Source organism: Salminus brasiliensis, chromosome 18, assembly GCF_030463535.1.
Source record: "Salminus brasiliensis chromosome 18, fSalBra1.hap2, whole genome shotgun sequence".
NCBI lineage: Eukaryota > Metazoa > Chordata > Actinopteri > Characiformes > Bryconidae > Salminus > Salminus brasiliensis.
In genome coordinates this window covers 22,333,728-22,477,906 of record NC_132895.1, presented here as the reverse complement: position 1 = coordinate 22,477,906, position 144,179 = coordinate 22,333,728, and the positions used below count along the sequence as shown (strand labels likewise).

The 144,179-nt window shown below is 41.7% G+C and overlaps 6 protein-coding genes across 7 annotated transcripts; 3 read left to right on the top strand and 3 right to left on the bottom strand.

Moving 5' to 3' along the window:
- The first annotated feature begins 54,210 nt into the window (after nucleotides 1-54,210).
- On the top strand, nucleotides 54,211-78,274 carry nsd1b (nuclear receptor binding SET domain protein 1b). Of its 2 annotated transcripts, XM_072661400.1 has the most exons (24): nucleotides 54,211-54,332; nucleotides 54,452-54,665; nucleotides 57,220-57,951; nucleotides 59,212-59,356; nucleotides 62,564-62,736; nucleotides 62,869-64,792; nucleotides 64,875-64,987; nucleotides 65,082-65,358; nucleotides 65,540-65,640; nucleotides 65,845-65,893; nucleotides 66,235-66,392; nucleotides 66,507-66,638; nucleotides 66,729-66,852; nucleotides 66,954-67,154; nucleotides 68,108-68,287; nucleotides 68,493-68,649; nucleotides 69,524-69,729; nucleotides 69,824-69,936; nucleotides 70,068-70,337; nucleotides 71,406-71,522; nucleotides 72,490-72,631; nucleotides 72,836-72,942; nucleotides 73,070-73,268; nucleotides 73,713-78,274. In XM_072661400.1, exons 3-24 carry the CDS (start codon nucleotides 57,598-57,600, stop codon nucleotides 74,285-74,287), a joined length of 5,817 nt encoding a protein of 1,938 aa, XP_072517501.1. In that variant the 5' UTR covers nucleotides 54,211-54,332; nucleotides 54,452-54,665; nucleotides 57,220-57,597; the 3' UTR covers nucleotides 74,288-78,274. The 2 variants fall into 2 exon arrangements, with proteins under 2 accessions (XP_072517501.1, XP_072517502.1); XM_072661401.1 differs by having other exon boundaries at nucleotides 54,211-54,665; nucleotides 59,215-59,356.
- On the bottom strand, nucleotides 76,723-83,138 carry rab24 (RAB24, member RAS oncogene family). The gene is made up of 9 exons (XM_072661403.1): nucleotides 82,647-83,138; nucleotides 81,982-82,124; nucleotides 80,808-80,876; nucleotides 80,631-80,709; nucleotides 80,406-80,473; nucleotides 80,195-80,294; nucleotides 80,037-80,087; nucleotides 79,893-79,952; nucleotides 76,723-79,562 (listed from the first exon to the last, which is right to left on the bottom strand). Exons 2-9 carry the CDS (start codon nucleotides 82,096-82,098, stop codon nucleotides 79,498-79,500), a joined length of 609 nt encoding a protein of 202 aa, XP_072517504.1. The 5' UTR covers nucleotides 82,099-82,124; nucleotides 82,647-83,138; the 3' UTR covers nucleotides 76,723-79,497.
- Nucleotides 83,139-86,420: 3,282 nt separating this feature from the next.
- On the top strand, nucleotides 86,421-93,756 carry taf9 (TAF9 RNA polymerase II, TATA box binding protein (TBP)-associated factor). Its single transcript, XM_072662548.1, has 7 exons — nucleotides 86,421-86,471; nucleotides 86,911-86,992; nucleotides 89,164-89,300; nucleotides 90,522-90,656; nucleotides 91,619-91,700; nucleotides 93,119-93,229; nucleotides 93,406-93,756. The coding sequence occupies exons 1-7, from the start codon at nucleotides 86,436-86,438 to the stop codon at nucleotides 93,573-93,575; spliced, it is 753 nt and encodes a 250-aa protein (XP_072518649.1). The 5' UTR covers nucleotides 86,421-86,435; the 3' UTR covers nucleotides 93,576-93,756.
- A 3,108-nt stretch (nucleotides 93,757-96,864) lies between these two features.
- On the top strand, nucleotides 96,865-129,523 carry siah2l (seven in absentia homolog 2 (Drosophila)-like). The gene is made up of 2 exons (XM_072661657.1): nucleotides 96,865-97,478; nucleotides 124,471-129,523. The coding sequence occupies exons 1-2, from the start codon at nucleotides 96,996-96,998 to the stop codon at nucleotides 125,020-125,022; spliced, it is 1,035 nt and encodes a 344-aa protein (XP_072517758.1). The 5' UTR covers nucleotides 96,865-96,995; the 3' UTR covers nucleotides 125,023-129,523.
- Nucleotides 129,524-129,577: 54 nt separating this feature from the next.
- Nucleotides 129,578-134,240, bottom strand: rbmx2 (RNA binding motif protein X-linked 2). Its single transcript, XM_072661656.1, has 6 exons — nucleotides 134,161-134,240; nucleotides 132,980-133,095; nucleotides 131,935-131,986; nucleotides 131,641-131,770; nucleotides 130,702-130,900; nucleotides 129,578-130,500 (listed from the first exon to the last, which is right to left on the bottom strand). Exons 1-6 carry the CDS (start codon nucleotides 134,163-134,165, stop codon nucleotides 129,863-129,865), a joined length of 1,140 nt encoding a protein of 379 aa, XP_072517757.1. The 5' UTR covers nucleotides 134,166-134,240; the 3' UTR covers nucleotides 129,578-129,862.
- Nucleotides 134,241-137,488: 3,248 nt separating this feature from the next.
- On the bottom strand, nucleotides 137,489-139,699 carry LOC140539569 (glucose-dependent insulinotropic receptor). The gene has a single exon (XM_072662304.1). It carries the CDS (start codon nucleotides 139,031-139,033, stop codon nucleotides 137,894-137,896), a length of 1,140 nt encoding a protein of 379 aa, XP_072518405.1. The 5' UTR covers nucleotides 139,034-139,699; the 3' UTR covers nucleotides 137,489-137,893.
- Nucleotides 139,700-144,179: the final 4,480 nt, after the last annotated feature.

The following is a 144,179-nucleotide window of genomic DNA, read 5'->3' as shown; positions in this document are numbered from 1 at the left end:
AAGATTTACAAAGCAAGCCAAAACACTAATCCACTAAGAAACACTAAGAAACCATTGGCAGGTCCAGGCAACCTCATGTCTTGCATATTAGTGTCGTAGTTCACCACATATTCAATGTATTCTTCCACATTCAGCCTCACTAACACAGCAGCAGTGGGAACAAACAAAAAGGCAGCATATTCCACAAGCAGAAATGGTCAGCGAAATTCCGATCTGGGATCTTTGAAAAGGGCTGGAGGGGCATCTGATTACATGGTTGGAGCTCTGCGGTGACCTATCTGCTCGTTTTTTGCGGGGTGAAACCTGGCTTGGGGGGTCAGCGTGAAGCAGGCCAGATGAGCGAGAAAGCAAGGCTTATCACGGCTGCCTTCCCTAGCAGATAAGACATGGTATGTCCTCTCACCTTCCTCCCTGGGGCTGACCCTTGGGGGGGCAGATAAGTGAGGGCTTTGATGCACAACAGGGGTGGAAGACATGGGCGTAGGGAAAGAGAGAGAAAAAAGGGAAACAAGAAAGAAGGAGGACCTTTAGTCTTTGACTTGTAGTCAAGTATGTCGATGGGAAGCGCTCAATCGGTCATTTTCTCAATCTATGACTGAAAAGGCCAGAGCACACTGACCAACCCAACAGCAGTTCAGACCTTCAGTGTGTTTGACGATAGTGCTAATATCTGCTAGCGGTTATATAGGATTCTAGTAGTGTGTTAGCGTAAAGCTAACGGGACAGTTTTGTTTGTGACATTCATTGGTTCATCTGAAGCTTCTAACAAACATACAACACATGTCCAAATGTTTGTGGACACCCCTTCTAATGAATGCATTCAGCTGCTTTAAGTTGCACCCATTGCTGACACAGGTACACAGCTTGTCCAGTTCATGTGGAGAGGTATTGCCAATAGAATAGGACTCTCTCTACAGAGAGATAAACATGAATCTAATGCCAGGTGTGGGTTAGTGCATTAGCTTTAGCACTGAGCTATGGACCAGTGGAACTGTGCTCCCTGGAATGATGGTTGGTGCCCCATCCAGTACTTTTGGGATAAGATAGGGGGTTGGGGATGAGGTGGGGTGATGATCATCCTGACCTCACGAACGCTCTTGTCACTGAATGTATTTAGATTCTTTCAGCAATGCTCCAATATCTAGTAGAAAGCCCAGCAGAGCCCAGTTTCCTGCACAGTGGAGACAGTTACTCCAACAAAAGCTGGATAAACTCTTTTTTAATGCCCTTGATTTCCAACAATGAATGAGCAGGCGCCCCAATACTTTTTTTCATATGGTGCATTCACATGTATTTTTAACTAGGTAGGGAGTCACTGCTGTTTTCCATCTCATTGGTTAGACTACCTTTCATACTGAGAGTCAATCAGCATTCAAGAATTCCACTAATGCCCAGAGTTATTTTTTCTGACAAATTGATCCCAACTAAACCAAATCATGATGTTCTGATCACTAATCATGTGATTTTATTGGTACGTTCTATTTATGTTAGGCCTAGCCAATCAAATACCATACTTAGCTGTATGTAAAAAAAATAAAAGTCCAGATTGGCCTGTTCACTGTTCGGCATTTTAATTTTCCCACCTTCTTTCCAAACAAAATATAAGGAAATGAGAAGTATTGCAAAGAAATTGTATATTATATTTTAATGAGCTAAAATTTACACAAATGGATCATTAGACCTTCAGTGAAAGACCTAAAAGGCCTCAAGGATTAAACCTTTGCCAACACACTTCCTCCACCCCAGGTCAGACTGGTTTATTTGGCTTATTAGTCCTTTCTAAATATTCCAAAACATCTGTAAACATTCGAATGTTGGTGTTTGTTGAAAGAGGGGGCTCCAAGCCTTAAGTTTGAGAAGATGTTTAGCATATGCTATAGACAAGAGTGCACCTTTAGCACATTCCAGCAGTTGATCTACATCCAGCACTTGATCTTCATATCATGTTTTGACTAGAAAATATCCAAACAGTAATGAAAAATAAACAGCAAACAAACGCTCTCCACACCATGAACCCGTTCCTGCGTCTCAGGAGAGGAATGAATGAAAGATTAAGGTAGCCGTCTGGGACTGGGCGAGGGGGTGTAGGGGAGTGACTTTTTTTTTTTTTGCTTTAAGCAGTGCCGGCAACAGGCAGCCTGTCTGTCTCCATCTCCACGGCTTAATTAGAAACACAACTGTAGATACGGGCTGCCGCCGAGCAAAAGGCGCAGTCAAAGCCACAGTGGTGATGCAAACCACCCTCTGGCTGTGTACAGTCAAAAGCCCTATCTCAGGGTTGAAAGGCGGCCTTCACGTTGGCCCAAACTGAGCTATCGGTGACCCGGCCCTTACAAGGTACCCTGTGTAGATAGGCCCCTGTGTTTTTCTACCAATGTCATTTCTATGGCAAATGAGAGCACAGTCAAGGCTTTTAGGGCTATTATCCCATAAGTGGGATAGGATGTTAGATAAACAGCTAGCAGGAGCGACCAATATAATTTAATGGGCATCTGAACAAAGAACACTCTCTTCTTCTCCTTCTGCAGCTCATGCTGTTGTCTATCAAACCAACACCCTTACTAAGATAAAGAATGATCCTTATAACAGGAGTCAGTTAAACTGTGTCATGTCTTTAAATAAAGTATGGGTTCTACGTTCAGTAGCAGACACTGTTTTTTGCCCTGCTGTGAAAAAGCCTGTGCTAGTGCACTACACACAATGATGTCCTACCAAGTGACATCATCTGAAATCCAATATCCAGTACATAGACAGTCTAATGCAAAGGTTTGGGCACCCCTGGTCCAGTGGCATGTGTTATTGGTTTTCTCACAGAAGAACTTTAACCTGCTTGTGGTCCCCATAGCTACAGGAGGTCATGGACCCTATTGGACTAGGTACAATCCTTTCAGGACTGTTACTGCACACTGGACCGTACGTTCAGTGTTTGCTGCTGACCGTCTTTGAGCATTACTCATCGCTTCATTCATTCATCGCATTCATTCACTCATTGTGTTAAACCCAGTACTGAACCACAAAAACCACAGTAGGTCACATGTGGTTTAACATAAATAAAACAAAATATAGGATATGGACAAAAGTATTGGGACACCTGCTTATTCTTTGTTTGCTTTTGTTTGAGTAACTGACTGTCCAGGAAGGGCTTGTTTGTTTGTTTGTTTGTTTTTGCTTGATGTGAGGATTTTCAGCACCCCACCACATCCCCAACTCCCCAACTCATGCCAAGAGTACTTGATGGAGCACCATCCATCATTCCAGATGACACAATTCCACTGCTCCACTGCTCAGTGCTAGGGGGGCTAATACCCCCCTGTTCCACACCTGGCATTAGGCATGGTGTTAATAGGTTCATGTTTATCTGCTCCAGACAGTCCTATTCTATTCGATATTATGTCTCTACAGGGGCTAGACAAACTGTGTATGTATGTATTTGCTGAATGGCTAAATGTATTCATAGAATGGGTGTCCACAAATGTTATGTTTGGAGATAAAGTTATAACATATAACCTTCTACAAACATCTTCCCCCAATGCCAGTCATCACCACCACATAAAAAAAAGTTATGAAATACTGCCCACAAATCATCACGTCAGTTGATCCCACAAAAAAACAAGCCAGCCTCACTGTCTCACTTTTCATTATCTGTTATCTGTATCTATTCTTTTGTTTGTTTTAGCTGTTAGTGATATAACTACTAGCTGAAGACGAACACACGCTCAGAGAGCTAATCCAATCACAGAACTTCTAGTTCAAATCAGAGCCCATGCAGTTATCAGGGGCCTGACACCTGAAAATAGTGAAATCCATCCCACCACTTCTCACATGCTTGCTTTCATCAGCGATTTCACCTAGCGTTACATAATCCTGTCAAGATTAGCATATATTTAAGAGCTACCAAGGCACAATCTGGATGAGCTGTTAAGCCCAGGTAATCCTGTGCACTGAATTGCCCATGTCTCCAGAGAACACACTTTTGCTAACACCTATTCTCAAGCAAGGAAAATATTCAATTAAATATTCAGTTTATTTCCTCAACAAAAATAATAGTAAATAGTGTTGTAGACATCTCTGGCTGCCCTCCTAAATACGTTTTACAGGCTGGATCTGTTGAAACAAACCAAAAACAAGGTAAATCATACAGCACTCATGTACACTACCAATGTATTTGGTATAGTATTCAGCAGTATCCAGTATATTATCCAATAGTATCCAGTAAATATCCAGTATATTATCCAATAGTATCCAGTATACCATCCAATAGTATCCAGTATATTATCCAATAGTATCCAGTAATTTATCCAATAATATCCAGTATATTATCCAATAGTATCCAGTAAATTATCCAGTAGTATCCAGTATATTATCCAATAGTATCCAGTATACTATCCAATAGTATCTAGTATACTATCCAATAGTATCCAGTATACTATCCAAAAGTATACAGTATAACATCCAATAGTATCCAGTATACTATCCAATAGTATCCAGTATATGATCCAACATTATCCAGTATACTATCCAATGGTATCCAGTATACTATCCAATCATATCCAGTACACTGTCTAAATCAATTCACAGATTAAACAAGTTTCGGCACAAGGCTTTCCTTAGCATGCTCATAGGACGCCAGGCAATATATAAAATGTATAATAATACTTTTGTATATTTTTGAATGATATGTTGGAGGATGATGAAATATACCTGTGACTTGGTAATGACGTCTATTAGTGGATGGTATACGCTCATTAGGTCTATAGAGCAGTGACTGCTGGTGTCTTATGAGAAAGCTGAAGAAGGAAATTTAATTCCATTAGCAGGCAGTTTTGCTAACTTTAAGAACTAACAATAAAATGACTTAAAACCTAAAAAGTAACGTGCAGTTACTCATGACTCCAACAGGGCCATTGTAAAGACAATGCATGGATCAAAACTGTCCTGTTTTACCTGTAGAGCTTATGGGGTAATGGCTTTCTCACATTCAGCTTTTGGCCCATTGATCACAACACATCAGCATGGTCAATTGCCTTCTTTTAGCAAAACTGGTATTTTCTACCCCAGTGGTCATTGCCATGGTAAATCAGTAACCCAGACAACACAACAGCTAGATGACTGACTCTCCAGTACCTCGCTGTAAACAAAAGTGGTGGAAGACCAGCCTCAGTCAGTCGATTAACATAAGAACTCGTCCTGCCGTCTGCTTGTTTGACTCGTATTGTTCTGCTCTAGGGTTGGACCTCTCTTGTAAAAAGTTTATGATGTCCATAGTGCAAAGGGAGCAGCAAAGATGAACAGTCACAGTTAAAGCAGTGCAGACAGACATGCTAAAGCTGCCGGGAATATATTATCGGTGACGCCAGCATTTCCTAAAGAGCAACAGGAGCTTTTATGATGTGTCAGCGCCTGGTTTCAGCATAATGAATCCTTATAAACTAATACTGAACGTTTGCCTCTTAATGATCTACTGACAAGTTCAATGTATGCAATGGCAGTTCACCACAGGTCTTTTGGGAGAGATTTGTAGATGTTCATAGCATTTTTCTTATTCCTTAAAATTGTAACATATGTACATGTAACATATACATTGATCAGCCATTCACATTACAACCATGTGTCTAATATTCTAATACTCCCTCCTGTGCCACCAAAAATGCTCTGACCCATCAAGGCATGGAGTCCACAAGACCTCTAGGGGCGTTTTGTGGTATCTGGCACCAAGACTTTAACAGTAGATCCTTAAGTTCTCTACATTGTGAGGTGGGTCTTCCCAGGGCACCCATGACTCTGCCGCTGGTTCAGCAGTTGTTCTTACTTGGTCTGCTTTTGGTTGGTAGGTTCTGACCACTGCATACTGCATTGTGGGAATACTCCAAAAGACCTGCCTGATGTTTTGGAGATGCTCTGAGCCAGTTGTCTAGCCATTACAATTTGGCCCTTATCATAGTGGCTCATTGGCTTGACTATTTTTCCTGCTCATCCCTGGACCTAAACCTTACCTCAGTCCAATCTTAACCTTAACCTCAGCCTCACCACCTAAGCCTAACCTGCATCCTAGTCCCAATCCTCAGTCTAACACTGTTGAGAACCAAACAGTTTTACCAGATAATCTTTAGAATGGCTGTCCAAGTAAAGCGGGACCAGTTACATTTGTTTGCTGGTAATGAGTTAGCTTAATTAGCCAGCTAACGCTAACAAAAGTTTGAGCTGATTTTGCCAGCATTTGCTCTGTTAGTTTGCATGGAAATGATGTTTTACACAGCTCACAACCTGACATATCTACAGGAGAACGTGGCTTACATTGCTACGTGTGTGAAACACTGCATGTGTCCAGGCCTCTCTCCAGCCTGACTCAAGTTGTCCTCTTAGCTCTAGTCTCCGAGATAAGCTGAAGAGGCAGGACGTGTGTTAATACAAGCCTCTTGTCGTAGCTCCTGCTTGGCTGCATCCTGTCTCCTTCACACTGCCGCCACATGATCCTAAACCGCTGGACTGCATGTGCGTATAGCCCCCGCTTCCTCACCGCTCTATGGGGTTCGTTCGTCTCTCTCACCCTCGGCCACCCCCGAGAACCCCCTCCCAACCCTCCTCCCGCTCCCCCCGGCAGGAAAAATAAACTTGACCCTTCAGATAGCAGGAGGTTCCTGGGGAGAACTGACCCCTTCATCCAGCCCTCCCTGAACTCACAGCCTTTGTCCACTCTTTGGGGTCGCCGCATTCCTCCGGCCCCCCAGTCGGCCGCGGCTGTTTACCCAGGTGGAGGGGCTGCATCTCCGCTGGGATTTGGGGAGTGGACGGCAGGTCAATCACTCACTATCTCACATCCACCCACACCAGTCAGGCCGTTCAGATGCCCTGAAGTGACCTGTGACTTACCCAGTGAAAGTGGTATATCAAAGAGATAATTGGTTTGCGGTTCATTGATTTTACCAGGCATTTATCATTACTAACGAATCATGCTCTCTTCATTTTGATGGTCTCCTGTTAGTCTGCATAGAGAGCTTATGAACAATTATCTACAGTGTGAGGGTTAGGGTTAGGGTTGGCTGTTGGAGTGGAGTAAATCCTTAGAAGTGGACAGCAGCTAAGCAGTACAGGACTGTGCAAAAGCCACACTTCATTTATTTAATATCCAGTCAAATATCCAGTATTTATATTTAAGTGCTGCATATCTCATGGTCTACCAGGTCTCACATTTTCTTCATATATTTTAATGATGTTTTAAACTTCAGTTCCTGGAAATTGTTGTTTTGATCACTTACAGTTACACTCAAAATGATTCATCCCTCATTGCAAATTAGGTTTATTAGCAAATTGTGCAAAATTCCAACTGTTTGCAATAAACCATTCAAACAAGAGCTATTTAAAAATCTCAACACAACTAATAGTTGTGTTAAAAGTGGTTTCTCTAGACTCAACACAAAACTACATTTTTAATGATGATTGCAGTCTCTGAATTATTCAACCCCTTCATGTCAAGTGTCTTTAGTACCTAGTAGAGCACCCTTTGCTCTTATGACCAGCTGCAAACGTGCATCACCATAGCCAGACACCAGCTTCTGACAGCATTCCTGAGGAATCTTAGCCCATTTCCCATGGACAGTGGGACCATTTTCTTCAAATCTCTCTCCAAAGATTTCCAGTGACGGCCACTCCAGGATCTTCAAGGACTTCTTCTGAAGTCAAGCCTGGGTGGACAAAACCAAGACAGGAGGCCACTGCCCATGAGAAATGGGTTAAGATTCCTCAGGAACGCTGCCAGAAGCTGGTGTCTGGCTATGCATCACATTTGCAGCAGGCAATAACAGCAAAAGGGTGCCCTACTAAGTACTTAAGATGCTTGTCATGAAGGGGTTGAATAATTCTGATGAGGCACTTTGTGTTAAATGTGGGAAAACCACTTGTTCTATTTGTTGTGTTGAGTTATTTAACTTGGTGTTGTTTGGTTTATTGCAAACAGCTGAAAGTTTGGACATTTTGTTAATAAACGTAATATGCATTGAGGGTTGAATCATTTTGACTGTGACTGTGTTTTCCTTTGACGTTCTCCTCAATTGTACAAGAGGATTATTTAATAATTTATCATTTTTATAAGATCTGACTGATCACAGATCAGATCTGAAATTCATTATTTTTTTCTTGTAACTTTTGTAACTCACCGAAACAAGCAACAAGAAATACAGATTTAGAATTGATGTGTTAAAGAATTTTTTTATATTTTATTTAATTTGCTTTTTAAACCTAAAACACAAACTCACACAATAATGAAACATAGAAAAAGGGAAATATCGAAGTAAACAAACAAGCATAGAAAAAAGGTTTAAAATTTCTAATATGTCATACAGTATAATAAACATAATTAATAGAAATATGGTCAGCCTAATGTGCAACTAACAAATATAGTCAAAGATAAAATTCAACAAGATCTTGCATCCCCCTAGGTCAGTCGATCTGGTCAAAGGAGTCTTTTTTTAGTCAAAGAAGGGCTGCCCCACTTTATAATGTAAAAAAAGTACAGAATGTAAAATATAAATGTGCAATTAATTGTGTTACAACAGAGTTGTGTTTGAATAGTACTGCAACACAAAATCAGTAACTCTAAGAGTTGGAGATGAGTGTAACGTTAAGTTAAGTGGAATATTTTTTTTTATTTTTATAGTTTTCTTTGAATATATGTTCATGGCAAAGCATCTACAAAGCATCTGCAGTGGAGCATCATGTGCTCTTCAGATCATCAGCTTATCTTTATGTCCACTATTTCCATAGCATGCTAAAAGTAACTTTGCAGAGGAATGCATGCCGTGGAATTAAAAGCTTACACTCATGTCCAATTCAAAACCACTCATTCATCATTAATGAATATCAAGATCCTAACTGCTTTATGAGATGCGATCAAGCATATTCTGAACACTTGGGTTGTTGTCCATTCAGCGATTCACAGGTCAAGCCTGACTCCCTCCAGACCAATACAATCAAGCTCCTATTGCTCTCCACACAGCTTCTCCCTGGACCTTTGAACAACACCAAATCTAATAACGGTAGTGAGCCTGGGGGCTTTAGTGAACATGATAGCTTTTATAACTTCCTAAATCCCTGTCTTAAGGCTCAAGACTTTCCTACGTTGGAGACAGAGCTGTTATAAACCCAAGCCCACCGCCTGTGTTATCGTTACAGGAGGTTAAAGAGAGAATGTGTGTTTTTTCTAGGAGAAAGAAAGGAGAAGTGGGGATTTAGAAAGTATGCGAGAGAGAGAGAGAGGGGTTAGGGGTAGAACATAATCACAAGGGCAAAGAGGTTGGAAGAGGTTGGTGAGCTTTCGGAAAATCATCAATTCCATGTGTGTATGAGTGTGTGTGCGTCAGCAGTCGTCAGCCTGGGAACTCAGGGTCTTCCCACACTCCCCTGAGCGTCCCTGTCCTGTTTGGGGGTAGTTACGGCACTAAAAACCTCTAGACTGTGACCAAGGAGAAAGGCCGCTAGACTCCCTTCAACACTTCATTAACTCATCATGCCGAACTATAGACCCAAGAGATGCCATAGCAACCCCTGGCTAGAGATAGGTAAAGTAGCCTCAACCCATAGTCAGAGAGACGGACTGTAACGTCAATGAAATAGAAGTATCCAGGTATCAGGTATCTGAACTGCACTGATATATTTTAGTACCTCCAGCATTTGTCAGAATCGGAACTGTAGTACATTTGGTTCTGGTCTTAATTAAAAATGCAAGTTTAAAAATGAGCAGTCCAGTTCCTGAGCTAACAGACCAGCATAAACCCAAAAAGACAAGACATTTGTATGATTTGAAAAGGTAAGGTTAAGTAAAGTCCATGTAAAGTGCAAAGATGTTGCTTTCACCTGCTGCTACACTATATGTCCAAACATTTGTGGACACCCTTTCTTATGTATGCATTCAGTTACTTTTGGGTTGCACCCATTGTGGACACAGATCTGCGAATACACATCCACACAGAGCTTGTCTGGGTACCTGTAGAGAAGTACTGCCAAAAGAATAGGACTCTCTGGAGCAGATAAACATAAACGTATTGGCACTATGCCTAATGCAGGTGTGGGCTAGAGGGGTATAAAGCCCACCAGCATTGAGCTGTGGAGCAGTGGAACTGAGGTCTCTGGAATGATGGATGGTGCTCCATCCAGTACGTTTGGAGTGAGTTGGGGATGAGGTGGGGTGGCTCTGAATGCAGTCAAATCCTCACAGCAATGTTGTCTTCCCTGGACAGCAGAGACATTTACTCCAACAAAAGCAAGATAAACTCTTTTGTTTTCGGAAGAAACTATAAATGAGCAGGTGTCCCAATACTTTTGTCCATTTTGTGTAATTGGGTTATTCTAATGTATGGTGTGCTGTATAGTGGCATGCAGCATCAGAATTTCTGGATGACAGGAAAGGTGGTCAAATTGAGGTCTGGACCAAGAAAGACCAAGAAAACATTCAGAGTCACCTGCTCATAGGACTGATAGAAAGGCTGTTTGACTGCAAAAGACCTTCAGAAAGATTCAGCAGACTCAGCAGGAGTGGTGGTGCACTGTTCTACTGTGCAGCGACACCTGCACAAATATGACCAGCGTCTGCTGCAGTCTGGAAATCAGTCCCGTGGAGTGACTAAGTTAGGGTAGAACCTTCTGGCCATATTGGGCGAAGGCATGTTTCAAGAAATTATCACCTCTTCCGCCTCAAGCACTGTAAAGAGGGAATGTTGAAGAAGGAATATATATATATTTTTTTATATTATATTTTATCATTAAATTACCTTTTTCTTTAAAAAACCCATGCATGGGAAGTCATTACCATTTCAACCTTAGCACAAACTACCATTTGCTTTACTGTACCCCATGAGCTGATGAGTTTCACTGAGATTCTACCAGATGTTTGAACATCTTAAGTCCCATATCTGGCTTCTAAACTTCATTAACCCTGCACACACAGGCCGAGAATGCACACACTCCACAACTGGGCGTCCCTAATGTAAGAAAACACGGTTGGGAAACAATCTCTTGGAATTCTTTGAAGTTGATGATGCTATGCAACGATGAAGCCTGCGCTATTCCAGCGCCAGGGTTTAGCAGATTCAATGATACATGTGTTCCAATAATTTCCCCAACTGCCATAGCATCTAAAATATTAGCGTGAAGGCGGGGTTTGAGAGGCGACCGCAATTTTACAGTGAGGGAGGACCCCATCAGATGATGATGAACATCCTTCGTAATAACTAAACGCAGCAACACCCGCACATAAATATCAGCCATACTTGACATGAATGATGGAGCCTGCAGTGAGCTCCCTGTGGACGGCATGATGACACTCAACGGGTGTTCTGAACTGAGAACAGAAATTGGGGTGTGTGTGTGTGTGTGTGTATGAGAGTGTATTGGAGTGGGTGTGTGTGTTTTGAGGGTTGGTGGTGGTGGTGTTGGTGGTGTGGTGGGGGTGAGCGGAACGTTCTCCCTGGCCCACAGTTCCGGCAGGAGGAATGAGAAAGAAAAACAGGCCTGTGTCTTGTTGCTGGAGAACGGAGCAGGGCGCAAAACACATGGTCCTAATTTCACGGCTGTGGACGGAGAAGTGCGGGCGGATGCGGGGGCAGGAACAAGCATGCAATCTGCAGACATTAATACCTCCGTAATAGTCACATTCGCTTAAAACCAGGAAATGCCCCCCTCCCTCTCTTTCGTTCTGCCTCTCCTTTCTCTCTCTCTTTCTCTCTCTCTCTCTCACTTGCTCTGCCTCTCTCGCTCTCTCTCCTTCTAACAAAAACACAAACACTGTCAGCTCTCTCTCTCTCTTTCTCTCTCTCTCTCTCTCTCAAGTGATCTCTTTCCCTTACTTCCGTCTCTCATTCACTTTTTAACACACACACTTCCTGTCATCTCTCTCTCTCTTTCTCTCGCTCTCTCTCTCTCTCTTTCTCTTGAAATACCACATGCTGCCAGGTCTCTCGCTCTCTCCTATGTGATTGTTCCTATGTCCTGTCCTATGTGACTGTTAGAGAAGCCTGGCAGAGGTTTTCTAAACAAGGTTAACAATGAGAACGACGTCCAGGATTGTTGTGAGGACATTTCAGTATGAACATATAAATATTTCGTCCCTCTATCACACAAGCATCCTGTCACCTGACTTCCTCTGGGAATCGATCATTAAAGTGGTTTTCAATTAAACTGAGAACTAATGGGGGGGGGGGGGGGGGGGTTGAGAGATAAAGAGAAAGAGAGAAGTGAAAGAGTGAAAGAGAGAGAAGGAGAGAGAGCAAAATAGAGAAAGAGAAAGAGATAGGAAGAGAGAGTGAGAGAGAAAAAGAAGAGCAAAAGAGAGAGAGAGAGAAGGAGTGGAAGAGAGAGAGAAAGATAGAGTGAGAGAGGGAATAGAAATAGACAGAGAGAGAGTGAGAGAAAGAGAGGGAGAGAGAGAGAGAGAGAGAGAGAGAGAGAGAGAGAGAGAGAGAGAGAGAGAGAGAAAGAAGGTAGAGAGAAATTAAGAGAGAGAGAGAAAGAGGGCAGAGAGAGTGAGAGAGAGAAAGAGGGAAGCGAGAGTGAGAGAGAAGAAGGTGGAAGAACAGTGAGAGAAGGGGAAAGAAGGAAGTGTGTGTGTGTGTGTGTGTGTGTGTGAGAGAGAGAGAGAGAGAGAGAGAGAGAGAGAGAGAGAGTAACCAAGAATGTGATCATGTGTAAAACATCCTTTACTGTCTGCTCATTTTGACTTTGCCTGATTTGGTGGTCATGTGGATCCACAGCTAGATCAGAATGTGTGGTAGGAACATGAGCTAGAGATCAGCCCAAACCAATGAAAGCAGACAGTAAAGGAAGCTCCAGTTAGAAACGGTCTCTGCCTTTGTCACTCATCCTCCCAAACCCACAGTCAGCTCTCTCTCCCTCTCTCTCCCCTCTCCACTCTCCCTGTTTCTGAATGTTGTGGAGACGCGTGCTGCTCCTCTGCTTTCTGCTTCCTGTGCTTTCCCCCTAGCCCTAATGAGCCCTGTTACAGTAAACACTGGGCTTGCTCTCCTCTCGCCTGGCCAGGCCCTACAGGGCAGGAAGCAGCGGAGGGACTTCTTAGCTCTCTTGAGCCCCTCCATTTAACCCCTCACACTGCTGTGCAGCCTGTCTGTGGGTCCACTTCTGCTTCTTACTTGCATGTAGGCAGTAGAACACAAGAGAAAGTGTGTGCTGTGTATTACTTGAGTAAAGGTAGAGGTCCTCTAGTGGTGTTTAGTGAAAAACATGGTATGATTGCTTTGCTTTAGCATAAAACCCATAACATGAAGTGAATTACATTGATTACACACCTGGCAAGACATGGGATGTACATATTATTATAGGCGTTACTTGTGGGGTGTTCCCGGTATGCAGTGGTTAGTGCCTACCAAAATTCCAAGGAAGGACAACTGGTCCCAGGAGCATGGATCTCTGATAACGATGAGAGGGCTGACCTGGATAACTGGTGCTTGGTTACCAATCTTCTCCATTTTAGTCAGCCAGACTAAAAGCAGAAGAGGAGCGACCACCCTGTCTGGATCAGCTGAGCTGCAGTGGAAAGAGTGGACAGTTTCAAGTACCTTGTAGTTCACATCTCACAGGATCTGCAATGGTCCTGTCACATCAGCTGCTTGGTCAAGAAGGCCTGTCAGCGTCTCTACCGCCTCAGACTGCCCTCCAAGGTGCTGCGGCACTTCGACTCCTGCACTGTCGTAAGCATCCTGACTGGGAACATCACGGACAGACAAACATGGAACAGCGGAGGAGATCATTGTACTTACTACAAAAAAAGACGACAGCAAAAAAGATGGCAGCAGAGTAACGGCAGTTTGAAAAAGTCAGTGTAAACGTGAAAGCAGTGTAAACACGTCTCTTGTTCGCCTTGTCCATACAACAGTGGTCATGTTTCGCTTGACTCATTGGCTACACTGCCTGGCTATGCGATTTCCAGTGGTGCTGATCCCTTCAGTCAGTATCTGTAAGCTTTCAGAGAACATGCACAAATACAGAGTATGGACAGACGGCTCCTTCTATATCTGTATCCATATTTAACATTAACCATAAATACATCTGTGTCTCTATGTGAGCTTTTGTTAATACCATTGTTTAATGGTAAAGTTGACATTTTCTATTAAAAGTGTGCTGCATGTGTGGGGCATAATACAGGTGTTATATTCATGACAAATGATCAGAACTAACTACTGTATAAAATGACATATTTCATACTGACAGATTCAGAGTGGCCACCAAATAATATGTAGTTACTGAATAATAAGTCTGCAGTTTCAGCTCTTCAGGGAATTCAGCTCTGCTCTTTGCTGCAGTCTGACGGACAGCTTGAGTTTTAAAGCTGTGGTCTCGCGGACCAGGATGTAATTACCGGACAGGAATCAAGTTTTTTTTTCCCTCTGTTTCTCTCTTTCCTCCGTCTGACGTTTTTTTTTTTTTACCCCTCCTAATTGTGCAACCGCAGTGGCCATGCTGACTGCATAATGTACGTAAAACAGTCTTTACTGGAGGTCAAATGACAGGATATGATAACACGTTTATGGTCTGCAAGGCTTTCTATAAAGCTAGATCTCTTAACTCTTGCACTTTTAGAAACCATCACTAAAAAGTCCCACCCTGGGGTTCTCCGCATAGTTCCTCGAAAAGCAGGCCTTTGTAGAGGCTGTGAGGTTAGACAGGGGTCACTGATACTGATACTGTAGGAACTGGTGAAGAAGATAGCCCTCTTAAATAATATATATATATAATATATTTAACTTCAACTTCTAAGGGCTTCTATTGTTGTTTTGAATGAAGAAAAGTTGACCGTTTAATGCAAGCAGCAGTTTCAACAGCTGGGCCTACAGGACCAATACACAACTAGGGAAAACACAGCATATCACAGGAGGCCCTTGTTCCAGGAGAATCTGGGCAGCTTAACTTCCTGCAAACTTACGTTTGATACTCAAACATTGTGTATTAGTGACAAAGGCCCCGCTGACCCACCCCTGCAGTTCAGAGCAGCAGCAGACAGGACCCCCGGATAGCATAGTCAAACAATACATTTTGGAGCCTTCTAGAATCCCATTTGCTCCACGTCTTGATGCATGGTGTTAAAACTCCAAGCCTCCAACAGTGTCTCTAATAATGTCAGCTGTCAGAAATGCATTATATTCCGAAATCCATCACTTCAAATCAAATCCAATGAAATCTAATAAAATCTGGTTTATTGGCCTATCACATTAACACAGTGAAAAGTTTAATGCGGTCCATATCATTGCTGTCCAATTAAAAAAAAACATGTATCTCCAAAATGGTGCCTTTACAAGAACAGGCAAAAACATCCTTAGCTCTGAATGGAGGTTGTTGTAAAATAAGAGTTAATTCTAAGTGATTTATAGCATTTCTATTGCTCTATTCTTCCAGAATTATTGACACAGTGTACAGAGCAGCTATAGGGTGCAAACCATAGAGAAAACTAAAAACGGACAGCAGTGGAGATCTGCAGCGATATACACATTCACTTACACTATACATACTCTATAGTACAATATATACATTATTGCACTGTTTAGAATACAGTACAGGTTATATATAAGACATGTTTGCATTACTATTTACATGTAGGATACATTGGATACAGTGTAAATTCAAGTGTAGCGTGAGTGGGGAGGTTCTTTGGTTTTCGGGTACAGTGTGACCAAGCAGTTGGCTAAGCAGTTCTAAGTAAGTGCAGGGTGCAGAATGAGTTTGTAAGGGGTAAAGGTGTGAAGAGAAATCTTGTGTAATGAGACATGTGAGATAGCTTTGTGACTTATTAATACTGTTTATGTGTTGGTAAGTATATTCATATGCAAAGCCTTTACATATTGTAAAAACATATATTTGACAGTCCTTGTACATGTCACATTTTAGGTTATTCCTTTCACCCAATATGCTAAATTAAACAAAACTCTTGACTCTATGAGACTTTAAGATCTTGCTTTTTAATTTCTTAACTACATGCAATTAAGGGCACATAGGTCTGACCTCCATCCTGAAAGGCAACATTATTAAAAATGTGTCTTTACAATCAATGGATCCAATAAGAAGCATTTAATTGATGTGGTTATTACATTAACGGTTATAACACCAGTAAAATGAGTTATTGCAAGTTTAAGTTGACTTAAAGTTAAAATTTGAAGTCAACTTAAACGTTTCTTATATATATTATAATGTATTTCATTTTCCCCACTACTCAACATTCTTTTACATTCATCACACAGTGCTGCCAACTCATGGGAAAAGAACATTGAGGATGACTTCAGTGGGGGCATCAACAGGACTGGAACTCATGATCTCTTACTGGTGGGATGAATTCTTAGGCAGTTGTGCCAATGGAAAGCTTTACTATACGTTTTCTGTGTTAAAATGCACTGCTATGTAAAACAAATAAATAAACAAACAAACAAACAAATGAAATATTAACATTATTATCCAAATATTTTCAATTTGTTGTTGCTCCGGCAACAAAATGACACAAATTTAAGTCAGTGGCATCCTGAATGTGTGTAGACACTTGCTCAGACAGTGCTTCCAACAATAAAGGCAGCATCATGCTTCCTATATACAGTAATAGAAAGCAATTCCACATGCTGATCCATGCTACTGATTTTTTTTTTATTCTAACCGTACTGCTGATTCAACTTTTCTGTTGGCAAATTTTAATGAGTTACAGGGGACATTGGCAAAGTCTCTGAATGTATTGCTGGCTAGCCCTTTTTAATAGGGCTTTAATATGGTTTAAAGATGTGAATAATCTGGATAAAGACCTAAATACATCTCACACATTGACATATTTGATTTTAATCATCTCCGCTGCGCTGTGCTCAGACTCAGACACTGGGCCAGTGACCCGTGTCTGGCGGGGATATGGGCGAGGGCCAGTTTTCACATACGGAGCCCAGTGAAGGGAGCCAGCATGGGGGTAATTAAAACAAACTAGCAGTGCTTTCTCAGGCCTGGCCCCAAACAAACGCCAGCTCGTCCGTCTCTCCTACGCATCAGGGGGTGCTGCTGTCAGCGAACACCGGCAACGAAAAGGGACAGTTGGGCCTGGAGATGGGAAAAAACACACTCCTCTTGGGATCACAAGGCTACGGCAAAGCCTCTGAGCTGTGCCCTCCCCTTGTTCTCATCGGCCAGCGTTGTTTGCTTAAGCTCTTAGAGCATGGCCATTTTCTCGCCTCGATAGGTGTTTGTTCAACCTTCTATTTCAGCATTAATCTTTTCGCTCTGTCCTGTGGAGAAAAATTCCCAGCTGTTATGTCAGCAGAGGGGGTGAGGGTGTAAAAGCACCACTCAAGTACACACACACACACACACACACACACATACACACACACATACACATACAAATACAGCAGTTACTAAAATCCGCCAGGGCTGGTTGGCATGCATTGGACAGACAAGCTGGGGGAAGGTTAGTGAAGCTGGCAGAGAAGCTGTCAAAGCCAGTTTGGTGTGGGTGAGGTGAAGACATTAACAGACTGGGGCAGCTCCACCCGAGAACAGCCCTACTGGAGCGCTCAGGGCAGACACAGTGAAGACCTGTGCTGCTCAGGAGGTGCACATGCAGCCAGACGGGATGTCTGTAAGCTTCTTGTGTGCTCTGTAGGGTTTTTTTTACTCTTCTTGATGGATGCAGGGGCAAAGTGTTTCAGTGTGGACTGCTTTTTGGAAAGTGGACAAAAGTATTGGGACACCTGCTCATTGATTGTTTCTTCTGAAATCAAGGGTATTAAAAAAAAACTTTATCCTGCTTTCATTGGAGTAACTCTCTCAACAGATTTTTTTCTGACATTGCTGCGAGGATTTGATTGCATTCAGCAACAAAAGCGTTAGTGAGTTCAGTATGTTGGATGATCACCAACTTCCCAACTTATCCCTAAGTATTGACTGGGGCACCATCCATCATTCCAGAGAACACAGTTCCACTGCTCCACAGATCAATGCTGGTGGCTTTTTTAGCCTGCTAGTTCACACAGGCATTAGGCATGTTGACAATAGGTTCATGTTTATCTGCTCCAGAGAGTCATATTCTATTGGCAGTACATCTCTACAGGGACTAGACAAGCTGTGTGTGTGTGTGTGTGTGTGTGTGTGTGTGTGTGCGCGTGCATTTGCACATCTGTGTCAGCAATGGGTGCAACTTAAGTAGCGGAATGCATTCATTACAAGAGGTGTCCACATATATTTGGACATATAGTGCATCGGTCTTAAAGGCACAGTATCAAAAATTGCATTGAAAAGTGTATATGACTGTTTTTGGTATATTTATATATTTAATATAGTATGTGGACATTCATTGCAGGGTTCTTTAGGCACCGAAAAGTGGTTCTCCTATGAAAATGATCGTCCTTTAGATTTTGAAGTGCAGTTCCGATAAAAGAATACAATTGTAAAGTCTCACTTTTAATATCTGAATCATAATCTTTTACAGCAGCGTGGCTCTCTTGTTCAGCACTGAGCAGCACTGTTCTTCTTGTGGATCTGGACAAAAAAGTCTTAAATGCTGTGTCCACTAGGGGGCGGGTCAGGGCCGAAACATCCCTGGCTGTCAAAGGAATACCTTTCTTCAGTATTTCTGCTGTTGTACAATGTCAACACATTTCACAGCAACAGAAGACCTTTCTAGTTCACAGTACAGTACTGTGCTATTTTCAAGTTGATATGGTGGCAGAGGTGGTTGTTGTCTTTTTTCAGTCCGCTGCTGATGTCACAACACGTTGTGGTCTATGGTCTCTACTGCTTATGTTGGTAATGCATCTCATAGACACATGTTCATTTGTCAGAAAGTTTGTGAGCAATGCTCTAAAGAACAATGAAACCCTAAGAAGTCTATTTGGTTATTCTATTTCAAATAAAAAGCATATAATTACATAAATGACTATGAATTTAATGATCAATTATAATGTCAAACAACGAAAGTGGAGTAAAAAGCAATGTAAGCAATGGGGTTTTTTGATTGTATATTAAACAATTTATCGGTTCTGATCAAATTGTAATCACATATTCTTCTCTTCTACTTATGAATAGTTATAACACTGTGGTGTCAGTATGGCATTTTAAAATGCTGTGGGGACATGTGTCCAGTGTAAATTACAGACATGCATATACATTGCCTTGCAGAAGTATTTAGCCCCCAAATTTGCAAATTAGTATGTCCTTACTTTACTAATTTAATACAAAACTTGTATTAAAATTGTTGCAATAGTATCTTTCAGCCTGTTGAAATACGTTTCGCCCACTTTTGGTAGAGTTTCTACTATCTAGAATGTTTGGGAGTGGTATTCCCCCATTCATCTCCCCAACAACGTTAAATACGTTTTTTTATGGATAGCTAAAGTTGAAGTTTCTCTTAAGCTTTATTTTTTTAGCAGACGGAAGCATGTTCGTAATATTTGTATATTTTGTAGTCACCATCCATCTGTCCTTCAGTTTAAACAACAGCATGATGCTACCACCCCCATGTTTTACTGTTGAGGTGTTTGTAAAGGAATGGGCAGTGCTAGGTTGGTATCACACAGAGGATTCAGAATTTTGGAGGAAAAAAAATGTAGCTCAACCATGCTCCAGTCCCACAATCCAAGACCAATAGCCAATTTCATCAGCTGAACATGAGTTTGATTGTAGGTTAGGATGTAAAGTCTATCCTAAACCAAAGGTTAAGTCTAGTTAGTTTAAAACTAGTGCTGTGCTAAATGTCAGTTGTACCACAGAGATGTAATGCTCTGCAGCTACGTACAGGAATGTTATTACACGTTAATGCAAGTGTTATCCTGATCCTGACCAAGCGGTACTATATATACACAGTTATACATTTTTAATATTAGTCATGTTTTAGTAACGTGTTATTGTCAATGAAATTCTATTCCCTTGTGTTTCTTCTGTTTGGAAGGAGAGCTATATTAATCTTGTAAGTCTCGTTGAGAACTCTTTGCCAACACAAACCAAGGTGTAGTTAGTGATTAGTTTTTTTTCCCATCTCTCAAAACAACCAGCCATTTAATGACCTATTTATTCTTATTATCTCATAAACTTGAACATAGGGACAGTTTACATTTGAACTAGGCTTCAGACTGTGCAATTGGCTGCAGTTACGTGCAAAGATCTTGATATTCTTAACAGGTGGACCTTCACTTGTCTCAGCTACTGAACTCTGTAGCTCCTTCAAAGTGATTATTGGCTTTTTTTGTGGCTTCCCTTATATGTTCCTTTTTTTGCGATTTCAATGATAGGCTTATCTAGGCAGTGCCTGGGTGATATTAAGCAACTTACACTTCCTTACAATTGATCTAGTGTAAAGGTTTTTCCAATTATGTGCATGTCAAACTTTCCTTAGACTGCTCTTTGGTCTTTCAGTGATTTCCTTTAGATTGACTAGTGGTAGTTGAATTAAAGAGTCACCTGATTCTCAGGTGGAGGTGGCAAATTGTAAACCATCTGTGTTCTTATTAGGGCAATTTGTATTTGACATCTGTGCAAATTTGGAGCTTCAACAGCACAGGTAGGGAGTGCAGGCCACAGCAGAAAATAGCAAAATGCCATTTGTGTTCATGACAAATCTGGTGATATTTAACCCCTTAACACAGCAAAGCTTATTACACACTAAGGCATGTTATTCAGTAACTACAGGGACTATTCTGGGGCTATTCTTTGGTAATAGAAGTTTGTAATAACACTTTAGGCGCTCTGGTGGTCCATAGGCTGTTTAAATACTTTTGCAAGACACACCACAGGGACCAAGGTGGGTTCAAAGTTTTCTGTGTCTTCCAGAGAAGCCAATGCTAAAACTCTCCATCCATCCAAACAGGGTTTCTTCATGTTTCTGCATGTGGAGCCTTTAGTTTCTGCAAAGACGCTTTATATGTGTGTGTGGACGGAGGGAAAAGGAACGATGGAAACGAGAAGGCTCATCGTGTCCAGGACGGCAGGCCTGGGCTTTGAAGGGGCCAGTATGGGCCCTGACCACATTCCTCACGCATCTCCCTCCACCACATTACTGCCTCCAGTTTAAACAAACCCGCCGCTTGCCGATGCCCAGCTTTCCCTGCCTGAAAATTTAGATCTTCTATTTTTAAATGTAGAAAAACACACATTCTTTGTTGCCATGCCCAAGACCAAAGTCGTTCCACATGTCCTCCAAAGCTACGACCTCCTGTTCTAAGCCGTGGTCAGCTTCTGATTTCTTATCCAGAGATGTCAAAGGCAGGCCCTGATACTGCTAGAGGGAAAGAGGTAGACTTGTCGCAAAGGACGAGAACTCTGCAAAGTCAACAGAGCAGTAAAAGCCTATCCAGAGGAATTAGATGTACACTAAAAAGTTTACTGCATGTTTTTTTTTTCCCCACTCAGATATTCTCAACATTTCCTCAGACTTGAGTCATGGTACCAAATGAAAGCTGGTGTGGCAAATTCCATTTAAAATGAGAAACTGAAATAGCTTTATGGGCCATCTGGAAAAAATGGATGTGTTTGCTACATTGGAAAACAAACTAATTTCTTTCTGAGCACTAAAACAGAAAAGTCTCATTTCACCAGCTTCCAAACAAAAAGACCACAATGACACCAGCTCCATAAAAAAAAAAAGACAAGCAAAACAAGAAGCGGAGAAAGACACCTTACGTCAATCTTTGTAAACAAAGAAATGTCTCATGCATCTTACGTTGAATATTTACTGAAGGAAAAAAGACTCAAAGAACCCAACATGTTATTTCACGTGAGTCACAGCTGGGTTTGGCTGCTGCTGTTTTCTTTTTTGAGACTAAAAGAAGCTTCACTCAAACAAAGAAAGACATCAGTCCCAGCTTTACAAGTGCAACCTCAGGGGGTGCTCCTCCAAAAAATGTCATGAAATGGTGGGTTAGTTTTACACAAAGGGAGTATGAAAGTAGTTAAACGGCCTGCAATTGCTGTCAAGGGCCTCCCTAGCTCTGTACAATTGAGGAAAAGGAACCAGTCAAGCATTGCTGTATTTAATGGACACTGAACAGGGCCAGACTATCTGAGTGACGGGCCGGGCTCTAATCAGTGGCGTCACTTTCAAGTAGAGTTGTCACCATACCAGAACTATGACTTCAGTCCTGATACCAAGTGTAGTACCAAAATGTTTAATACCAAATATTGTTTACTGTTAATATAATGGCAAAATCTGAACATTAAAAACATTTTCAAATTTAGTTTCTTAAATATCAAAATAAGCATAGACTTTCTTTTGTTAATTTAATTAAAATTTTAGTTTTTTATGTTTTAAGAGAGATAAAGATATAGACTGATCCTGTTGAAGAAGCGATTTTAGTATTCCAATAATGCATATGGCAGCCCAACATTAGTAATTAGACATAGAAAACAAACAAAAACAAATAGTTCGAATCGATTCTTAATATTGAACGGTCAAAGCTGATTCCACTGGTGGTATTCTGAGTCTGGTACAATCTTAGAAATTACTGGTTTATAGTGGGTGAATGTGCTATGATTGGGCTTCTATAGCGTGTATGTATTAGCATTAGCATTAGTGTTAGCCTCCATTCAGCTCTGAATGCGCTCTTCTGTGCTGGTATAAAAACAGAGCAAGGCAAGCGGTTCTCCCGCTGGTAAAACAGGACATTTCATACAGTTCATGCTCCTAAGAACATCCTTACTGCTGCAAGCTGGGCAATAATGTCCCTTAATTGCGCCTTGAGGACACCAAAAGGCACTCTGAACACCCTGGTTAGAACAAAGACTTGGAAACGGACTGGGATTAAAACAGCTGATACCCGATCCATGCTTGGATTGTCCTGATCCTTATGTGATCAACATCCCTAACTTAATCACAGCTTATAATGTTTGATAGTATAAGAGTAAACAAATAGTAAATGGGTTATATGTTATGTCAACTGCTCGATGTAAATAAGGTCGAATAAAATAAACTAAATTAAGGCCAACAGTTAACATCCATGATTTGATTCACAACTAGTTAAAATACAACATTAATGTATTACTGCCCTATTTAAATAAACTGTTGAAAGTACAGGAAGTTAAAGGATTGCCACTGGAAATGCTGGCACTTTCCCCACATCAGGCAAGGCTCTTAAGGTTGAAGATGTAAGAAATGCTTTGCCCATGTAATTATGATCCTAAGTGTGGGGTGTTTATCACAAACCAGTGATAACAAGAAGGAATTCTGTTAACAAGAAGGAATTATGTGGTATTTAAAGTGATCTCAGTGCTGGGGGGCAGAGAAGAGATACTTAATGGTGGGAACCAAGCTCTTAACACTGGCTGTGGCCAAGGTCAGAGGCCAAAGGTCAGCTCATTTTGGCTGACTCAAGTGCTGAATGCTGAATTCTCTATTATATCTTAAATCTTATTTTTTTATGCTGTTATAAACATGCCCTCAATACAGCATAGTGGATGGGTTTACTGTCAAGTATTTTATTTGAATTGTTGAAAAGCAGAATGTTGAAATTATCTATTGATTGACCTCTGAATAAATGAATTGGTGGCATGCTGCCCCATCAAATGTACAGACCATGGTTTGAAAGCAAGATAAACAATCAATGACAAAAGCCCAGCTGCCCACCAACATCAACAGACATTGATATCTGGTTGAATGTAAATCAAATGACTAAAATTCAAAATCAAGACCACGTCTAATACCAATGTCAATTTGACGTAGAATACAGATGACAGCTGAAGTTGATTTGTTGATTTGACTAAAATCCTGCATGCCAGTGTCATAATGATGTTCAATATTAACATTTAATCATGAATTAAGGTGAAAAATTAACACCATCCTAATCTTACCATTAATTTCGACATGACATTCTAACATTATTAGACGTTGATACAGGTATTGGGAGCTAAAATCTCTTGAACAATGTAGCATGTACATGGAAAAATGTGTAAAATGTGCATAGCCCTGTTGAATGCCTCTCATTACTCTACCACTAAATGTTGTATTTCAGAGACAGATATGATAAACAAATCTAATATCTCTGATAAAAACAGTTCTATTAATTTTGTTTGAGTATAATAAAAAAAAAAAACAATGAAATGATGAACTTTTTAACAAGCTAAAAAACAATCAGAGTGTCTTCCATGTTATGCTTTGCAATATTTGGGTAAGTAAACTATAAAATCATCACACCTATCAAATAAGCAGCACATTCAAGGTAGTTATGATTTTTATTTAAAGAGAGATGTTGTAATAGAGTAACATGATTTCTTAAAATAAAAAAAATGAAAATATGAATCATTGAACATACAATATATTCAAACTATACTGTTACTATTACTATTGTAACTGTTTCCAATGCACATGTAATGCATTTATAGAATTTATTTCAGCACTGGCATGTTTAAAAATGCATGTAACTTGTGCAATGTACAATAATAATGATAAAATCATGATTTATTTAAGTGTTATCATATGCATACAAACTATTAGGCTCATGATAAAAATATGATTAAAATAAATGATAATTAGATTAGAAGAGTTAAGTACCCATACTAAAAGTAGACAATGCCAACTACAGAAGGCAAAAGTTAATTTTACATTATGAATCAAAAAAATTAATGACAAGGTTAGAATACAAAGAAATCAAACAATAGATAGATAGATTCTTTAGATAGATAGAGAGATTGTTTCCAACTGTAATAATATTCCAGTTTATGCAAAAATCCTCTGTTTCCATTTTTATCTTGGATTTTATTCAAAATTGAGAGTGTCCCGTGTACTTCCACCTTCTTCTGATTCCTTTAAAGAGAGCAGATATAATTTTAATGCATGAAGTAAAAAAATATTTTTAGACTTTGAAATGTGAAATGTACGATAAAATGTATTTAAAGTATGTATCCTTCCCATGTATATTAAATTCTGTAAAGGCCTTTTTTAACATTTTGCTGAGACAAATAAGCCTATACAGTCTGGACACCTCTGGACATCTCTCTAGGAAAGAACTGCCTGTAGAGCTCAGAATCAGGACTGTGTGGAGGCTATAAAAAGTCTGCTGCACTACATTGAAGGTTCCCACAAGCACAGTGCTCTTTATAATTCCTAAATTGAAAATTCTGGAATAACCAGGACTCTTCCAAGTTCCCCACCAAACTAAGTAATCAAGGGAGAAGAACTGTGGTAAGAGAGGTGACCAAGAACTTAATGGTCACCCTGAGCTTCTAAGATCCTGTGTGCAAATGGGGAAACTCCCAGAGGATCAACCAAGACAAGACCAAAACCAAGTTTACCATTTGTGTCGGACACATATGGAATTTTGGTTTCCACCTTCAATGAGCAGAAAGAGTGAGCAGAGAGAGTGAAGGGCATTGCTGAAGCCCAGGTATCGAACCCACAACCCACAACACAGTTGCCTGAAGCTCCGCTGAGCCACCACCACCCCATCACTGCAGCACTCCATCACTCTGGTCTGATGAAACCAAGATTAAACGTTTTGGCCTCAATTTTAAGCATTATGTCTGGAGGAAACCAGGCACTGCCTAACCCATCCCTACAAAGAAGCATGGTGGTGGCAGCATAGTTCTGTGGGGGTGTTTTTCAGTGGCTGGAACAGGGAGACTGTTCATGGTTGAGGAAAAGCTGAATGGAGCAAAGTAGAGAGCTATTCTTAATCCCGATCCAGAACGCTCAGGACCTCAGACTGGGCCGAAGGTTTAACTTCCAACCAGACAATAACCCATAGCCAAGACAACACAAGAGTGGCTTAGGGACTACTCTGTGAATATCCTTGAGTGGCCCAGACAGAGCAGCCCAGACTAAAACAAATATCTCTGGAGAGACCTTACAATTGCTGTCCACAGACAGTCCCCATCTAACCTGACAGAGCTTGAGAGGCAGAAAATCCCCAAATCCAAGTGTGCAAACCTTGTGGCATCAAAACTCAGAAGACTGGAGGCTGTAAACACTGCCAAAGGTGCTTCAATACTGAGTAAAGGGCCTGAATACTTATGTCAATGTAATATTTGAGTTTTTCCTTTTTAATATATTTGCCAAAAATCATATCTGTATTCACTTTCTCATTATAGAGTATTGAATGCAGATTGATGTAGAAAAAAAACTACCTCTAGCAGCAATAACTTTAAGTAATAATTTTCTGTATGATTTCATCAGTATCTCATATTCTTTAACATTCTGGCCCACGCTTCTTTACAGCGTTCATCAAGGTTTGTGGGCATTCGTTTATCTTTATTTTGGCTTAAATAAATGTCTTTAGACCCTTTCACTTTTTCAAATTTTGCATATTTATTGAAATAGAAAATCTAAACTATTGCACTGACAGGCAGGCCCCAACACAATGCTGTCTCTGACCTCTACAGGCAGTTCTTTCCTCCTCATGGCCTGTTTTTTGCTCTAATATGCATTGTCAGATGTGTGTATATGTGTATACCAACCAACCACTTCATTTACTTTCATTTAAACCACATACAGGTTTCTAGACTCACTGTAAATTTGATCAGGTCTACTTACCATATCCGGATCAATTTATAATTATTGATTATTGGAGACAGCAGCACCCTTTGTGTTGGTTAGTCTCTAGTCCTCTAGACTCTAGTGGTGGTCCTGGGGGGTTCTGACCATTGAAAGGGTGACAGGGTGAAAGGGTGAAAAGGAGGATAAGAAAGTATGCAGAGAAACAGATTAACTACATTCTGGAACTATATACCTAAAAGTGCTATCATATGGGAAGTGGAGCTGAATAAACGTTAAGTGTAGAAAGAAGGAGAGGTGGTTATAAAGAGATTTTCTGAATAGCACAGACTAAGTTAAAGAAAATGATGCAATTAGATGTCTTACCGTAGCTGGGTTAAGCCCTGAAAAACAGTGAAAACATTTTATTTTGTCTTTAAAGAATCTCTTTAACTATGAGCTTTTAAAGACATTTCGCCATTTTCTAACAGCAAGTACCAACAATGTTAATTTTATAGGTCATTCTAATTCATTTGTGAAGCAGCTTTCCTGTATCATCTATCATTTTACATCCATCACTTCTTTAACAGTGACCATAATTTACTGCTCCTCATATGGAATTTTCAGACATTCCCAAGACACTTTGCAACAAGCCTCGAGTCTGCCTCAGGGTCTCCATCCATGTAACAGCTAATGAATACCTCATAAACCCATCATTATTATTATTGTCACCACAAATTGTAGCAATATTTTTAAATAGAAAAACTGGGACACATTAAATAATGTCAAAATTGAAGACACAGTAATTAAATATTAGTATGCAAATAATTTCCATAGTATTTGGGGGCTATTATAAATTGATCACCTTATTGACTTGTGTTTAGTAGTGTCTAAGCTTAGAGGTATCTTTGAATCATTAGTCTATTTAAACTAGCTGAGGTTTTTCTTGGGTAAATAGCAAAGCACTTTTGTAAGTCGCTCTGGATAAGAGTGTCTGCTAAATGCGTAAATGTAAATGTAAATGTAAATTATATAGAAAGGAATACCCTTACCTTCTCTCTCTTCTTGTGTAGCTCCACCCTCAGATCTACTGTAAAAGACACAGTTGCATTATTATCAGATCTGTGGTTTTAACTTTGTCACTATTACTGATTGTGAAGGGTGATATGTATATTTTAGGGGACTGAGATGTTTTGCTAAAGGCTGTTACCAAGTTGCTTTTACTGTACTAGACAGAACTAAAAAGTGAGCTTGAGAGCAAGAGTAGGAACTACAGGACAAGAACAAGTAAGTGTGGCCTATGCATGCCTGTTCTGTAAAACTGTAAGCAGGCCAGAAAACATTTTACACACACTAATATCTTCTAAAATGGCTTTTAGAGACTTTGAGACACTTAAAGATATTTTGAAGTATTGAGACTGACTGTTCAAGGAGAAGGACATTGTCGCTTGAGATACAAACTTGTTGCTGCTCATCATCAAGCTTGACTTAACAGTCATCTGAGCTAAACAACAAGATGTTCATTGGTAATAGCTTGAGAAATCATGTAAATGCCTTACCACATTTTTCTATGTAGTCTTTTGTATTAAGTTTTGACCCATCATAGAAGCATGGGTATATTTAATCATTGTTTGATTTACATACAAGTTGCTTAAGTGTAATTGATTTGACATGTGTGTTAATTGCGGAGAATGGAGACTTACTACTCCCACCTTGCTCTTATCTCTCTCTTTCTCTCTCTCTCTCTCTCTCTCTCTCTCTCTCTCTCCCTCTCTATTTTAGTGAATATGTTGAGATGACTTTACTTAAGTTTTCTTTATTTATCTATTTACTGATGTTTCTTTTTATATGACTGTAATGTCATACAATCTTAATATCTACCAAATTGTTAACTTTGACTCTTGGTAATGCATGTCTATCTTTGGGGATGTTTATAGTCACATTTTTACTGTTCTTGCTGTGGTAAATTACCCAACCAAAAATAATGTGAAAAAGGTAAATACAACTTAGAGAACTGAGAGGTGGTTAACTCCATCCCATCACTGTCTGTATATTGAGAAGGATCTGGAAGGTGAACAAAAAGTAGATTACCTAAGTGAGTATACACAGACAATTATATTTGTTACACTCCTGATATTAAATGGTTAATGTATAATTAGAAACTGAAATGTGTAATTGTATAACGAACTGAAAGTGAAATCTTGAGATGCAAGATGTATCAGGCCTACATCAGCACTGCAAAGTAGCAAAGTTCCTCTAATGCTAGATGTGCCTCTAAAGTAATCCTAAAGCTTCAGTTGAAATTCAAATAACAAAGATGTTCAAAGCACAGCTATAATTCAGAGGTAAGAATTTTCATAAAAATAATGTAATATGCATTAATACTTATACTTGAGATCTGGTTAAATGGTTGAGGTTATTTTATAATATTTTCTACATGGAATATAAAGTACCTGCTTTATCTCCTGGCGTAGGCTGAGTTGCAGAGCTATGCAGTACAAAAGATAACAGTTTATTTATTTATTGCCATGTCAGATACATTAGAATGTTGCCACCAAGGTTTTCTTGGTCACGCACTTAAACTGTTCCTTTGAGCACAGCATGTATTTACCTCAAATATACAAAGTAAATTCAATCACAAAATCTAAGAGACAAAAAGTATCTCAGACTTTTTATTTTGTATCTTGTCATTTAAGCCAGTGGTCCTGGTAATACCTGGTAAGGCTCAATGCACATTTTTTGTGTTTCTCCTGCTTTGCCCAATTCATTACAAACTTAACTTTTAACTTTTAACTTTGCACTTCTTAATAAGTTAATTTGTTGATTTAGGTGTGCTGGGAGAAGGGAAGAAACTAAAATGTGCTAGATAGGGATTTCCATTCTAACACAGATTCCCATTTTACCCCTTCCCATTAAATTACCAGTAAATACCCAGGGACAAATACAGGAGTGAAAGGCATGTGGTTTGAGTAGCTTGTGCTATTGTGCTATTGCTTACTCATTGATGATATCACACAGAAGTCTCTTTTGATAAAATAACTAAATAAAAATACCATATATTAATATACCATATACCTTATAAAATACCAAATATAAATATATATTAAGTTAATATAATCTGATGCACTGTACTTTTTTGGTATTAGAAATATAGAAATGAAAAAAGACACCTTATGGAAGGCCATTTCTCCCTCTGAAAAGAACAAAATTTAAATTATGTTAAAATCATTGATGAAATCAGGGATGACATTTTTCACAGTTTAAATTAAATTACTTGCTTTATTTGGCTTACCTCAAGTATGCACAAGGCAAAGTCCAAACAGTTGAATGTGATTAAATTGTATGGAATACTCTTAGCCATTGCCTCGGCTATGTTAGACTTGAGATTTGGAGGAAGATTTGTGAGACGAAAAACAGTCAAACGTTCGCCATCAAAAAAATTCTTCCTGTGTACTTTGTGTATTATTCCATTTGTCCCAGAACTGGACGAACTGCAGAGTATACTGAGATTGGACTGTTCTTGGGAAGCTTAAAAAAAGTTCATCATTAGAAAGATCATTAGAAATAATCACAAAACACTTAACACATGGAACAAACTGTGTTACTGTTACTTACGCATAAACTCAATGACTAAATCATCTTCACAGACAATTCCTACATGGTGGAAAGATCCACCATTCGAACACAACATCAAAGATTCCGGTTTATTTAATTTCCGTACAATCAGATCCCCAAAACGTGTGTCTTTAGGTTTTATTTCCATCTTTTTAAAACCTTTAGGAGTCAGTTTCACTGCTAGGGCAGCCTTGTCCATTTTGTATCTTCAAAATTCTGTTTAAATGCAATTAAATCATGTGTTAGAACTAACAAAGCATGTTAATTAATCTTTTAATCATGAAAACTACCACAGTCAGGTCCATAAGTATATGCAGGGTGATTCAAGTAATTTTGGCTTCTGTACATCAATTCAGTGGACCTAAAATGAAGCACCCAACATGTGAATAAAGTGTAGACTTGCAACATGAATTCAAGATGTTTAACAAAATTATAGCATTGTTGAATGCAAATGTTATATTTTCTAATGCCTTGCCAGGACTTCAATCAAGTTGATGTTTGCTTTGTGGGTCTTTCTGACTTCAGTTTTGTCTTCAGTAAGTGAAAAGCTGCTCAGTTGGGTTGAGGTCAGGTATCTGGAACTCAGCATTTTAAGAACATTACATTCTTATGACATTAAAAGCTCTTTGGTTGCTTTTGCGGTATGTTTTAATCCATCTGTTAAAATATTTGCAGAAAAAAAAATGTTTAAAAAAATGTTTAAGTATGTTTGCAGCAGAGGTTATATTTATTAAATTTGTTATATTAATATAGTATTAATATAAATTAATTAATATTTCTTTTCTTCTCAAAAATCAACCTAATATGCATTTTGCCTAAAAGTTTGCATATATGTACAACATAGATGTAAACCAAATGAATACTTTACAACTCTCATACATTTGATATATTGTCTAAGTACTCCATATTCTTCATAAAATGCAAATATATGATCATGCTGAAGTGAGGTATAAGGATGTGTTATAATGAGTAGTGGTAAGCAATAGTTTTTCTATTCTGTTGCATGGTGGCGGGGGGGATTAGGTAGAAGTTAGCAAAATAATTAACTATATTAATCATATTCAATATATACGTATGTATAGGGCCCGGTACCTTTTGCTGAGATACTTTCAGGAAACCCAGCTGGGTAAAGTATGACTAGGTGTAAATATTTGTTGAAAATTTGCTAATTAAATGGTGACTTTGAGGATCAAGGAAAGAGAAAAGTCATTGTGTATATTAAAATATTAAAGCCAATAAGATGCAAATAGATTTCTATACACTCGATAGTCCACTAATATATAATGTATTTCAAATCAAATCATAGTTTATTTTTCCCATATATGGTTCACCTTGAATGTTGGAAATTCTTTGATAAATAAAAACAAGATAAAAATACAATACAATGAATAATATATTTAAGACCATAAATCTGATCAAATCAAAATAAGAAATTAACTGAAATAAATAGAAATAAAAATTTAAAAGAAGTCTTGTTTGCTCCTTCAACAAGACAGAACAAGTTTGATGTTCTCACATAAAAATTGCATTTCTATTATTGAGCTTTTAAAAAAACATTTCCTCAGTTTTATTTGATTAGGTATAATACCTTAATCTCCAAATAATGATATAATGTCCAATGTGTTAAATATTAACAAAGACAAGGGGGTGTCCTAATGTTTAATCCTAATATGACTGTATCTTGGCATTTGTCAAAAACGGCTGATGTAGGTTGTGTTGCTTTATTAATGCCACCCATCAGGAAAATGCTACTGATCTTCTTTAACTGTTCAACAGTTGTTGGATTTCATTATATTTTCTCTCAATCTAAATTGTCATTGAATACAAATAAATAAACCATCAATTGTGCTCAAACCTTTTAACCCTTTTTTTTTTAAATATGAGTGTATTAGAATGTCATTTTAAAAATGAAAAAGGAAGCCGTACCTGGATAGTTCAGTTCAGACACAAGATCAGGAGATGTTTCAAATTCTCTGTAAGAGCTTGGACGTTATATATAAGCCTCTCTCTCTGTCGTATTTACTTTCACTTTCGCAATATATGTATTGTTTAGGTGTCTACTCCCATGCTTATTTTTTCCTATTAATGATGGTTGATTCTAAGAGGAAAGCAACTTTCATTTCAGTTTTTTCCCCCACTCATACATTTGATGCTGTAGCAAGAATAAAGCAGAAAAGGTGACATTTTGCAAGGTGAATTATTTATTATTCTTTGTCTGTATTGTGTTGTGTTGTTTGTCTGCACTTATACTGTGTTGCACTTGTGTTCTGTATGCACTGTGTCTATGTTGCACCATGGTCCTGGAGGAATGTTGTTTCGTTTCACTGTGTACTCCTGTATGTAGTTGAAATGACAATAAAAACCCACTTGACTTGACTTGAAATATCAAGGTAGAACTTTTCAAATTTCAAAAACAGTTATGGAAATCTAACCACAATGGTATACCCACTATATAGCTTTTCTCTACACTTTAGTATCAGTGCTACAGAAATCCACAAAACTTCTTAATGCAAAACCTCACAATGTTGTTAAGATCACTAAATGATGTAGTACTCCAACAGGTTTCAGGTTATGTTGTGTGGACTACAGGACTGAGCTGGGCTGGAAATTCTTGAACACTTTTCAAACATTTCTATTAATTAACATTTTAATTAACTCTTAATTCTTTGTTTTATTTATTTAGTTATATTCACATAATTCATCAATAATGATGAAAATAAGTTCTAATGACTATGTTTCAAGACAAGGCGGTGTCCTAATGTTTAATCCTGTGTAAAGATTAAAGCGTGTGACATCTTTTGCAAATATCAATGCAGAAAATACATACATATATATATATATATATATATATATATATATATATATATATATATATATATATACTATTTAAAAACATGAAAATCAATCCACAATAGTATAACCACTACAGAGCTTTTCTCCACACAGAGCTATAGAAATCTACAAAACATCTGGAACAATGTCCTGTGGACAGATGAGGCCAAAGTGGAGATGCACAATGCCATGTTTGGTGAAAACCAAACACAATGTATCGGCACAAACACTTCATACCAACTGTCCAGCACAGTGGTGCTGGGGTGATGCTTTTGGGGATGTTTTGCAGCCACAGAACCTGGGCACCTTGCAGTCATTGAGTCGAGAACTCAATAACACCTTTGTATACTAAAGTACTCTAATCAAATGTGAGGTCCTCTATCCCACAGTTAAAGCTTGGCTGAAATTGGGTCATGCAACACGACAATGATCCCAAGCAAAACAGCAAATCTGACTGGCTTTTCTGGCTAAAAAAGAAAATGGCCCAGTCAAAGACCAGACCTCAACTCTGTTGCAATGCTGTGGTGCGACTATGAGAGGGCTGTGCATTAACGAATGCCCATAAACCTCAATGAACTAAAGCAACATTGCAAGAGTAGGCCAAAATTCCTCCAGAATGATGTGAGAGAGTTATGTGAAACAGTCATACAGAAAATTCTTACTTAAAGTTGCTGCTAAAGGAGCTTCTTCAAGCCGTTGATTCATGGGTCATGCTTAGTTTTCACATTTTCCTTTTGACTTCATGTTCGTTAATAAATAATAACACAATGGAATCTGTTGTGTGTTGTTTTTAATCTGAGGTAAATTGAATCTACCTAACTTTAAGACCTGCTAAAAGTCAAGTGTTTGCTTTTATAAGTTATTTTCTATATTCTTTCTGTTTCTGAGGTTTACCAGTAAGTTGCAGTGGTCAGCAAAACATTACAATGTTGATCTTTAGGTAGTCAGAGCACCCTAGCAAGTTCAGCAAATCTATTCTCATAGTTCTTTTTTCCATGACTGATGGTTGATTCTAAGAAGAATGGCTACTTTCATTCAGTTTCTCTTTTCCACTCACGCATGCAATACTGTAGAAATATTAAAGTCGAAATAGAGACACCTTAATACAAAAAACAGTAATAGAAATCTAACCACAATGGTATGACCACTACAGAGCTTTTTTCTAGACTTCAGTATCAGAGCTTCAGAAATCCACAACATTTCTGGAACTTCCTGTGAACAGAAAGGCCAAAATTCCTCCAGAACAATGTGAGAGATAGTAATGTGAAATATTCATACAAAGATGATTACTTGAAGTTATTGATTTCTTTTATTGAAATAATTTATTTTATATTACGTTACTGAAGTTTTTCACACATTTCCATTTTGGTCCAGTTAAACACATCTTTGGGAGCAAAATCAGTTTGTTCTAAAGTTTTGATTATTTTTGTTCAGTTACAAGATCACTGTATTAGAGAAATTTAAAGTAAATTTGAAATGGTTGATTGTTGACACACTGCGTCACTGCTAGGTTCAGCCCCATTACAGCACACAGATTGTTGCCTAGCTTGTGGTTTTGCTTTTTATATATGGAAGGGGTTGTTTACACTGTGAGTGAAGATGTATCTGTGTGGAACAAGCAGTCAAAGATGCTGTTAATGCTAACTTCTAAAATAGTGTTAATGAATTTTAAGCAGCATTTACGAATGGTTGTGTTTGAGAGTTTAATGGGATCCTGCGCTCTTATTTATTTTTATTTTTTTTTGAGAAATGGGACGAAAATGGACACTTGTGAAAATACAAGACCATGAATTCGGTTGCTTTGCACAGTAAGTAGTCCTGTCACTCAAATCCCTCATCAGTTAAAATCCCTCATCTAAAAAGTTGCAACTGCTGCAACTGCTGCAACATTGCAAGATTAGGCCAAAATTCCTCCAGAATGATGTGAGAGAGTTATGTGAAACAGTCATACAGAAAATTCTTACTTAAAGTTGCTGCTAAAGGAGCTTCTTCAAGCCGTTGATTCATGGGTCATGCTTAGTTTTCACATTTTCCTTTTGACTTCATGTTCGTTAATAAATAATAACACAATGGAATCTGTTGTGTGTTGTTTTTAATCTGAGGTAAATTGAATCTACCTAACTTTAAGACCTGCTAAAAGTCAAGTGTTTGCTTTTATAAGTTATTTTCTATACTCTTTCTGTTTCTGAGGTTTACCAGTAAGTTGCAGTGGTCAGCAAAACATTACAATGTTGATCTTTAGGTAGTCAGAGCACCCTAGCAAGTTCAGCAAATCTATTCTCATAGTTCTTTTTTCCATGACTGATGGTTGATTCTAAGAAGAATGGCTACTTTCATTCAGTTTCTCTTTTCCACTCACGCATGCAATACTGTAGAAAGATTAAAGTCGAAATAGAGACACCTTAATACAAAAAACAGTAATAGAAATCTAACCACAATGGTATGACCACTACAGAGCTTTTTTCTAGACTTCAGTATCAGAGCTTCAGAAATCCACAACATTTCTGGAACTTCCTGTGAACAGAAAGGCCAAAATTCCTCCAGAACAATGTGAGAGATAGTAATGTGAAATATTCATACACAAAAGTTTTGATTATTTTTGTTCAGTTACAAGATCACTGTATTAGAGAAAATTAAAGTAAATTTGAAATGGTTGATTGTTGACACACTGCGTCACTGCTAGGTTCAGCCCCATTACAGCACACAGATTGTTGCCTAGCTTGTGGTTTTGCTTTTTATATATGGAAGGGGTTGTTTACACTGTGAGTGAAGATGTATTTGTGTGGAACAAGCAGTCAAAGATGCTGTTAATGCTAACTTCTAAAATAGTGTTAATGAATTTTAAGCAGCATTTACGAATGGTTGTGTTTGAGAGTTTAATGGAATCCTGCGCTCTTATTTATTTATTTTTTTTTTTTTTGAGAAATGGACACTTGTGAAAATACAAGACCATGAATTCGGTTGCTTTGCACAGTAAGTAGTCCTGTCACTCAAATCCCGCATCAGTTAAAATCCCTCATCTAAAAAGTTGCAACTGCTGCAACTGCTTTCTCACAACAATACTTTTGTACATTTTACTTGGAATTCCTTCGATCCATTGGATAAGATTCCAAAGGCTTCCATGCATAAAACTGTAACATTCAGTGACACAATAATATAATATCCTTGCATTAAACAGCCAATATTTTTTTGCAAACTATTTCCCCATGATTTCTAATGATATAGTTGTACTTCAAATGTGCCTTGTTACATAATTTAAGATATTGCTTTGCTTCCATCTTTGCAATGTTTTGTTGGGCCTTCATTCATTCAGTACATCACCCCACCTCCTGTCTCCCTGCTTCCGCTCTTGACTGCCCCAGCCCTCAGAACATCTATATTGTCCTTCTGTCTCATTCACCCACACACAGACTCTTTGTCTCTCTCTTGGTCTCTCACGTTCGATGCTGCCACAGCCCTCGTGCCCTAACAGACAGCTTTGACATCTCTCTGTGACGTCTCTCTGGTGACTCTGAAAGTATGGCCACAAAGAACGTATTAATGGGGCTCATATACAAATCAAATGATCTGCTTGGTCGAGGTGGCCTGAGTGACTTTGCAGGCCGTAGCTGCAGTATCTAAATGCATACAGTATATACCAGATTCCAAAATTGTGGAATTTCCCTACTGCACCTAGCAATAAAGTGCATACATGAAATGATAATAAACAGAGTTTGCCAAAACCATGACGTCTTAACTTTATTAGGCACTTTTGTTTGAACAGGAATTAGGAAAATGTCAAGCAAATGAGAGAAATAAAAAGTTCTTCCAGGCTTTGTCCTCATTAAGATGTCACAGATGGAGAGACCTCACTGTTTTAGGATGTTTAGTACTTCCTAAATGCTCAATCCTGGGGGGTTACATCTCTGTAATCTCTCACAATGACTCAAATCTGCTCTGATTGTCTAGAAAATAAATCAGAAATTTCAAATTTGTCCAAATTCAGAGCCGTGGAATAATCACTTCACATTGCACAATGTGTTTTCATGCTCTGTACACTATGTGGTGCTTCATGGGCCCATTGTCCACCTGAGATTGGCTGAGATTCAGAGGCAGAGAAGAGCGTCCACTGAGAACGAGGAGAAAAAGAGGAGCTCCCGGCAGCGTCAGGTCACAACCCAGCGCAGTCCAGCAGCGCCAGCCGCCCTCCTCCGCCTCATCTCCAGCTACATGACAGCCCTCATCTCACAAAGCCATGATTCAGATTGACATCTCAATGAGGGGGCCAGTGCCCGTCTTTTACAAGCGCCATTTCACGGCTGGGCTCTTTGTCATTCCCCCAATAACCCCAGCGCCCCACCACCAATCCACCACCACCATCATCATCACCGCTGTCGACCCCTCCAGCCAGAACCCGGCTGGGTCTTTTTTTCTTTTTTTTTTCTTGAGGGGGGTCTGTGTGGGCTCTCACTCGTCACGCCCCGCTGCCCCTCAATTGCCGTCTGAGTCACTGCCCGCAAAAACTGGCTTGCTCCATATACTGCATTTTTGCATATGAATGGAAGGGGCATTGTCGAGCCCTAAATGCACATTAAACCTGTCTGGAAACAACCGAAAGGAGGTGCAAAGTTTTTTTTCCCCTTCCTTCTTCCCTCCCTTAATAAACTAATTAATTGGACGGCTTAGATTTATGGACGGAAGATGTCCGCAGAGCTTAAGCTAGTTGTTTTTTACGCTTTCCTATGCCGTGCCAAGCTGCCTGACGTATACGGGTAAGGATGTTTATAGTATTGCCAGGAACACAGCGCAGCAGCCGGGCCTGGGTGTCTTTGTCAGGGGGCCAGATTGAGATTTCTGGCTTTTGTCTCTGGACGGTGGGTAAATAGACTCGTCCAAAAGGGCAGACTGTTGCCGGGACACCTACATCATCTTGCCCCCGCAGGTCAGCCCTTTGCTCTGCTCCAGACAGCAGACACTGGAGTCGGACTCTGGTTAGACCAGCCAGGTCAGCTCAGATCTGAGAGAGAGCAAAGTGCACGTCAGAATGAAACCAATGAAATCAATGATGGCTCCTTTCATCAGTTCTGACACTTGGCTGGTTATGTCCTTTGTTAAGGGCAGTCGACGGTTGCTCAAAGTGGTGATCAAAATAGCAAAAAATGACAGCTATTTTGTAAAAGTATAACATGTAGTTGTGAAAGTAAAAGCTCTAAAGACTCATTAATGCGTGTTTCTACTAAATGCTAAACTAGAAATTAAATTATATTTTTTCTTGATTTTCTAGGAAAACCAGAACCAGAGAATCACAATCTACAAATGGAGAGCTGTCTGCACTGAAGCTCCACCAGAGGAAGTACATAATACATGTTATAATGCAGCTACAACTGGTAATCATGCTAATCGTGTGAAACAGTTGTAAACACTTGGATAACATAGTGTCTCACTGTAACTGCCCATAATTGTAAATATTGGTTGTTTTCTGTGACTTGAATGTCTTGAATTTGTGAATTTTTGGTCTCCAACACTCCTCCTGAAGAGCTACCCCAGCTAGTAGAGAAGATTACAGAAACGTTCAACAATGTTTTTAAAGGGTTCTAGGAAAGTTAGCCTGTAACGTTACAGTAATAATGTTTCAGGAGCATTTTGAAAACATAAATCAATCAACATTATGGAAACCTATGGAATCTGTTTCTAATGTATTTGTAGTTTTTAACAAAATGGTACGATAAAATAATTTGTAAAACTGATACATAAGCACACTGATCAATAATATTGAATGATTGTGTAGTGAAATGTTTTCCAAACTTAAAAACTGGAGCATTCATTTAAACACAGCATTTAATATTTTCTGAATTTAACCTGAAAAATTAATTTACCCTGACCTTTTTCAACTGTGGAAATACATGGATAAATGTAAAAAAGAGAAAGAAAGAAAACGTTCTACTAACCAAAACTTTCTAGGTTGGGTTTCTCAACCTAAATCTAACACACCAGCCAATCTTCAGCCAATCAAGGACTTCTGAAGGCAGTAATTAGATGGATTAACTGGGGTGGACAGGGGTGCCGTGGGGGGTGGGGGTGGGGTGTTGGACAGGGGCACTTAGGATGATTCTAAGGGCCTGTGACTGACGGGGGCTCTAAAAATGTATTAACTGAGTATTTTGGCAGAACCTTTAGACTTCTGAGGTCCAGCATAATGTCTGTTCATGGGGTCCACAATTCCTGGCAGTGCCCCTGAGGGTGGATTAGGACTGGATCCAAAGTCTGGATAAGACCACTGTGTGCTAGAGGCAGGTATCTGTCAGTAGATGTAACAGGATATGCAGTTAGTGCTCTCCTCCAAGCGTGTTGAGTCCAGTGATGTTCCGTTATTTCAAATGTGCTAAATTGATTAATAAGAATTGATTATCAATCAATATAATAACTTATAGTTTAATTGCTTCGCAATGCAAAATGCAAATTTTTCCATATCTACACTGTACCCCATCTGAACCCCAGCATAACGGTAGTGTTTCTTACAGGCTCGGTGAGGTAAATTTTTCTGCCTTGCGCTCGCGTCTGCCCTTTCTGTGTATGTTCATGTACGTCCATGTTTATCTCTGCTTTCGTCCTACCTCAGTGTCTCCAGGTGTTTGTTGTTCTTTGAACCCTTGACATGGCCAATGACTTACATGCACAACTGTGACCAAAATTATGTCCATGTTTTGGATGACTCGTATTCCTTGATTGGTCAAAACATCTACAGAACACCTAGATCAGTCAGGACGCTCACAGGACCCGCAGTGAACAATTTTGGACTGAGGGCATTTTGATTACCGCAGTTTGCGCACCTAATGCTCCTGTGATATCAGCAAGGCACGTTCTTCTTGGAGGCCGTGGTCCTGCAGTATCCTGCCCTGCACATTTGAGTTTTTCCTCTGCTCCCAACACACCTGATCCTGACTATGAACTAGTGAACAAATCCCTCCTGAGGTGAGATGGATGTGTAAGAACAAGGGGAACATTAATATTATGATACATTATATTATCTATTGTAATTTTGTATATTATGTAATGTCTTTCTTTACATTTTAGTAATTCTGTTATGCAGAAATGTTTAAAAATTGATGGGATTCCCTTGAACCCTTCCTTCCTTGGCTGGAGCTTACTCTGAATTTTAAGGCTACCAGTAAAAAAACACTTTGATAAGGTAGATTTCAGAGGGTCTTTTTATTGGCATTATTTGTATTACAGTAGGGGCAAATGAGGCTGGATGCAGAAAGCTTAAGAAATCAATTTGAGAAGAACAGAAGATTTTTGAATAGGCAAGATGCTTTTCTACTCCGTCTCACTACTTTCCACCACCTGCTGTTCCTTTTATCTCTGATAAAAATCAATTTGCGAAAATAAAACACCTGGAGAAAAGTCTTCAGAGATCTGAACTGCAAAGGTACACATTGTTCTTGATGCTGGACTGGAGCTAATTTTTGTGGCATTACCCCATGTTGGGTATTGTGTGGTCGCTTTGAGTGTGCCCTCTTGCTCTTACACGCACATCAAACCGCCCGGCACCGGCCCACATGCAGGGATCCTTTGGGCCAGAGCCCTGGAGGGGGACTCCAGTGATGGGATGGCCATCAGCAGCCCTGGTGTGGGTGTGTTTGTTTTGTGTATTTTTTTTTTCCTGCTGATCTCTTCAGACCATTGTCTAGCCCTGATGGTTTGGGGGCTTGGCCCAGTGGGTTCTTGAGCACTGGCCCCTCAGCGAGGGTCCCCGGGTCCTGGGTCCAGGGGCCCTCCTCCTGGCGCTCCCAGCGGGCCCAGCTGCACATCAGGCCTCTCATCTCGCCTGCTTATTCTTTTAATTAGACACTCAGAGAATTAGCTCCCGCCGTCTTCCAAAAAAAAAAGCTCCACCACATCCACCATCCACCCACCCCCTTCCCTCTCTTTCTCCACACCCTTGTTCAGCTCATATACATAATCCCGTTCCCCCCACCGACCCCTTTCCTGCCATCTCAATGGCGGTCCTCTCCTTCAGCCCGGAGCGCCTCAAAAGGAGCCCGCTACCGGGGGCCCGTGGGCGCAGTGAGAAAATGAAGACCTCTGCGCCCCTCCAAATCCCCAGGAATTTCTCATTAAGAGTAGGTCCCCGGCTCCTGAAGACCCCACAGGTCCCCCCCCACACACACACCCAAGCCCAAAGTCTCTGAAGAAGTCGACCCTCTCGCTCAGGCAGAATGGGCTACTCCAGTGCACTTTGTGTCGGGCGGCTGTTTCCCTACGCCTGTTATTCACCTCGCTCCCATTCTCCCACTACAAGAGGCTTCCCCCGCCAATAGTGCTTTGAAAGCCCTCAAGACTTCCTCTTCTTTTGACCGTGTTTTTTTTTTTTTTTTAATACGTGCGCATGTGTGCGAGCAAGTGTCCATAATGAAAGACCTAAGCTTTGGATAGCACAGAATAGAGTAATTGAAATGACATTTTTTTAGGCTTCACAAGACAGGAACTACGAGTTGGTTCATCAGAGTGTTTATGTGGTTTTGTGCCTCGTTTGGCAGTCAGCTATACTGTGCGGTTTCTATGTGCATGAGTGCTTCGGTGATGGCAGCACAAGTGCACCTTATTGCAGCCAGTAGGCAGTCAAGAACCAGGGTTTCTCAGCTTGTACTAACTTACAGCTAGAGAGCCAAATCTCAACAGGATGTGGAACCACTTAGGGCAAATTCCCCAATTTTGAGCAGAAATTTCATTGGTTTCCAGAACACATATTTGTATGACACAATACTACTGCCATTATTCACCGATCAGAAAAAATATTGATCATCTTCATTCTTCATACAGTGGCATCTATCAATAAGTGGATTAGGCCAAACGGCCTAATCGTGGGGGTTTTCTTAGTGGTCAGTACTTACCAGATGGTTCAAGAGAGGAAAAGCAGTGAACCAGTGACAGGGTCATGGATACCTAAGGCTCATTAATGCAATCCATGGAAGCTTTACCTCACAACTTACAGGCTTTAAAGGCACAGGATGCCTTCAGAGGTCTTGTGGAGTCCATGTCTCGAATGGTCAGATCTGTTGTAGTGACACAAGAGGGACTTACACGATATTAGGCAGGTGGTATTAATGCTATGAATGATGGGTGGATGTGACAAGATGTGACTTTTTATGAATATGGCATATACAGATACAATCTGAGAAGAAGATTGAACAGTTTATTCACCTGTAAACTGCAATGATTACACTTGGGCCTGTGTTTGGTCACTGATTTTGATTTGACCATGGTTATTGCAAGTTAATACTTAATCGAATAACTATAGTAACCAATCTTTCCTCCTTTAGATGTATATTTAATTGTGCTTTATAAACGAATAAAATGTCATTTTCATAGACTTATATCTGTTGCTGTACATTGTATTAAGAAGACTCGGCTTGTCCTGCCATTCCTTAAAATCCACTGAAGACAAGCATCCAGGCCTTTTTCTGTCCTGACACCGAAGTGGTGTCCAAGCGGTAGAGTTGCTCACTGTCTTCAAACCACCTCTTCCTCTTCCACTTGGGCGAAGTGTAGTGTCGAGTATTATGGTCGCCATGTTGACTTCTAGTCTAAACTTAGATCTTTAAATTTAATTGAATTTTTAGCCTATTCAAACTAGCTGAGGTTTTTCTTGGGTAAATAGCTAAGCACTTTTGTAAGTCACTCTGGATAAGAGCGTCTGCTAAATGCCGTCAATGTAAATGTAATGTAAATGTAATGTAAATGGTAAAATGAACTTCCTCCGGGTGTCCGAATGGCAGAGTCGCTTACTCTCAGTCTTCAAACACCGACTGAAGACCCACCTCTTCCAAAAGTATTTGAGCATTTTAAGTATTGTGTAGTTAGGTATCCATGCTGACCTTGGCCTATATAAACCAGTTGAGGATGTTTTCGGGGGAAAAGTGAAGCACTTTTGTAAGTAGCTTTGGATAAGAGTGTCCACTAAATGCCTTGTAAATGTACCTGTAAATTGTACTAGCAGGGAAACTTCACTGGTTTTACAAAAACCCTGCTTACGTAAATGGTGGAGAAGTAACCAAAGTTGTTCAAAGAGGTTTGGTCTGAAATGAGTCAATGAGGAATTGTTCCCAGTGCTGACGAATGGAACAGGCGCCTGAAGCGTCTGGGTGCAACTGTAGATCCTTTCATTACAAAATAGCCTAGCGACATGTATCCAAGTCAAAATTCATTTTAGGTGTAGTAGTTAATAGATTTGCAGATGCGCATACATTAAGGTGGGGATCCATTAGGCGGTACAACGTACTCCCCCATCCAGGTACAATTACACCACTGGTTTAACTGAGCCTAAGCAACAACGCAATCCAACAATAGCAGAATAAAATTGAGTCGTTTCTGGTTAGTCTTTGAAATGAGTCTTGAAATGTGATATGAAAGCGTAAGTGAGATCCATTTACTCCATCTAGTGGAGAAGATGCTGTTCTGCTTGTGTTTAGCCAGTGTGGAAGTGACTTAGCACATAAGAACATATGGGCTGCCATGTATCGCTGCAGGTAAGAATGCAACTAGCTTTAGGAACAACCATCAAAGTCAACTGTCCGTGGTCATTCCTTCAGTCATTCATCTTCTTATCTGCTTCTTCATGATCAGAGCTGTGGTGGGCCCAGAGCCTCCCTGGATGCAGAAATATGCTGTGGACAGGGCACTACACACACCTATTTACTCACACACCTTAAACCTATGGGGCGATTTAGCATAGCCAATTCACCAATCATGGTTTTGGAAAGGTATTCCCAAAGGCGACCTACATGGACACTGGGTGATCACGGTAAACCTAAAAGACAGAGACTGGAGCAAGGATAAGGCCCTCAAACCCAAGCCTCTGGAGCTGTGAGGCACACATACTATACACATAATACATACAAAAAAGTTTTCTTATGATTTTCCATAAAAATCTTTGGATTTTTGATAACATCACTCACTGTGCAGCAGTAAGTGGGGCAATATGCACTGTAAAAGGTGCTAAAATGGAATTCAACTGGGTCTATTAAACTCAAATAAGTGCTGTGAATGAACCATTCTTTGATTTAAAGAATTGATTTGAAGTATCGAACCAACCCAGTTCAATCATTTCTTGAGATCGAATGGACCAAGCACTTTCTACGGTGTCCCCATCCCAGCTTTCCCACCTGGTGTTTCACTTATAAACGCATTACAGAAAGGAAGAAAACTGCTCTATGATTTCTGATGAACCTGATGCCATCCAAGGATAGGGAGAGTCAAGCAGAGCAGAAACCAGCCACAGCTCCAACGTTAATGTCATGGGTCAAACGTTTGTTGGCTTAAGGAAACTTGAAATGGCTGCATTTAGATCTTCAGCAGGACCAGGAAGGAAAGCTGATAGAAAGTGAAACGTGAAACCTCTAACTCTGGACTTGGGTCTTTACAGCTGTTTGGGTTAAGTGTAGCATGAAGAATACAATTTCCTCTCCCACATAAAGCAAAATTACATGCTTATATCATTCACTCTGTGATTAGGCCTTGGCTTTGCACAGGCTAAAGTTAGACGTCAGCGAAGCTATTCGGGGCAACATCTCATGTAGGAACTGTATGAGAAATGAGGATGTGTCATATGCAGTATGCTTATTATCATCCCTGCCGATCTTTATATAGGCTTCCTGGTCTTTTCAGCTCCAAGCCTTGGTTTAGTTTGTTTTGGCGGAAGCAAAGGAGACGATAATGAAACAGTGGAAATGTAGCTTATGCCATATTGTGCTGAAAGCTTTTCGTGTGGTTTCATCTGGTAGTTGTTTTGTATATTATGTAATGTTTGGGGTTTTGGAGATTGCGAATGCAAATGAGCTTTTGGATTAGCTTTGGTTCGTCTCCAGTAAAGTCAGTGAACACTCCAGCCTTCTAAAGTCTAATGAAGCAAATTCTGCTGTTTTCAATGTTGCCATAATCCTGGATGAGATTCCACTTATTACTTCCTCCTTAAACATATTAAGGTTTCCTTCAGAGTGACCGCAAAAAAGGCAACTGTCATTTTTAGATCTAATATTTTCCTAATAGAAGTCTTCACTGGAGTAGCTTTAGTATGAATCTCTAGCACCTATTTTGGGGGACAATGAAATCAATGCAAAGGCTTAATGAGGGAGGAGGATGAGAGCATGGAGGAGAGAGAGAGAGAGAGAGAGAGAGAGAGAGAGAGAGAGAGAGAGAGAATGAGTGGGAATATGCAAGAAGAAGAGAGCTGTCACAAGCGGAGACAGCTGACAGCTGGGATGGTCAGGGTCAGAGGTTGGGGGGGTAGCAATGGGGGAGGAGAGTGGAATCTCAAACAACAGGAAAGAGGTTTCACACACACTCATACAAATACACACACACAGAGCGGGGAGAAGTGTGGGCCTCCGGACCTTTGTGAGCGAGTGACAGGCGGACACCTCCAGACTCCATCAAGTGCTCTGCTGAGGGAGTGTACCTCAAGCCCAGGGAACAACACTCACCAGTCACAGACAGGATGTTTTCTAGTCCACACTGAACAATAATATCCTTAAATTGCAGGCAGAGATTTGAAAAATGATGAATATACGCAGTGCATGTGCAAATGGTTTTAGCTGTAAAACTCTCTATTTTATTTCTTCTTGAATTCAAATTTGCTTGTTTTTAAGTGCACTTAGGTAGCAAAAAAATAAACAGTAGTCCAATATTAGTAGTCCAATAGGACTCAAAATTATACTACATATTATAGTTATTATCATATTATTTAGAATTCATTCATAAAACAACTAAACTTTCCTGTTTATTAAAAAATAGCATTAATAAAAAAAATCTATATTTTAATTGAACTCACTCATGTTGGGTACAGCTACGACTGTAAAAAAAAAAAAAAGTATTTAGAGGCGGGGTTTTTAGTAAAAGGCTGGGTAAGATTGGTCTGCTTCAATTTCACAGCTTAGCAAGTTTATTCATAGTCCAGTAGTTTTCTCCCTCTCTAATAAAGAACAGTGTGGCCCTGAAGGTGTAAATTAAATAATACAGTCATATATAAACGCTTGATTAAATTCAGTAATTAATTGATTTTAAAATAAGTGAAGATAAATCCAGATCCTCTACCAAAACACACCACACATTTTAAAGCATACTTACTTTTATTTGCTTATTTCAACATATTGGAAATAAAAAATTAATTAATAAATTAAAATTACATGACAGTTTATGTGCTGTAAAAGAAGGCTCTAGATGTATGGAGCTTCTTTCTTTGATGCTTCATAAGACTGGAGGACAAACTTAAGGTTAAATATATTTGGTCCAAGTCATGAACTTTTTCATATTTATCAAATTCTATCTATTTTTGATGGGTTTATCATTCAAAAAAAGGTAGATTGTAGTTCAGTCCAGTTGGACTATAGTTAAATGCTAAGGACTAATTTACATTTAGACTTCACAATTAGACTTCTTCACAATTACACTGTAGTTTACAATTAGACTAACTCGGTTACACTGTAGTTCACACTTGTTCACAGTTAGACTGTAGTTCATCGTTACACTGTAGTTCATCGTTACACTGTAGTTCACAATTAGACTATAGTTTACAGTCAGACTGTAGTTCACAATTAGACTGTAGTTTATAGTTACACAGTCATTTACAATTAGACTATAGTTTACAGTTAGACTGTAGTTCACAATTAGACTATAGTTTACAGTCAGACTGTGGTTCACAATTAGACTGCAGTTTATGGTTACACTGTAATTTACGATTAGACTATAGTTCACAGTCAGACTGTAGTTAACAATTAGACTGTACTTTATAGTTACACAGTCATTTACAATTAGACTATAGTTTACAGTCAGACTGTAGTTCACAATTAGACTATAGTTTACAGTCAGACTGTAGTTCACAATTAGACTGCAGTTTATGGTTACACTGTAATTTACAATTAGACTATAGTTTACAGTTAGACTGTAATTTACAATTAGACTGAAGTTCACAGTCAGACTGTAGTTTATTGTTACACAGTCATTTACAATTAGACTATAATTCACAGTCAGACTGTAGTTTATAGTTACACAGTAATTTACAATTAGACTATAGTTCACAGTCAGACTGTAGTTCACAATTAGACTGTAGTTTATAGTTACACAGTAAATTACCATTAGACTATAGTTTACAGTTAGACTGTAATTCACAATTAGACTATAGTTCACAGTCAGACTGTAGTTTATAGTTACACAGTCATTTACGATTAGACTATAGTTCACAGTCAGACTGTAGTTTATAGTTACACAGTCATTTACGATTAGACTATAGTTCACAGTCAGACTGTAGTTTATAGTTACACAGTCATTTACGATTAGACTATAGTTCACAGTCAGACTGTAGTTTATAGTTACATAGTCATTTACGATTAGATTATAGTTCACAGTTAGACTGTAGTTTATAGTTTATAATTACATTGTATTTCAGAGTTAAACTGTAGTTAACAGTTATTCTATAGTTCACAGTTAAAGGCTCTAGTTCAGGTAGATTAGACTGGACTTCACAGTTAGAGGATTTGTCTGTTGAGCTTCTCTACTTCCTTCACTATCTCGCTCTGTTGTGACAACACTTCACCACTTCCTGGACAGTCTGTAGAAAACAGCTACAGAAAATATTTTTATAAAACTACTCCAGACATGAATATTGCTGTGTTTTTTAAAGAAGCGTAGCATTTGTAACTGCACTTCATTTTCCTAGCTAATGTAAATGTTCATGTTTAGCCGTGCATTAATCCTGATTTCTCTGCTTGACAGATATGATAATATGGGCTAATAAATCATTGCACAAAATGGCAACTTTACAGGCGAAGGAAAGAAATCTCTTTAACTTTTAACTTAACTTTGCTGATGTGGAGTCTGGGGGCCATTGCGGAAGTTGCTACATACATTTAAATAATAATAAAAAAGTAAGGATATTTTATTGGAAGCCATGCTGGAGCATTTCTATTGATCCATTTATCAGAACATTTAACCCAGTATAAAGTACTGCCAGATTCAAGTGAAAATGTACAGAAACAGCACAAATATAGATGTAAGTGACTATTACAGTTTATTGTATCAGATAAAATCCACACCTTTAAGCCTAGATTTTGTAAAACTGATACCATTCTGAGGTCAAATTAGTAAACATAGCTTTGCACATTTAGCCTTGAGTGTTACTGACCTGGCAGGTTTTTATTACATGATTTCATGTGATTTAGGTGTGGAACATTGACTTTTCAGTATCCCACGTTTCAACATAACTGTCCCACATTGGGAAATGCAGACTTTATGAGACAACTTAGCACTAAGAGCATCAGTACTCTGTCTACAGTTTCTGTAATGAGTGTGAGCCCTGCATTTTCTCCTTTGCTTTGGATGCATTCTGAGGATTTCTGAGTGGCACTTTGTGAGGATTTCATGTATTGGTATATTTCAGAAGTCTGAAACGCAGATCTAGCCCACATTAGGACAATTTACTCTGCAGTGTGGTTTGGGGCGCAGTAAGAGTTCAGATCTCTTTTGTTGAGTTGTGCTGCCCCCTGGATGCAGCATTACTTACTGCAACTATTTCTCCACTGCGGAGTTCTTCACTTGAGTGGCAGCAAAACACTTACATTTTGCTACATTTGCTCTTTTATTAGACTTTAATGTCGTTCATGAATATAAATAAATATATAAAAAAAAATAAAAAGCTAATTCGTTAAATCAGTTTCTCAATGAGTAAATATGACGCCCCTGTATTTGATATGGTCCACACGCTTCAGCTGTATGGTAATAGACTTTGTAGGGGAAGATGTCAGGTAAACGCGGCTGCCACTAGGGGGAGTAAGAGGCAGCAGAATTTAACCTGGGTCAGACTGAACCCCTCCGTTGTTTAGGTGTTGATCCGAGGCTCGACCATTAGGCCATTACTTAATTACAAGACATTTTCAACTGCAAAATACAACAGAACGACTACAGCCGGCTTTAAACGGCCTTCCTCAGCAGATTTTAAAGATCTTTATTGTAATGATTGTTAATTAGAGTTAAATGCTGGCCGCACTGAGTCACACACTTATTAAACACTCACAATTAAAGGGCCCTGGCTTTAGCCCTAGCTTTAGCTCTAGCCGAGGATAACATTACAGTTGTTTTTACAGTTAGTGGCCAGAAATATATAGCTATCAAATAATGTGCCGACAATAACAAACAAATAAATGTTGCTCTAATCATCAATTCAAGTCAGATAACATCTGGAACTTGTGACATTAGTCAGCCTTGTAAGATTAAGTTAGCTTAGCTTAGCTTAGCGTAAAGTTTTTTGTTTTGTGTTTAAAAAAATATTAATTAATTAATCCATTCATTCATTCATTTATTTATTCAAATCTAGGCCCCGATAGGTGCTGTCACTATGATTAGAGGATCGCTGGTTCGAATCCCGGTCATGCTGCTAGCCATCGGCAGCCGAGGCCCCGAGAGAGCACAATTGGCCTTGCTCTCTCCTCCGGGGTGGGTAGATGGGAGATGGAGGGAAGGTGCTGCTGCTCATCTTCTGGACATGAGTATAAGTTACATCTCTGACACGAGGCTGGGTTTCTGAACAGCCCTGCCCTGCTCATTTAGGTGTTTTTCACATATCTGGTCCAACTGCTAAGTTAATTAACAGCCTTCCCTGAGTTGAAGTGGGTGTGTTTAAGCAGGACAACACAAAATACGCAGGGCAGGGAGTGCTGTAGGGCCAGGGCTGAAATCCTGTATTTTAGAGTATTAGTCCATCATTACAGCCATAGCTAATTTATTTCTTAATCCCAATGAGTAATAAAGGAGAGGATTCATGACTTCTCCTGGTCAGGGTTGCAGTGGGTCAATAAACTACCCAGAAACACTGAGCAAGGAATACAAGTAAAAAAAAACCCAGACAGGGCACCAATCCACTACAGGGTACCCCACAGTGCTTCATCATTCATATCATGCAAGTATTTAACAGTGTTGATTCTCAGCAGTGTTAGAATTCTGTCTGGATGGATGGCCCTTGTAGATAATTGTTAATATTAAAAAAACACACAGAAATACAGGCTACATGATGGTTAATGTAGGACCTGCCGCTGTCTTTCTGTACCACTAAACTAAGTGTTAGAGTAAAGGCCCAAACTTTCCAGACTGCTCTCAGTTATGAGACTTTGGACTTTAGCTGCTACCTCAGAGAAGATGTCTTTATGTTGTTGCTTTCTAGAGTTTTTATCACAATTTTACTGTAATTCTACCAATCAGGAAAGTCCCTCCACACTCACACATGTTCCTTAACTAAAGCACTACATTGACGTAGAAGGTGTGTCTACATTTACATTTATGGCATTTAGCTGATGCTCTTATCCAGAGCAACTTCCAGGGTTACTCATATTACAGAGGTGGGTCAGTGTAGTGTTAGGACTCTTATTGGTGTAGCGCAGCATGGTCACCCAGACCGGGAATCGAACCCCAGTCTGGTGTGGTAGCTCGGTGGCAGGTAGTGGTGTTATCTGTTGCGCCACACCAACCACACAAATGCCATGTCAACTGGATGAGTACCAGAATGTTCATTTATGGCATCCTATCCAAAGCTACTTACATTTGACTCGGGGTCACAGATGCTACAGGGGAATATAGCATTAGGAGTCAGGGGGAAAGCAGTGTTGTTACCCACTATGTTTTTTTTTTATGTCTACATAAGCTCTTTACTTTATACTTATGTGAAGTTGGCATATTTCTCACATATATTTCAATATGTTAGACATTTTTAGCACAAGAATGTACATGGATATATATATATATATATATATATATATATATATATATATATATATATATATATATATTTATTTATTTATTTATTTATATTCATGTGTATGTGTGTGTGTGTGCTATATACTGCCATGGATCAGATTTCCGTATGGGGCTGTTAGGTGGTCTGGTGCCTCTGTCCTGTACAGGGGCTGCAGCGCTCGTGTTCTCTCGGCTGAGGCGCTGTTGAGGCGGCGCGTGGGCTGCAGGCTTGAATATACCTCCTCAAACTACTTTCTGCAATTAAATTTGTGTGGGTGTAAATTGTTATCATATGTTCTTGCTTTCTATTGGTATAAAGGTTTTGGTTTGATAAGATAAGATAAAAAAAAACTTTATTAGTCCCACAGTGGGGAGATTCTCAGTGTCACAGCAGAAAGGGATAGCAAGACACTCCGTAGATAAATTACACTATATACACAAAATAAATAATAGAAGTAAAAAAGCAATAATATTATTTACAGATTATTTACAGGTAATTGCACATGTGTGTGTGTGTGGGGGGGGGGGGGGGTATTGCACATTGTATTTTTACATTGAGGGATCTCTATTCCCTGAACATATGTGTAGTTAAGTGTGTGCGTATGTGGTCTGCTGGGAGCAGTGCTGGTTGTGGAGTCTGACGGCAGCAGGAAGGAATTGTGTGTAATATTTACTAAATGTTCATTCATGTGTGCTATCACAAAAAATAAAACAAATGATAAACTTCAGAAAATGGCTTTCGCTCAGGGCCTATAACAAAACTGCATGTTTCATATTAGCATAGGAGCACAGATATGATTTTTCATAATACTGGAATTCACTGTAATTCTACTGTCATGTTACTGTAATCTGGAGGGCATTTGCATAATTAATGGGGTCATACGTTATAATAGATTGTGGTTGATTATACCTACATATGTGTAGTAAACGTATAAATAAATATCAAGTATGTATAAGTAACATGTGTAGGGATACCTATGGGATGCCTGTCAGTAGTAGTTTTGTTAAGCATTGCCATGTTGTGTGTTGGTTTGTGTTCTAAGGGATGTTTTAGTGTGGTTGAGTGGGTTTTTTTTTTTTGGGGGGGGGGGGGGGTGTTGGGTATTTGGTCATTTAGGCTTGGAGTTGGGGTGGTTTGAGGATGCTTCTTTAGACACTCCACAGATGAGCACTTTGCTCTTTTCATTTATTTATCTGTATTTCTTAAAGGGTTCGGTTCTTAATGCGTTTGCTACTGTAAGCTCTTAGCAGGGCTCAATGAGCAGACCTGGCACATTTTTTCTCCCGCTAAATGCTACAACATCTCTGACCTGCAGAAAAGTTGTGTTTTAGTTTTTGCCATTTTTTCACTTTTTGACATAATCTGAATCTGGCTGCTGTTCTTTACACTGGTGTCATACTTTCATGATGAATGGACCAATAGAAATGCTCCAAAATGACTTTGAATAAAATCTTTTTTTGAAAGTTAAGGTTTTTCTTTTTCCTGGAAAGATTTCCTGAAAAGTATTTGCGTGACAGAACTTTTTTTCTGCCATATGTTTACATTTTTGTATTGTTGCAAAATGTATTGTTAGCATTGTCCCTCCTCCACCAAACGTTGCAGTTGGCACAGTGCATGTCCCTTCAGACAGATAGAGAAGCGTGATCTGAGTCCAGTGGCATTGTGCTTGGTGATGTAAGGCTTGAGTGCAGCTGCTCGGCCATGCCTTGAACCTTATGTCGCACAGTTTGTGTGTTGTTGTAAACGCCAGAGCAGGTTTGGAACTGCAGTTACCGAGTCAGCAGAGCGTTGGTGGCTTTCATGCTTTCCTCAGCACTCGGCATCTCTGCTCTGTAAATTTTCAACAATATCACTCACAGTTGATGGTGGAATATCTAAGAGGAAGGCAATTTTACAAACTGACGTGTTCTAACAGGGGTATCCTACTACAGTACCACGCTGGAATTTACTGAGCTCTAGAACCACTAATGTGTGTGAAGGCAGACTGCATGGCTAGGTGCTTGATTTTACACACATCTGTGTGCATTCAATGATTAAGATTGGTGTGTCCCAATATTTTGTCCATATTGTGTATGTGTTTAAATGTGGATATAACTGGAGATTAATATTTGTCCCTTATTTTAAAAAATGACCAATTTCTGATAAGTCGCCATATTTCACATGTTTTTCAATGTGTGTCACATTTATTCGGCATGTATTTGAAATCTATATACAGCCATGGATCAGATTTCCGTATGGGGCTGCTAGGTGGTCTGGTGCCGCTGTCCTGTGCAGGGGCTGCAGCGCTCGTGTTCTGTCGGCGGAGGCGCTGTTGAGGCGGCGCGCGGGCTGCAGGCCCACGGTGCTCGCGCGCCTCAAACGGATTTCAGCACGGAATTTCAGGAAGGCGACTTTACGGTGGCGACTCCCTCAAACAAAACCAACCCGGCCACAATAGCCCCTTAACTCCCTCTCTCCCGAAGCGAACTAATGCCAGGATCAGCTGAAAGGGGGCTGAAACTTTCTTGTCCTGTGCAGCTGAACGGTTTCCTGACACGCGCCTGGGTGGCATTAATGCTCCCAGGACGGAGTGTTTAGTGTTAATAGTCATGGACGAGGACGAAGGACGAGCTGATTCTCCCGTTCGCGTCGAAAAGACGCTCCGGTTTCACCTCCAGCGTCTTCAGACGTTGTCCTGAAGTGACATGGAAGACGGCTGAGATTGTGTCGCCCCTTCATTTCGCCCCCCTCCCCATAGGAAAAGCGCCGGAGGGCTAAAAACACACACAGACACACACACACAGTCATAACAATCCATGCACTGTCACTGAAATAGGCAATGCACGGTGTTTCATGGCTCGGGTCACTACATCCACACACATACATAGGTCTCCATTTCGATCTAATTAGCTAGCTACCTAATTAGAATAAACTGCCTCGTCGTTTGAGGCGGAGGGTGTGTTTTGGTTCCTGCGTGTGCAGCTTCTGCAGCCTGCCAGCCTGAAAAGCCCCCAAAACTGTCCCATAATGTTGCTCAGCTGTGGCGTGCATGCAAAAGGAGCTTGTGTCGACCACTGCTGTGAGCAGCTCGTGCGTTTAGCACCGAAAATCTTGTTTTTTACCAAGTGCAGTCTCAACTTCTCGAGTGTGTAGCCCTGGTGCAAGTCGAAATTTTAACACTTTGTGGCCTGTTTCAGCAGCAGACTCCATTTTGAAGCGACAGCAGCTTCACAGACCTCACCTCTGAATCCCGCGCTAAGCGGCGTCGAGCCAAACGCAGAGTCCCTCGGTGCTAAAGGCTATGCTGAAATTAGCCCAGTATTTAATGCAGACGTTTAATAGACGTTAGGTGGAGTGAGCCAACAAGGCTGCTCCTATGAGTCCAGTCAGATCTAAGCCACTTTAAAAGGTGTAACTGCTCTCCGGCGCCTTCATTAGTGCAGGTTTAGCTCGGATTTAACGCGTTTTTCTGTGGAAATGGGTCTTTCTTTTTTCTTTTTTTAAACAGTGAACAAGTATGAAGTGGCGGGGCTGGGGGGTGAGGGGGCTACCGCAGCACAAGCAGCACAGCGGAGGAGGGTGGAGAGGGGGGGTGTAGGGTAGCCGTGCCGATTGGCTGCTCATAGACATACAGCCAGGGCTAGAAACACAACCAGGGGCAGGTCGGCAGCAAGGAAACAAGAATCATCCACCTCAATTGAAAAAGTACAGCCGGCGTGACGCAACGTCGAGGTAACGTGTCGCCGAAATGTGGCGAACGGGGACGGATTGCTTCCCTCTGTGTGTGTAATGGATGTGTTTTGTGCATGTGTGTGAGTGAGTGAGTGTGTGTGTGTGTTTTATTTATTCAGAAAGGGGCCGCTGGTACAGTGATCGCTAGCCTGGAGTGGCAGGCAGGAATATGAGGCTCAGGTTCTTGGCCTAGCGCTGCTGCTCCTGCTGCTCCTGCTGCTGCTGCTGCTGCTGGGATTTGTTGATCCACTTTCACAATTGGGGAAAAAGGGCCATTCCTTGAGCGAAAGCGGACAGTTTCCAGCAATGATGACCACGGGCGACTCGTGAATGGTAAGATTTCGCCCGCCTCTCCTCGCCCATCATTACCACACGCTTTATTATAACGAAGATTGTGCACAAGTTTGACCACTGGAAGTCACTGGAAGCGTGTGCGTGCGTGCCTGCGTGCGTGCGTGTGTGTGCATGTGTAAACTAGACGTTGATGTCCGTCCAGGAGAAGGAGAAGGATATTACATTATAATGAGGGCATTTTTTTTTTTTTTTTTTTTTTGATGCACGAGCTGTTTCAGATGACGCTGTTATGTTTTCCCACTTCTTCAGAAAGATGACTGACAGACAGGGAGAAAGAGAGAGAGAGAGAGAGAGACAGTGAGTTTGCCTTGCCTTCACTAGCCACCATGGTGTGTCATATATGTTCGCCTCTCTCTCTCTCTCACAGACACACACACACACACACACTGCCATCGCTGTGTTTCCGTGCCAGGGCAAGGACAGCTCGCCAGGAGCAGGTTACAGCAGGCAGTGTGGGGCTGTTCAGGGAGCTCTTTAGCCGCGCGCAGTCTCCTGCTGGACACCCACTATTGATGTTGACAACGAAATGTTTACGATGGCTTGCACAGGCTTACTCCTCGTTATTTAACCCCCCCCCCCTCCTCCCGCTCCTCCAGCTCGATCCAGGCCTTTATGGAGACATGGATGAATGGGGGGGGAAATGTGCAGGGTACTGCATTAACGTTATATAATATATATATATAGGGTGACACATTAAAGGAAAACTTTGTGTCATGTGATATTCAGGGATCTGGCATCTAGAGTCCAGAGCCCCACAGCCCAACAGGGCCATCAGCCTCCTTCACTGTAGGGGTCAACCTTTCAGGCCCATGCCGTTTCTTTTGGTGTACATCACGCATGTACACATGCACTCGCCCACTGGTGGAGAAGATGGTAACGAATGACTCATCTGACCGTCTTGCCCTTTTTGCTCATCTCTGCAAATCAGCGCTTGTGGTCTTTAAGCCCTGGTCAGAATTGATGTTACTGTGAAGGGTTAAAGGAGTAGAACAAGAGCTGATCTTGGGCATCCTTAATTAGCTTGTTAGGGCAATGGCTTTTTTACAGTCATTGTTAGGAAACATCACCAGGTGATGTAGAATTCAAAGCTTTATAAATGCTATGAGTTTTACAAAACTTGCCCTGGACAAGCGTCCAGGCTTTTGTCTGTGCTGGCACCGAAGTGGTGGAACAAACTTCCTCAAGGTGTCCGAACAGCAGAGTCGCTCACTGTCTTTAAACGCAGACTGAAGACCCACCTCTTCCGAGAGTACCTGGCCGAATAGTCGAGTACTATGGTCTCCATATTGATTTGTGTATAGTAATGTCTAAACTTAGAGGTATATTTGAATTTTTAGTCTACTCAAACTAGCTGAAATTATTCTTGAGTAAATAGTAAAGCACTTTTGTAAGTCGCTCTAGATAAGAGCGTCTGCTAAATGCTGTAAATGTAAATGTAAATGTTGCCCTAACAATCAGCAACCATTGGCTTTTCTAAGCAGGTGCCTAGCAGGTACCCACAAAGCAGGAGACAGCTATAAGAACACAGTAAAGCATTTCACGGTCACTGTTTCTCAGTTCGTAACGTAATAGAGGAAATGCAGTTAACAGGAATTGTGAGGGTCAAATTAAAGTCTGAAAGACTAAGAAAGCTTTAAGAATTAAAATCCCCCTGTACAGGTAGATTTAGCAGGCCCTGGAGAGGCGGTGACACTTGCTCAAATATGGCCTGCATTGAAGAGCCATCAGACGGAATACTTGTGTTCCTCACCAGGTTCAGTGTCAGATGTTCAGATGTTTTTTAACAAACTTTAACATCAGATGTTTTCAAAGGAGCATGTAACAAGCCTCCTGCATTATAAAAACAAGTGTGAACTAATAAAGTTACAATCGAACTTTTTGTCCACATGAGCAAATGTATGTTTGGAGAGCAAAGGGTGCATTTCATGAAAAGAATACCTTGCCAACTGTGATCATGCTTTGGGCTTGTGTTGCAGCCAGTGTCGCTGGTAGATGAAGATGGCAACAGGACGGCTTTTACAGCAGTATAATGATGCTAAACAAAAGATCATTATAGAACACACAGGCCAAAGGTTTTCACATGGTCCCTGACCTACAAATAATTAAACATCTCTGGATAGACCTCAGAAGAGCAGTGCAGCCAAGTTTGTCTAGGAATATCATGTAATTAGGAGGTATTTGTAAGGAAGAATAGGTAAAATCCTTCAAACAAGAACGGAAAGACTTACAATAAATGTTTACAAGCTGTGAATCTTGCCAAATGCGGCTGTTGCTAACTGTCAACCCCTTTGCTTTAGGCCCCTTTTTAAACATTTTGAAACTGTAATATGCAAATAAAAATGGAACATAATCCTGCTTAACATATTACATAAGATTGTCATTTGTGTCATTTGGAAATCAGTATGGTCATCTATAAATCACAGGTTTGCATGGCAGTGTATACTAATGTATGTTGGATGTGGATATAGTAGTAAAGAAGGTCATTCAAAAGTAATATTTCATGTGTGTAATTTTGTGTACTTTCTTTCTCAAGGCAGAGCCATGACAGCATGAGCTGTCTCGCACACATCTTGGAGGAATGCAGCAGCAAACAGCTGCACAGGTCTACAGCAGCCCAAACAAACTGATGATCCTGTCTCATCACATGGGAAACTTTGCCCATCTGAGGCATGGACACCGGTCTTCTGGTCTACTTCCACTTATAAGCACAAAGTTAAAGAACACTGTCTTCCTTGCAGTCCCTTGAGAAGACTCCTGCCTGACCTTTGTGGAGAACTAACAGCCTGTACCTGTTTTTGTAGACCGGGATCTACGAAGACCATGATAATGGTTTCCACATGACTCTGGGGAGGTTACTGGTTGCTAGTGGAAGCCAGTTGACAACACCCCTTCTCTCACCAAATGCCAAAAAATGGACACAGCTTTGCCTGATGCTACAACTGACAACAACAACTGCATGTCCCCTCCCAGTCCTGACTTCAGTCTTGATTCATCCAGTCCATTTGCAAATGGCCTACACTTTGAGTCAATTTTGTTTGAGGACGAGGAAGAGGAAGAGGATTTTGACACAGAGACACAGAAGTCTTTGTTGGAAAAGCCTTGTAGCAGCCCGGAAAATGATGTTGTCAACCACACAAATTCAAAGGTGAAAGTCACTGTTGAGCCCGGTCTATCCAAAGGCAAAGCCTCAAAGGCCTGTACCTCAGCGGAGCAAGATGACAACGTTGTGGAAGAGTCAGATGATGACTGCAGTCCAGCTTCTCTGGTGTGTAACCCTGCTAAGATTTCAGCATTACTGTTTTGTGAAGTCAGAGTTTAAATGAGTCCTGACTTGTTGAATACTTTTCTAATAACAGACAACAATTACACTATAACTTTGAATAAAGGTTAGTTTATACTCATATATACATACTCCCAATCCCAACCTCCTAATCTCAGTGGATTTTAAAGGTTTGTAACTTCACAAGGAGCAAATAAGCGAAAGAACGCAACTTATTAACCCCCTAAACAGCCTATGGTACAGCGGTGGGCCGAAACTGTTATTTCAAACTTCTGTTACCAGAGAATAGCCCCACCAGTTTGTACAGAAGTACCTGTAGTTACTTATAATACACCTTAATGTGAAATAAGCCTTTCTGCATTAAGAGGTTAAGCTGCTGTGATATTGTAAAACATGTAAACTGAAAATGGTTGACCACATTTATATTTCAAAAATATAGGCAGGTCAAAATGATACAGCCAATAAAATGGTTAAAAAAGCCAACTCTTGTCTCCAAGGGTCGCCTGAAGAGACAGGGGTTTGGAGGTTAGAAGTTAAAACATCCACCCAAATTCTGAACTGTGTCGGGGGGAAAAATGTTGTGGAGAGCAGTTCGTCTTTCAGCTAAGTCCTATCCAAACTCTAGCTCTAGTTCTAATAAACACTGTTTTGGCTGACTGAACATGTAAACTTGCAGTTGGCGAGGAGAGAGAGCTCTGATTGGCTGTTGATCTGATTTTTATGAACATGAACACACATTTAATTAATGTCTAGACCCAATCAGAAACAGCCAAAACAATAACAGTACAGCCGCCCAGAAGTTTAGTATAATATTATAAGCATAAGCAAGTATCAGTATAAACATTGCATGTTATGTTGGGGGTGATGTTATTATTCGGTCATTGGATGTTGTATCATGGCAAACTGTTGATTGATTATCTGATTAGCTTCCTAGGCCTGTTTTCTTGTAAGTAGCAAAAGGATTTTAGTTCCCTTCACACCTTGTTTTTTTTTTTTTAAACTAAACTTCAAGTGATGCTGTTTAAACAACGCTCAATTAAATGTAAGATGAATTTCTACAAACTACTGTAAACAGAAGAAAATGAATTAACCAATAAATTAAATCTTTGAGAACGTCGTTTGCAACCCTTTAGCATGTTTTTCTGAGGGAGGAACATTTGACATGAATGCATCTTTGCTGTTAGCTTTATAAGAAGGCTTTATTCACCATATTCATTTCTAACCTCAATGTCTGGTGTCTATTAGCAGATCAACTGTCCAAAGACAAAACCTCTTCCACCAGTGAAGTACCTAGAGGGTGAAGTTATTTGGGCCAAGTTCAACCGTAGACCATGGTGGCCGTGCCAGGTGATAGTTGATCAAGTATCGGGAACTTATCACAGAATAAAAGGTATGTTTTCATTTCTGAATGTGAAGGGTTTCCCTTTCACTTCAATATTAATGAAAGTAAGTGTAATCCTGTTGTGCACAACATACTATCCAGGCTATCTTACATAGTTAAAGTTTGTTGAAATGCTTGTATCCAGCCCTTTTTACACCCAAAACCTGGGACTCTTAATTAATATCTGGGCTTTGCATTGTTCACGCATGCAGTCTTTAAACTGTGTTAAGATGGTTAAGATCCTCTCAAAAACCTATGCTTTGGTAGCTGTAGTATAAGCGTTACTGCATTTCCGGGTATCCATGTATCAGATTCTGTTCACACGTGCCCTCTTAGATATTTTTTATGGAAATTAGAGTTAATGCATGCAAATTGCTGCATCAGCAATACCAGGATTTGGTCAAGCACAATATGCTGTTTTAGTTTCTATTTTCATACACAGAGTGTTCATGTAATAGTGCTACTGTACTGTATATACTAGCAACAACAACTGGAGGGCTTTTAATCTGAGCTGCAGTGGAAGAGAGTAAAAGCAGAGTCTTTAAGACCGGGGTGGGCATTGGGGGCCAGAGTCCAGCACAGTTGGCTGATTTTCCTGCTTTAACAGACCTGATAAACCTGGCAATTAACAGCTGAGTTGGAGCAGGTGTGCTTGACCAGAATTGCTCACCCCTGGTCAAAGAGAGTCTGGTATTGTTGTTGTCATATGATTTGTGTTTATTTATGGCAGCAAGTCCATTACCATTATAGGAGATGAACCAGGTGAGGGCAGTGTCAGTGGTAGTGGGAGATGAGTGTGCTGTGGTTTACTGTGTCAAGTTCTTAAATCTATGAGGATAAGGGAGGAAACTGAGGACACCAAAATCAACAGAGAGGAGGTTGCATAAACCAGACTGGAGAGGTTTAAAAAAAGTTTGTTGACTAGTTTTATCTGAAAAAGTGAAGAAATAAACTAAATTACACTTCTGTAAGTTTTTTGGATTGAACTAGCCAATGTTGGCAGATGGAGAATTGACAGTAGATGTGGTTTGATTTCAAATAAACAAGCATTGTTTTGTGCTGCCTACAAACGTCCTAGGGCCCTGACACTAGTCAGACACCAGTAACCCACCTTTATAATCATTTCTGGTACTCGAATGTGAAGAATTTGAAAACCACATGTAGTTGTATGCAAAGGTTTTTGTTTCTTTGATAAAATGACATATTTTGTTGGTTTTAGAAGAAAAGGAAGTAAACGAACCTGTAACAAAGTCAATTAAACAGTGTGTTTCTTAAATGTATTAAATGTAAATGTTGTATGTGGCATACATTATGCAAAAGTCTCAACAGCTTTCTTAGTCAGCCACTTAGTCAGCAGATGTCACAGTCTTTCTGATATTGTTTTAGGAATTGTCACCCATTCATCTTTACAGAATGCTTCTAGTCTTGCAATATTCTCGGGTTGACTTGCACACCCAGCATGTTCAGGATCTACCCACAGAGTTTCAATGATGTTCAGGTCAGAAGGCCAAAAGCCTCAGCTTGCATTTCTTGAAGTAGTTCATGGTGGATTTTGAGGTATATTTTGGATCACCATCCTCTTGTCTTTCTATATTTCCAGTTATTTGACTGACTGTGTCACATTTGTAGCCAAAAAAGATGCATTTTTAATTGGTTAGTTCGCAATATTTTTTCCAAGATGCCACTGGCTTATCTAGATGTTGTAGAACTGTGGACCACCACAGCTCTACTTTGCCAGCTCAATCTTCTCTTTGCTGTCATTTTAAGGGGGTTGCCATCTCTGGACTGCATAGGAGCAGCTTTGGTTTTTCTTGATCTTCTAGATTCCAGGAAGATCTTCACTTTGTGGGCATCAATTAATGGCTGTTGAGTGTTAGCTCACGGTTTGGAGAGTGAAAAAATATCATTATTTTAAGTTGTAGAATATTGTTAATGAGCTTCAAATAGAGTATTGCTTTACTGATATAATATACATAATGTTAGGTCTTTATAGCATCAAGTTAAAAGCGTGACTTGTGATATTACTGAATGCAAAACTTGATAGAAAATGATAGTGGTTGATTTATACTCTCACATTTGCAGTTCATGCCATTATGTAATAGTTGTGATTTGCCTGTTTACAAAGTTTTGATCTACAGTGATGATATGTAAAATACACTCATGGAGCACTTCATCAGAATACTAATTCTGGATAGAGCCTCCCTTTGCTCTCAAAACAACCACAATTCCTTTTAGCATTGATTCCACAAGATTTATCTTGGAGAGATGCTTGGCCTTGTTGACATGATTTCATCACATGTGGTTGCGTCTCTCACACATGCTCTATTGGACTCAGAGAAAATCACTCAAGTCATTGTCATGTTCATGAAACCAGTTTGAGAAAACATGGGTATTATGCTAGAGAATTGTAGAATACTATATCACGGTATTCAAAGACTTGTGATACACAATATTTATCTCGCTACATGTAATCACGTGGTTGGTGTGGCGCAACAGATAACATCACTACCTGCCAGTGAGCTACCACACCACGTGGGAGACTGGGATTCGATTCCCGGCCTGGGTGACTATGCTGCGCTACACCAGTAAGAGTCCTTGGGCAAGACTTCTAACACTACATTGGCCCACCTCTGTAATACAAGAAACCTTCACCCTGGATAAGAGCATCAGCTAAATGCCGTGAATGTAATGAATGTAAAAACATGAGTAGCGACAGATTCTTATAAACTCCTTTTCAGATACTCTCCCATATTGAATACAGTGATTTTTATTCAACATTTGCTGCACTTCTTAAAATGTACTGGTCTATTTACACTGTTGGTAATGAATTTGCAGATGATCGGTGTTTATTAAACACTAATAGTATCCTCGATATACTTATAAAAGCATATTGTTATCACTCTAATAAAATGTATTACAATACGATAAAATATCGTCATATTGCCCAGCTCTGTGTAATAGTAGGTTATGTTTATGGTTAGGAATGATTAAGGATTTGGTTTGCCATGATGTATTTTAGAAAGTACATTTTAATGACTTTTTGAAACTTTTTAGAGTGACGCCAAACATTTTAATCATGTTCAGCATCATTCGTTTCTTAGGGTATCAACTCATGACGTGCCAGGTCTTTGGCATAGTTTCATTGATTCTGGATTTGGGCTTTAAGAGAGGTAAAAACTTGATTGTTCTTTCATTTGTTTGTCTTGCTTTTTTCAGAGCCAAGCGATAAACCTTCCCATCAGTATTACATCAAGACATTTGGAGAATCCGAGGAACTAACCTGGGTCACTGAGAAAGCCACTCATATATTTGTGGGTGGATATCAGTTTCACAGTCTCCCTGGTCCAAAGAGAGGGGGAAGGCAACAAGATGAAAACTGCAGATACTCTGTAATTATAGTATAACTAAGTAATAATGCACTCATTTTAATAAAATGCTAATTAATAAGTTTGCTGTTTACTTTAAAGTTGTATAACAGAGAACATCTCTACTCTCTTTGTTTATTTTGTTGATTTCATAAGGTACCCAAGAAGTTTCTGAGTTCTTGGAGTGCTAGTGTGGCAGAGGCAGAGGCACTTTTTCTGGAGAAGCCCAGGATGACCAGCCCAGCTTCTGAATTCCCTGAAAAAAGCCTGGTTGATAGATCTAGAAGAGAGCGTGAGAGCAAGACCCCCATCACTCAGCTGCCTATGGGAACCCTTGAAAGTGACCATCTACCCAATGGGAAGCTTATCAATAAAGAACAGGACAATGGGACTAAATCTATGTGCAAAAAAAAGCAAAGAAAATCATCAACAGCACGTTTTACAAAATACGAGGAGACGGTTGGTGAAAAGGCTAAGAGAGAAGAAGCCGTGGACAGTCCTTATTCTGACATCGACTCAGTGCCACAGATCCGCAGATGTCCCAAAGGCAACGACCAACATGCTAAAAGTTCCATTTCTGATTTTTACCCCTCAAAACATATCACAACCCCAAATGATAAAGAAGCAAAGAAAAGCCCTGAAGGTCAAGGGGGGCTTTGGTTCAGCAAAGCAGGAAAAGGCCAGGCCAGTGGAGTGTTTAGCCGGGCAGGAATTAAATCTGTTAATTGCTCTTTTGGTAAGGTATCTTGTAAGATTAAGATGCCAGAGACACCGAACATGAAGTCCAGAGATGGTCCAGTCACAGGTCTTGAGCACTTGTCAGTAGAAGCAAAGAAAGCTCTTGACAGAAGAGTAGCGAGTCTCCCAGCTAGTAGTCGCCTTATGACAAGAGCACTGAGGGCAATGGAAGAAGCTGAGCTGCAGAAGAAGCTACCATCTAACCAAAACCAGGAGCAAGCTTTGTCGATTGATGAAATGGGGAGCAACATATCCGCATCCAGATACACATTTCATGAAAATAAAAAAGTGAAATCAGCCTTTTCTCCTGACTTGAAAGCGGACCTAAGACCAAGTGCAAATTCTTCAGATGTCCTTTCTTGGAAAGATGATGATGATTTGGTCAAGTCTGAGGATGAAGCTTGTTTGATATCTCCTGAACCTGCTGGTCGGAATTCAAAGTTTAAACAAGAGACTTGCGTGTCTGATGTTTCAAGCAGTTCAACTCCATCTCCGTTGCTCTTTAATATGCAAGAGTTCGAAGACATGAAAGAAATATCCTTTAAGTCACTGGATGGTGAAAGTAATGGCAAGTCCATGACATTTCGACCAGATGCGAACTATAAATTTAGCACATTCCTGATGTTGTTAAAGGACGTTCACGATAGTCGAGAAAAAGATGGTAGGCCCATGGTAGTGGAATCTTTGCCTGCAAATGTTCTGATGAAAGAGGAGCCGTCCCTGATTCCAGAAGAAGCTTTGAAGAACGATTCTCACCATGTTAAACGTGATAATGACCACGGCTCCTCAACAAGTGCCCAATATGGTGAAGAGGGCAAAACCGATTCCAAACATAATAAAACAAAATCCAGGTTGGGTCTGAACACAGCTGTGAAGGTCCCTCAGAATGGAGGGACTGACCACTGTGTATTTCAGGAACGGCAGACAACTTCTAGCGCCCCAAAACGTGTTCGAAGACCTAGCAAAAAAAGTCAGCCTGAGGGGCACAAGAAGATCCTTAATAATGCAGCTGTGCCTTGCGAGCTCCCAAAAAATGCATGTAGCTCAGAAGACATGCAGATGCCAGGGTGCCATGTCCCCACGAAAGACCCCAACAACAGTTTTTTTGGCAGTGTCCCCAAAAAGCGCTGGCAGAAATTTGACCAGGATATTGGAAAGGTGCTGCACACAGAAGACAGATGTGACCAAGGACGGAAACGGCCGCAGATCTTGCCTTCAGAACAGAAAGGTGCCGTGACTCCTGGTACAGAGGGTTCCGATTTGACTGCATCAAGAAAACTGACGGACTGCAGTACAGCAAATGTTGCTCCCTGTAGCCGTGATGTTTCTAGCTTCCCCACAGGTAAGATGATTGTAGCTTATGGAATTGGGCACCTTTTTAGGGAATATGTGTTGCTTGCATAACTTGTTTATACCATTTACAGATTGCAAGCGAATCAGAAAGCCTAGCAAAAGACTCATAGAGTGGACAGAGGAGTATGATCAGATATTTTCCACTAAGAAGAAAGCAAGAAAGAAACCTGAGTCTTTGCAGAAGGTAGTTCAATACATGGTTATTGTCTTTTTGGAGTTTTTGGAGGATTGTTGAATTTCTGTTGCATGTAATTTCTCCTTTTCTCCTCCTTTCACAGGTTCTAAAAAACAGTTCCAGTGATGCCAGTGAGAAATTGTCAGGAATACAGGAGCATCAAGCATCAATACAAAGTGTTTTGAATTCCCTGCCCGAAATTCAGACCCCTCCCCCTGAAGAGAGGTCTAAGACGCCTCCCGCTGTAGAGAATACTCCATGCCAAGAGGGTCAGGTCGTGTCTGTAGACACACTAACTCCACCTCCAGAAGCAGTCCCATTTCCTTATGGCGAAAATTGTTTTAAGGACCAGCTTCCAGTGCAGAATTGTTCAGCCAGCAGTGAGTAGTTTTATTTGTATTCTGCAATTGCATTGTTGCATTATTGCTGTCCAGAGGAATATCTGGTGGTTTGGGATTTCATCATTACGCAGAGCGCTTCTGGTGTTTGTTTAATTGTGAATTCAAACAATGTCCTCAACAAAAATCTGAGTTCTAACATAAGATTTTTGTTGTTCTGTAGGTAATAGCACCTGCCTAAGTACTAAGAGGCAAAGGAAGCCTACTAAGAAAATTCTAGAGAGCTCAATTGAAGCAGAGCCGATTTTAATGCCAAAAAAGAAGGTACTTGGCTTTGAAATGGGTTTCTTCTTTTGGGAAATGGTTTTAGAAAATCATTATGAAAATGCAGTTTAGTACCAGTAGACTACTTACTGTCTTACTGTCTTACTTACTGATTTCTTTGCTAGAAAGGTTTTAATATTATATTAAATTCAACCTTTTTTTTTGCCTCATGAAAAAAATGAACGCTATAATCTCTTACTGTAGGTGAAGTCTCATAGAAACAGTTCTCCAGGACATGCTGCTAGTGTTTCAGGTTGGTCAGTGTAAATGATGTGTGTATGTGATATATATATATATATGTGTGTGTGTATATATATATATATATATATATATATATATATATATATATATATATATATATATATATATATATATATATATAATTTTTTTTTTTTTTCATTTTCAAGTTTAATTTTTAAGAAAGGAATATTGATCTTTAAATGGGTATATGTTTTTATTGTGTGCATGTACAAGAATATTTGGTGTATTTTTGCTGTTCTAGGTCATTCAGCACCGGCTTTGAGAATGTATTTTTAAAAAATCAATCAATAAAAAAAAAATAATAATAAGTATATGAATTCCTCCTAAATGCAGGTTTTGGACAATCAAAAAGTAAGAGCAGGGATTCTACTCTGCCCATTCCTGAAGTGACAGGCGTAGTGGTAGGGAGCACAGAGAAGGAGGCAGACACCATACCCGAGACAGTTAACCCACAGCCACTTGAGGACGGCAAAGACGTTGTGGAACCTGAGGTCAGTAAACACCTATTTCGGACATTTCGGTTGTAATAATAAATCAGTACAATCTTAAAAGCCCTGTTATGGTTCATTTACATATTAAAAACATTTTCCACTTCTGTTATTCAGATAATCACCCCCAGTTATGACTGTTCCCTAAACTCTGAAATAAGAGAAGAATGTGATGAAGGAATCTCACCCAGTAAGAAACCCTCAGCAGAAAAAGCAGGTGGAACCTTACTGAGGGATAACATTTGTCAGGTGAGCTGTCAGTTAATAAAAGAAGCTGAGCGAATAATAATAATAATAATGTAATGACCTGACCTGTGTGCGTATGTGTGCTTGGGTAAGGTGTGTGAGAAGCAGGGAGAGCTGCTTCTATGTGAAGGCCAGTGCTGTGGTGCGTTCCATTTGCAGTGTGTCGGCCTGACTGAGCCTCCCACCGGGAAGTTTTTGTGCCAGCAGTGTGTTTCTGGTGAGCTTTCCTGCTTTGTTGAGAATTACACAAGGACACTGGGATGTCGTCTCTATGTTGCTTACACTGGTACAAACCCTAAACATTTCTGTAACTTTCAGGCATACATGAATGTTTTGTGTGTAAGAAGCTGGGAGATGACGTGAGGCGTTGCATGATTCCTGTGTGTGGGAAGTTCTACCATGGGGAGTGTATTGCTGGCCATGCACCCACAGTGCCCTTAAACCGAGGCTTCCGCTGCTCCCTCCATGCCTGTCTCGCCTGCTTCATCACTAATCCGAGCAACCCTTCTGTCTCGAAAGGTGTGTATCAGTCACAGGAATGAATTTTTAGTGTGATGAAAGAAACGAAACATTGCTCTTCAGAAGTTTGGACGTTCTTGTCGTATTAACTCTTCTAGACCTTACTTTTTAGATTTGTCAAAACCCAAATGCAAAGGATTATTGAAAGTTGATTAGCCAACCAGAGTGGGTCAGATTCAGAAGAGCAGACGTGAAACTAAATATGTCATTCTTACCTTGAAGTAAAAAAAAAATATATATATATATTATTATTATTATTATTTTTTATATCAGATTGTATTGCTCATTGTGTACTAATGTTGGGCTGTCACTGCACTTTGTGAACAACAGTCCTACATAAGGCTTTCATTGCAATTGACATAAGCCTATATATATGTAATGCATATGTAATAATAGATGACAATAATATTATTAATAATAGAATAGTGACTAGCTCTGTTTTTCGAAGAACAGAGGCAAAAAACAGCATTAGCAAGCTAACCGCTAAGTTGCTATACAGTTAACACAACTGTACTGTACTACACTGTAATACAGGTACAATACATTATGTTACAGGTGATGAAATCCACAGTAATGATAACCTGGCTGCTTGTTTTAGTATCTAGTCATAAGAAGTAAAATATCTCGCCTGTTTAGCGAGAACCAATTTAAACCTGTGATCTTGCACAAGACTAACAACTTCGATCTAGTTGTATCTGTGCATCTGCAACACAGTCATTTCATACACCTGCAGTTTACCCTTATCTCCTCTATACCTTTAGTCCAAACTTTTGTACATCATGTTTTGTTACCAAATTCAATTATTGTTGTTTTTAAAATAACATTTTTTTATTACCATTAGAATCATAATTACTAATAAACTAATTCACTTTGAAACATGCATATGGATCACAATGTGCTAATGCAGGAATTTCTGGGAGTGCCGATTGAAATGCTTTTTATATTCTGTACAGGCCGACTCACCCGCTGTGCTAGATGCCCTATAGCATACCACGCTACGGATCATTGTATACCTGCTGGAAGTGTAATTTTGGCCAACAACCTCATCCTTTGTCCCAACCACTTCATTCCTCGCAAGGGCTGTCGTAATCATGAGCATGTTAACGTCAGCTGGTGCTTTGTTTGTTCTGAAGGTCAGTTCTAGTGGCTCCAGTGCGTCATCATTAGGCCTGGAGCTGTTTACTGTAGTTTTCTTTATTTATTCTGTTGGTTGTTGTTAGTTGTTGTAGTGGCGTCCTTTAACCATTTGAAATACAATGAATTCACAATTGGTTTCTATAGGTTGAGGCAGTATAACTGCTGGTTAGAGTTGAGTCTTTCTTCTCTATGTATTTACAGGGGGAAGCCTGCTTTGTTGTGAGTCTTGTCCTGCAGCATTTCATCGTGAGTGTCTTAATATTGACATGCCAGAGGGCAGCTGGTTCTGCAATGACTGTCGGGCCGGCAGGAAACCGCACTACAAGGAAGTCGTGTGGGTTAAAGTGGGTCGATATAGGTCAGCGCTACAGCAGGACGAACCTCTAAGCTCTTTCAAAACACCATTTGCTGATTTTTGCTTTGCCTATGTCCTTTAGAAGTTCCAACATGAAAACAACTCAATAGCTGCTAACCAGATCTACCTACACTGTATGTCCACAAATGTTTGTGGACACCCCTTCTATACAGCTTGTCTAGTACCTGTAGAGAAGTACTTGTAATTAAATACGACTCTCTGGAGCAGATAAACATGAACCTGTTGGCACCATGCCTAATGCCAGGCATATAAAGCCTGGAACAGTGTTCTCTGGAATGATGGATGGCGCTCCATCCAATACTTTTGGGAGTTGGGGATAAGGTGGAGTGGTGATCATCAAGCATTCTGACCTCACTAATGTTATTGTTGCTGAATGCAACAGATCCTCACAGCAGTGCTCCTCTAACATCTAGTAGAAAGTCTTTCCTGGACAGTAGAGACAGTTGCTCCAACAAAAGCAGGATACACTGTTTTTACTACCCTTGATTTCAAACAATGAATAAGCAGGTGTCCCAATATTTTTGTCTATACAGTTTATGTCAGTAGGTTTTTCTACAGAAGAAAACTTTGTAGCAACAGTGGGCGATAAAGGAACAGAAATGGCACCAAATGGCACAGCCCTTAACCATCTCTGCTCCTCATGTGCTCACTGTGTTTCTTTGCTGATTAGTGTGTGTGTGTGTGTGTGTGTGTGTGTGTGTGTGTGTATTCATTCACTGCACAGATGGGTTAAAGGCGGAGGCCCAATTCCATCTGTGTCCAATGCTAATGATAAATATGATTGTCTGAATGAGCAAGCTTTCTTTTGCTGGACATACTGCTATTGAGGTAGATGTTTGTCTCTTTGTTCTGTCAGATGGTGGCCAGCAGAAGTCAGTAATCCTAAGAACATTCCAGAAAATATCCTGCGTATGAGGCATGACGTTGGAGAATTCCCGGTTCTTTTCTTTGGTTCAAATGATTACTTGTGGACCTACCAGGCTCGTGTCTTTCCATATATGGAAGGAGACGCCAACAGTAAAGAGAAAATGGGAAAGGGGGTTGATTCTATTTACAAGAAAGGTATTAGTAAGATTTTCATTTGTACACAGTACACCAACATACATATGAACTTTAGATGGGGGCTGTAATTCATGCATTGTTGCTACTTCCCTAGCTTTAGAGGAAGCTGCCAAAAGATTCCAAGAACTGCAGGCAGAGAAGGAACTTCGTCAGCTTCAGGAGGACCGGAAAAATGACAAGAAACCGCCACCTTACAAGCACATTAAGGTACCGAAGTCTTCAGTTTTCTCTGGTAATTAAACAGAAGTACAATTCACCCCCAGAAACCTCTTCTACACACGCTGAAGTGCACTTACCTATGCGCTTAAACCTTCTCCTGATCTGATCTTATACCACAGGTGAACCGACCAATTGGTAAAGTGCAGATCATCACAGCCGACCTATCCGAAATCCCGCGCTGCAACTGCAAAGCAACGGACGAGAACCCGTGTGGAATGGACTCCGAGTGCATCAACCGCATGCTGCTGTACGAATGCAATCCTCAGGTGTGCCCAGCGGGGGAGCAATGCCAGAACCAGCGCTTTATGAAGCGCGAGTACTCCCAGGTGGAGATTTTCAGGACGCTGTCACGAGGTTGGGGCCTGCGCTGCTCTCACGACATCAAGAAGGTAGCGTTTGAGAATGACGTTGCTTTGAGCTTTTGTATTAGCTCAGACATGTTGGAAATTAAATAACGGCAAAGGTGGGGTCAGTCATTTTGAAGTATTCTACATTATTATATATGTTATTAATATTTGCCAAAGCTATCATCACATTCAACTGTCAAACTTAAATACAGCAAAACCCTGTTTCCATGGCCACCCGTCTCCGTCGCCACCCCAGAGACAAAAACACACAGCACACAGCAGGCAGCTGTAACTCAGCCTTAGTTTACTGCCTAAATGCCTTAAGAAAAGTTCTGACCCACACTCAGCTGGTCATTTCTTTAAAGACCAAATAACACCATCAGTTTCCAAACCCAGACAGAAACAATTTGACCGCTCCTAGGTCAAGACAAGCGTGAACACTGGTGTTGCTTTACGAATTAGGCTAACTTTTCTCTACATCTGGTACACAGGTATGTTGCATGGCATCTTTATGTTCTAGACAGTGCATCTGACACATATTAGCTGTAGAGGCAACACTGAAGGACGTGGAAGTTTTTTATTATTATTATTATTATTATTATTATTATTATTATTAATTTGTCGTATTTTCCCTCCCCCCAATTTGGAACTGCCATTTATCCCATCTGACACTAGGAGGGTTAACGCATGTGTCCTCTGATACATTCAAAGCCAGCCAACGCTTCTCTCCGAACATTGCCAGGCAGCCAACACACTCTGAGCTAACCATTTAACAGATGCCTGTCCCGGCCAACATCGAGAGAGAGCACCAAGGCGGGTGGGTAGATGCCGGATGGCGCCCACAGCCAAACAGTTGTGCTCTCTTGGACTCCGGCCACTGACAGCAAAGCGTCATGGCTCGAGATTCAAACTTGTGACCCCCTCGGACTAAAGTGGTACCTTGTTAGACCACTAAGCCACTCAGAGCCCCAGGAAGTGGCCGATTTGGCTTGATTGTGGAAGCTTCGGCTAACCTCCAAAATCTTTGACCCCCACCTTTAAGTTCAATTGAAGCACAGCTTGCAAAAACATACAAAGAAGTCTAACCATTCTTCTGCTGTTTGGCATCAGGGGGAGTTTGTAAATGAATACGTTGGAGAAGTGATTGATGAGGAGGAATGCCGGGCTCGGATCAGGCACGCTCAGGAGAACGACATTGGGAACTTCTACATGTTAACACTGGATAAGGTGATACCTTCAGCCGGAACCATGTTAATGTCATACCATGGAAAGCTTTTCATCTTGCATTGCTTTTTACTAGTGTTGTAGTCGAAACTGTTAGAGGTGAGGCCGTGTCAAGGCCGTGTCAAGATGATGATTTTAAGCTAACTCTGTAATTAAACCAGCTTAATATTTGCCATATATTAATAACCGTTCTACCTAAATTACATTTGCTGATTAAATGGATGGTAATGGATTCTGTGCCTTAAAACAAAGACCAGTGTAATACTGTAGAGACAGTGAATACTGGAGTATTTACATTATTTAGGCCAGTTCTGCTAAATATAATAAATACATTAAAGTGAGCTCGTTTTGTATCAGGACTCACATGACAGTAGGAAAGTGAAAGACCTAGCTTTTTTGTACCTCTCACTTATATTGAAATGCTATAGGAGCGTACACACCTGTTGTTGCAGTGTGTGTTGCATGTGGCCTGTATAAAAGGCTGGCTACTTTGTCTAACGGCACATTTACCATCAAAGGCCGCTTCCGGACTCAAGTACTACGATGCTACATAAAGTGTAGCCTGTACACTTTCAAATTTATCATTCCAAAAGGGGATCCAGACATCTAAAAGGAAGACAGGAGTGCCTGAGGTCTGTATTTTAAGTGGTCCCTTAGGAGTTCAGTCTAAATTTAACCGTTTGTTCTGGACATTTTCGCCTTGGCTGCTTTATAGGCAAGGCATAATACATAATACAGGCCAGTAAGAAGTATGAGGACTGAATCAACAGCCCACTAAAGAAACATTTAAAGGGTGTACAGAAAGGCTGGAAAGGTTTTCTGGTACAAACCACACACATTTCAAGAATTGAGTATAATGTAAATATAGAGATATACATATACATAATATATTCATGGTCCTTTAGGCTTTCTGACATCTTAGGAAAGCATAACGCAGTGTGCTTTTTCAAATGTGTCTATGTTTTATTAGGACCGCATTATTGACGCAGGACCCAAGGGCAACCAGGCCAGATTTATGAACCATAGTTGCCAGCCTAACTGTGAGACCCAAAAATGGACAGTGAATGGAGACACTCGGGTTGGACTTTTTGCCTTGGTAGACATTCCCGCTGGTAAGGAGCATTATCTGAAATTACAAGGTTTTAACTCTTGGCGGAGAGTTTGGTAACCTAATCTTCATACACTTTGAAATAATTGGACTTTCAGGTAGTGGTAGTAGAGAAACTTCCCATAATGAATTCCTGAATTAAACACGGATGCTCTTTTTAAAATTTATTTTATTTATTTATTTATTTATGTATTTTTTTACTCTGAAGGTACGGAGCTTACGTTCAACTATAACCTTGAGTGTCTGGGGAACGGAAAGACAGTGTGTAAATGTGGTGCACCCAACTGCAGTGGTTTCCTGGGAGTGAGGCCAAAGGTAGACATTATTGTTTTTTTTTTTTTGTTTTTTTTTACCATTTAATAAGATGTCAGTAGAAGATTATCAAGAAGCTCAAGAAGCCTGTTATTGTACAGTTCAAACCTAATACCCTTATGTTTCTCAGAATAATCCCCCATCAGATGATAAGGGCCGCAAGAAGAAGAAAGGTCACATGAAACGCAAACCACAGCAGGAACTGACCAAGGAGCGAGAGGACGAGTGCTTCAGCTGTGGAGACGGGGGCCAGATGGTTTCTTGCAAGAGGCCAGGGTGTCCGAAGGTTTACCATGCAGACTGTCTCAACCTGACCAAAAGACCTGCAGGTCAGTCCTGACACTCATATATGCCAGTGTTTCCAAGTGCAGTACACAATGTAATTATTTATAAAGCTTTAACCCTTTAAGCAAAGGGTTAATTTAGTCTGTAAAGCAGCATCATGCGACAATTAGCATTTCTTGCTCCTGGGCTCCCCCTGTAGCCAGGAAATGGAATTCATTCTTTGAGACGCCACTAAAGGACACGCTTTACACGTGCAGTTTACAAGCTAAGAGAAACAGAACCGGCATCTCAAGTAAAAGAAGCGGCCATTCTTCCCACTTCACTCAAGTTATATAGTGCAGTTTCAAGTATGTCAAGCCTGGAGTAGCTTCAACATTTTGAAGCTGTTATTTTAAGGTAAAACTGCTGCATAGTGCTGCTTTAAAGTGTCTCTGTTTCAAGGCGTAACAGTCTCTAAATGCTGTTGTTGTGCCTATTTGGTGCTGCAGGGCGATGGGAGTGTCCTTGGCACCAGTGTGACCTCTGTGGACAAGAGGCAGCCTCCTTCTGTGAGATGTGCCCCAGCTCTTACTGCGTGGAGCATCGAGACGGCATGCTCTTCATCTCCAAGCTGGACGGGCGCCTGTCCTGCAGCGAGCACGACCCGTGCGGGCCCGAGCCCCTGGAGCCGGGAGAGATCCGGGAGTATGCACCAGAGCAGGCCACCACTTACCCCGTCAAAGCCTTCTCCCTGATCAAGGCAGCTAACGACACCAATCTGCCTGCCCCCACAGGTCATTCCCCTGTGCCCACCCCCACACCAGTGGTGTCCTCTAGTCCCTCTAGTCCTTCACTTGCTATTAACATTGCTTTGAACAGCCCATACTCACCCGTGTCTTCCTACGGAGAGGAAAAGGAAGACGAAGAGGGTGTGGTGGTGGAGCAAGAGGAAAGGAAAATGGATGGCGTGAAAACGACGGAGGAAACACGTGAAGAAGGAGATGGCAGTTGCACGACTGAACGCCAGTCGTCAGTACAGAATCGGAAAGAAAAAAGAGGTATGAAAGTTACCCTACCTCTGTGAATCTGTTCACTTTAACTCTTTCACTCTACTGTCGCGAGTCTAGTAACGCACTTGAGTGTCTCCATAGTGCATTTCACTACAGCTGTAGGACGGAAGCAAAAGGACAGTGGACCCTGTTGGTCTTAATTAAGTCAGTGAGTTTGTTATTCTGGGGGTTTAAACTTGATTACAGGTCATTTTCTCACTACAGGAAACAGAAAACTTCATAGTTTTAGTGTACTGTAATGTAGGTGACAGTGTAAAATGAACAGATCAATCTTTAGATAACTAACCATGTGTGCGGGCTAACAGCTTTTTAAAGAAATCACACGGAATTGCAAAGGCATCATGATTGAAAGTATCCTCGAAACACTATTTTTCTCAGTCATTGACTGTTAAGTTCTGTATGCAGACAATCTTTAACACTAAACCTGCGCTCACACTAGAAGGCGACAAGTCGCTTCCATGTTTCTCTATTTGTTTTCTAAAAATCGTTATTAAATATGTGTTTATTAAGTACATTTGTAATAAAAAATTGATTAAAATCATGGTTATGAGCCCTCTTTCCATGTTTAACCCTACACATGTCTATGGTTGAAAATCGGAATGAAGTGGCGGTAGAAACAAAAAAGTCAGGGAGCAGAAGCTGGGGACTTTGACCCGCCGTGTGTACGATTGGTCCGGAAATTGGTTGGAGCCAATTTGTTGGATCAAATCGCTTAGATTGGCGCTTAATTTACATAAAATTTCACAAAATCTCAACTCGATTTGTCGATTGTCACTAAATTGCGGCCCCAAATCCCATACTCCTGTAAGATATGACTGTACGCTTGTCGCTCTGTCACCTGCTAATGTGAGCACAGCATAAGAGTTTGATTTGCACTCACAAAAACGCTAGAAAAAAATCTGCCTATGATGGAAACAGTTTAGGCTTATACTTTGAATGAAGCTATTTATAAGTGGTAATTTAAATTTATAAGTGGTAAAATAGTGGAACACTACAGCACGTCCAGCCTTACCCATATCCTGTTTTTTAAAACTTGAAGACTGTTGCTTACTAAAAACTAGCCTCATACTTTTTTCTTTTTTCTTTTTTTTTAAATAGTGATTTTATTTTATAGCTTCTTCTCAAAGCTTGATTAGTAAGTTAACTTGAAAATACATATGTTGAGACTAAGGAGCCTAAGGGTGTGTTTATACTTAGTAGTTTGGTTCCCTTGGTCCAGGAAACATGCAAGATGCTTTGCATCTGCAATCAAATCAAAACGTCAAATCTAACCTCTGGATCCTTAATCCTGTCTGAACCATGTCGTTCTGATCCCAGTATTAAACCACGTTTTTCATCCGAATTTGTTCACGGAACGACTTTACTGTGGCTGCATCCCAACCCACACATGTTTTTACTTCACTGAGGCAATTACGCTAATGAATGCAGCTCTAATGGTGGTCTTGGGGACAGGAGTGACTCCGTGCCTGTGCCCATTTCTGCCTTTGATTTGTGTTATGTACATTATTCTAAAGGCAGCATTCACACTTCGCACTAACTGAGCAATCGACCCAAAGCTGACAAGTATAAACACACCTGAAGATGATGTCTATTCTTAACTACTCAGAACATCAGTAATGCACAGACGTGAGACCACCAGTGGAGCTCTGGCCTTTTGTATGATGTTATGGAGGATTTATGTGTCATGTTAGATAATACTGCTCCCATCTTTTCTTTCTTAATGCCTTTGACCGAATGTGCACAGAAGCTAACAAAATACCCAGTGTACTTTTAAAATCCTTGATTTTAGCATCACCTGCTGGTAAGACTTAAAAAAAGGGGGGAAAAAAAACTACACAGCCTTAGATTGCCATCAAAAAAGGGTGTCCACACTGCATCTTCTCAACATCAGAGTGTTTGAGTAACGTGTAACATATTGTGGCCTCCATGAATCAGTGGGTTGGTTGGAGTAAACCACCGACTGATTGTGTATATTTGTAAATTAAAGCTCTATACAAAAGTCCCATCACAAGCCGTTTCTGCAGCTAGCTAGGCATTTTGGTGTACAGGTCACTGCAAGACTTTGGGCAGTCTGTTATGTTGAGTGGCGCTTCATCAAACCCTTCTACTCTTAGAACTAATAGCATAGTGAACCTAAAAAGAAACCACGACCGGGCCGAACAAGGCAGCGAGGGCTTTCGATTAAACGGATGTGTTCCCTGGTTCTCTGCATGTTCTCTGCTCGGTCTCCCCAAAAAGTGATGTGGTACAGCGGTCCCTCATCAGACAGCTAGCGTGTTGCACTTTCTTGTAGAGCACTACATGTTTTTAACTGCGTTCATATGTACAGTGACGGCTTCCATTTTTTTACACTCCTCTGAGAACCTGCCATCGTCCTGCTTTGGTATGCTTTATAGTGGTGTATCAGCCAAAACTGTGGAAGGGGAAAACAAACAAACAAACATAAAACTTGATGCCTTGTGAGAGAATTTAATTGTGCTGTAGCGCTTTGTACAGAATAAATGACAGTACAGAAAATTTCACATTCTTGCTGGAACATAGTTGTGTTTTTCTCTTTTTGAGGTCAGCTGACACAGTACACACAGTAAACTGAGACTGAGGACATTATTACAGTTCAAGTGCTTCTTGAAAGCAGATCCCGGGCACACAAACAAATACTGACTTGGAATTCAGATCTAAGCCCCCCCCCTCCCAAAAAAAGTGATGATTCTTTTCAGAGAGTCGTCCACCGCTGATTATCTGATCTCTTACAAGGTTCCTTCTTCTGCAGAGGGTCACAATAATTGTCTCGTATTAGTAGGTCAATACTGTGTGCACAACTGGGAGTGTACATAGGTTTGGGTTCCTGTGGTCGAAGGATACATTTGGTTGATTTTCTAGGTGAAAGCAAAGTGGAAAAAACTTAGGGCTGGGCGATATGGTAAAAGTATTATATGATATTTGAAGATATGTTCACAATATTTATCACAGTATTTATCATGATACATGTGACTGCAGCCAAAAATCATTAGTTGTGACAATTTCTTAAAAACCTACTATCCAAATACTGTAGTATTTGAATACTAGTGATGTTTATTGCAGTAATTACACTCTGCAATGAAACATAGCACTGGCGATATCCTCAATATGCTGAGAAAAAGCAACAAAATTGTTCACGCTACGATAAAATACCGTCACACTGCCCACTGCTACTGAACGTACACACCATAGAGCACAATTCTGTTTATTTTAACAATTTGACATATAGGAAATCGCTGCTGTCCAATGAAAAACTCATATTGCTCATATTCATCATATTTGTCCGTTTTTAGTTTCCTCCATGGTTTAAACCCTGTAGCTGCTCTGTACACTGTGTAAATAATTCTGGATGAACGGACCAATAGAAATGCTCCAGATTACTTTCAGCAAACTCTTAATTTACTTTGACTTCCTTTCAAAGTTAAACTTTTTACCGTCTCCTGTATAGTCACCATTTTGGAGATAAATGTTTTTCATTGGACTGCGACGAAGAGTCAAATCTAACATCTCATGTGCTTTTTTTAAATAAAGCAAATAAACAGTAAATATGCTTTACATTGTGAACATGGACTTATTTTCACTTGGAAAGTCAACGCCACATGTAATTTGACCAGGGGTGCCCAGACATTTGCATAAGACTATACAGAGAGCATAGAACAGAAGAAGAACGAGATATGTACAGACGTATAGTTTTTAGTGTCGAGTGCATCAGGGTTATTCATACGACTGGGTCATGAGAACAAAGCTACACACCGCAAATACACAATTGGCACCACAGTCTGACAGGTTTTTGCCTGCTGAATATCTGGCAAAACGGTGTAAAGTTCGAGCTGGATAAAGCTTGCGACAAACAGCGTTAAACATGGTGTGAAACTTCCAGACAGAAGTGTGTACTCTGTATAGGCACAATAGCAATTGAAAGCAAATTAAGGCTGCATGTACAAAAAGCAACAGTTTCATTTTTACACTGACAAAGACGAGAGTCTCGGTTCAGAAAACTGAAGTAAAATTAAATTAAATTAAAAAGACAGATTTTTCTGTCCGGGTCCTGTAATTCTTTTTCTTTTTTTTTACTGTAAACATAAACATCACATTCAACAAGCGCTTCAGATTAGCTCAGAGTTGAGCAAATGAACCAGCTGCTTTCACAGCCACTTTAACTCATACTGTAGAGGATCAGGGGCTTCCATGCAATGTAGGATCTCACCTCATTTTCTGCCCCATTAAAAAAAAAAAAAAAAAAAAAAAAAAAAAAAAAAAACTCTAGATCTCCATGAACCTGAACCTCAAGCTCCGCTCAATTCAGAAGGTTACACTGTAGGGTGCAACTGAGAACATTTACATAAAGACACTTCCACATATTAAAGCAGATGTCTCTCAGACACCATAAATGTCATCGTGAGACATGCTTGGGTTCGCAGGACCGTTGGAAACTTTTTCCATGTGTACTGCTTTCTTGTGCCAGACCGTTCACATTGGTGACATTCTCATAAGAAACATTTGCAGCTTGCACAGTAGTGGTGGAGTCACTCCAGCAGAAAGAAGTAGTAAACACTATAATTATAATAATAATAATAATAGTAATAAAAAGAAATAAAAAAAAAAAGAAAGTACACATGCGCACTTGGAACCAGTTCAGTCAAACCACCGGCCAAGACTTAACCTCATCAGTTTTACCAGACGCAATATAACTAGTCTCAGAAAGTGTCAAACGGAAGCATATTCTAACAACCACTACAACCTTAGCTTACTAATAGCCAAATAGTGACGGTATGGCGAGCAGCTCTTTACTATGTGTAAACGTAGATGGCTGCAGTCCATGAAACATCAAACGGAAACCTTTAAATTAACTTCAAAAAACTAAACAAAACAAAGGCTCTCAAGGCAATTATGCTGCGGGGGGAAAAAAGGCCATCGAGAACAATGGTAACGATCAGCTCCATGCGATTCAGGGTTCCAGTTCTCCTTTCCTTCCCCTTTACAGAAGAAGGAAGTGTCAGCTTGTGTTTTAATCCAGTCTTCGACCATCAACTCATGAGTCTCATAAATTATTTTTTGTTTTGTAATGCAGCTTAGCCAGCCCTACACTCTGCACAACTGAGAGTGAGAAATAAGGGGGGGGGGAGAAGAGAGAGAACAGTCTTAGTTTTTAAAATAATCCAGTATTTCCAGGTGACCCAAGAAAACAAACATGCCCTATGTTGGGTCAGTGGTGGCAACAGGTGTAGAAATAAGAGTCCTTCTTTTGGCCGAGGTCCACTCCTTTCTCGTCTGTAAGAAAAGATTAGGAATGAAAATTAGGGAAGTTGAGAGCAAATCATTAGATTCTCAGCATGTTTATCACTAATTACATTCCCAATCTATTAATCCCGGCACACATCCCACAGGTATGTACAGCCCAAATCATGCAACACAACCTGCAGGAGCCTGAAGTTACTACCACCTTAAACTAGGTGACTTTTGTTTTTATTTGTTTTAGCTTATTTAAGAATACACTTTAAATATAAAATACATATAAAAATATGACTGAATAATTGATTGTATCCCTGCAAATTAATTAGGCAGAAATTGTGATGTTACCTTTAAGCGACAGACTCTCACCTGGCATGAGCTCAAACGCTGAGTTACTGAAGTCCTCTGCTACTTTCATGAAGAGTTCATCTGTTACAAAGAGTCAAATATTAAACTTTTACTGTGACCACCTGCGCATTTACACCCTAAAAACAAGCCTAAAACACTGCTTACCGACATTGTTGCCCGTTTTACTAGACGTTTCAAAATGCTGTGCTCCAATTTCTGAGAAGGACAAAAGACAAGTACTGATCAGTACACACAGAAATGACTGATTACGTTAATCAGACATTTAAAATGTTTGAATGCTGACAGTGAATTGGACGGTTTACCATCTGCAAAGTCCTGTACGTCATGGTAGTCTACTTGTCGCGCACTCCTGTCGGCCTCGATGAGGTCATTCTTTGTCCCGCACAAATAGATCTTGCAGTGCTATGAATCAGGCATGAGGACAGTGGTTGTAAAGAACAGAACCCAGCAGATTAAACGTACAAAGAAGGCAAATCAAGCCTGGATGTCACAGAAGCACAGTGGCTTGTTTACCTCCTCACAAGTCTGCAACTCCTTCACCCAGAACCTGGCCCTCAGGAAGCTGCTGCTGTCCGTCAGGTCTAAAGTGCAGCGGTCCAGTAGAGCATGACATTAACACATGACATTAAGATAACAGCATGTTGTCCTACAAAAACCTTACGCTGTAAACAACTAGAAACATGAAGTCAGAGGAAAAATCATAACCTCATGTTTCTTCAAGGAGATAAGAAACCCTACCGTAGCAGACAATGGCAGCTCGGGCACCTCTGTAGTAAATTCTGCTCATGGCTTCGTATCGTTCAGACCCAGCTGTGTCCTGGACAGAGAGACAGACAGCATTGTTTGTCTTTATGAGGTTAATGTCTGCGATGGAGTCATTTCAGAAGCACACATGAACACACATTCAGCACTCACCCATATACCCAGCGTAATAACTTTGTCACTGATGTTGATGGCCTTTGCAACAAATGCGGCTCCAATGGTCTGTTGGGCGGAAAATATGACGGTAAGCACTGCAATTCAAGATACTTCTTCTATGAGTCAGGCTTACAAGGTATTCATGCATGTTTGAAGTGACACAGTTGTTCCAATTTAGCAAAACAACTTTAGACAAGGACACACACGGTTAAAATCTCTACTTAGCAACGAAGAAATATAGCCCAAGTCTCAATGCTAATTGTGGATCACAAAGTCTCCAAACTCCAGAATGTCTTAACATGCCAAGGCCTCTCGACTTTCTGTTCCTGATCATGATGGACTACTGCTGGAAATTTCTGTGTGGCCTCAGTCTGTTTGACAGAACTCGCTGGATTGGGCAACCTCAGAATACAACAGGAAAGTCCAGTGAGCTCAGCACAGATCTGTGAAGGATGACTGCAGTTTTACACAATTCAGGAATGTCTCTTGGAGCCATTTCTAAAACAACTGCAGACTCAAAGTTCAATATATCAGTTCAAACTGTTATTGGGAGGCGGAGCCACTTGTAGCCAAGGTCTGAAAGAAGACCCAAACGGTCACAGGTTCAGATGATCAGGCTCAACCTAATAACTACCATGGCCCACGTCCACCCTGAACTGTAAGCTGTGGACTGAGAGGCTGCTATCCAAGAAACAAGCAACTGCTCCAAAATCAGCACCTTTGAGCTCGACTAAAATTGCAGGTGACCACATTAGCAAGTCTTCTGGGAGAAGGTTTTATCGTGTTGCATTAAACTCCAAGAACCCTGTGCCAACTGTTAAACATGGTGGTGGTAGTTCTGGGGCTGCTCGACTGCCAGTGGAACTGGTACACTGCTCAAAGTGGATGGAGACTGTTAAAGCACCAAATTCTTGTTTATTTTTTATACAAGATGTACATGATCCCTAATTTTGCCCCAGAAGTAGTACAGTTAAGTCACTGACAGCCTGGTACGGTCATGACGTACATCTCCAAGAGTGTATAGAAACCTCCGACCACCTGTGTGTTGGATGTGAGAAAGGTTCTACATAAGAGGAATAAATAAGTAGCTCAAGTAGTAGTGTTCAGCTTCCCCTCCCAGGAAGAAGAAGGTGGGCTTCAGAGAAGGGATCTCCAGGTGTGCCTTGCTCACATTTTGGTACGGTCCGACAAGAAACCGATGGTGTACGTATCTCTCCACCAGGCTGGTTTTGCCCACACTCTCCTTTCCAAGCATGACCACCTTGGCATCAACACGCATGGCTGTCATGTTCCGTCTGTCCGAATGGAGGGAATCTGAAAGGAAAGACCTACTCAGTTAATACAGACAGGAGCAAACACAACTTAATAATATTAGGAAAATAAAAAAATTAAAAAGAGCTGAAGGAGACTTTTCTGGTGAAAGAAAACCACAGGGTCGGAGACAAATCATATGAAGAAGCTAGAAGACAACATCCCGTCGACCTGCCACACAATGACCACATCACCCTGTCCATCTTACACAGGCCTTACACAACACTGCACACCAACCTTACTGGGCATGACTTTCACTCCACACTCATGTTTACAGACACCCACAGTTTAACACACTCACGTTAGCCATCTTTTCTACACAGACACCAGTTAGTAGCCTTTACTGTTTACTCCAACGTAGCTTACTAGCTAACCTACAGCTGCCCTGCGTGGTAAACATGAGCCCAGTGTGTGAGAGATAGCTGGCTAGCTAGCACGCAGCTAACTGTTACTCAACATAGCCATCAAGTCATGTAACACCAGTCTCATCAGGTTAGCTAGTAAGCATGCTTGTTCTCCACTTACCTTTAAATCAGGTCCGATTAGGCTGAAAACCCGTTGTTGTGGTCAGCTGTCAGCTACTTATTGGTGCTAACAGTTAGCTACGTAGCTAGCTAACGTTCATTAGTTAGCTATAGCTAGCTCTACCATCTCAGACCGAAACCGCTCGGACAGCCAGCCCCCCTCGGGTTAAAGCACCCAGCTAATGTAGGGTTAGCTACACATAAACACATCCCCCTCCTCCCCCCCTTACAATCTTATGCCGGCTACGGTACCGTCACACCTACTCAACAGCAAACTAGCTAATGTCTAGCTAGCGGGCTTAGTCCTATTTCCCACACTTGGCAGTAAAAGTGCTGGAGGTAGCTAACTAGCTGTTCCTTTGGCCAGAAAGCTCCAAATCAAACAGCTCTTTCAGCTTCAGCTTCAGCTTCAGCCTTCCACTAGAAAAGCTGTTCGGCCCATTGGACAGTATTTTTATAGACACACACACACACTAAAAACAAACACTCCTCCTCGCTCTGCTGGAGGAACTGAGGCAGTCATTGAGGGCGCGTCCCAATAAGCGTGGCTTTGGAAAGACGCGTTCACTCGTTCCCTCGTTTTCCCCTGTTTTCTAGACCCGGAAATATTTCCGCGGCAAAGAAGGTTTGCTAATCTGGGATCGGATTCCTGACCCCAGTTAAAATTGAGGAATTTGTTGGATGTGTTAATCAAACCAATCCTGGATCAGAACAGAAGCAAAAGACTTCTGGTGGGAAGGTTTTATTGTGTTGCACCCCCCCCCTAACATTTCCCTGCACTCCTCCTAACCCCTTGTGTTTTTCCCTCCTTTCTGTTTTCTCTCTGTCTCTTTCTCAGGTATTTAGATGTCCGGTTCCAACTGTTCCATCCTGGTTCCACCTGACCTGGCTCTCCACTACCCTCCTGCCTGCTGTCCTGCTCTGGGGCCTCACATTGATTCATCCTCGCCTCACTGCAGGACTGTGCCTCTGACTGTTTACCTGCATGGACTTTTTCACATTTTCACATTTATCTTGAATGGCTTGACACCACAGTTGCCATTTTTCTTCATTCAGTTTAGTTTAATTGTTGTTTTTATTCCTGTTTTGCTTTTTATTAATATCCGGGTTCAACCTGAGGAGGATGGGTTCCCCTTTTGAGTCTGGGTTCTTCTCCAGGTTTCTTCCTCTCGACCCAAGGGAGTTTTTCCTTGCCACTGTTGCCACTAGCTTGCTCAAAAGAGGCTCGGACCCGGATCTTTGTAAAGCTGCTTTGGGACAGCATTTGTTGTAAAAAGCCTATACAAAAAAAATTGAATTGAATTGAACTCCAAGAGCATTGTGCCAACTGTTAAGCATGGTGGTGGTGGTGGCGGCTCTGGGGCTGCTTTGCACTGAAAAGTGGATGGAGTAATGATGGAGGACAAAAGGAGGACGACCTCAAATTCTTCAGTAAAACCTCAAGCCATCAGCTAGACTGTAGACAAGTGGTATCAGTCAGTGGCGTATCTCAAGGATTAGATACATCAGGCAGCCAGTAAAAACGATCCATACCTTTGATGGTTCGCAGACTGGGTCAGAACATCTTCAAAACATTAGGCAGATCTTATAGGGTGAACCACCCTGAATCAGCATCATGGGAGCCTAATGCTCACTGATGCTTTCCAGGGAGATCCCACCTCACAACTTACAGGACTTAAAGGATCTGCTGCTAACGTCTTGGAGTCCAGGCCTCAGATGGTCAGATCTGGGGAGACCAAGTTAAGATATCATTAGAATTGACCTGCAAACTATCTTAAGCAATAAATATACATAAATATGCAGTTCTTAGGAAAGTGCAGCGTAGCTGTTGCAGTATACGTGTATATGGGCAGCCAGCAGTGGTAGGAGGTAATCAGGTCAAGTGTGGACATTAGTATAATAACAGTGCAAGCCAATGCACATTACCAGCATAACGGTGAAGAATTACAGCCTTAGCGTTCAAGTATTAAAGGGCCCCCCGGTTCAAAGTGCAATGCGCATATAGTCCCATGATCTAGAGGAGCTCAGTGTGTGGGTGCACTAAGCTATGAGTGAGCTTAGAGGATCAGGGTTTGGATATGTATGCTCTTGTGGGAACTGCTGGTGTGACCAGTTTAACAGCTCTCGGGTGAAAGCTGTTCTTGGGTCAGCTGGTTCTAACTCGGGTGTCCGGTTCTTTTTCCACATAGCGGAAATTGCAACAGAGGGTGGCTGGGGTGTGTGGGGTCAGAGGGCATGCATGGAGGGCCTTGAGTTCAGCAGCAGTGATGTTGCTTAGAGTAACAATGCTCTCCGCTGTGGACCTGTAGGGACTATATGCACTGGTGGAGCTGTGGGAGGCTGACTCTCCTCAGTCTTCCTCAGGAGGAAGTGGAGGCCTTGTTGGACACCTGTCTTGAGGGGATGGTGGGATTAAAAGCGCTGCTAGGGTCTATGAAAAGTGAACTGACATGTTCTGTTTGTACGGTGGTTACACTTTTTTTTATGTCATTCAGGGATGAAATACCAACCAGACCTACCAGACATGTGCCTTAAGGGGGTCTCAACCAGCTTACAGGTCTAATTCAGAAAATGCTCTGGTGTAGCCTAGCAGTGCCACTGACAGCCACTGTTAGAGTTAGATAGCCTGCTTTTAGGTTGTGTGTGGTCTTGAGTTTGACCTAAATAGGTCAAAATAGTGTGGACAGTGTGTGTAAATTCTTGCTTAACTTGACGGCAGGGCAAGGGGAACTCCTTTTCAGCACTACCTCGTCCCCTAAAGGGCAGTTTGAACAGTTAACGAACACAAAACACACATGTAATTGCACAGTGGTCAATGCTCAGGGATACTGCAATAGCCCAAACTTTATGCCCATAAATGAAAATATGTGCAAGACGCAGAACATGAGATTTTCATGAACAGCACCCCCATTGGCCAAAACGAGACGTAGCATCCAAATGCTAGATCTTATTTTAAAGTCTAAGTCTGATTGACCAGTGGCATCCATGATTTTTGAATGATCAAGTCGTAGTCATTTTTACCTGAAACAAACAGCTTCAAAATCATGTTCAATAATACATTGACTATAATCGAAAGAATGGCATCTCCAGCCTGGAACACCGCTACTACGCTAGGTTACTATGATGGAGCTGCACTAGACCTTTCGCAGGAACGGTGTAACTGTGTAACCGTGTAATTGGACTCTCATCCTATCATGGATCTGTCACTTTCCATTCAGTTTCAGTGTGTTAAATGAATGTGTACCCTGAGACGGAGCTCAAAGCAAAATGTGTAATTACGGAAGTGGTGTAACAGTGAATTACACTCCTCGCCTGTAGGGGGAGCCCATGAGCAAAAATACCAATTCTCACATAAAGCTGCTTTAAATATTATAAGATAGCTTAAAGACCCAGCATGCAACATTTTCAGCTTGATTAGACATGTGAATGCTGAGATATAGGTTTATTATATTAATTATATTATTTTTGGAAAAATGCAAATGTGAGGATTGTATCTTCAGGAAATAACTTACAGATTTGGTCTGAAGATAAAATAAAGTTTAGCGCGAATATGAGATTATGTGGATTGGGTTAGTTTATGTCCAGTGGTCCACCTTTTCAACGCTCTTCCTCGACTCCTTACTTCCTATGCTCACTTGTGCACTTCGCAGTATACAGAGTAGGGTGCAGTAAACGGATAGAGGCGCACCCTCGCTGCGAAAGCCGGGAGAGGGCGCATGCGCGCTGCGGAACAGGACATGACCTCATCAGCGTAGGTCGTGTGGGAGGGGAGAAGGGAGCGAGTGTGAAAATGGCGTCTCCGAAAACAGTACCGAAAGATGCACAGGTATCTCCTTAAAGCCGAGAGCGGGGTTAGACGTGCACGGCGCAGCTTCTCTGTGATTTAAAGTGTCGAGCAGCAGAATGGCTCGTGTTGTGTGCTCGGGTGGACGACTGAAAGCCGGAGGGTTGAGCAGTGAAACTGCGCTCCGAGCCGCTTCTCTCAGTCGACCCGGAGTTCAGGAGTCAGAGCCGTGTTATCATCTGGGTGGTGTTATCTGGGTGTCCTGTTCTGGCTCTGCGGGCTTGTTTATAGTAGCCGCATAACTTTACGGCAGCTGTAGAAGCAGCAGAGACTCCGGGTCTGGTCCAGTCAGCTGTGGTTTAATGATTGAGGGCTGGTTTAACTCTGGTGCGGCTCCGGATCAGGAGTCACGGCTCGGTTTCTTCACTCGTTTGTTTGTGTTCATCATGTCGTCGTCTTGTTGCTCTGTGTCTTCATTAAGGTTATGATGCAGATTCTGAAGGACATGGGGATCACGGAGTATGAGCCCAGAGTCATCAACCAAATGCTGGAGTTCACGTACAGTAAGTTCCCGGAGTCGGTTTGTGTGATTATGAACATTTGATTCACTTCAGTTTCAACAGTATGAACAAAGATGTACAAACTAGAGCTGGATAATATTTTATATATATATATATATATATATATATATATATATATATATATATATATATTTATATTATATTATATTATATTATATTATATAATATAATATAATATTTAATATTTAAAATAAATATTTAGATTTTATAATAAACCTCTCTGTGAAGGTTTTCAATGTTTAATCCATGCAGCAAATTATTATAGATTATTATATTATAGATTATTATACAGATTAATATTTTTTCTACATATTCATCGCTGTCCAGCTAAAACAGGCATCTCTAAAATGGTGAACTTGCAGGAGTATATTTAAATATATTTAAAACAAATATTCAGATTTTATTTTATACATAATTGTGTGTGTATGTATATATATATATATATATATATATATATATATATATATATATATATATATATATATATATAAATAAAAATTGTCAAAAGTCGGATTATAGAATTTCGTAATATATCCTGTAAAAAAAACAAATGTACCTTTACTCATGTGGACAAATTGTTGTGGCGCTTAAAAAGGCACCAGACACCCGAGTCCTAGCGTCAGAAAAGTGGCATGTATGAATAAAATAGCTTATAAATATGTAATAAATGTCTGAAATAAAATTTTGTAAAATCGATTATTGAGACATGTTGTCATGAACTTTGACAAAGTAATCTTACTTCCCTGTGTAAAACCAAAAAAACCTCCGCAGAATAAAACGCAAACCATTTGCTCTGTGAAGGTGTTCAACGTTCAATCCATGCAGCAGAACAGATTATTATACAGATTCATATTTGTTCTACATATTTGTCGCTGTCCAGCAAAACAGGCATCTCTAAAATGGTAAACTTACAGGAGAAAGTGCTCAACAAAAAGTTCTTAGTGTAAAATATGAGTTTATTACAGGTGATTTAGAGCATTTCTATTGGTCTGTTCATCCAGATTTATTCACACTGTGTACAGAGAAGCTACAGGGTTCAAACCATGGAGGAAACTGTAAATGAACAAACATGGAGATACAGGTGTTTCACTGGACAGCAGTGATATATTACATGATATCACATATGATATCCTGAGTGTCTGTTGCTTACGCAAAACGTAAGCGGACACATGAATCCACCAATTACAAATGAGAAGCAGACATGGCGAAAGACAAAAGACGGATTTCTGAACCTTTCTTCATAGCCTTGTATCTCCAAAAGTTAGTTACATACCTTCTGACCTTTAGATGCAATGGAAAGGACAGACTCTCCAGATTCAGGAAATGTTTATATCATACATCTGCATGGTGTTATCCCCGAATTTGAGTGATGCAGGCGTTTTTAGACCCCAGAGGGTTAATCAGTGCTACATAGTAACAGATGTTTTGACTGGACTGTGTGTGTCTGTTAAGAAGCCTCACTGTTTCCCTTATTTGTTTGGGACTGAAGCACCCACTCCATGATGTCCTTTAAGTTTACTGTCAGATCCTGGATCTTAGCAAAGCTTATAACAGAGGTGCCACTGTTTTATGTTCAGTACACTCTGATCAGCCATAATCCACAAACCCACTGTCAGATTAAGTGAGGAACATTTGATTATCTTGTTGCTGTGGCATCTGTCAAAGGGTGGGTCTAAATAAACAAAGCAAGTAAACAGTCAGTTCTTGAAGAAAAATGGTTAAGTATAAGAATCTGAACCACTGTGGTGTTGCCAGTATACCTGCAGTGGTCAGTACCTACTAAAAGTGGAAAAGTGGTCCAAGGAATGACAACTGTTGAACTGGAGACAGGGTCATGTATGTCAGAGGCTCATTAATAAGTAGGGAACGAAGGCTAGCCCTTCTTGTCTAATCCTACAGAAGAGCTACTGTAGCACAAACTGCTGGGTATAGCGGTTCGAGTCTGCCTTGACGGGTTAGGGCTGTTTTGGGACCAACGCAGTAATAGGGAGGTGGTTTGAAGGTTATGGCTGTTAGATGTGTCATGGAGCCGTCAAATATGCTCCATCTAAAATACCGCTACAGCTTAAGCGGTAGGATTACGCTTCGATCAGCTCTTGTTCAAACCAAGGAAAACTGTTAATGTGACCCATGGCACTCTTGTTTTCCTGCAGGATATGTCACAACCATAATCGAAGATGCCAAGATATACGCCACCCATGCTAAGAAGTCCACCGTTGATGCTGACGACATAAGGTTGGCTATTCAGTGTAGGATGGATCAGTCATTTACCTCTCCACCACCAAGAGACGTGAGTACAGCTTTTATTGTATGTATTATTATTATTGGGGCAAGACATCCTCCTCATGTACACTGTATCTCCAACTATTTGTAGATACCTTCTCTACACTCAAGGGGATTAATGAGGAGTTAGGCTTTGTAGTGTTGCCAGAGTGTTGCTGTGAGGATTTAAGAGAATTATTGCAGTCAGGTACTGGTGTTGGGTGATTTAGTTTTGGATTACAATCCACTCCCAACTTCGGGCTGGGCGATAAAGATAATTATTAAGAGAGAATTTTTGCCTCAATAGTAATGTTAGACGTGGTTAAGTCCATCCATGTTTCCGTCCACCGCGAGAAGCCAGTGATATTGGCATATGACAGTGGCATAATGCAGATTCAGCCATGTGGCTGGAATAGAGTTACAGCCACATCAGGTTAGGTTGACGCACGCACAGCACTGAGCGTATGAGTATCAGCCAGCAGCAGCAGCAGCAGCATACAAGCTAATGTTTGGGATTCTGCATCTGTGTACACCAGAACGTCAGGAGTGGGAGCAAGATTAAAGAAAAAACAAGGCAGAAAATGGTAATGAAAATGTGGGCAAGAGCATTATCAGAGAAGACCTGAACGAATACAGCCCAAGGCTCAAGAGACGAGGAGGTTATTGAAAGAAGGGCCTGAAAATTCAGTTCTGAGGACCATCCTTTAGTCACTATTTAGTGCATGTGAGACTTTACAATCCCAGACCCAACCATTGCTGGTGGTCCACCTATAACAACCAGTGTGAGACCTGCCCATGGTGTCCACTTTCTCTATGCACTATGCCTTACAACACAAAAGAAGGGGCACAATGAAATTACAAATGCAATAGCCTGCTTTATTGTAAAAGACATGACGCCAGTAAGCACGGCTGAAAATGACACATTTAAGCGGCTGATTAAAGTAATTGACCCTCGTTAGGGACTCCCTTGGCGCAAACATTTCCTGTCCCCATTTTTTTTCTTTTTCCATATCCCCCAGCCCTGCTACAACTCATCCCAAAAGTAGTCAAATGAGCTTCATCACTTCATATACCCCTCAAACCAATGGGAATGGTGGCTTTTCTGTAGAAATTATGCAAGCTGTCTGTCCTGTGACAGCAATGATACAGGTTAAGAGTATGTAAGCCTACTAATAAGACAGGATCTTTACAACTAGAATCATGTAAAATCTATTCTTGTAAAACCGGTGTGTCCTTTCTTCTCCTGAAGTTTCTGCTGGACGTTGCCAGGCAGAAGAATCAAACCCCTCTGCCCTTGATTAAACCCTACGCGGGACCACGGCTTCCACCAGACCGCTACTGTTTAACTGCGCCAAACTACAGACTCAAGTCCCTGCAGAAAAAGGTAGGACTGTTTAAAATAAATAGACCCATCATACCAGTGTGTACCACCTCACTGACCGTAAGTGGAAACACTATTTCTGGTGAGCCACGTAGTGGTGAGTAACACAAGTGACACAAAGGATGTTTTTTTCCGATGCCCATTCAGAAACAAGAACTGACTCAAACTGGAACCATTTAGACTTGAGTTCAAGTTCTTCGTCTGTTTGAGCTGGAAACATCATTATAACCGCCACTGATGATTTTACTGTATTTTTGGTCATTTTATACCATAGTAAGAATTTTTACTAAAGCCTTAAGCATCTAATTTAGATAATTGGCTGCCTTGTTTTCTCATTCGTTTAACTCATTGACCCCACCGGGGTTTACCAGCTCTAGGCGTTCTCTAGTTACATATACACACCTATTGCTGATCATTGTTGGGTTCAGTTGCAAGTGTTCCCTAAAGGCAGAGGAGAATCCAGTTGAGTACCATAAGGTCCTGCTGGTACCAATTTTGAACAGATACCAATAAGCTAAAAACTGGAGGCTTCAGTAATGGACCAGTGGCCAGTGGGGAAAGTGGCTCTGTTTCAAATCGGGTTTGAAATGCCAACCAATGCGTTAAAAAATCCATTGTGGTTATAACGTTAAGTGCTTATGCACTACAATCTTTGCATGTGAACTATTTGTTAAAAATTAAATGAGTTTAAGACTTGATACAGTATTGTAAAATTGTTGCGGTACTTCGATATATATATATATATATATATATATATATATATATATATATATATATATATATATATATATATATATATATATACTGTTACATTGCTAATATTACAGTGCTCTGCATCGGGTTAAAGCTGTTTCTTGGAGGGCAGGGCACCCAGTGGACACATGTATTTTTGTCCAAGAATTTAGTTAGTCAGCAACTTCAAAAAGTTCTGATCTGACAGCCTGTCTGTCTGTTTTGTTATGTAGGTATCCTCATCTGCAGGTAGAATAACAGTACCGCGGCTCAGCGTGGGGGCAGTTTCCAGTCGGCCAAGCACGCCAACACTCGGTGAGTTACATTTACATTTATTTAGCGGACGCTCTTATCCAGAGCGACTTACAAGGTTACTTGTATTACAGAGGAGGGCCAACGCAGTGTTAGGAGTGTTAGGACTCTAATTGGTGTAGCGCAGCATAGTCAGCCTGACCGGGAATCGAACCCCAGTCTCCCACGTGGTGTGGTAGCTCACTGGCAGGTAGTGGTGTTATCTGTTGCGCCACACCAACCACACAAACATTGTTTCCGCCCGGTTTCGAACTGGGGACCTTTCTCGAGTGAGGCAAATGTGATATCCACTATATTACGGAAACTCCTATAGTTCTTCTGAGTATTCTCTTAATGGAATAAGCTTTAGTGCACTGCAGAGTTCCGCCTGCTCTTACAGTGGCTGATGCAGGCTTCTCTTTATAGAGTTGTAAAGGTATGTATTGTTTTGAATGACCAAACTTATACACCTTCCTCTCACATCTGTGAGCAGGTGTGGCTGCAATTGGTGTCTGTAAACACACTGGAATGTGAAAGTGTGCACTAGGGGGCAGTGTCCAAACCAGAATGTACAGAAAATGAACAATACCAGTCTTCTGTTGTAGTAAATGGACAGGAGAAACAAAAAAAGTGATCTCAATTAATCTACTTGTTTCCCCTATAAGTAAGGATTATTTGTAGTCTTGCAGTGGTTCTACTTTAGGATGATTATTGTTTGGGTGTCGTCCCACACTGACACTACCAATCCAATCAGGCTCTGGGGGAGCGTTTGTAAGCTGTTCACCCATGAACCCCTTCCTCTACACAGATACGTTTGCATGAGGTATAACTCAGGTTTTCTTTTTCCTGCGTTGAGAAGTTTATTCCTAAAAAGTGAAAATCCAGAATTCCTGCAGTTTCTGTAAAAGTCTAATAGTCTTAAAAGTCGGGGACCATCAGACAGACGTTATATGGAACAAATGAAGAACCACTCCATTTGTGTTGCAAACATAAGAATTTGAATTCCACCTTCAGCCCATCCAAGCAGCGAACACACACATGCGCACATGCACTTGGGGGACAATGAGCGCACATGCCCAGAACTGTGGGCAGCCCTAGCTGCGGCGCACAGGGAGCCATTGGGCTAGATTTAGGTGGCAGGCTCAAATGCACCTCAGTCGTGTCGTGTCCTGTCAGTTCAGAAAAAGATCCAGCTGACCATGGTCCTGTGCTCAGAAACTTGCCACTCATAAAGTGCTGAAGGATGGCAAAACTGACAAAGATGAACAGACTGCAAAACGAAAGCGGTTAGTGGAGCTGGATGAGGAAATTGAGGGGAACGTTTGATTTCCTAGAAATATATTTGAATACAGCATAAAGACATTGCACAGTACATTTGCATTTTTTGCAGTTCTCTGTATGTCCCTAGATCTGTTTCATTGCCCTCTTTTGGTGGTTTCCAGGTACTCCCTCGGTGCAGACAATGGGCAATAAAGTCGGTACCCCTGTGTCATTAACAGGCCAGCGATTCACTGTTCAAATCCCCTCCTCACAGGCTGCCTCAGTGAAAACAGGTTAGTGCCACTTTAAAAACTTTTTTTTAATCATTGTGATTGACTATGCATTTTTTAGTCAGTTGTAAATTGCATGTTCATGTCGTGGGTGAAAGGAGGGGATATTGGTGTATATATGATCATTAGTTTATTGTCCCACCTACAAGTTGTAACAATCACACTGGTTATATTTACAGCCACCCCGACTACTCCAGGCACCGTCCAGAATGTCCTCATCAACCCTTCTCTCATTGGCTCCAAAAACATCCTCATTACCACCAACATGGTGTCTCAGAACTCATCCAGCGACTCATCAGGCTCTCTGAAAAGAAAGCACGAAGATGACGACGACTATGATGCTTTATGACCCTGTGCATGAGTTGGATCACTAGTCACGCTCCTTGCTAAATGAGCTTGTAAATACACGCTAATACTTTTGCTTTCGGTCAGCGCCGTCATTGTTTTTGATTATACCAGTATCAGTAGGCCTTTGACCGTTGATTGCTAATTTTTTTCTACGTAAAAATAAAATGTAGTTGCTAAACCCATTTCTTTTTGTTGTCGATAAATTGCCATGATTTGATTCGGTACCATTGTTGATCAACAGGGGGCGACAGAAATTCTAATCAGAATAGAATTCTAATTTTCATTTACATTAGACTCATGTTTTCTATTCATTTGGCTTTTTATCAAGACAGTGGTTTAATAGAGTTTTTCACATTACATGTAACCTTAACAATTAACAGTTTTAAAAGTATTGAACATAAATGGAGTCGAATAAGCTCAAGCACAGCGGGATGTTAAAATTCAGATAAAATATGAGCATCTCTTCACCTTCTATTTAGTTTCAACTACTTCAAGCCTTGGGTAATCACCTCTAATTCAGCTTATGCTGTAGGTAGGCCTGTCTTGCAGTTGAAAGGTTGGGTGTTTGTGATGAACCAGGCTTTCCTGATGTGCACTGATTGGTAATCCTGAGCCCCCGGTCATTCTGTTTTTCCTGGGATATGACCAGGAATTCTTCTTCACATTTGAAGAACTTCCCTGTATTGAGACATTACCTTCACACGTACTTCTCTATGTTTGCATGTCTTACTCATGTATTTATGTAACATGTATGGAGAAACTAAGCTCAGAAATCACATTAAGGTTTAAAACCTCAACTAACTGATCCTCATCTTTGGATATCTTTTATGGAACTGCATCTGGGTTTTTGACTAAATTTAGCAAATCAGCATGTTGGATAGGACTTGCATGAGGCCGTGGAGTTATTCCACATCATAACAGTTGAATTTACAGATCTATAACGTTTACCCTTTTTTTTCTTTCTTCAAATGAAAGAGTTCATTTAGTCCGTACTGTCTATAAACAATGTGATGAAGAAACCAGCATATTTGCATTTACCCTCCTGTTCAGCCTATGACCGTTTTACAACCGTGCATGGTGGCTTTACAAAGAGCGTTTCTGTCTGACCTTCTTTTTCAATGAGGGAATTATAGAGGGCAGTCAGTCAGCAGCACAGAGGTCATTTACATATGTCGGTCAACAACAGCCTGTTTAAGTAAGAATCATAAGGGTTGGAAAATAGTTATGTCACAAATTAATTAAGATACTTTTGCGTCGGAAACTTGATGCAAAGACCGTGGCTGGACCTCTGAGACAAAATGTGCAACATAGGCCCTTAATGCACAAAAAAATGAGTTGGTCTCTAATAGAAAAGAGGAAGGTGATACCACTTATGTCCAGGTAAGACTGTGGTAAGCTGAGTATTTATTACATGTTTATAAACAAAAGCTGTTCTTCCTGATATCAATATCAAGATACACTGTACCGAAACATCTGTACATCTACAAGTCCGATGTAAATTGCATGTTCATGTCATGGGTTAAAGGAGGATATAGGTGTATATACACGTTCATTAGTTTACTGTCCCACCTACTAGTAGTAACAGTCATACTGGTTATATTCACAGCCACCCCGACTACTCCAGGCACCGTCCAGAATATCCTCATCAACCCTTCTCTCATTGGCTCCAAAACATCCTTATTACCACCAACATGGTGTCTCTAACTCTTTAGACGCTCCTTGCTAGACAAGCTTGTAAATACACACTAATGCTTTTGCTTTCGGTCAGCGACGCCCCGCTGTTCATCATACCAGTAACACTAGGACTTTGACCGTAGATTGCTATTTTTTTTTTCTATGTAAAAATAAAATGTAGTTGCTACACACAGCCATGCAGACTACAGGTCAGCAGCTTCAGGTAATGTTCACATCAACCATCAGAATGGAGAAAGATCTGTGATCTCCGTGATTTTGAGCGTGTGGTGATTGTTGGTGTCAGAAGGGCCAGTTTGAGTATCTCTAGAACTGCTGATCTCCTTAAATTATCAACCCAACAGTTACTACAGTTTAAACGGGTCTTCAGCCATAAGCTGGAGTAAACACAGTCACACCAGGAGTTTGAGAGGAGGCCTTTGAGAGCCTTGAGAGCATTCAGCAGCTCATGAGCCCCTGGCTGTCCTCATAGGCCTGAGATCCTGTACAGGCTTTGCAGGAGGATGTCCCCGAACGTATTTCTGCCAGAGGAGTTAAGGGAGTTAAGGTAGCACCTTACCAGCCAACGTCCAAACAGCCACCATCAAAGCAGAGAGAACAGGATCAAGCTCAGTGAATCAGTCCCTGTCTGACTCCTGTATCAGCTCAAGTGAGGCCATCTTTTCTGTTACACCATAACAGAGCTCCTTGGCTGTGACTGCAATGGATCCCTGCTCCCTCATTAGCATTGCACTATATAAGGAGAGACTATTTAGTCATGTTAGAAACACAAATGAATTCAGACACCTCCTCATCATCAACATGCGTCAACAGGTGAGCGGCTGAGCCATGGAACGATCCTTGGTCTTTGTGTTTAGCACCATTAGCCGGCTCTATTTTGTTCATGTAAGCTGGGTCTGAAATGAAAGGCAGCTGCCTTAATTCCTTGCTGCCTATGCAGTCTCATTAGTCAGTACCTTCTAGGCAGCAATGTATCATGACGTTGCCGACAATAGCAACAAAATATTAGGGGAAATAATGGCAATAATGGCAATAATGGCATGTCTGCACATTGCTGCCTGCTTCCGCCATGTTTTTCTGGGATTTATGGGATACCTAAGGCAACAAGGATACATCCAGGCTGCCTTCACAAATCAGCAAGATGAAGGAACCTAAGCAGGCTGCATTTTTTTATACAAGTGTCCATTTGATGCGTAAACCATCATAAATAAAAATTAAATATAAAAAAATAAAATATATATTATTGATGATAAAATGCACTTTTTTTGTAGTTGTTACTCATACAAGCCAAATGTGGCCATATATCAGTTGGTCAATGTGAAGTTTTTTTTCCCCTCCAGTATCGACCCGAATCCAATACCGATACCGACCAAAACCGATCTGTGATCCGTGGAGAGAAGCTGTCAGCAGCCGCTGCCTGTCACGCTGATCCGTTCACTTTCACTCTCTCCGTCACTACGAGCCCCTGCGTGTAAACACACAGCCATTACACAAGAGCCTCCATCCGCCTCCCCATTGGCTGAAGCAGCTGCCAATCACAGCGCTCCCAGCCAATGGCCTCGCTCCTATCTCTCAAACAGTGGCGGCCATGTTGTATCCGCGGGTGTGTGTGTGTATGTATGTGTGTGTTTGGGAGGAGAGGAGCGTGTGTACTACGAGCTGCCGGTGTGTGTACCAGCGCTCCAGACGAGACGTGGGTTCAACTTTTTAACGTTTTAAATCCTTCGCCATGAGCCGTCCGTCCTCAGCGGGTGGTGCGGGCGGAGGACTGGGAGCCGGTAAGGCGGGAGGAGGGAGTAAACACGGCGGCTCCGGAGGAGGAGCGGCTGCAGCCGCCGCTGCAGCTGCTGCGGCCGCGGCGGCAGCAGCAGCAGCAGCGGCGGCAGCTGCTGCTGCGGGGGTTTCGGGCTCCGTCTCCGGCTCCAGTTCCGTGACTGCCGCCGCCGTGGCGTTGCCCACTGCCGCCGCCGCAGCTGCCGCCGCGGCTGCTGCTCTGCCCGGGCAGTCGGCCGAGCTGACGGCGCTGTTCGAGTGCCCGGTGTGCTTCGACTACGTGCTGCCGCCGATCCTGCAGTGCCAGGCCGGCCACCTCGTCTGTAACCAGTGTCGCCAGAAGCTGAGCTGCTGCCCGACCTGCCGCGGCCCCCTCACACCCAGCATCAGGAACCTGGCGATGGAGAAAGTCGCCTCCACGCTGCCCTTCCCCTGTAAGGTAAGCACGGCGCTCCTGACTGACAGTCAGTGACGGTTAGCTGAGCCTGAGTGACTTAGGTAAGTGAGGTAGAGCGAAACTTCCGGACACTTTCAGCCATAACGTGCTGAGTTTACTTTCACCACGGCTGTTTTCCTTTCCACCTCACTCTTTCGCTTGGTTTGACAGCGCCCTCTCGACACGACAGGACTGAGGCGGGCTGAGGGGAGTGTTGGAGGAAGTGGCTCTCCATTAGCTCAAGTTTACTCCACAGGTGTTTAGGAAATGGGCAAGCCTCCTGTGTCCAGGTTTGACAGCACCTGTTCACACCTCTGCACTACTCCTACAGTATTTAAAGGCCTATTTAATGGAAATTGAGCATTGAAAATAGGAGTTTGATGAAGTTTGGTGTTTACATGTGCTGCATATATGGATAAATATGAAGGTTGACAGTTATGACAGACCTTAAGCTGTAAAGCTTAAGGTCTGTCATAACTGTCAACCTTCATATTTATCCATATATGCAGCACAACCTTCATATTTATCCAGTTATACCGCTCTAAAGATTTGCCGTCGTCCTGATGTCAACATCATGCCCATATAAGGTAATCAGGGTCTCCGCTGGTTTTCTCCATGCTGCTGCACAGTAAACTAGCGGACAAGTCCACCTTGCAATTCCTAACATGGGCGCGACGCCGACTACAGTACAACGCATGACGCAAGAGCTATGCTCAGCTTACAGGCGCTTATCTCCACCCCTTCACATTGAAGTTATAAGGAGTGTTTCAGCCTGGGCTGCATTTTGAAGGAAGGGCAGCCTGGCAGTGCTGGGGTAATGTACATTACAGCGAGTTTTGGTCAATAAACCATGCAAAGTCGTAAGTGAACCTCAGGAACAAAAAAATAACACAACACACATGTTGAATATGGGCCCTTCAAGCAGATGGAACTTCAGCTGTTGCAAGATGACCTTAGAAAGCAAAAAACAAGCCAACCATCTCATCACCTGTTGTCCTTACGAATTCACCATCACCGTTTAATCCAATTAAGGCCTTGGTTACAGGTTCAGGATCAGTGCATCAGCACACACCCTCTCTCACTAAGCATTTCGTATGTACTCTGAGGTTGATTAAGCAGATAATGGTGATAACATCAGGCCTTTCTGAAGATTAGGGGTTAAGGGGATAAGTGTAAACTAGAGGCACTCAAACTCCTAGTTTCTAGTCTGTGTAAGTGTGCAAGTGTCCGGACACTCCTCTAATTAGTGAATCTAGCTACTTTAAGGTGCACCCATTGCTGATTCAGGTGTTCAGTTGCACGCTTAGAGCTTGGATGACCACAGAAAAGGATTACCAGTAGAATGGGATGGTCTGGAGAAGCTGCACATGAGCCTAAGGTCACTAAGCCTGATTCTGAACGTGACTTAGAAGGGTGTGTACAGTAGTACCTTTGGGGTGAGTTGAACTTGGTGAGTTTCGGCTCTAAACTAATCATCCAGCATCACTACTTGACCTCACCAAAGCTCCTGTGACTGAATGCAGTAAGATCCTCACATGGATGCCTCAACATCTTGTGGGAAGCATTCCCAGAAGAGTGTAAAGGCTGTTACTGCAGTAAAGGGCTTTATTGATGTCATTGATTTCTGAAGAGACAGTAGTAGTGGTCTACAGACCTTTGGGCTGGGTTGGGTTTGAAGGAACACACTGAAGAGTTTCTAGGTTCTCCTCGTTTCATAACAGTGCACTCATCCAACTGACTGTTCTCTCTACTGGTGTCACCTTTGTCACACCAGGTCTAAGTGCTTAAGCTCATGACTTGACTCAATTCATTCATTCGTTTATGCAGAAAACCTTTGTCCTTTGTGTCCGCATTGTAGCATCTTTGGGGTTGCATCATCAGTGCATTAAAGTTGTATCCTTGTTGCGTTGCCACTGGGCCCTGAAAGCTGATCACTGGTTGCCACATGGGTAGTGTTTCCTTCCTCAGTAGTGTTGTAATTGGGGCAGGCAGACCAATGTTTGATTCTGAGAGAAGTCTGCAGTGGTCTTGTCCAATCTGTGTGCCAGTATTTGTCTTTGCCATTTTTTACAAGAAAATAATCACTTATTAGAGAAAACGTATAGTCTAAGCCGTGATTGCACAGCACCTCCCTCAGCTACCCGCAAACTGGATGCACTTGACTAACTGAATTAAGTATATAATTGGCTCAAGAGTTCTTGCAGCCAATAGCTGATCAGAACACTGTTGTAAAAAAACAAAGTGGCCTTCCAGGAATAGCCATGCGCCTCCACTCAACAGGCTATTTTAAGTGGAAGACCTCAGTTTGTGGAATGAAGGTATTTCTAGGAATTGATTCAGTGCTGATAAGTTTGTTTTCTAGAAACCTGGGTGTGTTGGTTGTGGCCAATAACCGCCTCTATTCTGCTTAGGGAAGGGTAGATGGGAGATTAGCACTGTTTTGTATTTTACAGCCAGGCTGTCCTGAGTGTTTTTGGTGAGGCCAACGGTGGGGTTATCAGATAACGTACTTTGCTACTTTTGCTGCTTCTTCTTGTTGAACGATTATGTAATATGTTTAAGAATGGTGACCTTTGGCTGTCCCGGAGATAAGTCAGCAGGTTTCACACTAACTCTTCATTGGTCTAGCTGTGGTTGCTGGGCAATGTATCATCTGTCAGTTGATTTGATTTTCAGTTTAAGTGCTTTTCGCGGAGAAGGACGCTATGTCCGTAGTGGTGTTCTGTTATACAAAACACTTTCCACGTGGCGTCTTCAGTTGGTGCTTCAAATGGTTTTGCTGTGAACCTTTCACCAACACCACTGCACTCGGACACTTTATTATTAATGCTCTATATATCACTGCTATGGACAACATCACTATGTCACTTTATACAACAGGAATAGACATAAACATACATATCATATACATACATCCACTCTCTCAGTCTATACCTGTCTCATAAATGTACATATCAGAGAATTTCTACAGATTCCTCCTGTCCTCCTTTGTATATTCTGTATTTTGTGTATATTTTGTGTGTATTTTGTATTTATTTAATACAATTTTTATTTTAACTTTATTTTAATGTTTAGTATGTGTATAGTTTTGTCCTCCTGTAGAGTTTCAACCTGAGCCTCACCACAAGCATTTCAATGCATAAATGTCCTAACATGTTGTGCAAATGACAAATAAACCTGAAACTTACTTCAATTTTTAACAGTAACCCTTACTGTAAATCTCGGCTGGTTCAATGTTTAAGCAGAAGAGAGCGCAAGATTTTACTTTGACCTGTTTAACTACATAAAACATCTTAGTTACCTTTTACCCCACATTAGATTGTGCTCTTAACCTTAATAGTGAAGATTGGAGTGATTTCTTCTCAAAAGTAGAAGTAGAATAACTGTTTTTAGAAATGTATGAAAAATCTCATGAAATCGCAAGTACAAAACTCTGCAGAGGGCTAAAACAACGGATTTAACAGATTCAGGAAGGAAAAAAGACAAGAAGAGACAAGAGTAAGGTCGATTACACAAGCTAACATGAAGTTTACAGTTGAAAAGACCAATCGCAATCAGACTTAAAGTTCATTCCACATCCAAATATTCGAAACCATTGTTTATAAGGGAGGCACACTCATGGCATAAAGCCATATTGAGACCACAGAAGGCCACAGTAAATCATGTAACTTATAATTTACACTAAAAAAAAAAGGCAGCGTTTTTTTTGGTAAACAAACAAATGCTAAGGCAGTTCACAATGGGTAAAACCTGCCATACCTTATCAGCACTGCCCAGCACTAACTGTGTAATTGTTGTGCCAGTGGACATGTGGCTATCTGGGATGGCTTTATTACAGTAACAGCCTCTAATAGGGTGTTTTGCCTTGTGAAGCCATGTATGGCCAGACGTCATTCTTTGTCAGCTAGAGGTCAACAGCTGGATCAGAGCATCTCCGAAATGACTCGAGGCAGGCATGATGTGGCCTTCGTTCTGATGAACGTAGTTGACAAAAGTTCAACTTCACTGGACACACGTCTTTATGTGACCCATATCCATGCAAAATGCATGTTGACTTGACCCCCTTTTGCTCTGTTGGTCCAGTACGCTTGGCTTGGCTATCTTCTTTTCTTCCTGTGATTAAAGGTGCATGCTGCACCTATTAAAGGTATACCTTTTTCATGCATTTATTGTTATTGTGACAAGTTTCATGACAATGTGCTTTTCTGAGCATAGTGTAGAAAGAGTAAAGAGTAAAACCAGGGGTTGTAAAAATAACCCAGGGGGTTAAAAATAAGGGTTGTATTGATGTTTAAATTTACAAAGACCAGGAAGTAAATTTTTAGACGGCCAATAATTTGGGCGTTAATAGTTTAGCTTGATTGTAACTTCCTTTGTCCTGATTGGTGGGTAGAATTAAGACATGGGTGCTGCAGCTTTCTTTATTGGTTGTATTGTTTGTCTTTGAATAGGAAACTTCCTGGTTCCTTTCTGTATTTAAACAATACAACCACTATTTTTGTCAACCCTGAAGAAAGCTCATAAGCCAAAACAGGGTTCAAATAAAAGTGTGAAATTCTCCAGTTATCCAGTGTTGCTCTCTTTTCTTCAGTCTTAATACTTAAGCACATTGTTAGACAGCAAAATTGTGCAAGGTTCAGTACTTCTGAAACCCTCACCTACTGCATATTTCATTACAACAAGAATTTCAAGAATCTCACAATATTTATATTTATACCATATCGCCCACCCTAACTGTAGCTAATCTGTTCTTCTGCAATTTAACAGACGCCCTCTACCCTGTCCGTCAGTGGACTATAGGACCTCCGCTGACCAGATGAGATTTTACTTGTGGGCCATTCCTGGCACAGCAGTGACCCCACCCCGCAGTTTCATGGTAATGTCTGTTTTGGGGTTGTATGTGGGCTTCACCTAAATTGTCACTGCAGGGTTGCAAATCGTCCATCACCCAAAACCATCCTGATGGCAGTGGTCCTGTGTTCAGAAGCTGTTCAGTGGTTAAGGCCTAGCAAGCTTCAAAAAGATGAGCTGTAGTCTTTAACCCACATAGTATATCCAGTGTTTACAACACAGTGCCACATTCACACCCTTGTTGGTATCATCACAGTGCTGAGAATGCTCCACCATCCAATAGATGACCAAATGGTGGTTCTGTGGTGGTGCCTTTCTACCGACACATGGAATTGAGAAGGGCTGATCAGATTTGCAGCAGCAGATTAACCAGCCAATGAGCGTAGATGCAATGTAGGTGGACAAAATACTGACATCACACTGGCTGTTTTGGTGTAAACCAATAAGCTTAAAATATTGTGGTTCTCCATGTGTCACCAGTATATGCTCCTCTGAAGGTGTCTTTTGTATGCGTTTTGGCCTCTTGTCCACACAAAAACACTGTTTTTGGTCAATGAAAACATAGCTTTTTGAAGACTTCACAACACAGGCATTTTCTGGCTGAATCTCAGATACCCTTATATAATCCCAATCATAAAACTAGAACTTCAACATGCAGATGGCCCTTAATATCAAATTTCCACATTTGAATGAATGTAAATACTGTTCTATTACAAATATATAAAGTGCTATTAAGATTTACAGCCCATAATTTCAAGACTTGCATTGTACACTAGGTACTACATAGGGAGTTTTGTGTACTTTGGAATTTTCTTCCTTTTCCATGGGTACTATCGCTATACTAGGGCTGACATGCTCATGCAAGCATTTTAGCCTCTGTGTGGACAGAAGAATTTTCTGAGGAAGGTAAATCTTTTTTTTTTTTTTTAAATCTGGATACGTGTGGATTGGACATGTTCAAGCTCATTCCACAAGTAAACGCTGCACATGTACCCAGCCGTCCACGTAATGTAATATAAAACTGGACTATGCAACTTTCAGCCATTGCTCCAAGGTCCGCTTGCGATGCTCATATGTCCATCGTAGGCGATTTCAGTAGGCAAGTAAAGTAAATGAAAACACACTTGGTCGTCATTACACAGCAGTACAGCTGAATTTAACCTCTACGTTTAATCCATCCGTGGCATTGAGCTCACACACCCAGAGCAGTGGGCTGCCACTACAGGGCCCAGGAGGCAATTGGGGGTTAGGTGCTTTGCTCAAGGGCATCTCAGCTATAAATGTGGAGGCAGGAAAAAGCACTGTTCCTTTTATTCCTCCCACCTCCCACGTCTCGCCGGTCCAGGGGATTGAACTGACGACCTTCTCTGCCTCTAGCTCACTTCTTTAACCTCTAGTTCATGGCTACCGCAAAGGCCATGGATAGGGGTGGGCATAGACGCTCTGACTAGTCTGCAGCTGTGCAGCAGAGGGCTCTGCATCATTAAACATTTCTGGGACTTCTGATGCTTTGGCCAATGTTGGATAGTCTTTATTGCCTTTGTACACTCGTGAGCCCTGGACGCCCAGCGCTCCATTACTGACCAGGAGCACCCTGCAAATCTTGCCATTTTGGAGATGCTCTGGTCCAGTCGTCATATCGAGTTGGCCCTCGTCAACACATCCAACACCTCAACCCTCAATCCGGTTTAGTTTCCACCTGAGATGTATCCCAGGTCTTGACATGCAGTGTTGTTTAAGGGACACCCAACGTTGTTCGCTTCATCTATGAGTGATCATACAGTTTTGGATAATTGGTGTATAGTGCCTCCTTAAAAATGGCAAGTAATAGGGTGTATCTAGCGGTTTGGGCCAGCTACTGGTACTTCATTGAAGCCCCTACAGAGAAATGAGGTGGTGTAAAGAGAAATTCTCCCATTTAGACTTAATCAGGGAGTCATTTTGCACATACTTGATTCACAAAGTTGTATATAATGCAGTTGGTCTTAATTGGAGCCAGGCCTTTGTGTTTGGAAAGAAAAGGAGAAGCTGGCAGTAAGAGAGCAGTGCTTCCGCGCTGTCTGAGAGCTCTGCTGTCCTTGCATGGTGTACAGGACTGGCAGCGGACGCCTGTGGCCAGCTTGTGTACGTAACCAGATTAGACATGGATAGGCCCCTCAGGCTTGGCCGCTTTATTTTGATGCAGCTGGCTATTTTGGGGCTCTGCTCGGAGTTGGTTGTTGCACGCGGCAGCGTGGCAGCCCGAGGTGTTGGACTTGTGAAGCTAATTGGCAGATTTTAATGATCACACCCTCGGCTTCCCCAATCGCGCTTCTCGAAAAAGCTGTGCCCGCTGCTTAGGCCGGCACTGATTAGGGACTTTTCATTAAGGCGGCACGTGTGCCTGCATGGATTGCAGCACCCGAGAGCAATGTTTCAGCACTCGTGTTGCGGGCGTACACTCAAGTGTAGTGTTTTATTCATGTTCATGCTCTCATACACAAATGCCCTATTACATCTCAGTGTGAAATGCGCTCAGCGTGCACAAGACCTCCCGCTCTCTCGCTGTCAATTAAAAATAGGGGGATTAATGAGAAACCTGCAACACTTTCACACATGAGCTGAGCCGAGAGTTGGATCAAAAGCCCGTTTTAACACTCGGCGCCCTCCACTTTTCCCCCTCTCCCTCTGCCTAATCACGCTGCCCCTTCATCATATCACTGGAGGAATGGATGCGAGCGGCCTGTAATTAATTTCACAGATGAGTTGCTCACAGGGTGACTGGCATGCCCTCCTTCAGCTGCACTCACTGTGGGCATGTGTGCCCGTCACAAGTTGTGGTAACAAAGGGTACGGTCAACTTATCGACACTCATTCGCTAATAGAGGAGGTGAAGTCATCCAATTGAACGCCCTGAAATGAAAGAATGACCTCTTCCTACATCATCAGTGGCTCCAGAAGAGAAAGAACGACCTCAGCAAAATCTTCCCTTAAAAGGGAGCAGGGTTTGATCCTGCATGCCATTGACGCTGAGCATATGGCATTGACCATATGGGAACATATGGCTGAATAACCTTTATCTTCCTTTCCCCATTTCCCATTATTGTAAAAGGGCAGTGGCTCCATTATTTGCACTAAAGTTTCACCTCTGTGCTTCGTGCTTTATTATATGCAGTAAGTGCCTTGAATGAGGCTTATCAAAGGTTTGGGTATGCTGTGCATCCTTTTTTTTTTAATCAGGTGCAATTTCTACACTATAAATTATCTGCTCTAAATTTGCCTTCAATTCTGCCTACAGGATAAGTCCACATGAATGCCAGCACAAGTCAAATTCACTAGTGCATTTGTCCAAGATTTTTGTTTGCTATTGGGATGTCACAATATATTTTTCAGTGCATTGTTATAGACCCTTGGTAAAACCTTGGCTTTTCTGTCAATTGCCAGATGAAATAGGTCTATTTATCAGGAAATTCAGCAAAATGTGCCCCCCATTGCACACCCCTGGTCTATCTTTACAGTCTACATGATTACTTTCAGTGTGTGTTCTAGATCTTTGAACTTGTCCAGAAATGCATGTGTAAAGGTGTGTCCTTTTAGAGGCGTCCCAGGCCCTATTAAAACCGGGTCACTTAATGCGTCTTCTCTTTATGCGAATATCTGGAATAATATCTGAATAAGGCCAAACCACGTAAAAATGCAAGTGTAAACACACCCGAGACACGTTCAGACATCCTATCATTCAAACCACTTTGGTCTGAAACTCGTTTGAAACACATCCATGGAGCCCAGGAGCAAGATGGCCAATTCTCGCATCATGCTGCTTTTAAAGATGCCATAGAATATAATGAATGTGACTTTGGTTAGGGTGAAACTCTCATTAATCAACTGTTCCAAGATGAATATATATTTTTATCTCTGGCCCTGGGGTGGACAATAATATGATACTTTACAGAAATCGCGATGGTTTTTTATAGTGAAACAAGCGAGTGTATCGTGTGATAAATATAGCATATCGTGAAATTCTTTAAATATCGTGATATCCTCATTTTAACCATACCGTCCATCCCTATATAGCACCTTTAATAGAGATACATTATTCATTCTCTAACAGCATAATATGTAGCCATATAGCACTGTATGCAAATCTTATGTATATGAAGTCCACCTCAAAGCCACCGGGGGGGGGGGGCTTATAAGGCCTTTTGCAACCAAACCCAGCAAGTAAACACACCACTGAGCAAAACCTTTAACCATCACGTCTAAAGGGGTGACCTCTTTGTCTGAACTCGGTGCTGCATGTATTGTTGGTACCTTATGGAAAACACTATTGACCCGCAGTGCTGCAGTGCGGTGTGTGTGTGTGTGTGTGTGTGTGTGTGTGTGTGTGTGTGTGTGTGTGTGTGTGTGTGTGTGTGTGTGTACCTCCCGGGTGCATTGATGCATCGCTCTCCAGATCTCGTGAATGCTAACAGTGATGACGAGCACAGTGATCCTCGACCACATTCAGACGCAGTCACCTCCCTGTCCACCCTATTTATAGCCGCAGCCAGTGTGACATCTGCTTTGCATACGCCTCTGCCCCGGAGTCCAGCGCTCCAGCAGCTAGCGCTTCCCCCAGCGCTCACGGATGAATGGCCACCAGGGGCACGGGCCAATGCAGGACATGATGGGACGCCGCAGTCCGCTGAGCCTGGAAAACATTGTGAACTTTCAATGATCTGGTCGGAGCGCTGGGGCCTGGATAATTAATTGCTCCCGTTAAATGGCAGTAATGAAGCAATTAGGCTTTGAAAACCTATAGGGTTTGAGCAGCCGATGCCATTAGTGCGTCCATGCTTTCTTTGTTTGTGTGGGGTCCTGTCACATTGGTTGATTTCACTGTAATTTTTCAAGGCCCAATCAACGATTGTGCTGCTGGGACACCACAAGCTAGTCATTCTCTCCATACTTATCCTAAGAAGAGTTGGAGAAGTGAGTTGGAGTGGGTGCCAGTTACAGTTCATGATTTTGTGCAAGATGTTTGCAAAAGTACTTCAAGACCTGTTCCTTAATATTTCTCTTTCTTAATCCAACATATTTCGTTCAGAATATATCCAGTAGGCTGCAGCAGTGCATTAATAGAGCACAGCAGTGAAAGCGCAAATGAACCGAAATCAGTCATGAACATATGAAGTATTGCTCGTCTGACACTTAGGCTAATAGGCATAGCATAATGTTTAAGGCACGTAGCCTCCTGAGCAGTATGTATTTGTCTGTTTTGAAGTGGTTCATGAAACCTATCGTAGCCTCCATGCTACACCAAACTCAGAATTAACCTCTTAAATGCAGAATTAATCAGAATGAACCTCTTTACCATGCATTCAATCATGTCTATCAAAAGAATCAAATAAAATCTAATTGTTTACCTGTAATGTAATTTTTGTTGTTGTTGTTGTTGTTGTTGTTTTTTAATCACAGAAAACACCAGTAATCACCACATTTCCCATTCCCAGCTGCAAATAGGTTTAAATAAATATTGCTTCTGATACAAAGTGCCTCCTGTACTACCAGAATTTTGCCAGAATGGAGCATCAATCGACAATCTCCTGGCTATTGTCCGGTGTCCGATGAAACAAAAAGAAAATCACACTGATTTTAAAATGCCCTATTTTCTGATTTTCTTTAGCCCTATTCGGATTAGACTGATTTATCAGGGGACATCTTTAATTACCTGACATCCGGACAGGTAATAAAAACACTGAATGTCTGATTTATGTTGTCACATGATCAACATTCACAGTAATTGTCATCCAAACGTTAATAGAACTTTTTTTCATTATGAATATAATTTTATTATGCCGTTTAAAAAGTGTTTACTGGAGAACGTCTACCAGAGAATCTTGGATATGTGCACTCTGAGCCTGACTATCAAGTGTAGCAACGGCAGAACCTCCCCACCCCCCCACCCCCCAGCGTAAGGCGACATATTTGCCTGAAACACCACAGGGATGTGTATCCAGACGGGACTAAAATTACCACTGCCGCGTGGAAACCAGCAGATAATTCCATCTGGAATTTTCTCTGAGGAGGAGGCAGAAAAACACAGATGTGGTTGATCCAACCGAAAATAAAATCACAAAAGGAGCCTCTGTGAAATAGAGAATGACCCCAGAACCCGATGTGAACTTAATCCTCTCCTCTGTTTTTTAGGTTCAGTTTGCTTTAATTACAAAGGAAGCTACTGGGTAATTTGTAACACAAATGGAGAGGAAAAGCTCAACGTAACCTCCATCCACTATTTACCAGCCGGCGCCTTGCAAGGGACATGGAGCAGAAAGCGAGCTAGCTTAGATTAATGGTCCAGGTCAATTGTCTCTCGCTCTCTTTATCTCCTCCTTTTGTTTTCGGCGCACTTGTCCCCAACCAGCTGCTCTCCTCGCCATGCTGTCCATTCACTTAAAGGATCCTTTTAATCAGAGGCCATTTACAGAAATGGTGGCTGAAACAGCAAAAGCTCTGTTGGCAACAGGCGGCAAGGACAATTGTGGTGCCTGAGTTCAATGGCCCCCAAGAGAGCAGCCTGGTAGGCAAGGTGCAGTTAGTCGTACAATGAGATTAAATTGGAGGGAAGCTCGATTCAGTCATGTCCCATGCTTGCTGGAATGGGGGGGTAGAGAAGGTATTGACAGTCGGACGAAATGCTATGGGTTTTGAAAGGGTACGGATGGTGAGTGGTCTCGGGGGAGCAGTAGAAGATGTCTGAAGGCAGTGTTGCCTGTGGAGATAAAGCTGCCTTAAATTTAGGCATAGAAAAGACATCTGTGAAATGACCAATGGTCTGCAGCAGTCATTCGTGTTGGGCTGGGAACAGCATTTGTGTTTAAAATCAGTGATTTATTTATTTATTTATTTATTTTTTACAGTAAATGAGATGTTTGTGGCGCAGATATTGGCCTTATTAAGAGTTTTTTGGGAACAACATTTGAGAAATGACAGAAAAGGATGAGAGCCGCCATCCTTTCTAGTTGTAGGCCGGTGGGTCTCGAGATGGAAAAGCTTGAGAACCCCTGGTGGAGAGCCAACTATGCATTAAGTTTCCAAGACTGCCCCCAGTGGTAGAATGTGGTACTGCATTGTAATATTGCACCCTCTAGTGCTTCTGCGTTCGCAGCCAATTGCGTGCCTCTGTATAATAGCATAATGAACAGAGATTAGCCTAAATGGTTTGCGGCTGATTGTAACAGTGGGTGATGTGCGAATGCGAGTTTGACTCCAGTGGGTGTCTGTAGCCGTCAGAATCTTGTTTTCCTCTAGTTTTCTCTCCTGTTCTGGGATAGTCTCGTCCATCATCTGCATTTCACACACTGTTGACCTGAAAAGCTGCTCATACTGAGCTACTTCATCTCCTGAAATGGTGTGCTTCTGTCTGAGGCAGGAGGCAGGGCGCTGCTTAGTGTATGCAAGAGAGGGGAAAGAAAATGATTGTCACTACTTTTGTGTGTATGCATTCTAGATGAATGTGTGTGTGTGTGTGTGTGTGTGTGTGTGTGTGTGTGTGTTTGACAGTTGGCAGCCTGCCAGTCCCATTCCATCCCTGTCTCCCATCTTCTGGTTAGCGGTGGGGTGATTGACAGCTGGCTGCTCTGTTGATGAGGTCTTTGGGGTGCGTTGCAGGCAGAAATCGGAGCAGCCTGGAAGCCGCATGATAACGTCTGAGCTTTAGCTCTCTTTCAAGTGTTGAACGACCCTGTAGCATCACGGTGTGCGTGAATAAATGTTCTGTGCATAGCTGGGTATGGCTTGTGTCTCAGAGAGCAACTTTAAGGATGAGAAGTTGAGTGGTTTACGTGAGAAAATGGTGGTGGGTTTTTGTTTTTTGTAAAAAGGGATTTTTCTGGGTTTTTGTTTCTCCAAACGTCAATCAGCCAAAGACTTGTGTAATGCTTGAAGTAGCTTGTTTCTGTACTGGAGCTACGAGGCTAGTGTAGTACCACTAAACACTTGACTGTGACTGTGTCTGTTGTCTATAAAATGGACAAACATGGAGAACATTTGGCCTTAAAGATGATTTTCTACTTGTGATAAAGTCAGAATGCCAAGAACAGAACCAAGAACCAGAACAGAACCAAGAACCAGAACAGACCACCAAGCTTGCTTATGGACATTTTACTGGACGCTGGGTATTGCTGAAGTAGGAGCGTGTGTGTACTTACCCGAACCGACTCCTCAAGGACTTCCTGGCTCCCTCTACTATGGTAGCTGATGGGCCCTCGACTCACCAATTTGGAGGGGGGGGGGGGGGGGGGTCTTCTTCTTCTGGGGGAAAAGAAGGTTAAGTTATTAATTGTAAAGTGATGATACCTTACCTGTAATATGCACAATATGAAAATTCCATGTCTGTATATAATCGAACAGTAATCTCTGGTTTATATGTTTGTATTTTCTGGTTATCCCCTGTCTGTAGTAATGGTAGAGTCCAGGTAGATTAGGGAGGGGGCTACAGATTTAAAAAGGAGGAAGTGGGAGACCTAGAGGGGCCTCTTTTGGAGGGAAAATGTTGTGTCTACATAGCTCTACGGCTGTAGACTAACTCTGACTGATGTTAAGTCAGTAATACTTATGTACTGTGGGAAGTCTTGGAGACTAGAGTACTTTTATATACATGTTTTATATATTTATTTATATCATTTTTGTACAATTTTTATTTCCTATTTTTTTGGTATGGAGTGAACATGAATAAAAAGCACTTGGGGTTTCGAACTTACCTGAAGGTGTTTGGCTATCTTCAGGAGGTAAACCCCGTTGTCATTCCTGACACACGACCATATGTAAATCCATCTTCACACCACTGTTTGAAGCCTGAAGATTTAGGCATATGTATCAGTGGATGATAAGATTCCATATTCCAGATTCCAGATACTTGTTAGCTAGTATAGTACATTCACTATAGCTTTTCAGTATAGCTTTTTCTTGAGCTATTGCTATAAGTAACATCAAGAATGAAAAAAGTATTGGTTGCCGAATTATTCCAAATGTAGTCATTAAGTATCACATGAGCATTTCAAAGCCTTACAATTTAGCCTCCCCTAATGGAAAAAGCACAAAATTACCAACTGAGCACGCTACTGTTATTACTATATAGTTACATATATGCTGTCTCAGAACAGTACAGTCATATAACACTGTAAACATGCTGTGGTCCTTCTTGTTAGTTTGGTTAGCCACCAAATATTGCCAAACTGGTTCACAGGAACTCTTATTCTGCACAGGCTTATCCGTCTTACTCAAAACTCATGTGTCGGAGCTTCTCTCTTTTAACCCTATAAGCCCTGGGCGTGTTTGTGCTCATAACTACGTTACTGTCTAAATTAAAATGGTTTTAAAAAGTATATAGACCCTAAAATAGAACCCTGTAGGACTCAAAATGTGCTGAATGAATTAATTCATAATAAAACTGAATAATGAGTCTAGGGTTCCAGGGGAAAAAAAAAGAATTTGCAGCATTATCACACTAAATATCATGCAATGTTTAAGAACATCAGACAGTGGCTCAAGGCTAACGTCTGGCTCACGGTAACTTCTCCATGTTTTGCTGGAGTGCTGGATACACCATCATTGGTAAATGTTCTTTCGTGTGAACACTGTGTACATTTTAATACACTATGTCCAAAAGTTTGTGGACACCCCTTCTGATGAATGCATTCAGATGCTTTAAGTTGTACTAAATGCATGCACACACAGCTTGTCTAGTCCCTGTTAAGAAGTATTGACAAACGAATAGGACTCCCTAGAGCAGATAAACACAAACCTATTGGCACCATGCCTAATGCCAGGCATGAGCTAGAGGGGTATAAAGCCCCCCAGCATTGAGCTGTGGAGCAGTGGAAGAACTGTGTTCTCTGGAATGATGGATTGTGCTCCGTCCAGTACTCTTGGGACGATTTGGGGTGATGATCATCCAGCATCCTGACCTCACAAATGCTCTTTTTGCTGAATGCAGTTATATCCTCACAACAGTTGTTCGAAATCTCATAGAAAGCCTTCCCTGGACAGCAGAGACAGTTTCTCCAACTAAAGCAGCATCAACTCTTTTTAATACCCGTGAATTCAGAAGAAATGACGAATACGCAGGTGTCCCAATACTTTTGACCATAAAGGGTTTTTTGTTTATTGTTTATCAGACAGTGTAAGATTTGGATTAAACTCTCTCCACACTACAGGATAATTTGGGAATACCGGTCTCTAATCGGGACCCCTTTTGCGGCAGGGTCAGCCTCAAACTCGTCCCGATTGTCCACTAGCACAAACCAGTTATCATAGACGAACAGGACTGTAACCTGAGTGGATCTGTTTACTCATGCTGTAAAACGATCCCTGCTTTTAGGAGGCATCTCTTATTGTCCTCATGTTCTGCTGAATCAGGATGGTATTATGACCGGTCTCGATCTCTGGACTGGAGCCATTAAATCTGGAAGCTGGAAACGTGGGTCACTCTTTCTAGTGCTCCATAAATCCACCAGCATCAGCACTTAATTAAATTTGCCTGCTTCTGCGGACCTTGAGCTGAGCACCTCTCTACCCCCCACATATTCCCCCTCTTACCCTCCCTTTTACACCCACCCCCTCCCAATTCCATCCCCAGTGCATCCTTCATCTCTCATTATGGAACTCTAATTGAAACACATGGGCTCTCTGGCTTGAGGTAACCCGTCAACCGTGTGTGTGTGTGTGTGTGTGTGTGTGTGTGTGTGTGTGTGTGTGTGTGTGTGTGTGTGTGTGTGTGAGCGTGAGCGAGACGGGGAGAGAGAATGTGGAAGTGTGTGTAACTGCCATGTAGCCCTTTTAATTGCATCCTTCTGATTGTGCTGCCATTCTCACACTGCTGCTAAAAATAGAGTGCCTTTCCTTTTCCACCGCGGGGAAGCCAGGAGGTATGAGGCTTATCTGTGAGAGTGAGTGTGTTTCTGGATGTGTACAAAGAATATGTGTACGGAGACTGGGAATGGGGGGGATGTTTAGAATGCAGCAGGGCGGGAGCCGTGTCCATCAGTGAGGTAAAAGGCACCTCTGGCAGCGAATGCTGAATCTGTCAGGCTCACCCGCAGGCACGGAGATGGGAAGGAGAAATGATGGCAAATCTCTCCAAAAGCACAGCCTGCAGGATAGTTGGGGAAAGACGTGGGGAGAAGAAAAGTGGGGGCAGTTAGAGGGAAAGAAAATAAACATCTGTGAAAATAATGTCCTGAATTATTCCCTGCTTATGGTGTCCAGTATTTTTGGAGTCTGGTGTTTGGGGATACGGCACAAATACTATATACCAAGAGGCTGGAAGACTTAATAATGTGTATATAGTCTGTCACGTTAACAATATAACATCGCCCGTATTACCTGCAAATTATATTTGTGCTATTAATGTGCAGCTTCCCTAGGGGCGTTGGTGAGTTGCTTGCCTAGTGTTAGGTTACTGGTACTGTACAGGTAATGTCGTACCTGCGTGCATATAGAATATAGGCAAACTGTCGCAGAATGATTAGCAGTAGTGGGCCTGCAGATGATTTATTATATAGTCTATATAAGACGTTATGTGTTCTATTACCCTGTGTACAATATGTAGTGTTATATAATATGGATTACATATGGTCTATGTAGTGCTGGGCAATATATTGAAGAAATTCAAAGTCACTACATTTTACAGGTGTATCTTGCAATCGATGTCACCTAAGCAGTGGAAGCTTACATTTTCCAACTTAATACATCTAAAGGAGAGAATGATGCAGCATGTCGTATCCGATTCAGTGGATAGGGGCCCATCCGGGCATATTTCAGTTTCGATTCTTTGTTTTTGCCAGAAAAAAAACCTCTAGTCGGCAATAATTGACATTATTCACAGCCTTCAGTAGTGAGGATGTTCTCAGCAGAAGGAAAAAAATGTCTACAGTGTGGAGCTATTTCACAGTGCATAAAACATGAAACCCTAAGTAATCTGTAGCTCGAGTGCTTTGACTACGTTTGAGCTGACGTTTGTCTTTTTTTCTGCCATTCTGTGCCACCTAAACCAACCCAAAGATGAAGTACTAGTGCCTGTAGAGACGAATTGCCAATAGAATAGGACTCTGGTGTGGGTTAAGCTGTGGAGCAGGGGAACTGTGCTCTCTGGAATGATGCTTAGTGCTTCATCCAGTGCTTTTGGAATGAGCTGGGAAGTTGGGGATAAGGTGGGATGGTGGTCATCCAGCATCCTAACCACACTAACACTCTCGTTCCTGAATGCAATCAAATCATCCTTTAGTAGAAAGCCTTCCCTGGACAGTAGAGACGGTTACTCCAACATGAACTCTGTTTTAATGGCAGGTGTCCCAATACTTTTGGGACTTCACACAGATTACTAACTCTCCCATTTGAAAGCTTTGGGTACAAAGCGTTCACGGACAGACAAACACACTCTATCCTATCCTCAAAGACACACACACACACGCACGCACGCACGCACTGGAAATATCCATGCATATATTTTAGCATGGCTTCAAAGTCCTTGAAGGGATTTTTAAAAAGATAAAACGGATGAAAGGGCTGCGGGTGAAGTCCTGCCTATGAGTCCCCAAACAGCTGCAGCAGGGGGAAGGCGGGGGGTGGAGGCATGAGGGGAGGAATGGGGGGCAGCACCACTTGCTGAGACACACACACACACACACACACACACGCGCACACACACACACACACACCTAAGGCCCTCCTCCTCCTCCCCCCCAATCCGTCTCTGCGAGAGAGCTGCCAGTGCTGCAGTCTGGAATGTTTTTCTCCCGCTCTGCCGAATCGTCACCCTCCAGAGTGCGGCTGCAACCGAGGAGGAGTGGAGGAGTGAGTGAGTGAGTGAGCGAGCGAGAGAAAGAGAGTGAGAGAGAGAACGGACCAACGAGTGAGTGTGTGTGTTTATTCTGCAGAGATTGCTGTCGCCAGCCAGCTGTGTCGGTAGGCGCTTGCACTGTATGTGTGTGTGTGTGTGTGTATGTTCGCAGAGAGAGGCTACTGTTCTCCGCGAGCTTCCGCTGTCCTTCAACCAGTGTGTGTGTGTGTAAGTGATCGTAGGAGAATGTGGAAGATGACGGGTCTTTAATTAGGAGATTGGATCCTGATGGAAGGAGGTGGGTTTTTCGAAAGACCATGAAGGTGAATGAAGCTCATCTGCAGTGAGAGAAGCTTAACAGACACTGATAGAAGAACTATAGGGAGGTTATGGAAGTGTTGACTTGAGCAGCTTTTCTCAATAGTGTGTGTGTGTGTGTGTGTGTGTTACTGGGTCATAGTCTTGTGGTAGGTTGCTAGTTCCTTCTGTGGTGCTTTTATTTGAATTGACTGATTGTTTTGGTGTCCCACTGTGCTCGTGTGTGTGCGTATGTGAGAGAGAGTGACTGAGTGGTCCAGGCAGCAGTGTCTCTTTAATGACCAGGCCGCGTGGTCCGGTGTTTTGGCAGCAGAGGAGAAAAATGTCCTCTCCAGGCTTCCTTCTTGCAGGACACAATGCATCTTTGTCAGAGGCAGCGTAAACAAGGAGCCAAGCAAGAGGAGTAATTACTCACTACGCTCCTGACCAGCGCTTGCACATGTGACGACGCGTTGTTTGCCTCCAGAGAGAAAAAGAGAGTGAGTGAGTGAGTACAGTGTGTTCAGATTGCATTAGTGAAAAGCAGCAGCTCCTGTGCTTTTCCTCATCCAGTGTGCGAGGAGAGATCCTAGCCCTGTCAGGTTCAAGGCCCTACTTTAGCATTTATGCCCTGTGTTTTTATTCATGTACCTGTTGTCACGCTGTCCACCTAGTGTCCCCACAGTGTCTTAGAACTTGATTCCAGGCATCAGTGACAGTCGAGCAGTGCGGGCTCCCTCTGTGAGGCGGAACTGTGTAGACAGTGTAGAGTTGTTGCGCGTGCACCTGTGTGTGAGTGTGAGCGAGGTGATGTTGTGTCCGGCCTCCTGTCTCCCACTCCTCAGGGAGCTCTCTCAGTGGCGCTGCCTGCTCAGTTGGCCTCGACAGCGGGGGGTGTGCGCAACGAGCTCGAGCCGTCCCGTGTGTCCCACCAAACCGCTGCCTGGGAGCAAGGTGAGTAATGTCCCTGAGGTCTCCTGTTCCCTCAGAGGGTTTCATCATACCCCTCTCAGCAGTGAGGCAGTGTTGTTGTTCTTCTTCACCAACTAAAAATGTCTTTGTTGCTGTTTTCGCCCTTTGATTCTTTGGACTAGATGGTAGGAATGACCAGTAAGACTTCTGTATTATCTTCTGCACATTGTATTTTAAAAATAAATAAATAAATAAATAATGATATATCTCAAATTTAGACACTTTTTAAAACAAAGGAAATTTGAGAATTTCAGGGGAAATATTCATACAATCATGTGTTTGACCATGTTCATGCCTTTGTGCAAGAGTCTAATCCCTTTTCATTGAAGCTCATGTTCAAGCAACTCTCGGGTGGTCAGGGGCATTTCCACAAACTTGTAGAGCACATGGCAGCTCAAGTGCACACTATCTTTTAAAGCAAAAGGGGGACCGACCACCAAATGTACGTAATATGCACTTAGTGCTGTCGTCATCAGCACAGCAAAACAAACGTGGAGGGGAGGAGCGTTCTTGTTGTTGGTGACAGAGGGGACATGCATAAACGCATCAGTGTGTGCAGTGCAGATTACATTACATGTTCACATTACGGAGAGAAACAGGCCACTTCCATTTATGAATGTAAATCTTCAAGATGGCCTGAGTTGATTAATGAGGCTTGTAATGTGAACATAGCCAAAGAGCTCTAGCTATTTACTGACCGAAGAGTATTCTTAAGTCCTCACTGCACGATTTTAGCCCTGATTTTTCCACTGCTGGCCCAATTTGGCTGTTTGGGAACTCCAGAAGCTCACAGCCGAGTCCAAACCACGCAGATCAGCCAAGTGCAAATACTGGGTGAGGGGAAACCCTGGGGGAGGAGTTGGACAACAAACCTGACAAATTGCTCATGTATTTTCGTGACCTGCTTTCGCTGGTCAGTCACGTGGTAGGCAAAACCACCAGTGACCTTGAAGGGTTCTGATCACAAGACAAGAAATTGGTGTGTGTGTGTGTGTGTGTGTGTGTGTGTGTGTGTGTGTGTGTGTGTGTGTGTGTGTGTGTGTGTGTGTGTGTGTGTGGTCCAGCAATCGGACCAGTCTTGTAGGTTGACTTGCGTTCCTTTCGGTTAAAAACTCTTCAGATGGTTTGTGTGATTCTAACCAATAGGTGTTATGGAACGATCATAAGATTTTGACCATTTCTATTGATGTACTAAATGGTCTTAGAATATAACCATTATATAGAACAGTTTAGTCGTCATGCATTTTTTTTTCATGCATATGTTAGTCTTGTTTTCACGTGTGCGGAAATACCAGCTATGGCGTTAAGCATCGTAAGGGGATATATGTATTCCATATTATACGTCTTATTTAATCTCACCAAGGTGAGTATTATGATTCTTGAACAGTGCATGTACTGAGTGCTGTATCTCTTATACTTGTCAATAAGAAAATATGAAATATAACTGAAGAGAACTATAACTCTGAGACTGGGCTTGAATTTCCTGCCTTCCATGCTGCCATCCAACCCCTCTAACCTAATTACCCTGGCCTTCGCTGGAGTAATTTCAGCTCAGAAACTTTTAGCGAAATTGCTATTGATTCCAGAGTGGCTAGACTTTCACTGCAGCAGCTGATTACAGGGGAAATCAGATTTCAGTTGCCTGATGGACAGTGCCCTATTTTGGGTCATGTGATCCATGAGCGCGCAAATGCCGACCCCCCCCCCCCCCTTTCCTACTGCTATCATGCTTCTAATTATGACCCCCATTTCCCAGCAGCGATGGAGTCCTGCAGGACCTTGGCTTGCACAGAAACTGCTGTGATGACACTGAAACTCCAGAGACCCTTTCTCTAGTTTTCCCATGCTCATTCTCTGTCCTTGAGGAAACAGGATTGGTGGGGGGGGCGACAGTAATGACGGCATCTTGACTGTTCTAGGCTGTGTCTCAGGGGGGCTGAAAACACACACCAGACGTTCTCTCACTCACTCACTCACTCACCGGCACACATTTCCTCATGCCATTCTTTTCAGCTGAGGCTTCACTGACATTTGATGGCAACTCAGGGTCCTCCTGTCTCTTCTGGAGAGGAAGACTGACAGGCAAGCCTGCTGCAGTTTATCTTCATTTTGAATGGCTGGAGTGGCAGAAGAGCCACAATGTTGGAAATCACTGCAAGCCTATTATCAGGGATCATGCTGTGGAGCAGGACAAATGGTCTAGAATACTGCCAAGAGCAGGCTACGGCTTTGCGCTTCTGCAAACTATATTTCTAATCGAGTGGAACCCAAATAAATGGTGCATTTCAATATTTTACCAAATGTTTTTTCAAAGGATTTGCAGTAAAGGGTCAGGTGTTCTTATAAGAGCTGCATGCCAGACCCTGGAGAAAGAGCAAAAGAGAAAACAGAGGAAGAATGCTGTATTTTGCATATAAATAATTCAAAGAATGAGCTACTTTTAAGGTGAATGCTTAAAGTTAAGCCTTTCTCCCAAGCTTTACTGGGTCGTGCCACAGAAGGATTCAGTGGTGCAGTGATGGGAGAAATTGGCTCAGTATGTCTGTCTGTCTGTGTCTGTACTCCCATAACAAAGGCACATGTCTTCATCTCCACATCTTTGATTTTCTACTATGGCACTGAGATTTTGACCAGAATCAGGGCTGAGCAAGCTCTTCCCAATCAAAGCTGGAGAGCTGAATATGGCTTTCTAAAAAAAAAAAGCATTCTGCATCGACAGAAATGCTGTATGCGTCTGAATGGATTAGAGAAGAACTTACTTCAGGAACATGTTTGACCTCCAAGCTCAGCTTCCCTCGCCGGCCGAACTCGCGGGATGTGATTTGCAACTTAAATGCGGAAATGTGTAAATAATTTAGCAGCCACGCTCCCAGCCTGGGCTTTGTGTGTCTCCACAGGGCTAGGCTGGCACCGACTCACAAGAGTGTACTAGAAAGGCAGTGTTTCGCTTATTATGTCAGCAGGCCTCTGGAGCCCCAGACGCTGTCAGATTATAAGTTTTAATTAAAATTAGAGCGGGAGCGCAAGGGAAGCCGAAGAAAGATTTGGGTGAGGGAGGGCAGGAGGAACATTTACAGCCAGCGGCAAGTTTGTTTTCTGTTTGTGTGTGTCACAAGATTAAGCAGTCTAGTGGCTGCGTTTCTTCTCCTTTTATTTTTTTTAGATTTCTTTCTAATTGGGTTCTTATAAAGACTGTTTGCATGTGGGGTTGTTCTTGACTTGAGATGCGGAGTTGCGGCTGCCCCCGGGGCCTCATCAGCACAGAGGGGTCGACAAGTTCACGGCAGGGAGCAGCACAGCGCTTGTGGCTTTGGCCTCGTGTGCTTCACCAAGAAACGTGTTCAGATTCCACACACGCTCAAATATTCCCATGAAACTCGTTCCACTAAGAGTGCAAGTCTCTGACCTGAACGATTCAGTTTGATTTGGGGGCATGGTGATGGCTGAATTGGGATTACGATACAGATGCCAACAGTAGTATCGTAATGCTCAATACCAGAAAATGCTATAGCGCAAAAAAAAAAAAAAATAATAACAATAAATAAATTATTAAAAAGCAATCATTGTGTGGCTCAATGCTGATTGGATTGATGTAGCATGTCTAATCTAATTTAGATTTTCTTAAATCTTTCATTTTATCAATACAAAACTCACATATTCCGAAATCTAGTACGTATAACCTCATTCAGCAAGTACTCTATACTTGTAGTGAAGCAAAAAATCATATGCTGTTAGATTTTAGTCCTGGTTTGCTTTGCATTCATACTGACATATCTGAAATGGAACCAAAATTAGGGGGCGGAAATGGTGACGTATGAAGCACGAATGACAGAAGGCTGCAAGTAGAGGCCTTCACAAGGCAGGTGTGTCCGTGGGTCCGACCTGATCCACACAATAACAAAAAAAACTTAAAATCTAACCCCTAGACCTTTAAACCTGCCTCATCTTGATATCAGGATTAAACCTAATTTATGTTAATATTGTCATGTTAATTGACCGTTACTGTGGCTGCATCCCAAATCGCACATGTCTTTTGATTTACGAAGGCAACTGCACTAATTGATGCAGTTCTAATGGTGACTAGTTTGAAAGTACTGTGTAGTGTGGTTTGGGACACAGCCCTGCTCAACTAAAGTGTCAGACGGAAGAAATGAAAGCAGAAAAACCTGGACAGTTTAGATGATTTTGCTTGATTGATTGTGTTCATACTTTAAACGAAGCGCACAGAACAGGGTTTGCTTAGAAACGGACCGAGACCCACCTGCTCAGGCCGTATTGGTCCACTTGTTTGGTGCAAGTTCGTTAGGCAGCGTTAACACTTCGCACTGACAGAGCAATCGCACCAGGGTTTGTTTTAAGTGTAAAACAATAAGGCAGATGGAAGTCAGTGTAGAAATATTTTCTTTCAAATAGAGCTGGGCAATATGACTATTTTATCGTATCATGATACATTTTATTGTGATAAGCAATATGCTTTGATCAGCTGCAGGTTGCACTACAAACAGTGTAATTAGACTGGTTTAATTAGAGGAAGTTTATGTACTGTATTCAGTATGGGAGAAACTGTAGTTTATAAGAATCTGTTACTGATGTATTGAGTCTGTGATTAAAATTAAAAAAAAAAAAAAATTTAAATATCGTGATGTAGTATTCGTACAATATTGCCCAGCCCTAATTCCAAATCATTTTGGATCATTTCTGTTGTTCCATTCATCAGGACATTTTGACACAACTGTTGTGTGAAGTGGAAAGACATTGAGAAGTTCTCAGTTCAGTCCCTTTATTGGCAGTTTGAAAATGACAAGGAAATGCCAAGGCTCAGTAGATCCTATCAGCACTTATACATTAAAGATGTGGTTTAATTTAATAAAATGATACAAATGAGAGAGACACACAGGCAGACAAAGTTGGTTGGAAGGTGGTGAGAGATTCAAATCAAGCTTGACAGACCACAGATTCAGACAGTGGGTGATGTCAATAGTGGAAATTGAGTTTTCAGGAATTGAAAGAGAATTACAGGTTGGGAAGTAGAGCTTGCTTCTGATATTTACAATTTTTAAGGAACTGTTTCACAACTGAGTTACAAAGAGAACACGTTTCTAAGCCTTTAAATGCAGGCCTAGATGCAGTAGTAAAGACCTACATTAAACAAATTAAAGGTACCATATTTACCACAACTGTGTACTTTTAACCCAAGTGGGGAAAAAGAGCTTAACGTCAGTCTTACAAAAGAAGAATGGGCTAATATGTGCATGACGCTACACACGACACGAGATGGAAAAATCTGACACTGTTTTATAACACCTGAAATAAAGAGCAAACTAATAAGGCCAACCATATTCTCATATTTTGGGAATGTGATCATTTCTCCCAAAAGACTGTAGTTAATCTGAGGTTATCAGGGACATTCTGGGATACTCATTTCCTAAAAATCTTAAGTTATGTATCATGGTGATTATAAATAACTGTTCTAGATAAGGATAGATATTTTAACAAAATATTCTGTTGATAGCAAGCAAAAACACAATGACAATCATACAATAATTTTTTTTTGCTCTATTATAATTGTATTAATACTGTACTCATTATTATTATTATTATTATTTTATTATAATTTTTCTCCCATAATGCTGTTATTATTGTAAAAAAAACAAAACACAACAACCAAGTGTAAAGAACAACTGATTAAAAAAGGAAATAATGAGGGCCTGAGTGGGAATACGGCGCTGTCACTATGACCAGAGGCTCGCTAGTTCGAATCCCGGTCATGCTGCTAGCCAGGGCCCAGAGAGAACACAATTGCCCTTGCTCTTTCTTCACTTTCTCCCCACATTACTCCAGTGCAGTGCTGGCCGGCACGGGTGCTCCATGCGATAGGGGAGACTATGTATGGGTTGGGTAATTGCTGATCTAAATTAGGGAGAAAATGAGTAAATAAAAATGAAATAAAAAGAAAACAGCACAAAAATGGAGATTTAAGGTTTTTGCATGGCAGGGACGATATTGTAACAGACGCATCACCTACCATCTCAGTCAAATTACCATGTACAATTTGATTTTCCAGGTTTCCTGGAAGCACCTTTAACTTGTATAGAAGCTTGTCATTTTGTGGATGTTCTTCAACCTTTTATATAGGTTCTCCACACTCACCTCTCATTTAAAGGATTCTTCAGGAGCTCTTTAATAAAGATATTGGGTCTATGTAGAACCATGATTGCTCAACCATTTGAAGGTTCAAAGGGTTCTTGTTAAAAGCTTTTTATTTTATATAGTAGATGTTTTTTCCTAGAAATTGAATTGCTACCAAAAAAATAATCCTTTTTCTTTACATTTTCCAGGGAGCAATGTGCCTCTTGCACCCCATTCTCCCACTGGACTTAATTTCTCTGTACCATCTCAGGGGCCCTCCTGTTTCCCTCAGCTCCAGTAAGCAGGAGAGAGGGCTTTATCGCTAGCCAACTGCCTGCAGGATTACTGCACAAAATCCTGTCTTTCTCTCATTAAAAAGAAAGATAAGAGGATAAGCGGCCGACGGGAGAAGGGCGGCGCTCCCAGAATGACTTTTACACCTCTGACGGTCAAATCGCTTGGCTCGGATGGGATGAGTGGAGAAATCTGAATGGATTAGAGAGATTCGTTTGAGGGCATTTGGACATGGGCCATGTGCTAATGAAAATGAAAGTCAATTAGGAATACAAAACATGGCACCTGTGAGATGTGATAGAATGGTGCGCTTTATCCCCCAGCTGCTTCTTAACCGGTGGTTTTGACACTAAATGGTGCCTTTTTCAGGCGGCAGTTGCCTCTGGGACCTCCTGCGCTGCTGGATAGCAACCGTCAGTCACTGATTCTCGGCTAAGAAGTCACTGCCTGTCAATCAGATTAATAATTAATTTGGCAGATATTGAAGCATGCCCTCAGGGAGCGGTTTAGTGGGCCAGGACGCCCATACCATAGTCACCAAGAAACAGAAGGTCTTAATTATGGGCAGAATGTCTTCTCAGTAATGGTGTTGTTATAAGTAATAATTATTATAACTGCAGTAAATCCATACTTCTTTCAGTTACTTTTTCATTATATACGTGACCTTAGTTGTAACATCCTTAAATCCCATCAACACTTCTTTCAATAAAAATGGCTCTAGCTTTTTTTTTTTTTTTTTTGGAGCCCCATCGTCTGTCTTTGTCCTCTTTCTTGGCCTTCCCATTGGTCCCATATTTTAATAGCATGTGTGCTAAACCTTTACAAACATCATACCTTGAACAACAACAGCTCCTTTCAGAGACTCTGCTAAGCTGATGGAATTTCTTGAAAAGCACTGGTTATCTGGTTATTGCAGGAATTTGCCCTCCTTTGTTGATGCCCAAGTGCAATTCTGTAGGTCCGTGAGAACAGTAATTGTCAATTGTTGTGTGTGCACTGTGACTTTAGCGGGCTTTGGACTTGCAGTGTTTGCATTTCCCCTAAAGGCAGTAGGAAAGGAGACATTCATATTTGACCTTTGCTGATCTTCCTAGGCTGATAATCAGAGCAAGAACCCTGCTGTGCACCATAGCAATTCATCGTCAAGTGATTGACCTGACCCGTCCCACTCATACTCCCCAACAATTCATTCTGTCACACCATGCTCAGAGAATGGGGAGCTGCTATGTCCTGCCCTTTTATGAGCCAGTTTTGATGAGCAGGACTGGTGTAGGTGTGGCGTAGGCTGCAGAGCACTTGAACCTACTGATCAACGTAACTAATTTATGAACTCGTCTTTCCCCTTCATTTGATGTTGTTCATGTCCTTCACCTGCCCTCCATAAATCCCTTATCTCACTCACTCTCCTCCCTTGTCCTCCCCTTTTTTTTTTTTTTTTGTTGATTGGCCTCTGCCTGCCACTGCTCTTCCCGTACCTCTACCATGCACTACCATTCATTTCTGCTGCCCTTCAGTTTTGCAGTGCCAACCTTGTCTCATTTATTTCCCTTCCATCCCTCTTCTCCTGTCTTTCTTCCTTCGCCAACATCGGTGATTTGTGCCCCATTTATTATCTTCCCTTCTCATTTTTCTCTCTCCCTCTCTCCCCAGTATGCCTCGGCGGGTTGCCTGCTGTCACTGCACCACAGCGAGAAGCCTGAGCACGAGGAGGTGTGCGAGTTCCGCCCTTACACCTGCCCCTGTCCAGGGGCCTCCTGCAAATGGCAGGGCTCTCTGGAGGCGGTCATGCCTCACCTCATGCACGCCCACAAATCCATCACCACTCTGCAGGGCGAAGACATCGTCTTCCTGGCCACAGACATCAACCTGCCAGGGGCTGTGGACTGGGTGATGATGCAGTCCTGCTTTGGGCATCACTTCATGCTGGTGCTGGAGAAGCAGGAGAAATACGAGGGCCACCAGCAGTTCTTTGCCATCGTGCTGCTCATAGGCACCCGCAAGCAAGCCGAGAACTTTGCCTACCGGCTCGAGCTGAACGGCAACCGTCGGCGACTCACGTGGGAAGCCACGCCGCGCTCCATCCACGATGGCGTTGCCGCAGCAATCATGAACAGTGACTGTCTCGTGTTCGACACCTCCATTGCCCACCTTTTCGCTGACAACGGCAACTTGGGTATCAACGTGACCATCTCCATGTGCTGAGGTAGCAGTCCAAGCCCAAGAGAGTGGCTGTTTGCTAGGGGTCAAAGCCTTCGTATGACTGCTGTTCCTCATCAGAGTGGAGGGTCTAAAGAATGACAGGTGGGAGATGTATACATTTGTGTATATATGTCTGTTCAAGACTTATTCCATCCAAGAAGGCACTCTGAGACTGACCTCTAGATCCGTGTGCTAGATGAATGGATGAGCGGGTCTTTCTTGAAACTGGAGAACGTTGGCATATTGTTGGCATGTGGCAACTAGCACAAGCACAGCTAAAATCCTCCCCCCCTGCCCAACGCTCTCACTTCTCAGGCCTTAACTGAGAGGGATGCTCTCTGCCCAGGTCTAACCACCATACACTAAGGCCTAGTGGACAGAGCCTCCAAAGCATTGTTGACAGAACGGATCAGTCAGGCCCCAGAGACTCGGTTTGCTGGGAGCCAGGGCCTGAGCGCAGTCACGTTCAAAGCTGCCTCACACGACGTGCGTGTGAAATGAAATTGCACTGACTTCAGATGGAACCAGGACTGTGTAAATGCTAAGATGCTAATGTTCATGTCTGAGATGTACGTATATGATGCAGTGCCCAGAATTTGAATGAATGTGTGTGGAAATAAAACTCTCTTGCAGGATGGGATCGCATGACTGGCCACCATGTCTGTCTGGACCTCGTCTCCATCACGTTTTCCTCCCTGTTCATCTGTCTTCTTGGGTGTGTTTTGTGTCCTTTCTGTCCCATTGTCTTTAAAGCAATGGACCAAAGTATGAAAGGTCATTGTGGAGTGAATGAAGTTCTTTGTGAAACTGGCTAGAAAAAAAAAAAGTGTTGGTAAAGTTCTTGATTGTCGCTGAGTCAGAGTTTGCTTCCTGTAGTCAGGGTTTTGGTCCTTACTGAAATGCAAGAACTACAGCCAGTTTCTGACATGCCTCGTCAGCCATACTCCCCATATTTCCCACATGAGTCAAAGAAATAGCCTCATATACCGTATGTCTCAATTTAATACTTGAATGTTTTTGAACTGTGCTGCCCTGCAAAGGCAGAAAGCAGTAACTACACCAACATTGAAAGGAAAAATGGCTTCAAAATCCTGCTGTCCAGCCAAATTTGTTCCTGCAGTTTCCCTCAGACACCCCATTTTTGGCAACTCAACTACAGTTACTGCGTTTTGCCTTTGTGCAGCACTGCGGTCCTCAAGCAGCACTCTGGGCTCTTGTGGCATAGAGTAATGGTGCAGCATGTAAACGGTATGAGCCTGCATGGTTAGATGAATGAACTTCTTCAGTTTTGCTCTTGGATGCAGATGCTGCGTTGGACTGGATCAGGGTTTCAGGAAGAATACCTGTGTATGTTTCTTACATAAGCCCTCTTTTTGTATTTGAGCTAATCGAAGAGAACTGATGACACGCTCTGTAAATATTCCTACAGATCTAGTTTTGTTGTTATTTGCTGTGTTATCGTTGCGTCTCTTTTTAACAGTTTATTTAGTCTAGCTTGATTTTATGCTCCAGCTCTTTAATTAAACCGCAGCTCCGTGAGATTTCCTCCCCTCCGACTCCCTGGGTCAGTCAACCTACAGCGCCTTACTTGTATACAAGCCCAACCTTTCAGAGCCCAACAGGGCTCCTGCTGAAGATCAGGTCACCGTGATCCAAACCGCTAGTGTCTTGAAAAGACTCTGAATCATGAGAGACTTGTTCATTATTGGTGGCATTATGGGGACACGCGATCATGAGACATCCTTCATAAGCCCCAACCGTCCCCCCCGGCGCTTCTCAGCAGCAGCGGCACCATCCTTCACACAACACAACCTAGAAATCCTAACTCTCCGCTCAATACCTCTGATGACCTCTGGACACGTCTGTAAGCTTACTTCAGTGGACTGCATGGCTCTCGCTGGACCCTGGAGGTCCAGGTGGTCTTCAGTTTAACAGAAGCCGGAATTCCCTCAGCTCGGGTCAAATATGTCAATGTTAACCCCTGACGCTTCATCGGTGATGGAGGAAAAATGTCCCCGCTTGTGTTTCGTTTCATGTCTTTGTGTTCATGGATTTTGTTTGTGTAGAAATTGGGCTTCCTTGGTGAAGTCTCAAGCACTCTAGTTAGCATCTGCTTCACAAAATATGAGGCTTTGATCAGCTGGTTGGCATGGTAACTAAATATGCTAATTAGCAGTGGGGATAATAGAGCACGGAAGTGAAGATCTGGATGCCTGTGCGCTGTTCAGGAGCCCCCCACAGTGACGTTAAATGACACGAAATGACCGCTGGTTATGAAGTTCCTGTCGTTTGAAGCCTCCTCAGATGCTTCTCACCACTTTGTCACGGTTCATAAAAGGTGCCAAAAATGACATTAACCACAAGGCTTTGTGTTTCAGCACTGATGGAGCAGCCTCGAGTACATATGACACAAAAAGCCATGGCTATAAGCGCTGATTGTCAATAACTTGAGTAGTTTCTAGGAGCGAATCAACAGCAGTCTGTTAGCAGAGCATGCTAATTGGTTAGGCGAGTGGAGAAAAGGCCCATTACTGGCAGAAATCCCAGACTACAAAGCCAGTAAATCAGTTCAAGCTTGGAACGGTTGGACAAAATCTGGAAATACGCTTCTGTACTCTATTTATCCCTCAATATAAGCTGGTGGATCCTCACTGATTGTCGAAGGTTAACAAGGCGATTCCTCTGGAGGACTGTAACAGCAGGAACGCTGCCATGCAAGTCGGGGCAAAGACTTGCAAGTCTGTAAGACTGGAGGCACATTGAGTGGGAGGATCTCCTCCATGCTAACCACGAGCCTGTGAGCAAACGCCAAGCACTTATTTTCTAGAGAGGAAACAACGTCCCCCACTTAATGGGGGAAGCTGTACTTTTGTGCAATAGAGAATAAAACAGGTGACCGAACCAAGATTTAGTGGTTGACCATAGTGGATAAATTTCCTTTCATTTTCCAGGCAATTTAAACCAACAGCAGTGTGTCTTTTCTTAAAGGCAGCCTGGCCTATAATCCATTTCCCTTCTACAGTAAGTACCAGGTTTGCTTTTCTAACAGTCCTCCACAAACCTTGTCACAACACTGCCAGCCATCTGTTTCTAACCCCCAGCATTCCAGACGCCCCCTTAATAGAACTGGACAGGGCACTGAATAAATGCATTTTGATGACGGGAGCAGGTGGTCTGCAGTGGAGAGCGCCACAGTTTGCAATCAAGGCATCAATATTCACTGGATAGGTTGCCAGTAATAAACAAGTGGAATTGAGGAGGGGGGCTTAATTGTGGTCTTGGACTGGAAATACTTCTGATTTCACTAGCTACACGGATCAGTGAGTGGCGAACCCCGAGCTGATGGTAAACCATAGCTAAACCCATTTGTTGAAACTGTTCCATGCAGATGGCAAAATAACTTGTGGCTTTGGAAATGATTGGCTTTTCAGGGAATCTTCCATTACAGGTAGAATAACCTGTCCATGGGATTTCTCATCCTTTTTAATGTATGGTTGTAATTTGCACAGCTGTCAAATCTGGGAGGTAAAACCATATTCACTTGTAGTATTGTGAAAAGGAATAGTTAGCTCAGTCATGCTAACCTTGCTAAGATGACCTCATGCTAATTGGCGACTAGGATCGTCCATTCGTCAAGATCGGACCTATTCCTTTCAGGGTAGTTGTGATGAATACTGGCCTACTGGCATAAACTGTTTTGTAGAATTACACGATTTATACATCTGCTACTTCCAAAGATTTGCTATTGTGACGGCTCTTAGTTTTTAACAGCAGTTTTAAATAATCACAGTAGAGGTTTCTGAAAGATATCTACCACATCTTTTAGCTTACATGCTCATAATTATGATGTTCAGTTGCTTTAAATACTATACTATAACAAAACACTTGGCATGAAGAACCCAGTCACAGGCCTCACCTGGGAGAGCTAATAGCAGATCACTCTTAACTACCCTGTCCTCTAAATAGAACTGACAGTGGCATGTCCTTTGGTATTTCAGGAGCTAGACTAGATGATGTTAACCAGGTAGATGTTGGCTCTCCAAATGCCATCACTCCATGGCCAGTGCTCCTTCTTTTTCCCCTTCATAACCTCCACAAAGCCTGGGACTGTCGCTGGTCAAGCTCCTTGCTCTCCACCCAAACATTCCTTCCTTTCCTTTCCTCAGCTGACGGATGTTAATTTATTCAGAGTATATTTGTGTAGCGTTGCCGATTAGATGGTTAACTATGTTAATGTGGCTATAGAGATTATTTGATTGTAATATTAGCAATGAAGTAATGCTATTCGATTCCTGTTGAGCGGGTACAAGATGAGTATGTGCACATCATTTGTTCGGTCTTGTGCATTTATTTTTATTATTATTATTTTTCAATACCGTCAGTTAAGTGTCACTTCATAATTTGAAAGAATTAAGGTTCTGTATATCTTTTTTTTGTTGTTTGTTTGTTTTGCTTTGAGGAAAGTGAGATTCTGTTGTACGATCCATAAATCTATTTTGTTGTTTGTATCACTTTAAAGTCAAATAAAATATTTAATGTCAATTGACTCAAGCATGTGTCACTAATTGCAAACATTTATTTACAGGATCTGCCACAAACATAAAATAACATCTGGGTATAAGGCAGGGTGTTTGGTTTTTGCCGGACAGCCGGCATTCATCACAGTCCGGTGATTTCCCTGTTCAGACACACCCGCTAAACTTGAGCTTTAACAGAGCCGTGCTTAAGCAGGCAAATGGCCAAACTGTCCCTCCAGGGCTGGGATTGAAGGTTGAAAGACTGCTGAATAACACAGACTGAAACCGACGTCTGTGTAAAAGTTCCCGAAGCTGCTGTCCATATTTCAGCTCCGTCTGTATTCTCTGTCTCGACTGCGGTCTCTCTGTTTTGCAGACCCTCTTTCAGAGTCCCGTTCCCTTTCCCGATCCCTCCCTTTTTCTCTTTCTCTGTCCCGGTCCCGGTCTCTCCACCTATCTCCTTCTCTCTCTCTGCCCCTGTCCCGTTCCCTTTCCGTCTCCCCACCTCCATTCCTGTCCCTCTGTCTGTCTTTATCCCGGTCTCTTTCTCTTTCACTCTCCCTTCCCCTCTCTTTATCACAATCTCGGCCTCTTTCCCGGTCTCTGTTCTCACGTGGACGTTGGTCTTCTCTGTATCTCCCCTCGTTTCTGTTCTTGTCTGTTTTCCTTTCGTCCTCTCTGTCCCTGTCTATTCCTCCTCTCCTGTCGTTCCCGTGCTGATCCCTGGCTCTGTCCATGTCTTCTAGTCTGTCCCGAGTGCTCCTTGTCTCTTGTCCAGCTCGCTCGCCTCTGCCCTCCATCACTTCCTTCAGGGCGTACTTCTCATAGCCCTCATCCTCTTTCTCTCTCTTCACCCTGACAGGAGGAGTCACGGGAGACTTGCCCCGCGCCTCACGTCGCTCTTCTTTCAGGGCCTTCTTCTTCTCTTTTTTCTCCTTCTTCTTTTTCTTCTTTTCTTTTTTATCTGATAAAGGAAGGGGATTCATGATTTACCCAGGGTTAAAATAAACACACACACAATCTGCTCATCACTGGATATGGCTAGATTCTATGAAATAGATTTGTGTTTTAACAAAGCCCATCATTTATGGCCATAATGAATGGTCCAATTGCCCCATCTCCGATTGCTTAAAAATGTTCAGGGGTATGTCTGAAAATGCTTTACCCTTTTTTGGTTTCTTCATAGGTACAAGGTGCTCTTCTTCAGAGTCTGACTCAGATGATGATGCTGCTGCTGCAGCAGAGGGCATTTTGGGGGCACAGCCTTCTTCCCGCAAGCGCTTGGTGACCTCATCAATGTCGTCTGAGTCTTTGGGTGGACGGTAATTTGCCACGTGGTCCACGCGCATGGTCCGGCCCTTAATCTGCAGAAGCACCAAACAAAAACATGTTCTATTGTCTGTGACCGATTCATGTTTTCAGGCTCTACCAAACAAAACTTACATGTTTAGTACATCAACATCGCTTAGGAGTGATAACAGCGCCATCTACCCACCACTTGGACACCTCTTGGCAGCTGATGGCAAAGTAGCATAGCTCGGGATTTGAACTCGCGACCCCTGGGCCATTGTAAACTACTTTTCTATTACAGTTCCGGTTTAGGTTCACAAGTACAAAACTATATCCTACACTTCTACAAATACAGCTGCTTCAAATGGTTCTTTGAGCAATGATACAGAAGAACCCCTTAAGGAAACATCTTTATAATAGAGATGTGCCAGAGTGACATTACACACTTCTCTATTATGGTTCTATATAACCAGAAATGGCTCTTTAGTGGTTCTTTAGCAAAGTCAAAGGTTCCAACAATGACAAGTCAATCATACAGGTTTCTTCAAATTGTTGGAAAACACTGTAGTTTAAAAAATAAATAAATAAAAAAATTAGCTGTTACAATATTTTAGAGTTACTACACTCTGTTAAAAGGAACCTCTTAAGTGGTTTTAAAGAACCTTTTTTTCTGAAAACCTTTTCTCAAAGCTCCTTAAGAGGTTCCTTCAGTTTCAAATTGAAGAACCTCAGGTAAGTTCCTCATAAGTTCCTTAAGGGATTTTATACTTTAAACAGTGTACAACAGGTGTCCTGTCCTAGTGAAGATCTGTACCTTGATGCCATTGAAGTTGTCCACTGCCAGGATGGTGCTTCTTTGATCCTCATAGCAAAGGAAGCAAAAGCCTTTTGACTTGCCTGTCTTCTTATCTCGCACTAGGTTAATGTTGGCAATCTCTCCGTACCTGATGAGCAGAAAAGGAGATTTCAGGAATTAGTTAATGAATAACGAATGAGTACTGAATGTTTTAATGTGAACGAGAGAGAGAGAGAGAGAGAGAGAGAGAGAGAGAGAGAGAGAGAGAGAGAGAGAGAGTGAACAAAAGAAAGAGCGGACTGAAGGACTCACTGTGAGAAAATACAGATGATGTCTCCCTCGGTCAGCTCATATGGAAATCCACCTGCAGGTTACAACGAAGTCAGGAAAGCAGCAGCGAATGTCAATCAAACACATTTCACTTAACATGGATACACTTTCTGGATTATGTTAAAAAGCGCTGGAGGGCTGGACACTGTAGTCAGATCGCAACGACAAATGTAAAGGGCTACAGTCTTTAATATCAGCTAAATTTGTTCAATTATTTGAGGTACATTTGTCTGTGTTGTGACAGGGTGAAGGGCAGCTCACCGAGCCCAGGTATCAACAACCCTGTCATCAACAGCCTGGTGCTCTAACCACTGAGCCACCACTTCCCCCAAATCTCCAGTGTCTCTTTGGAAGTTTCCAAATCCCCCTTTAATGCACTGACAGCCTCTATACTCTTCAGGGAAAGCTTTTGTTGAATTTACTACAATTCAGCCACATGAGCATTAGTGAGGTCAGATACTGAAGTTCTGGATCTCAGACCAATACCGGGGCACTCTGTGATAGAGCTGGGCAATATGACTATTGTATCGTATTGTGATAAATGTTATCATGATAATGTGCTTTTATAAGCATATGGAGGATACTGTTAGTGCTTAATAAACACTGATCAGCTGCAGGTTGCATTACAAACAGTGCAATCAGACTGGTTTAATTAGATGAAGAGCAGCAGATGTTGAATAAACATCACTGTATTCAGTACGGGAGAGTTTCTGAATAGTAGTTTATAAGAATCTGTTGTTACTGATGTTTTTAGTCTGTGATTACCTGTATTGTAATAAATATCATATTTTTACCATATCGCCCAGCCCTTCTCTCTACCCCTATATACCCCTATAATATAGCTCCTGAGCAACCAATTTTACTTTCTATTCTTTTCTATGGAAATGATTTAAGCTGTGTGGGCACAACTGAGCTCCATGCCACGCAGCTAAAAAAAAAACCCTTACTAAAGGAGGTGTCTGGATATTTTGGAGCCACAGTGTATTTCAGTGCATGTCCTAGTGAGTTTGGAAAACTGGTCTCTCACCAATGAAAATCCAGGCGCTCTCCTTGTACACCGAATGCCATGACACTGAGTCTTTAATTCCGAGATGGGCTTCTCTTTCGTTCAGTTCATTGATGAGCTTGACTTTGGTAAGTGGACTGGCAGAGAACACACACACACACACACACACACACACACACAAATAAAAGGGCTGATTTTAACACAACTGTTTAACAGTTGAGAACTTGATGATGAAAACAGAACCCGGATCCTCTGTTCTCCACCATGATTGACCTGTTTGATCATTCAGTTCAGATTCAGGACTCCAGCTTTAATGCTGCCTTCCAGTGCTCCACGTAAATGCCTAATCTTTGGAGCTCAAATAAGCAGAGTATGAACATAGAGGTAAGTGATCTCTCTCTCTCTCTCTCTCTCTCCTAATATATATGTGTGTGTTTAATTTTACAGTAGGAAGCTCCAGCAGCATCTTCCCCAATTCCACTGGTAGATGACTATTTTTATTTTTTTTATTTATTTTAACAAAAGCATGAGCAGGGTACGAGCATTGATACATGAGGTAAGCTATCTATCTATAGATAACCACACACTTTGTAATTATTAATCTTCTGCATTTACTCTTACAGTAAGAGGCTTCAGCAGCATCTTCCTTGACGCCACCTGTAGATGAGTGTAAGCTGTTTAAAGACTTTACACAGGACGTGTTCACGTGTTGCTGCTAAATAACCTGAACACAATCAAATAACAGCACAATTACCAGCCTTGTTTTAGAAGGCTAACTCAGAAAAAGACAGAGTTTCCCCACCAACAAATACGAATTTGTGGTCAACTCGTAAACACGACTTGAAGACCATTGTGAAAACAAGCAGAAGAGTTATGGACATGATCAAATCAGACCCCTCTGAGCATCCAGCTCAAGACCACTACAATTATTAATCTATTATCTACCTATCTGACGGATCAGGGGTCGCTAGCTATTCCCATTTTAATTCAAAACCCCCAATCCGACCTAAATGCATGTGTGAGGATCACTGATCTCAGCTCATGGAGGTGGCTAAGCTAGCTAGTGCTAGCTAACGTTACCAGCTCAAGCAGCAAGAGTGATAACCAGCCTGGGAGAGTTTTACTCTCAAAAAGGTTCATCTGCGTTATGACGATTATAGCTATTATAGCTAAACAGTGAGGGGGAAGAAACGACCACTTACTTCATCGTAGCTGTGTTTTTCTACACACATGGAAGTGCTTCCGCCAGCGCGTTTCAAAATGCCGACGTTTCACTGTTTTCTTCCGCCTGAGAAACCTCGAGGATTGTGGGTGTTGAAGTCCAGTAACTAGCGGCGCTAAATGTTTGTTGAGGTGAGTTTTTATTAGATATCGCACTGTTATGAATACAGTAATAAATCTGCTTCAATCCTTTAATAGACTGTTGCCATAAACATGTATGTTATAAAAATGTTTATTTTTGCGTTTAATTAATTAATTAATTAATTTATTTATTATTATTATTATTATTATTATTATTATTTTATTTATTTATGTATTTTTTAAAAAATCTGGCAGTTGTTTTTTACATTGTGTCCATTTCTACATGGGTGTCAAATTGGGTGCATCTCAATTGCATAGTTTTACTAATACTGACTCATTTTTTGAGTATGAAGGACATAATATAGATATATGTGTCAAAGTTGAGTATACTGAAATATCCAAGATACTGGCTGATTCTCACTTGTGAAACGTCATCCGTCGCAGTGCAAGTACTGCTCCATTCAGAAGTCCCCCCTCCGAATGCCTGGATGCGTTCTTGTTCTGGCCGTGTTCTCAGGAATGCATCAGGAGGTCACTTGTGTGGACCTGGCACAGCCAAATATCCCAGAATGCATTACGCAGCATGCTGCAGTTCCAACTGCAAAATTACTGTACAGCGTCCTCCCACCTTTTGGCAAGTTTGTACTCGCAAGACGAACTTGCCAAGCCAGTGCTACCAAGAACACCAGTTCCAACTTGGCGTACTTTGCATTGAGAATCCCCCACATACTCAGAACCGGAGTGTATGGAGAACAATGCAAGCTCAGCAGCGCATAGCAGCTCTTCAATCATCACTTCCATGTCAGTAGAAGCGTGTTAGTCCATTAACATTTGGTTTGCTAACCTGCCAGAATTAAGATTAGCATGTAGTCCAAACCTTATAGTGGTAGTACGTATTAGGCAATTGGGACGCAGCCATTGTCACATTTTTATGACAAATGTACAAATAGAAATACTCAAATCTTTTTACGTTGACTTCTTTTGGATGTAAAGTAGGGGGTTTCCTTCTCCTGTACAGCTTCCATTTTGGAGATTTTTGGAGTTGAGGTTTTTGTCTGACAGCGACGAAATGCCGCCTTAACTAACACACTCATGCGGCCTTCGAGTCCTCCTCGAAGACCCTACTTATGAGTTTAGAGGTCGTAAGCAGCCTATGTGACATGTGCTTATGTGGTTTTAATCTGAAACGATGTGGACATTTGGTAAAATTAAGCTTCTTGTTACCAAAATGCAAAAATAAATAAATAAATAAACACACATGATGCTTCTATCTTGTTAGAAGCGTCACATTTCCCCGTGTAGATGAGTAAGCTATTTGAGCTTGCGGTGTTTATGTGTAGCTACTGATGAACTAAAATAAAGTAAACCAGTCTCCAGTACAATTTTCAGCCACCATGACGTTTATTGACACGCTTCAACCTCGGAAAGTCAGAGCTCTTAGAAATATCCAGCTTCTCACCAATAATGGAGCTCTGAGGTCATGAAGTCTTTCTGTAGTCTGAGTCTAATCTCCTGTTATCGCACCCTGTGGTAAACAAGAATGTCCAAAACCAACTACATTTAGTCCTGTTGCTATATTTCTGACGAATGCCACTGGATCCTCTAAATTGTAACGTTTTTCACAAGAATCGTATGTTTCTGTGTCCACGCTACAGACAGGCTAACACTTTAGCGCATTAAAGCGGCGACTATTAAACTTTAACACCTATACATCATTAAGGCCTAAATGATACACTGTACTATAGTGAGCTAAAGATGCTATATATGCCATTCCTCCTGAAAAACACCATTCTCATTATAGCTGTGAGTTCAGGCCATTTGTAGTTACTTTGAGAACTTTATAATGACAGCCTTATATTAAAGCAACACTGTGAAAAATTGGCATTTTGTGCTCTTGAGCTCCCCCTACAGTCAGTACAAGTAAAAATCTACAACTGAAAACATTTAAGCCTGGCACAGTTAAATCAGTGCATTGAGAGAATTAGATTCCATGAAAACCAGTGAATCTCAGCACTGACTGACTGACTTTTGAGCCATGTCTCATAAGAAACTAATATAAATGCATACAAAATTGTAATTCCTGCTAAATTAAAGAAAAGAGTGACTTAGCTGATGTGCTCATAGTGGATGTAGTTGTTCTCATCCTGCAAGAAAACCTTTAACCTTGACTGAAGCCCTAGTTGGACAGGATTAGTTTTACATGGGGAGGTATTGTGATTTTACCACAGGACGTCAGTGAAATTTATGACTGATTTCAACAGGATCAGAATTCGCTGCACAAAAGACTGAGATGGGAGTGAGTACTCGACTTACACACCGCCCTCACCTCCATAAAACGTGATAATAACCTTATCTTATACCCCACTGATAGTAATAATGAGTTTTAGTCTGAAAATTAGCAGCTATGTTCATAACACATATGTAGACTATAGGCTACACTGCACAATGACCTGCCTAAGGCCCGAAACATACTTCAGGCAAGACTGCAAAGCAAGACTGAGCTACAGCGTCAGGCAAGTTGTCTGCCCTGTAGTAGTGAGTGTTTTAACCACTGCAGTATCGCAAGTACACACGTTGAGGTTGTACAGCAGGGCCGTGCGTTTGGCCAGGCGTTGACGATTGAGCTGAATATGTTTCTGGCCTAAAGCTGGCCACTTAAAGGAGTCCTTTGGTTAGTCTTCTGGACTTGACTGAGGTTTGCCACAGCCAACAAGCCAAGGTATCTCCACAGGATATGACATGTTCATATTCACGCACATGCCAGGTTAATATAACCTGAGGTAATTTTGACGGAAGGTGAACAGCGGCAGAATCTTTAGGCCTCAAAAATGACTGATGCAGCACATTCGGACAGGACTAAAATCACTGAGAACCTTTGTTAATAATGACATTACTCCCACCAAAAGGGCTTAAGAGAACCTGGATGTGAAATGTGGTTGGTGTGGCGCAACAGGTAACCCCACTACCTGCCACTGAGCTATCATATCATGTGGGAGACTGGGGTTCGATTCCCATTCTGGGTGACTATGCTGCGCTACACCAATAAGAGTCCTTGGGCAAGATTCCTAACACTACATCGGCCCACCTCTGTAATACGAGTAACCTTGTAAGTCGCTCTGAATGAGAGCGTCAGCTAAATGCCGTAAATGTAAATGTCCTAAGACCATTCGCACAGTGGAATCCCATTTATTTTCAGATGCAGCAGAATAAGAAATCATGATATCTGAGCTCACAAAAACAACGGCTGTAATAAACACTGTGGTGCAACACTGTAACAGTGTGTCTTTGTACCATCCAGTAATTTCAGTAAATGCTAAGCAGTAAAGCACTACAGTCGGCTCTCGTATTAAACAGCCTCCCAATGCACAGCCCTGCATCGATAGTTCAAACAAGTGCAATTGAGACATCAGAGCGTAAGTGCTTGTCTTTTGACTGTAGTATTTGGGTAGAAGAAACTGAGTCCAAAGTAAATAAAGCCATCTGTTCCATCACATGCACACTCACAAGACTCCACGTCCATTATGTGATGCAGTTGTTTTCCATTTCATTGTTGAGACCGAAGCACTTAACAGTTTCCTGTGACCACTGAACTGAAAGGCCCTCGTTGTTTGTTTCACCGCTCTGACCAAATGTTCATGCAGAAAGAGGCAATGTAGCGGGCTCCCTAAAAGTCAACTGGCAAGGCAATGTCTGGTCAACAGAGTGTCTGGTCTGGCTTACCATCGTCTGGTCTATGTGGCATCGTCCTGTTGCATCAGAGACTTTGATGCAACACTGACTGGCCTTAACGCAGGCAAACATGTCGCAGAGCTGCTGTCGCACCTCCCTCTGCCAGCAGGCATACACCAGAGGGTTGATAAGGGAGTTGCAGAGCCCCAGCAACCAGAGGTGGTTTTCTAGGAACCTGTAAAGTTCGCATGGCGGGCACAGCACTTGCACCACGCTCACGACAAAGAAAGGGCACCAGCAGAGTGTGAAGCAGCCCACCAGGACGGCCACAGTCTTCAGAGCCTTGACGTGGCCCCAGTAGCGGCTCGGCATTACGCAGTGAGAACCAGCCTGCATGGCCAGGCGAATGCGCCGCTGGTGGCTGCAGGCGATTTTCAGGATGTCCAGATAGAAGTAGATGAAGACCAGGAGGACAGGGAAGAAGGCGACGCAGAAGACGATGATGATGCTCCGGGGCTCAATGACCGAGAAGAAGGTGCAGGTGCTGTCATTACGACTGTGCTGCATCTCCTCCACCATGTTGGGCATGAACCCCACGGCCGTAGAGAGCAGCCAGAGGGACACCAGCGCTCCAGATATCATCTTCCTGCCCATGAGCTGTGAGTAGCGCAGTGGCAGTTTGATGGCCATGTAACGGTCCAGCGAGATGAAGAACATGGTGAAGATGGAGGCGGCAGAGGGCGCAATGACGAAGGCCATGCGTAGCAAGCACACTTCCTTGTGCACAAAGGGCACTCGTCCCTTTACTGCGTCAGTGGCTACGCTGGTGATGGCCAGGCCCACTAGGATGTCGGCAATGGCAAGGTTCAGGACAAAGCACCAGCTCTGACTCCCCTTCTTCTGAATCAGCAAGATCAAGGCGACTGCCACCAGAAGATTGGTGGAGATGATCAAAACAGATCCCACGCTGAGGATCCAGCCCATGACTATTCCGTCAATCACCTCCTGAGAAGGAGTTGGGAAGACTGGGACAGCTGAAGTCACATCTTCTAAGTAGTTGTCCCTGACCTCGGTGTGTTCGGTCCCATTCAGAGTGTTCATCATTCTGCTCTCTTTCCTTGGTTCCCAGGAGCTTCCACAGAAAACCCCAAATGGTATTCACATCATTTCTGACCCAAAGAGATCCAAGAACTAACTCTGTTCAAGCAGCAAAGGAGCATCAGGTTTCCAAGCCGGATTGTTGTGCGGAGATAGACGTCCCTTTCCTCCCGCAGGGGTGAAGTATGTCCTTTACTACTGCTGTGGTTTTTTACTGGTCCGACCCTTGTCCAGCCTGGCCGTCATCCAAGTCCCATCAGCGGATCTGTAGTGCATACTTCCTGCTTGAAGATGCCATTTCCCGTCAACATTCTGTTTGGAATTTGATGGATAGCAAAAAGTATTGATCGGCTCTTGACGATGTCGTCATTGTTAGGACTTCATCCCTATAACTTTAGAAATTCTGGACTGCGATGTTCTTCTAGATGTTCTAGAAGAAACCCGGCTGGGTTCCTCATTTGAGACAGTAACCCAAAACAGATGAATCCTTAAGACAAACCTCCTGGGAAATCTGTGAGTGTAGTCTGAGTAGTGTAGTCCCACCAAAGCAAAGAACGGGGCAGGTTAGTAAAGATGTGTCTCTTGCTTTAGTGTTCTTCTTGCTTCAACTGGGGTCCTCACAGGTCTAATTCCATTCAAAAGAGGAGGCCGGATTCTGGGGAAAAAAAAGTCCTGGTTACTGTATTAACTGAATTATGGTTGTAGTGTCCATCTCTCTGTCTTTAGTCACTGCCTATTTAGATATGGTCGCTGCTGCGATTTCTCTTAAACTTTAAATAAACTGAGAGGGAGAGAGAGAGTGAAGGAGGAGAGAGAGAGAGGCAGAGCTAAAGAGAGAGAAGGGAGACAGTATGACTGGAGGGGAGTTCCTGAACTCTTGTTTATTTTTAGTGGGTTTTTTTTTTCACAAGGCACTTAAGTACAATCACATGATAATGTTCAATAGCTTATGAATGAAAACCCATTTTCCAAATAGCGTCTAAAAAAACCCTTGGAAATGACTTTGTAAAAGAGACCAGGTGAACACTCCATTTCTTTCCATACAGTTCATATCACAATTATTTATTTAGCAATTTATTTCACAACGAATGTCATCACAAAGGCGCTTTACAGAGATCCGGGTCCAAGCCTCCTTTGAACAGGCCAAGGGCGCAATTTCTTTACACGGGATGTCTGCAGTGGGCTGAATTAGCCTAATTTTGGGATCTGGGGCCTTTTTTTAAAACAACAACAACAAAAAAAACACTTTCAAGTCTAAAACTTGAAACAATAAAGCTAAGTACTCAGTATTAGCATTAGGGTTGGGTACTGGTGAATTCCGGTATCTGAAATTCTGTACCGGTTTTTAATAGTTTACCATTAAATGATGTTGATGCTGTCCTGGGAGTGATGGACTCTCTGGACGATCGGCAATGGCTGCAAGCATGCTGCTCACATTAGCGGCAACTGTTGTGGGGGTCTTGGCTTTCAGGCTTTTCAATACGGAGCGCTTTTCAGTTTTTACATACGGTATATCTGGTTTCCATGGCCAGCATTGCATTTCATATTAGAAATATTGCATTGTTGGCACCGATTGATTTGACATGAATCAGTAGTACCTGGTAGTACAGATGTAATTCGGTAGGTTCCCTGAAAAAGTACCCCACCCTAATTTGCATACAGGGTACAAATGTTCGTACATCAGGTTAGAAACTTGTATTACTCTATTCACACTGTTATACTACACATGTATGATTGCTCTAAGACCAGAAAAATTTAACACAGCATTTGATGGCAATGGTCCAAAGCCGATCAGCACCTAGAGCCCTTCGTCCTTCAAGTATAGCTCGACTTGACCCACAGAAGCATCCAGGCTCTTTTCTGTCCTGGGACTAAAGTGGTGGAACGAACTTCCTCTGGGTGTCTGAACGGCAGAATCGCTCGCTGTCTTCAAACGCAAACAGAAGACCCACCTCTTTCAAGACTACTTGGGTGTAGTTGGGAGTAGTGCCGAATACTGTGGTCTCCATACTATATTTTGTAGCATCTAAGCTTGGAGGTATCTTTCGGATGTTTTTCTGAGTAACCAGTGAAGCACTTCTGTGAGTCGCTCTGGATAAGAGAGTCTGCTAAATGCCTTCAATGTAAATGTAAATATATACAAATGAGGCTTCACGAATCCACTCCACCATACACGGCCTGTACAGCTAGAACACCTGCAAGCGCCCTGCATGTTTACAGTCTGCCCACGCTACAACAGCTCCACACCACATGCTCCAATCCCTTCATGTTGAGGAAAGATCTTTTTATGAGAACGCTACACAATGAAGGCCTGCTCCCAACTGCCAGACAATGTGGTATTCATCCCTGCTAGACTGTTCAGTGCTATTGAAAGCAGCTCTTGGTCAGCAGTTATTGTGCCACACTCTGCCCCCCCCCGGCCGTTTGCACAGAGTGGTGCCCACTCCTCAGCCACACGTAGCTGCCCATCCTTAACTGATCTCCAACAGGCCAAGGAAGGAACTTTCTGGACTGCCTGCTGTTTCAGTACAGAAGCAGGGAGCTTCAAGTGACTCTCGACGTTGCGGGAAAGTTTTTCAGCGCGCTGAGCTGAAGATGTCTTTAAAGAGGAGACTACTGTCCATGTTCTTGTGTTGTGTGTACTGCGTGGCCTCTCTTTTTTGCTTACATCCAGACAGGAACAACTGTGTCTCTCAAAGTGCCCGGTGAGTTTTTATTTATTTATTTATTTATTTATTTATTTTGCTTGCTGTGTTGATGTGAGTTCCACAAGTTCGTGGAGTTCGCCCTGCTTCATAATGTGGACGTGTGACGTGCATGCAGTTCTCTGCTATGTTAACCTTGATGCCATTGTTGCCATGTGTCTGGAATGTGCCATGACACCAGGGTACTCAGGGACTTTCTCTTTGGGTTGGACAAGGTCAACATGTCTCCAACATGCACCATTAATGCCCAATGACGAGCGCCACAGTTTATGGCATTTGGCGAACGCAGTTCTCCATAATGACTTACAGCTTGATCATTACATTTACAGCAAGTGACTCATCCTATCTTATCCAGAGAGATGGGCATTTTTAAAATCATGCTGCACTGAAAGGCGAACATAGCATCAGCTAAACAGCACTAATCACATATAGGTGTTCATACAAGTTTAGATCTTTCCTGAGGGACTTACTGTAAAACTGCACCTCACACAATCGCCAACTGGCTGTTTAAAGCTTCAGCTCTCTATGTTTAATCAGGATTATGTAAATGTGCAACACCAACTTCCTTATAGGAAGCTGATGGTCAAACTGTCGAGATTGAATTCAAGAGATTGAGAAATCTGCATAGAAATGTGGCTTGAATCTATTCTCACAGTTGAAATTCGAGCTGCCTGTTATGCTGTATTTGTGTACAGTCGAAAAAATAAGACACTGGAAAAGGGTCTTCAAGAGATGCCATAGAGGAACTACTTTTGGTTCCATACAGTTTTTTTTTTGGTAATAGAGATGTGACCATTACATTGATTAAAAAAAACTATTTTGGGGGAGGCTTTTTATAGGTTGTTCACACTCACAAATCTCTATGACAAACATGGCTCTTCATAAAACCACAAGCGGTTCTTCTATGGCATCACTCAAAGAACCATTCGAAGCACCTTTATGTTTAGGGCTGTAGTGTACTTGACCAGGTGGTGAACCAACCCCTACAAAAAGGGGTTCTTCAAGAGTCAATATAAGCACACTCTTCTATATGATGGTAAACCAGTTATATCTTCTTAAAAATACAAAAGTCTGTATGGCAGATACAAGGATTCCTCCTAAATTGGTACTTTATAGAACCCTTTTTGCTTTGAATGTAGGTAGAGAGCACTGATGTCAATGACTACACTGTACTGTCTTTCAAAAAAACAAGCCCACTTGGCAAATACACCATGTTATACCAATAAGAGTCATTGGGCAAGACTCCTAGTGCTGTGTAACATGATTCAGATGTGAGTGTCATTAAACTCTTAGAGCAGATTAAACTCTTACACTCCTAGTTTCCAGACTAAACTGGCTTATTAGTGGTAAAAAGCCACTAACATTACAATTTAAACCTGGACTAGGTTACTCCATATCCGCTAAACCTGGCCTAAGGCCTTGTATAGAGGCCTACACCTCAATTCCTCAGACAACCACATGTTACGCATTACTTGTGTGACTGTGATTACTGAGCGTTTCTGGGTAGTTACTGGATAATAGCACTCAAAGTTAATAACTGAACAATCTGCCAAGAGTCCAAATGCTTGATCTGACCTCACTGCTGAAATCATCGCTCTTAGCAAAACAAAAACATGCCACCAGTATCTCCACCAGTATCTCCACCAGTATCTTCACCAATATCTCCTCCAGTATCTCCACCAATATCTCCTCCAGTATCTCCTCCAGTATCTCCACCAATATCTCCTCCAGTATCAACCAATATCTCCTCCAGTATCTCCTCCAGGATCTCCACCAATATCTCCTCCAGTATCTCCACCAGTATCTCCACCAATATCTCCTCCAGTATCTCCAAGAGGGTTCTTAAGTATCAATGGAAGTCAATGTAAAAACAGTTTATTCCAAGTCATTAATTAAGCATTTCTATTGGTCCATTGGTCATTATTTTTCATTACGTCAAACAGTGAAAAACATGGTCAAAAACGGAGATGTAAAATCTCAATAATATCAAAAGACTAGTCAGAATGCTACTCCTTGTTCGGTGCGTAACTGCAAGCATCTTCCCTGTGCTCTTTTACAGGAACCTGGTGACAGTTGCTCAGCAGCTGTACCAGCGAGTAGTGAGGCTGCTTCGCACAGCGCTGTGAGATTTTGGCCACACTGCCTTCTTTCTTCAGACCAGAGGGGAGGCACAACAACCACGAGGATCTTCCACAGCCTTCTCCGCAAGGGAGATTTCCATATCTCTGATATTGCATTATGAACCTTAGAACACGGGAACTCTCCGAGGCTGCTTCACCTCGTGATATTAAAGGTCTCTTTTGATAAGATGGAGAATGGTTTTCTAGGCCTTTTTTGCACTCAGAATGAATTGGCCTTTTTAAAGATTGAGGATAATGTCGCTGTTCTGCAGGTCGACGAGTTTATTGGGAATGATGTGTGAAAATGGTGTGCCTTTTTTTGGGAAT

Excerpts from the sequence above, each read along its gene's own strand:
- siah2l (XM_072661657.1), top strand. The coding sequence starts at position 96,996 with ATGAGCCGTCCGTCCTCAGCGGGTGGTGCGGGCGGAGGACTGGGAGCC. Across the intron at positions 97,479-124,470 it reads CGCTGCCCTTCCCCTGTAAG|TATGCCTCGGCGGGTTGCCT; the intron begins GTAAGCACGGCG and ends CTCTCTCCCCAG.
- taf9 (XM_072662548.1), top strand. The coding sequence starts at position 86,436 with ATGGCGTCTCCGAAAACAGTACCGAAAGATGCACAG. Across the intron at positions 86,993-89,163 it reads AATGCTGGAGTTCACGTACA|GATATGTCACAACCATAATC; the intron begins GTAAGTTCCCGG and ends GTTTTCCTGCAG. Across the intron at positions 89,301-90,521 it reads CCTCTCCACCACCAAGAGAC|TTTCTGCTGGACGTTGCCAG; the intron begins GTGAGTACAGCT and ends CTTCTCCTGAAG.
- LOC140539569 (XM_072662304.1), bottom strand. The coding sequence starts at position 139,033 with ATGATGAACACTCTGAATGGGACCGAACACACCGAGGTCAGGGACAAC.
- nsd1b (XM_072661400.1), top strand. The coding sequence starts at position 57,598 with ATGGACACAGCTTTGCCTGATGCTACAACTGACAACAACAACTGCATG. Across the intron at positions 64,793-64,874 it reads TGTTTCTAGCTTCCCCACAG|ATTGCAAGCGAATCAGAAAG; the intron begins GTAAGATGATTG and ends TACCATTTACAG. Across the intron at positions 69,730-69,823 it reads TGATTCTATTTACAAGAAAG|CTTTAGAGGAAGCTGCCAAA; the intron begins GTATTAGTAAGA and ends CTACTTCCCTAG.
- rbmx2 (XM_072661656.1), bottom strand. Across the intron at positions 130,901-131,640 it reads ACAACTTCAATGGCATCAAG|ATTAAGGGCCGGACCATGCG; the intron begins GTACAGATCTTC and ends GTGCTTCTGCAG. Across the intron at positions 130,501-130,701 it reads TATGAAGAAACCAAAAAAGG|ATAAAAAAGAAAAGAAGAAA; the intron begins GTAAAGCATTTT and ends TTCCTTTATCAG.
- rab24 (XM_072661403.1), bottom strand. The coding sequence starts at position 82,098 with ATGACAGCCATGCGTGTTGATGCCAAGGTGGTCATGCTTGGAAAGGAG. Across the intron at positions 80,877-81,981 it reads TTGTCGGACCGTACCAAAAT|ACCATTGGAGCCGCATTTGT; the intron begins GTGAGCAAGGCA and ends TCCGCCCAACAG. Across the intron at positions 80,474-80,630 it reads AGCTGCCATTGTCTGCTACG|ACCTGACGGACAGCAGCAGC; the intron begins GTAGGGTTTCTT and ends GCTGCACTTTAG.